Source organism: Xiphophorus maculatus, chromosome 13 (genome assembly GCF_002775205.1).
Source record: "Xiphophorus maculatus strain JP 163 A chromosome 13, X_maculatus-5.0-male, whole genome shotgun sequence".
NCBI lineage: Eukaryota > Metazoa > Chordata > Actinopteri > Cyprinodontiformes > Poeciliidae > Xiphophorus > Xiphophorus maculatus.
In genome coordinates, this window is record NC_036455.1 from 25,809,877 (window position 1) to 25,947,860 (window position 137,984).

Below are 137,984 nucleotides of genomic sequence, written 5' to 3' on the forward strand. Positions count from 1 at the left end.
TCACATCAGGACATGCTAGTACTTAGTCTTAAAATTGATGTTGAATCAGTGTTGCTAAAACTCATACTAAATATTAATTTGCCTAGGGTGTGTATATTACTGTAAACTGAATCTGGAGGAAGGAACGCCGTGGTTTTCATTGTTTTTATTGACTTTTGTTGCATTCGTGTCACTTTGCTGTTTTATTTCCCAGAAAATCAAAGCCCTCAACACTCACACACACACACACCTCCACAATCACGCAACACAGTTGGGCAAAACAACCAAGATTTTATTGCCATTGTGCATGAACTTTGACACTGCAGGTTACACAAGGAAGTATCATGTAGTGAGTTGAGGAACACTCTTGCCTGCCGGTGATGTGCTCTGGTCACTCGCAGTGCTGGTCTTGGAGGAGATGGCTTTAGCAACAAGCTGCTTGCTGATCCAGCCTCTGAACTCAACACCAAAGCAATGTAACATGTCAAAGAACGGGCAACATCCTGGATGACAACACCTCTGTTTTTCTATTTGTTTTTTCCTCAAATTATTGCACACACTTGTTTACCCATGTCAAGCATATGTGGGATACTGGGAAAGCTAAAGCTCTTGGTAAGGTGCTGAAATGTCCTTAGAAACCACGACATTGCATTGAGCCTCTTCGAAAGCCACATATATATACAAAATAGGAATGGAACGTCAATGCAGGGAGTCAACAAGCATACCAGATAGTAAAATAAATGCAGGTTATGATTCACTCTTGTGCAGAATAAATAAGATGCTGACAGGGTTTGGTTGCTTGGCGGCAGCGTCACTGCGGTAACAGACGGACGGTGAGAGGGAGGCAGGCCAGCGGGCTCCTTTAATCTGATGAAGGCGCTGCTGCATCTGCAGCCAATCATCTCTCACATCTCCATGTTACGCTCTCACAGCGATGGAACTTCAGGAATGAATCATCTGTGTTTGGGATGGTCAAATCTCAGGAATGTCACTCATGGATCAGGATTGTTCTGGAAATAGAATGAAGACTGGAGGTATGCTCAGTACAAACATTTATTTATTATGCCTACATTTTAACTTAGCGGTAAAAAAATGGTTTGGGATCAGTTTCTTTAGGCCAGTAGTCACTCAGATCTTAACTGAACTATTTGCTTAAAAAGGATTTTAACACAGATCCTGTCTGACTGACCGTTTAGTCTGACAGTCTGAAAACAAATAGAAATGAGCAGGCGGTCTGTGACTGCTGTGATATGATGTTGGAATTCCATAAAATGCTAAAAACAAACATCTTCATGGTTTGTGTTGTTGTCTGAAACAATGACGGATGGCTAAAAGAGAATAACAAATAAATAAAAACTATTTCTGCCAGGAAAATCAACCATTTTCCCACTGTGGGTAGCACAAACATGATCCGCTTTGCTTTTTTTACTTTATTAAATAAAGAAAATTTTGCATGGAATTGAAGTTCTGTGTACATTTTTATTTAATGCCTTTATTTATAGTAAAAGAAATGCACTAATCAGACTCTTCCTGGACAGTTTTTAATATTTTTTTATCTTAAGAGAAAAAAATGTGTTGCAGTTTTCTTATATATAAACCCAGAGGAAATACAAACTGCTCTCTGATATATACATCACAGCTCAGTTCCCTGAACTTTATCTAACTTTAAAATGATCATCAAAGGTCTGGGCTGTAATAGGTGGGAATGTAGATTGAAAATAGCAGGAGGTCTTATGTTTGATGCATTTAATGAAAAAAAAATTTTAATCAGATTTTTCTGTCTGACCTGCTGAGTAACTGAAACTTGTCTGATTCTGAGCTCCGTCACGGTGATGGCTGCTTGCCTGGTTAAGATACAGAGGCCATTTTGTGGAATCTTAATAAACTTCATCTTGGATTAGATGGAAAAAAAAGTCTTTCCATACATACAAGTGGGAATTCCTCATTTATCCAACTTTAACATATTCTCATCAACCTCAAAAGGTAATAAAGCTGATATTAAGCTATAAATCAGAATAAATGTTTGTATATTTATACATCCAGTCTGCATTCCTGCAGGACCAACTGTCTGGGTTTGATGTGACGGCCCACCGTCAGCAGGGGGTCCGCTCCGCTCTGAGACACAAAAACAACCCCTGCTGCATTTTCCAAATCCTGGTGGAAACGCTTTCATCCGCACACACACCCCTGCACACAGTGTGTGTGGTCCCTACAGTGCTCCAGCTGCGGGCTGGGAACCAGTCCGGCCCCGAAGCGGGCCCTGGGACGCTCGGAGCGATCCGTCTGGGAATGGAGAGAAACTAGGAATGACATGACAGGGAATCGTTCTGCTTTGTGGAGCTGCAGATACTTTGTATGGACACACATTCCAATTTACCTGAGTATAGAATCTGATTGTGAAACACCTGAAACCACGACCAGATGCACACACTGTGCAGTGGCTGTGGCCATGGTAACAGTTTTCTGTGGTCTAGGCTCTAATTGTGTTCTGTTGGAGTCAGGGCTTCCTGTCAGCTGATAGTGTAAACAGAATCCTGAAGTGCAGCGGATTGTTCCTGTTCGTTCCGTCACAGTAAACCAGTCCAGAGGTTTCACCGAGCTGTTCCTGTCTTTCATAGAGCTATGTGTGTCTGGATATATCTGTGGATACGTTTACAGCTTATTCATACTGTGAATGTTGAAACAGAACACAACACATAATTTAATCAGAAATCTACTACCAGTTTAAAATGCATGCCCCTCCCCCCCTCCATGGTGCTGGGGTGTTCCTGGGGACGCCTGGAAAGGGCCCCTCCCCCGGCGGCTCCCTGCACACGGCTCCGAGCGTCTGTCTGGGTGGAAATGAAGGGACATTGTACGTCATGCAGTGATAGGATGGGAGTGGAGGGGGCCAGCACAGAGAGACGAGGCCCTCCTGGTGGGACAGTCAGTGGTGGTGATGGCGGCCCCGCCCAGCTCTAGCTGTCTGTCTGGGTGTCTGCAGTCTCTGACGGGGACCCTGGCTCCTCCGGGGGGTCATCTGTGCTGGTGCTGGTGGAAACCTGAGTGGGGGTCCCGTAGAGCGAGGCAGCACCTTGGCCGGCCCCGGCATTGCTGTCGTCTTCCTCGGGGCCCGAGGCGGGGGCCAGCTGCAGGGAGCCGGGCAGCTTGACGGGGCAGAACGCCGAGCCCGTCGGGATGAAGTTGACCTTGTTTTTGTCGGGGCAGGAGAAGAGGGGGGCCGCTGCCGCCTGCCGGGAGCTGCAGGGGAACAAGCACAGTGACTGAGGGAGGAGCATTCATGAGGCGGATGAATACGGGCGTGAATCGGTCTGCACCTCATCTCCTCGAAGGCTTTGATCTTCTCACAGCCTTCCGGCGGCTCGCGCTTGAACATGTAGCTGTTGTTTGGTTTGGGTGAGGAGGCGAACTTTGGGAGCGGAGAGCTGCTGCCACTATCTGAACACACACACACACACACACACACGCACACACACACACACACACACACACACACACACACCCACAAGAAGAGGCCTTCATGATTCCACACCAACACACTGGCAGCTCTGCCTGCTACAACACTTAAGATGTCAAGGGTAGAACGGTTCAGAGAAGATTTAAAAGGTTCCACATCCAGATTCCAAGATTCACTATGAACTTAGACACATGTACAGTTAATACAATTTAAATTAAAATTCTATTCCATTTATATATGTTTATAAATATGTGTTTACTTTAGATATGTATTTAGAAAATATATACATGTATATTCATTCCATGTAAAATATTGAACAAAAACTGTAAGGAACAAAGAAAGAAAGTAATGGATGACTGGGTAAATTCTAGGATGGATGGGAATAAAACAGCTGTTTCTGTGTAAAAACATGTTAAAAGTTGTATGACTAGGTAATTATATTTTCTAGGAAGATATTGTTGACAATAATTAAGCACATACACAGAGTCTTAAAAAAGCAAATACAAAAATATCAAATTGAAAAAAAAAATTTTTTTCTTGCATTAGTAATCAGTCAACTGATTAAAACAAGATATTTATTGCTGGTCGACCCAAAACATAAGCAAACTAAGAAGCCGCAGAATTGCTGAAATTTTAACACTGATCATAGATCTAGAATTGTTATTGTTAACTTGCTATTAAGTTTGAGGTAATGGTTTAGTAGTGAGCGAGCGTGTGTGAGACGTCAACACCACACATTATTCATTGCCTACAAAGATTTGCGCACTCACATCAGCCTCACTGTGCGTTCGTTGTAAACCTCTAAAAGCGTGATAATATGATAAATAATATTTGGGTGGCTGTCGGTCAATCAAGCAGATTAGCTTTTATTTTTGACGCCTACCTCTGTGCAGTACTCTGAAAATGAGCCTCAGTGGGTTCATATAAATCAGGGGTCCCCAAAGTGGGTCCCTGCATGTTTTAGTTCTCTCCTTGGTTTAACGCACCTGGGTCAAATGATGGCTCGTTAGAAGGCCTGAGAAGAACATTGACTTGCTGAAAAGGTTGTTGGTACCACCAGGGAGAGAACTAAAACATGCAGGACGCCGGCCCTCGAGGACCGACTTTGGGGACCCCTGATATAAATACTGGTAGAGGTGAACCTGCTCTGCAAGAACGTCTTCCAAATGGTCCAGTTTGAGTTAAAGGCACTGCTGAAGTAAACTACAGAGACACCACAACCCACAAGGCTGCGTTCAGAGCCGTGGACTGTTGCTGTGCAGACCTGATTTTTACCAGCTTGCATTTTTGATCAATGAAGTCTGAATATTTTGTTACAGCTGGACGAAATCAGACTCAATAGTCTAACTGTAATTGTTCAACAGGTACTGGAAAATATAAAAATGCATAGAAGTGAGAATAAAATCTGACCCTGTTTGGTTCTAATTCAGTGATACCTCAATGCTTCAGGCCAGGCCTGGGTTTCCACTGAGACAGTAATGTTTTAATGCTGCTGTTCCTGACCTTTATCCCGGTCATACAGCAGATCCTCTGTAGAGTAAGGACTGCCATCATGTGACCCTGGAGGACAGGCTGGTGAGGGACAAGGAGACAGGCTGGAGCAGCTGCTGGACCGCCCAGGGGCTGAAGGAGTCTGAGTGTCCACGCTGCGAGAACTGCTGCTCCGCTGCTGGGGAGGGAAGGGTGCCCGACGCCCATCCGGAACCTCCAGAGACTGCACAGCAGCAGGGGATGGAAACAGAATGTGAATGAGGTCTGAGACACAACGATCTGGCAGACACACAGGACAGAAGCAACTCAACAGGGACAAACCTTGAGCTCGTCCTTCTCTCCGTTGTCTTTGATGAAGACTTTCTCCAGCTCATGGTTGATGCCCTCCATGCTGCTGGGCACCCTGGAGATGGAGGGCTTTGGCACCGTGATGTTGGACAGCGGCATCTGGGCCGACTTCGACATGGAAAACTGCTGCAGCAAACACACACACACATATGCATCGTTCCTTTAATACTTTAAGTAAGACTCCTGGTATTGTTGAGTAAATGCAGTTTATATATATATATATATATATATATATATATATATATATATATATACCATAATTGATAAATCATGATATCTGATTAATGATTTCAGCCCCATGCGGCACAATAAACAAAATGAATGAAGTGAAGCTCCAGGTGTTGGTGCAGGTACCTGAATGTAGCTGGCTGGTGTGCAGGTGTGGTTGTTACAGCTGGACAGGAAGGAAGCTGTTCTTCCACTGAGGGAGGAAGGCTACTCTTCTTCCTCTGGATCACCTTCCTGTCTCCTGTGTTCCAGCTGCTGATCCTGTGAGCAGAACAAATGAAAATCAGATGTTTGGACAAATTGATGGTCTAGCAGCACTCACTTGACAGGCCCACCTGTTTATTTACTACTACACTGAATGATTTGTAAGGAACAACATGATGCATTATAGAATGTTTGGTTTGGAACCTTTGGCATATGCAGTGGAAATTAACATACATTTAAAACATGTAGAACCTTTTTTCTCTGACATTGAATCAGACGAAACCTTTTCTACTTTATTGATCTGAAGGAGAAATAAATGTAGTTTTAACTCGGATCAATTCAAATTCTTCAAAGAGTAGGTAGTGATGGCTGTTGGTAGATCTACTGTCGCAGTTTGTATTACAGTGAATTTGAACCAACTTCTGACTGAAGACTCTGTTTTCCCCAAGACAGTCTCATGAAGAGGATGGTCAGGGTTGTAAATAATGTTCTTGATTTTATGAAGAATCATTTTCTGCACCATCATATCCAGAGTTTCCAAAGTCATCCTCATAACAGAACCAGCCTTCTTTATCAGGCTGTTGAGCCTTTTTAGGTCCCTGGTTCTGATGCCCCAACAGATGATGGCAGAAAAGATGAAACTCTCAACAGACTGATAGAAGATCTGCAGTATCTTGCTGCAAACCTTGAAGGATTTTAGCTTCCTTAAGAAGTCTAGTCTGCTCTGTTCCTTCTTATAGACGCTTCACTGTTACTCAAATACCCTGAGGGACAAAAACCAAACCTTTTGGACCAGTGTTCATTATACTAATACAAAAATATTTTGTAAAAGTTTTTTTAGTTATAGAAACATCACCAAATCTAAGTAAACATTAATTAAATGAAAAGGGGATGGTAAATATTTTTGAAAAAAACAAAAAACATGATGAAATTATTAGAGAATCCATCTATCTGTTGTGTATACCATATATCCATGGCTGATCAGCGGCGGCAGGGACCAGGAGAAACAACAACTTTTCACAGAGCCTATCCTCCCCACCCATTCTGCTGTCAGATGATGCCAAACCAGATCAACACCATAAACACAGGAGTCGACACACAGGAGCATTCCACAACATGCATGGAGCAGCTGTTACCGACGGAAACCGGTCAAAAATACACACCAGGCCAGCTGACTGTTCTGAGATCAGATTTGGAATGCACAGGAGACTGATCCCAAAATGGACCCAAGTTTAATTAATTCATTCATTTTTTTAAATTTAATTTTCCTTTGGAATCAATAAAGTATTTTTGAAATAAATTGTATTGAAATGATGGTCCAGTTGCCATGGCAACAGGGCCTGACCTTCTTGTATAACTAGTCCTGAAAATACTGCTCTGTTTCTTTAAATCTCCTGTAGGCTTCATGCTCTTCAGCTGTCAGCAGCGTTACTGGCAGCTATCAACTCCATTTAGCTTCACTTCTGTGTGACGTTACAGTAGTTATACCTGTTGCAATAAGCAATAAATCAATATATATGATATATAAAATATATTAAAACAAACTCAGATTTTTAAAAACCTTTCATTTCCATTTTCAGGATTTTTTTTTCTTCTTTCTTTCTACCAAAAACTGAACAAAAATCTTCAGTGTGGTGTTTTGGTTTCAACTAGCCACTTTTTTCAATGTACAATTGTGTTCACAGACTTCAGCATCCATTTTATTTGTTGTTTCTGTTATTCACAGAAACAACAGAAACAACATTTTAAATATTTTGCATATTTAAAATGTCTTCCGGTTTCAGTGTTAAATGTTCCTAAGAATTTAAAGATTATTGATCTATGAAAGAGTGTTCTTGCATAATAATGCCATTACCATTATGTTACTTGAAAATGGTCTCAAACAACAATGTTACTGTTTATCATGATAACTTCTGAGATAATTTATTATCCAGTTAAATTTGTTACAGTAACAAATTTAACTGGATAATAAATTATTTACTTCTCAGACTAAAACTCAGAAGTCTACTTCTGAGTTTTAGTTTTTGAAACTGTAGTCAAAGGAAAATCCAAATAATGTTTAAAAGTTTACCTGTGCGTACGTTACAAAATGTAACTCCATTCCAGCTCAGAATGAATATTCTTTGTTCCTTTCTCTGTGAGTAAAACTAGACTAAAATAAATGTTGGTTTTTATCTAGTTTACATTTGACAAAAATATGACTGAAATTAAAATCCCAAAAATTGTCGTCAAAAGCCCCCAGACTAAAACTCTGAAAACTGTGCTGTAAGTATGAACACTGTTTTGAAGACATGTTCTGTGGTCTGAGAACATGTCCGGGTGATGTTGAAGTTTGGACACAAATGGGAGTCCTGAGTGGAAAATGTCCCTCAGAACCACCCAGTGAGTCCAAAGTAACTTAAATATAACAAAGTCAACGTTTTCAACTAGAGGCGCACAGACTGCAGATTTGCAAAGATCTGGTTGATCTTTAAAAACTTAACCTGCCAATTCTGAATTTGCCAGATATAATTTTTTGTCTGAAAAGCTAAATATAGTGACAAAGCTGCCAAGTTTGTAACACTGTGGTTACTATTGTCTACCGCTCTCGTGCATATATGACTTGGTGAGTGAGTCAGTCAGTCATCCCTCAGTCACTGCAGACCAATAGGGGACAGAAACTGATTTTCAGATGTTTGTTGTTGTAGAGAAGATCGCTTTCACATGTTAGCATCGGCCAATCGCTAGTCTTCCAAAATTAAAGAAATTTTGATCTACTTGAAATTAGTAGATGGCCACTAATCTCAAGTGGCCATCACAAAACCATGATTCCAGGACTATGGACTAAAACAGTGCAGGGTTTCCCCCAGGAAATCTGCTAAGCTTGTTGATAGCTAACCCCAGTGGTAGGGGCACTAGGGCCTAACACTGGGCCCTAGATGTTTCCTTGACGTTTCAACCCAGCGGCCCACTTTATGGGGTTAAATAATGTTTAAAAACTACAAAAATTCAGAGGTACATGAGCAGGCATCATATGTTCAATGCATCAACTATAAACTTTGCTTCATCTATCTTTATTGTCACTGTACTGGAGTATAAAATACCCTATTTAAAATAAACAAGCAGCACTTAGCCTGGTGAGGTGGCATGTCAGACTTAGAATACACCAGAGGAAACTCTGCAGTGCATGTACATGTGGGGGTGTGTGTGTGCGTGTGAGTGTGAGCAAGGCAGTTTGTAAACCTGATCCAGTTGCACCGGTTCTGTCAGCAGGTATGGGTCAAAATTCCAGCAAACTGCCATGACGTTAAAACAATTCTCTAAAACAATTTCTGGCATTTAGACAAAGGAAAGCATTGGTGTGAACTTGAACTGAGTAAAAACAGGAAACATTTAGTAACATTTCATGTAAGACTGAGGAAATGAGTGTAAATATCTAGTTTAAGTGTACTGTTCCACTTTTCTCTTCTGCATATTCGGTTTACTTCATCCACGGTAAGAAGAGTCAAAGGCTGTGTCACCAAATGTCCACTAGGTGTCATTGTTTCCATTGCAGCTAAACAACAGAAATTGATTTAAAGCAGACTTCAATCTTTGCTTCTTTGACATCTTTGGAAGGCTCAGGGTTAGGAACCTGAGTGTGACCCAGCTGTCACTGTGTGTTTCTAGGACTACAGGAACTTCCAGAGAACCAGGCAACATGTTCAGACCTGCCCCCCTCCATCAATCCTGTCACTGACCCTCTACTCTCCAGAAACAGAACACATGCAGGATTTATCAATAAAGGCAGAGCGTGTAACGGTTGTAAGATGATCTGTGGATGTGGGCCACAGAACCAGTTCCACTGCATGCGCTGCACCCTCTGCTGCTGCTCACGTTTCAGATCACTGGCTCAGATTGAAGATCTCTCCCTTCACTTTCCGTCAGATCCTTGATGTTTCAACCCAGGAACACGTTTTGATGGACAGCAACAAATGGGGGAAATAACAGCTTAACAGAACGGGTACTGTCACTGTCTGGTGTAATGACTGCTGAGACTAAACCAACTGATTGAGCAGGAAGAAGAACCAGACATCTACCCGACACTTCAACCAGATCAGTTTCGCAGCTTTCCCAGAGGTTTGACAGAGATTCCAACTTTGGATGATTTGGGCCCCAAATATACCACAGAATGTTCACAAACAATGCACCGCTCTGCACAAGAAGTTTTTATTAAGCCCTTCATTCTAAAGAGGCCGCAACATTACCTATAATCAAGTCAAGTCAATATTTTTTTGTGAAAACAACAAGAGGTTTGGAATTTGTTTTGATATATTCCTAGAAACACAATCAATACAATATAGAAACAGCTGAAACCAGAAGTTTACATACAGGGAATAAAAAGGCATCTTTCTTTTTTTCTCACAGAGTTAAATCTAAGAAAATGTTTCCTGTTTTAGGTCAGTTAGAATTACCTAAATTATTTATATTCCACAATTCCACAATAATGAGAGAAAGAATCTGTTAAAGACTTTTTTATTAATGTCTTCTAAATCTTTGAATTCAAGTCCACTCACGGAAGGGATGAATGAAATAAAAAAACTGTTTTAAAAAATATTTTCTGTCATTTGTGATTTCTTTTTTAGAAAAGAAAACAAAGTAATATCAAAATTTAAAATTGGACTTGGTAGGAAAGAAATTGAAGATTTTTCTAGTTTTTATGTTTGAAATATCTGACAGTAATGTGTAGGTTTATTGTTTGCCACCTGTCTGACTAGCTGCCATGTTTTTCATCAGTTGAATTTCTGATTAAAAATAGCTTTTGGCAACAGAGAAATAGTTGTTTCCGATTAGTCTGGACGTGATTCCATCACAGCAGTGGTGTCCAAAGTGTGGCCGGGCCCATGCAATTTGTGTTCGGCCCTCCTATAGCAGTTTAAGTATTAAAATGTTGCCCTCCAGCAAATGGAGCTGATATAGATGGACACATTTTGTAATGTGTTAGGATTACATTTTGTATCTTCTTGAATGGAAAATGTTAGCAACACAGCTAAAGCTACATTCACACAGTAGGCAAATGTGACCCTAATCTAGTCTGAACGACCCGATTCCAATTTTTACCTTAAAATATACAATCTTTGTCATTTTCATGTCCTGAGCTGCATCAGACGCATATTCAATTGTTTTCAAATTTCAAAGTGTCTGCAGTCTAAACGGTCATGTCGCATTTTATCCGACTTTTATGTCGTCAAAGCCAGGCAGGGGGAAATCCAGAAGTAAATTATAAGTATGAAATGATGGAATTAGTCTGTGTGTGGGATAACAATCCCTTCACTCCTGGCTTTGACGACACATCTGAATAGGTTCCTCTACAGAAGTTGCAGTTAATTCTCCACTAAAGGCCACTGCTATTAGTTGTGCTTTCATTTTGTTAGTTTCCTTGGTGTTGTTATGATCTTGCGACTATACCGTTGACTCTCTTTACAGAATAACTTTAAAATCCATCTATATCCATCTGATGTCAAAGTTATTCTTTTGTGCATGCACTTTGCTTTTGGGATGAAAACCGTTCACACAAATGTCTCATTGTGGTCGGGTGGTTCAGGCATATGAATGATCATGGAAAAAAAATCTAATTTCAGTAAAAAAAAACTGAATTAAGCATCAAGACCTGCTGTGTGAATGTAGCCTACGTATTTCTCTTTTATTAGTCATGCTTACCAAGTAAACCACCTGCTATGGTAGCAAATGCTCAGCTAATAACACTGCTAACTTCCTGTTATCTGACCTTTTCTGCCCTGTATCTCCTGCTCCACATCAGTAAACCACAGTGGCAGCTCTGCTCCTCCCTGTAGCTCTGTAACGCCATAACATGCATGTCTACACATGGACCGAGTCGTCATCTGGCACAGCCGCATTGTTTTCTTTGCTGCAGGAGGCAAAGAAGAGCCAGCTCGGGCACAGCTTGCCATAAACTGCAGCTGCTCAGGCCACTGAAAGGAGGGGAAGTGGATGCTCAGGAGTGAGATAGTGTTATCTGCCACCTCCGTGTTGCTACTAGGCATCAGGGTTCTGTAGCCGAGCGAGACTTGTAGGATTGGGCCGAGTGCAGAGCCATATGCCAACACAAGTTCAATCTTTCTACAAAGAAGCAATTACAACAGTATTATTTCTGTAAGGAAGCTCTTTCATATCATGGTTTGTCAATGAGGAACAATATGCCCATTGCTGTATTTCAGATGCTATTTAAGTAGTTGGTCATATTTGTCTCTACCTGCTCCCTCTGCATCTTAAAAGCAACTAAAAACATCGACTTACAATCCACGATATGTCTTACCCTACAGCCTGTACTACTGGGCCTGCCGGGTGGGTTGTAGTTCTGGAATATCCCGGGATGTCCAGGGAGAACCCATACACACACATCGGGAGAACATGCTCACTTCATGCAGCACATCATTATGAGACTCCCATAATGATGGATTTTTTTCACTGAGGAAAAAATTACATTTTTGTCTTTGAAAGTTGCTCAAGTTTGAACTAGGGAAGAATTAAAGTACATTTTCTCTCTGAGCTTAGGCAATGTCTGTTTTATTGTTTTGATTTCGGCCCTTGTAAGCTGATTAAATATATATATATATATATATATATATATATATATATATATATATATATATATATATATATATATATATATATATATATATATATATATATATAGGTCAAGGTAGTGTTTGGTGGCTCCAATGTCACTGTACCCCACCCAGCACTGTCACAATAAAGACTCTTCTTTTATCCTATTTATTAACGCTACGTTAATAGATGTCATGTTTTTTAGTCTATTTATTCAGACTAAAATAAATAGACTATTTATTTATTGATTAAATAAATCAATAAATATTTATTTATTTCCATTATTTTTCCATTATATTTCCATTATTTCTATTAACCACCCAGCTCCCTGGGTGGTTAATAGAAAATTAATCAGCAATGGCATTTCTTCGGTTCAAAGTATTCCCCACACTCCTTTCGGAAACATCAACATGATAAGAAATATGTCATTTCTGTATTGTCACTGCAACACCCAGGAGAACAGAATGTGGGCTCTGCTCACCTGTGTAAGTGTCTCGTTCAAACAACAGGAGTGATGCACATTGGTGTGATGAAGCCAGCAGCCTGGGAGGAGAGCCCCATCAACACTGATCTGAGGAGAAGACCACCAGCTCCACACCAGCTGCTACGTTCTTCCTTTCACTGCAACAATAACAAAGCAGCAGAGCAGAATTAGTCTGACATTCTCCATCTGAAGTTTTATTCTCTGCTGTTTGGTAAAACTTTACCTAAGAGACCAGGGCCAATCAGTGAGCCTATTCATAGCCAAGTGCATGAACCCCTGTTTTTTTCTTAAAGAGAGAGGCACACACTCTATCTCTCTTCAATCAATGAAAAAACAATTACATTTTTCATTGATTGAAGCAATTATGCACAGGTTTACTTCAACACACATGTAAACAAGAAAATGTAGATACTAAACAGTAAGACAAGACTACCATAAAGAAAAACAATAAAATTAAACTTCTCCCAAAAAGAGCTTAGCAGTTCTTTCAAGAGACTCTTACTCATATTTGTCTTACTGGCTTCTAAATGTATGAAATGTTTCTATCCTAAAAATCAGGACTGTTGCAAGAAGAAGAAGAAGGTTCTGGGTTGGAATCCCAGCTTGGGATCTTTCTGCCTAGAGTCTCCATATTCTCCCAGAATGCATTGGTTCTCACCAGGTAATCCAGCTTCTTCCCAGAATAGAAAACAGGAATGTTAGGTTCATTTCTCTCTGAGTGTGTGTTGTCCTGTGTGTCTCTGTTTCTCCCTGTGGTGGAGTCTCAACATGTCCAGTTTGAAGCCCACCGCTGATCACTGCAGATAGGCACCAGCCATACAAGCTCAAGCAAAGTACACCTGGCTGCAGAAACCAGAAATCAACGGGGATGCGCTCAGCATCAGATCCGTACCACATTTGGAAATAGCACCATTGTAATCTGGAACTAAAGTGGTCGCTATATTCTCTTTGGCCCTAGTGTCACGTTTTTTTTTTTTCTTTTGAAAAAAGTGATGGGGTGAAGAGGTTTTTCAAAGGGTTTGTTTCTTTTAACACAATGCAGTGTGAAGCTGAAAATGTAGCAAACCAATCGACTACCAGGTGTGAAAACACACTAATACAAGATGTTGTTATGCCACCTAATGGCCACAGACCAGAACACTACTGGAACTCTGGTAAACAGGAAGTCCTTTGCATGAGTTTGATTCTTCTGGTTCTCAATAGCTGCCTGATGGGGCTGTAGAATGAAAACCGACTGAAGTGTTTCAAAGTTTTGTTATACTCTGCATGTCCATTGCAAGCTGGGGTACTGCGATATATAGTCAAAGTTAACATACTGATTATTCAGAAGTATATGTTTTTACAGTGAGTGTATGACAAGCCATATAGCCACAATTAGAACTTCAACCTAACTGGTGGAGGCTTCTTTCTGGGAATGTGTTTGCTGTTAGGTAACAAACATAATGAATCATGCTGAAAGTTCACTCCACAAAGGGTCAAAGGTCTTCTAGTGACCTGTCCACTTCAGTCTCTGCTCCTATTAACCACTGCACAGACAGTGCTACAGTTGCTACAAATCCATGGGATAACAGGTGAACTCTGGAGACTCAATTAGAGTTGGGTTGTGATCTATGATCAACAAGGTAGTAAGGACTTGTATCCCATGATGATCATGTCTTTTCCATTTCTGTTCATTTGCTCCTCCCTGGAAACACTGAGGAACAGCTGGAACAGAATACAGGACCTCAGCTTCAAGTTATGTGGTTTTGGTTGAAAAGGCATTTCTGCAGAACTAGGTTTGTCTGGATGACATTTCAAGTAACTCCTATGGGCAATCAAAGCCAAAACTCTTAACTGTTTGGTGCTTTTGACTTTTGTATAACAACTAGGTCAAAGCTCAGCTCAGGAATTCTGAAGGTGATTTAACATAGGGGCCTTATCCACCGAACAGGTTCCAGTCCATGTTGGTGAAGCAGTTCTTTGTGTTGGCACCAAGACAAACTCAGAACCAAGACCTCAAACCCAAAGTTGTCCCAGCCTCAGTTTTCTGTTGGACCAGAGAAAGAAACACCTTTGTCAGGAACTAGGGGTGGAGACTATGGACCATTATAGCTGACTCATTTCTTTAACTCTGTTTGGCTTAGAGTAGGGCAATAAAATAATTACAATAGTTTATGGAGAATCACAAAATGTCAATAACAATAAAAGGGGAATTTTAAAATTCAAGAAGACAGACGATAGATGTGGCCTAAGAGGCAGCGTGCAGGCCCGTTTTTCTGTAAAGAATCACAGTGAAATTAGGAAAGTTGAAATTAGGAAAAAAAAGTCAGATTTCCAACTTGGAAAATTGATGGTATTTTATAACCTCTGACCTCAACATCTAATAAAGTTGATGTGTGCGTACCATGTAGTGATAGTTGCTACTGTTTACTGCTACTGCTAACGGTTGCTATCTAAACAAAGGGGACATTTTAGAGAGTGTGTGCTGCCTCAGTGCATGACTGGATAAAATGCAAAGAAATATCACATACACACTTTTTGGCTGCTAACAGTAGTTAGTCTACTCATGTAGCAAAGGTTAGCAAATTCCATTGATTTTCCAAGTTGCAACAAGTATATGGTTAAGTCAGATGTGATGTCATTCTTAGATGCACTTCAAAGGTATAGGAGCAACTGAGGTTTGCTGCATGTTAGCATTAAAACAACCTGGTTCTGTCTAAGCAGCCAACAATAAAACTAAGAGTACAGATGCAAAGCCCGTTGCATATAGCAACATTCACCTCCTGATCAGGAGGAGGGCTCAATGATGTTTACAGCCCTGCTGAAAACGTGTCAGTCAGGACACATGCTGGATTGCTTTCAAAAACATCAACATTATGGGTCACTGTAACCTTTATTGTCATGTATATATACTGTAACTCAGATTTTTCTGTTCTAGATAGTATTATGGTGTGTGTACATACTTATTTTCATAGCCTGGCCTGATTGCGCAGAAGGCTCTGTTTATGTCTCAGGAACTGCTAGGCCAGAATGTGACCACAGGAGCCACAAACCTGTCAGCTGACTACCTGCTATCATGAATATTTGGGTCTTCTGATGTGTTTCTCAACAGGAAATAATCTTAATGCCACGCAGTAATGACAATGGATCACTTTTAATTGCTTGCTGTGAAAATCTGTCATATTAGCTATGTAAATCTGTAAGGCTTGTTTATGAACGACAGAAGCTGCATCATCACGCAAGACACAACCATAACCAACAATATCTACCTCATCAGTAGCAGCTTATTGTTATACTGTTGTAGTAACAGATAACATCACTTTAATTCGTTCAGATCCATTCCGTAAACCGAACAGATGGAAAACATCATCTCAAATAAGCTGCGCGAAAATAAACATAAAAATCCAAATGAATAAAGCAAGACTATGGCGGTTAGGAATAAATACGAGGCGGAGGCTCGGCCTCGGTGTTTTTAGCATCAAGCATCAGATCCTGATGTGTTCTGACCTAATTAGACAGCTAGCCAACTAGCCTAGCGCGCGTGAAGCCCTACAGCAGCTACAGGCAGAGGACTTTGGCCGGCCAAATCTAGCTTAAAAATGTACACAATTTTGAGTTATCAGTCTTATTAGGAACAGCTAATTGACATTTCAAATGATAATACTATCTGTATATAATTAGAGATAGCCAACCTTACAATTCGGCCTCAATGTTATCCGTATAACCACAAACACATGAATGAAAATGTAGAATTTTTAGCTGCTTCGCAGTTCAGCTCCATTAGCCCGACGCACCAAAACACAACGTGGCGTTTAGTAAAGAATGGTGAAAAAAGAATCAAAAGTTTTACTTTCTTGGTTATATAATATCTAACAGCAGGATATACACACGACGAATATTAGCTTATGGTTTACTTAATATTTAATTTGTTGTGTTTTGTTTCATAAACTCAATATTGACTTATTTGCAGGCGAAAGCCTTCAATTACTGTGTTTTTAAGCTAGACTGGCGTAGGAGTCGCTGTGGAAAACAGAACCGTACTTAGCATACCACCGAAGTACCTAAACGTTAAATGTATGGTTATAAAATAACATGTTTGAATTGCAATGAACCAAGCTACCTGTGCGGGGACGTGGACAAGTGTAAGGAATTCGTGTCATCCAGCGGAAAGCTCCAGCCTCCCGTCCGAACCGCTGGCACTTCGGTTGGCGGGACTCGAGCAACGGGATGTAGTCGGTCCAAGGCTTAAGGAAGGAGGAGGGAGCACGGCAGGTTGGGCTGTGATGATTTCCAAGCACAAGCTGATACGACACCGTAGCACTGTGGAGGTGTCGCTACTAAAGCAATAGTAGGAGGCTGGAAGGGTTCCACCGTGTTTACCACCTGCTGGGATGAGCTTGTGGATGCTGAGAGGTCCATCCACCTTCAGTTGTTGCAGATGAATTTGAGTGTAAAATAAAGATACAATTACAGGTTCCTGTTCAACAATGCACAAATGAACAGTTTAATCTTTAGGTTGTCATGCAGCTGCTATCAACAGTTTAAACCTAAATTAAATAGGATATTTCAGGTTAAGACTAGATATTTTAAAGGATGAATTTGAGCAATTATTTTTCATGCTGGTGTGAATATGAACACAACCTACACACAATTTAAATGATCACCTGGCCACAGGTTTGATACAAGTTGTTTCATTCAGTATTACACAGTGTCAAAATGTTACATCCCATATCAAATATACTACATATATCCTCACCATTTTTGTTTAATGTAAAAAAAAGAAGTTGCACCTCAATCACATTGTTTTTAAGTTAAATTAAAAATACTTTATTTTCACCCCAAAGGGAAATTAAATGTTCTTGTAACTGATATCGGTGGAAGGGTCGTCATGGATGGTGATGCTGTGGACAGAAAGGATCTCCACTTCCAGTCAGTTCTGCAACAAATCTGAAGAAACCTCTGATTGAAGACGCTGTCTCATGACAGTCAAAACATGCTAACAGCTCAATATCTAGGAACAGAGACAATATTCCACAGTAACATGTCCTGGATTAAACCAGCAATTGTTAGCAGCTCTCCTAATCCACCTTATTTGCTTTTGATACTTTTCTTTAAATCTCTGGTTGTACAGTCAGACAGTTGAGCACAGACACGCTGGAGTTGAGGTTCTTCTATTGCCAGGTTGCCATTATTATTAGTATTGTTATCATAAAATGGAAATCTCTCTGACTAAAAATATATTGAGGTAGTGGTGTTCTTAACCAAGTACAGGTTTTGGGTACTCTACCCACCTCTGGATCTGATATCTGATTAAGGTTCCGTCCTTGTTAAGTAATTTTATGCTGGTGGTATATTTATCAGCCATAGTTTCTGCAAAACTAACATTATTTTAATAACCTACAATGTTAATTTATACATGAAAAAGACTTTATTGGGTGGTCTGTATGATAAAGGCACAAGTGGTAGAGGAGCAATTAAAAAAAAGAAGCATGGTAATGATGGCTAAACGTAGAACATTAACTAGAAAACAGCACTAAACACAACAAAGGCAAAGAAAAAAAATACATTATCATTACATCTACAGTGTTACCAACTGAGGAACACAAGATTGGTATTTTAGCATGTACCTTGAAATTCATGATTGATTCAAACAAGTGTGAATACTCAGGTAGAAACCGACACAAACAAACACTTGGTGCCAACAATGCATTGGAAAAACCGCACATTTAAGCAGGTTATTAGCCATGTCATTTACTTCTTATGGTAAATTAGCCACAACTGCTATTAAAGCCGGTAAACAGATTCACCTCATTTTTATGTATTGCACATTTGCTTCCCCTATTGTTTTCCATTTGCGAATAACATTACAAAGAGGAAGACCAAAAGAGTTTTATAGTGCATTTTTGCTTTAAATGAAATTACCTAGCAATTAAAAGGATCTCAAAAAATAGTTTAAGCAGAAGAACCTTGAAGTTAAAAGTGCTGAGATGTGAGGCGGGATCAAATCATGATATTGTTCCACAGTTCCACTGTGGGCCTCCACTCCATCCTGCCATGAATCGCAGCTTTTGCAGGGATAAAACACATGCCTCCTAAATAAAATCTGAACTAATAGCATGTGCATTTGATTCGCCTCTATTAAAAATAGGCAGGCCATAAAAATACACTAGAAAAATACACAGACAAACTTGCAAGAGCCTCTAAATTATGGAAAATTATGGAATAGAAGGAAAAAATGTTGATTGAGAGCAATAAAAAGGGGTGAAGACAGTAATCAGTGGAAAACAAACCTTCATTTTGCTACGTTTGTCACTGTAAATGTAAGGTTTTTGTTACCAGTGATTTGTTTGACAGGATTTTTACTCATTTTTTCAATATATAACCATTTATACATTTGTTTGTTTTTTCAGTTTATACATTAGATACGTTTACCTGTTACCTAGGTAAATGTATCTACTTAAAAATAAATTTTGAAACATCAATAATAGCGATTATTTTGAAGCGAGTCTAACTGCAGCTAAGCTCTGATATAGTTTTGCTACCACAGTTCAAAGATGTGGACAAAAGGCTGATTCTGAGCCGTTTGTTTACAGCATTTCAAAGTGACAGATGTAGAAGGTATTATAAGATTAGTAAAGCTTTCACATCAATATTATTCATCTGATTCTTAAAAATTAACCTACATGCAAACACTACCTTGAACTCATTTCTTGTAACATTTCCTGTAACTTGTCCTGACAAGGATGTTGGTAACAACAGGACCAATAATCAGACTGTCATACTGCTAAACATGAGTCGGGGTCAAATCTTTTATCAGACAAAAACCTGGAGCCAAAGGAGGATTAAATGGGACTTTTCCTGGAACAAATGACCAACAGTAGCACTGATGTATGCTGTACAAAGTGGTGGTGATGTGTCTTAACAATAGGACCAAATGATAAATTATTCTTCACTGAGCTACCAGGTAACTTAACTTTTGAAAGAAACTGGGCTTCTCTCCAGTAACATTGTGTGAAATCTGAATCAATTATTTCCTATTTCAGATTAAAAAAGAAGAAAAAAAGGAGCCAACTAGAGAATGGTAAAGCTATACGGTTCTCTGCAGCTGTTTAATCAGTTTCCTTTTAGATTAGTTTAATTGTGAACTATCAAAATCAGCCAATGGGCCCACTTCTCTAGAGTGGGAGCTCCTAATGATGTCAAAACCCAAACAGACTAACTGTTGTGTAGCACAGAATTTTCTAAGGTGAAGTCATACTGGAAACTAGCCAGGTTGTAGTTTACGTCTCTGGACAGCAGGACATCTGGGACCATGCTGGACCCGGCCTGCATGGCCAGGACATGAGGGGCTAATGTGAAGGGGACGTCTCCGAGAAGATCCGGCAGCGCTGAAGTGACTTCCACAGACTGAAGGCCGCCTGCTGGTCCCACATCAAGTAAAGCTGGAGGTGGATTTGCATCAGCTGTTTGAGATGGAGCTGGATAGGGGAACTGTGAGGTAAAACGGGCATGTTCACTTTTCTATTCACATCCAATGTACAGAAAAGTCAGACAGATATTAAATGATCCAAAAACTGTAGTTGCACCCCAGTTTGGCAGTTTAACACAACAAAAATAATACTCTGCTTGTTAGATGAAGATAAATTCAACATTTGACAACACTCCTTTACAAAGGGTTGCCATAGATCTCAAAGCTATCTACAGCATGCTAACTATAGAGACCATCATGATGCAGCCTGCAGCCTCTCTCTGTGGGTCTGGTGATTTACTATTTTGCCAAACATACTCTGTGGATATTTGCCTTAAAGGTTTTAGCTTGGTAGATTTTATCAAGGCTTGGAGGCTTCGATATCGCTACGCAGTGTCAGACTAACGGCTAGCTGCTAATAACAATTGCATTGTCATCTTTTTTAAAATCAACCAAATCAACATATTTTACCAAAATAAATAGCTATTTCGCATTTTTGGTTGTATAAAGTTATAGAATATTCTAACATTCAATATGTTAATAAACCTGGAAGGGATCATTCTACACCAAACAGTTTGAGAAATGTAATTCTTATGCATAAAAACACAAACAATGAGATTCTTTTAAACTCTTTTGGCTTCCAGACCACCTTAGAATTTTCCAGGCATAAAAATGTGATTTTTACTGAAATTCCTTAATACACCGAGCACAAGCAGAACCTAAAAATGTGTACATCAAAACATAAATCGGTTTCCAAACTTAAAATATTACTTTATATGAGGAAGTACCTAAAATATGTGAATGGCATAAATTGCATGAGTTAGATTTACCAGAACATATGAGCTGTACACTGTTTTAAAGTGAGCAAAAATAAAACTATCCCATGGATATTTGTTGTATTATTTGGTGTATAATTTGAAAATGGTCATGATTTTTCACCCTGGACATGAAGTGGGGCAATAAGAGCTTCGCCCCATGGGATCGAACACATGGACTATCAGATTTATTTTGATTTGTAACATTTTTATAAAGGAATCATGATTAAAATGATTTCATTTGGAATGGAGCTACATTTCTACTGCATGATTGCTGGAACTGATGTCTGTCCCTGCCTCAGGTCATTCTCAGACTCAAAGCAGAGTGAAGGTAGAACCACAGTGGGTTTTCTTCACATCTGCTCAAAGACCCAGAGCATCAGCAGACTGGCTCAGAAAAGTAATTTTATGATTCAGTTAACCTAGAAAAACAAAGTTACTGCTCCCACCACACAACTGACTGCATCAATCTGACAGCATCAGACCGAGCCAGAGAGAAACAGGTGGCAGAACCACAGAATGTGATCAGCTGTGCAAGTGGAACAAAGGAATCATCACCATCGTAAATGAAGATGGCATGGTCACTCAAATAACTGATGTCAAAATCACAAAGTTACCATAACAGTGACAAACTGTTCAAAATGACTTTACTGTGACTGTAAAACTGAGGTGCAAACCTGGCCCCAAGTCTCAGAGGAACAACTGAACAGAAGCACAAACCTCCACAAGCTCACCTTTGATGGCTGGACTATGACATTTGTTGAGGGCTGTCCAGTGTTTACGGTCCTAACCCTCTGGCTTCGTTCGTCAGTCGTCTCTCCTTCAGACCAAAGAAAAGATGCAGAAAAAACTCTGGAATAAATGTATTTCTGTCATGTAAGGTCACATATGTTTTCCTGATTGATCTCCTCTTTTGGGGAGAATAACGCCAAAGAAAAAAAAAATCAAAGCAAAAAAAAAAACAACAACCTGGAACATTCTGACTGTTTGATAAAACACTGCTCTGACTTACAACCATTACATGTTCCCAGTGTTTCCCAGTGAAACTAACTGAAAATGTTTTAATTGATGAACTTCAGTTTTGGCCCAACCCAACTGACCTTTGGCCTTTCATTATGATACCAAGAATATTGTGAATTCACTTAACAACTCAGTTTTAAGCTGCTGCTACATTGTAGCACCAGATCAAAAAAGAATATTGCAGCTGATTCTCCTCAGTACTTACATTCAAATATCTGTCATGATCAAATTTATTAGAATGTGATGTTTCTTAGGTGGCGACTCTTTTCTTGGCCAGGCAGTGAATTCACGAGGTACAGATATCTTGAGACAGGAATAAAACTCGTCTCCAGTATGATGTATTTTTAGCTGTGCTCTGTCTATTCTTAGGTTGAGCAGAGTGCTGGACCTTTCCGTTCCAGGTACAGTGTGACACGGCACTGGGTGAACCAGAAGAGAGCCTTCCTCAGAGGTTTAACAAGAACAAAACGGTGTTACATCAACAACAGTCTAAGAGCTAAAATGGATCATTAACCGTTCAATAGTACTCATACATGACTAATACCCACAAAGGAAAATTTGTGGAGTTTTTATTTTTTACTGCCTACTTAGAAAACACCTGAGACCTGCTGGACATTCCAGTGACCTGGTTGGCTAACATTCTCATTTTCCTATTAACCCTGATCTTCATATATATCAGTACATTTCAAAGATATTTCATGTTGCTAAAAGGTACAATATTTCTTGACAGTCATCTGAGAAAGTGAAACAGTGATTTTATAAAGATTCATTTCACAGAGCAAAATATTTCCAAATTCAATATCTTAAAACAATAGAATATCACAGTAGGCCAATCAAAAACAGATGATTTAAACACAAATGTCAGGCTTTTGAAAAGTATATGTACTTCTCTATGGTTGGGTGCCTCTCCCATGTATTTTTGCTTTAAGTTACAATAAATTCTCTAGTTGCTTTTAATAATGAGAATATATTGTGCAGCAATAAACATGACCTTCAGATCAAGTAAAAGATATATTATATGGTCTAATGGAACTCAGAATATAATCACTGCAAAACAGGACATTCGTCAGGGGCTGTTGCTGGACGTTTTCAGTCAATGTTTTTTTTAAAATATTACATTTTTGGTAAGAGTCAACTTTTAACAGACTTTAATGTGAACTCGAGGGAGAAAACTCATCCTAAAATTTGAGATTACAAAATGCTCCCATCTTGGTCGCTTTCTAAAGTTACATTTTTATCTGTCTTATGAAATATGTTGTGACACACGGACTGTAAGGTCATCGGATCTGAACTTTTGTTGTAATTTTATGCTACATGAATAAGCCGAACAGAACTTCTATAATAAATACAACACCGACTGTGACTGACCCAAAACCCCTGTCTGGATTCTCTCCTAGTAGCTGCAGTCTGCCTTTACCACAAACTAAACATTCTTCTTACCAACAATGACGAAGCCTCCATCCGCTTCCTTGTCAGATGTTGACTTCTTGGCGTCCTTCCGTAGTCCCAAAAACTGAAGCATGGTTTCCTTTCATCGACAAAAAAATAAAAGAATTTAGTTTTAAACGCTACGTCAACTGAAGGCAGCTTTACACAGTTAATGGTACCAATATAAAGGCTTAACTTCTCCCGGTCGTTTTAATGTTTTCGTAATGTCGCCCTTACTGTTGAGCCTCCTGAAGTCGACAGAACGCTGACAGTCAATTCATCATGGCTCCTCTGAACGTTAACTTCTTTAAGAGCTCTAATATTATTCTTCCTTGGCGTGAAGCTACCGACTCTACAGATCAAACTACCTTCCGTCAGCACTTTCTACAATAACCTCCGTGATGTGTTATTTTGGTTCTATGGCTGACTTCTACCTGCTCCGTCTGTCGAAGGAAACTAATAATAACACCTGTAGTTCTGTTACAAATGAATCTGCTCGAGACATTCAGCGGAACTGTTTATTGTTTCTAGGGATTCAGATCCTGGAACACAACGGATGTGTCGTAAAAATGGTTGGAGGCGCTCGTTTTTGTCGACATGTAAACGTTTACTACAAGCCTCTTCAGGGCACTCAATGCTGACTGTAGACGCACCGCCCGCGCGGGCTAACGTAGCGAAAAAATACAAGCAACACGAAGCTTCCCGCGACTTCTTGTCTCATCTCCTCATTGAACAACGTCGCAGCAGCAGCCCGCGAAAATGGCAGGTATACTGGACGTCCCAAAACCGAGAATAAACTGCTCCATGCTTTCGCAGTTCATCAGCCGAGCCATCTGCTTCGTCGGGCGTGTTGAAAAGGTCAGAGTGGTGTGCAAGACAATGAGTGAAAGTGGAGTTTCACACAGTTAGAGGTGTGGATAACATTCATGCATTTTACTGTCTAACACTGAGGCTGCGTTCTGCTTTAGGTTCATCCCACTGGGAAAATGTTCACTGTGATGGATGGAGAGGGAAAGACTGCAACAGTGGAACTAAACGAACCTGTAAGTACATCTCAAACACTCGTGCTGTTTAAATGCTTAAATGCTGTTCAATTGATGATTTAAAGTGACACTCTATGTACGGAAATAATTTGACTATGACTCTAATAAAAAACTATCTAACATCTACCAGCAGGAGGCCCCCCAGGGTTATGCTGGGTGGATCAGGGGTTGCAATTTCTCTTTTTAAGAGTCAGTATTGATTCCAATCAAGAATCAGTACCAGAATAGATGGAAATATTTTATGAATTTTTAATCACTTATCACTGAAGCTCATTATAAAAACATAAATATTCAACCAATACCTAATGGTTAGGCATATGGATATCAAATGGTTTGTTTTACAACAAGGTGTAAAATGAGTTGCACTTCAGTCTTGATATTCATTTCTTTTTCAGCTTGAAGAGGAGCTGAGTGGAATTGTGGAGGTTATAGGAATGGTGTCGAACAAAGGAGAAATAATGGCCAGCACATACAACCTGCTGAGAGAGGACAAGGGGATTCCCTTTGGTACGGCCCATCTGACTGAAGAGCACAGCTGTGCTGCAGCGTGTCCGAGCAATGCTTACTAATGACCCGATGTTTCTGTCTGACAGATTTAGAGCTGTACAACGAAGCACTGAAGGTCATCCATGACTTCCCCCAGCACTACCCTTTCCAGGTGGCTGCAAGCGGATGAAGAAGAGTATGAGTATGAGAAAATAGTTTTTCTTTTTTGTCTTTGTGTTGGAAGATGATGATTGTACAAAACCTTCTGCAGTAAAATGTATATAAATGCAACAAATTGTGACAGTTTTTATTATTTGTGAAGTACCTCTAACCTATGTAGAGTGTGTACACCACTGGGGCATTTTCACATTTTGTCCTGTGTTGAACACAGTTTGTGTGTAGGGGACAGCGCGACCCATGTTTGGAGGCCTTGAGTCCTCGACGCAGCCGTCGCGGGTTCGACTCCCAGACCCGGCGACATTTGCCGCATGTCTTCCCCCCTTTCCTGTCAGCCTACTTTCAAAAAATAAGGGACACTAGAGGCCACCAAAAGACCCCCTGGTGGGGTACAAAAAATATATATAAAAAACCCCCCACTGGAACTGGAAGACATTTTAAACATCCAAAATAAATTAAACAAATAAAATAGGATGTGTTTGATGTGATGGTGCAGCACAATATTCTGCGTAAGTATGAAAATGAAGCATAACATATACATTTTATCCAAAGTAGTCTGAAAAGTGGTATGATTTAGTATTTAAGTCCTCCTGCTATGAGATTTATTAGAGAACAAACAGCATCATGGAAACCCAGAATTCAGGTCAGGTGGTCAAGTGGTGGAGAAGTTTAAAGATGTTCTAGAACATCTCGGAGCTCTGATCAGTTCATTATCTGTACATAAAGACAGACTGAGCCACCTGCAGACCTAGAACTTCTCTCACCAGCACAGATCTGCTGGTGAGAAAATGGGCCCATTGTGTGTAGGATGCCAGTGTATCAACCAATTGACGCTAATTTTATCATAAACTGTAAAGTCGGTTTTAAATACGTCTACATCATATATCAGTAAGGACAGACTTACTGTATAACAGCAAATATGTGAATTATGTTTTGGAATATTACTTTGTATTATTGCATTATCATTAGGCCTGTCACAATATAAAATTTTGCTGGATAAATGATAATTCTGTTTTCAGATCATTTTCAAGGAATATAGTGGTATAAAAATGCAAGTACATCCTCTCAAAGATCAATAAGTTTAATTTCTTTTTTAAGGTTTTGTTAGTTCTAGTGGCCGTTATTTGAAAGTAGTCTGACAGGAAAGAGGGTAATGAGAGAAGGGGAAGACGTGTGGCAAATGTCGCCAGGCCAGGAATCGAACCTGCAACTACCGCAACGTGGAGTAAGGCCTCCATACTTGGGTTGTGCTTTGACCCTGCGCCACCACAGCACCCCAATAAGTTTGATTTTTAATCAACATTAACACTGGAACTGGAAGACATATTAAACATCCAAAATAAATGAAGCAAATGAAATAGGCACTAAAGTCTCTGTAAACAAAATTGCCCTTCGATAAAACAGCAACCTTCAGAAGGTGAAGTGTCTTGCCCCAAGGCAAGGATGGAGTAGGGATCAAACTGGCAAGCCAAACTTCTACCATCGCCAAAAGAACAGAACACGTCATCAGAGCTTCCTGCCTTAATGGTGATTATATTAGAAAATGGGAACAACGAAATGGAGGGAATAACTTAACAGAAGAACCTCTCTGATATTTGGAACACAGAAATGTAAAGATCAGGCCTGAAGATTGAGCTTTAAGTTTAGCCAGCTGGGGTCACTGTTTGCTTTATCTGGTCCAGTGTACAGCAAGTATGGACGGGATCCTCTGTAAATCTGCATTATGCTGCATTCATCCCCACCTAAAATTAAAATGTGCTTTGTATGCTTTTAAATTGATGAACAACAACATACAAGTGTGTTCTGCAAATACGTCTCACATAATCACCCATAAAACAGTTTATGTCACAAATGTGTTTGATTTGTACAGGGTGTTTGCTTTAGATGTTTATATTACACACTGACTTCATGTATTTTACACAAGTCTGATTACTTAGAAATGATTATCTTTGGTCAGGGAAAGTGGAACCGTAGAAGTATATGACCATAAGTCCCTAATTTACTTACGAAATCATGAAGACACAAAGCATCCCTCTTCCCCTTGACAAGTCTCTGGGCAAATATTAGGGCTGGTGCCTATTCTCACTGACCAACATGTAGAAGGTGGTACATCTTGCACCTCTATCTCAGGGTAGAGGTGGATAAACAATCATCCATACAGTCGTTTACAGTTTTAAGCATTGGGAGACAGCAGGAGCATTGGAATAACATCCAGACTCATGCAGAGAGAAAGTTGCTGGTTTTTGAATCTGTTGCTACAAAGTTACAGCGTTAACAAGTAACCCGCTCCACAGCTTACACAGTCCTACTCTGTCACAGCTTAGACACCATCGCTTGCAAATTAAATTATTTCTCTTGAACATTTACACATTTTAACCACAAAATTCTTTGTATTTTATTGGGGGTTTTATGAATAATTTACCAACACAAAGCAGCATACAACTGAAGTGGAAGGAAACAGATAAATGGAGGAGCATAAATCACAGAAGCAGCCAGGAGGCCCTGGGGAAGAGGTTCCCCTTCCAGGAGGACGACAACCCCAAACATACAGTCAGAGCGGCAATGGAACGTTTAACTCAAAGTATATTCATTTGTCAGAATGGCCCAGTCAAAGTTCAGATTTAAATTCAATTGAAAAACCCTGGCAGTACTTGAAAACTGGCTGTAACAGGCAATACATGTCTAATAAACCTGCCATACTGATCTATAATTCAAAGAAGAAAGTATCATTTTTATTGATTGATTGATTCACTCATTCATTCATTTTGTGTTGGTCTATCACATCATTGTCCTAAAATACACTAAAATGTTTGTAACCAAAAGAATGAAAAAAGGCTGAAGGTATGAATACTTCTGCAAGGCACAGGAAATAAATGAATATTGCTGCAATTTTCTAAATGTTATTCATTTTTATCTTGACAGTTAAATTTACAATGCTGACACAAATCAAGCTGGGAATGACATAACGCTTTAGCGTTCCCTAACGTATGGCTGTGTGGATGTGTCTTTTGAAAAGTCAGGGTGAGAATGTCAACTGCTGTCAAAGCCTTGAGTGTGTCCCTGCTGAGTGGTGGGCTGGGTGAAAGAGCCGTAGCCTGGAGGAAGGCAGCTGCTGTGTCTCTGCACGTTGAGACATTGCTGTTTATGTTGCTGCATCTGCTCCATCTGCCTCCATTCACAGATGCTATCACCTCCATCTACCATGGTGTGTCATGGAAACATCTCGGCTTTCTGAGCAGTTCTCAGTTCTTCTGGATAAAGTAGCAGCAACATTTGGCCAGAATCAACATCAGAAGTGACTTACTGGGGCCAATGAGAAAAGAGACTGAGGTGTTACTCAGTGGTCCCAGAGAATGACGGGCGAGTGGAGAGGCATATTATCCAACATGGGCCAGTGAGATGCCTCTACAGTCTGTGATGCTTTCAAGATTCATGTTGCCTATGGATGTTTCTCCTCTGTACTTCATCAAATCCAAACTGAGAGCAGCCATCTGCTAGGACATTTTAAAGTCCTTCATGCTTGCCTCTGCTGCCAGTCTTCAAGGCCATGATGAGTTTCCATCAGAATTTGGTACCAGGTCACCCTGGCAAAAGGACCAGTTTTAAGAACCATGACGTTATTAGCATACTGGCCTCACATCGTCAGAGGAAGATGAAAGACACCAGACCCAACAACAGATGAGATGGAGATCACCATGACACGTCAGCAGAACCAAAGTCTGGAAGGACATGCTACCAAATAGTGGGTGCAGATATGGATACACTGTTCATTAGGTCCAAATTTCTGAACTAAAATCTTTTTATTTATTTTAAAAATGAATTTGGGGTTTTAGGACTGGAGAAATTTATGCTCAGAGTTTTTGTTGAGCTTATTTTTATTTTTTTTATTTTTTTTACCAAGGTTGTTTAAAATCTGTAAAGTGAAATTCTTTAGGGCAGAATGAGGCATGTTTTATAGCGGGTTTTAGGAACTGGCACTCCTGAAACTGTCAAAAAAGAATTATATTAATGCATTGATGACCTCTATCTAACTGGACAAAATGCTGTTTAGGATTTAAGAGCAATTATCTTTCCAATCCATCACTACATCTCTGAGTTTATCGGTTTCACTTGTCAGGGGTCGAGCTCATCATCAGTCATTATGAAGTTCCTTTACTATGATGCACTGGATGGTCTAGCTTCAGTTCACTTCTCCTCATAAACCTTCATTATGACTTCAATAACTGTACAGGATCCCCTGTACAGGATTTACAGCAATCCTGTAAATCTGTCTGCCTTTAGCTTTTTACTATTCCTTCACAGGTTATTAGTTCATAATCAGCATACCAATCTGCACACCGGTTATCCTAAAAGGACATGAACTCGCCAGTCCAAAAGTCAATTACATGTCTAACACATGGGAACCTATTAGTGAGGCTGTTGGGTGGACATGAAGCTGTGATCATGGAACCAGGTTGAAGGGCCTCAGGGAGTGGCAGCTCATAATTTCAGTGAGTTCATAAAGACTCTATATCTGTGCTAAGTTTTAGATTTTAGGTAAGAGGTGTGTCAATCTTTATGAAATGGACGTAATGTAATTTGCTCAAACTGAAGCATAAATAATACATCTTTATATATACATACAGGAAAACTCCCTGTCAAATATATGAAAAATGCACTATTTGTTGTAGCTCAAACAAATGTTATTTAGTCTGTCGTATGTCTTGGTGTTAGCAACTACATTAATTAAAAGTTGGCTAAATTACTATGCTAAGTACCAGAAAGGGATTTCACTCTGATTATATTTATTTTAATGTTAAAAATAAAGCATTGTTTGTATGTGATATAGTTAATTTGAGCCACAGTTAATGTCTGTTTTAAGTTTTTGTGTTGTTCATATTCACGCTTTGGTGCATTATTGTTATCACTCAGCCTTTGGCTCTCACTGCTTTGGTAATGTTTCATCTGCATGGAGATTTTCCCCTTTTTTTCTTTTGCTTAGCTTTTCAGTACCAGCCTTCCTCTTTTGACTTTTCATTCTGCATCCACCATCTTCAAGTATATTTATGACTTCAATAGACACTTAGCGTGGAAAAATACGGCTGTGACAGATATCCAGTATATCTGTCACTTTTGCCATGGCAGTGGTGTAAACAAATTAGGGGAGAGCTGAACTTCTAGGGGTCTGGAAGACTTGCTGCTCTCCACATAAACTCTGTTAACTAGCTAAGTGCTAGGTCATCATTCCATCCCAAATGAGGTTTTTTGTTGTTGTTGTTGCTTTTTTCTGAAACTCAGTTCCTGGATGCCATACCAGAACTTTGTCTCATCACTTTTTGAAATGAACCTGAAATACGTCTCTTGTAATGTTCTGATCCTAATTGTCATGTTTTCATTCACAGGAAGTGGGAAATCGCCATAATTAACAGTAATAAAGCCTTAAAAACACCAGTCTGTGTAATTAATCTATATAATGTGTTTTACTCAGTGATGGAGTTCCTGAAATAAATTAACATTCCAATAATATTTTGATTGATTCAAAGGGACTTTGACATGAAATAAAAACTAACAACAGTTTGAAAAAGATTGCAAGAGGACATGTGGGAACAATTTACTGATGTGTATATGATGTAATGTTGAAGGCCTTCTCAATTCAGCTTTACAGATGTGCAGAAAACTCACTTTTTGAACAATGTTTCTAAAATGGAAATGTGCAGAGTCATCCAGCTGTGCCCTGATGAATACAGTGCCTGATCTAAAACAGGAAGCTGTCTGTCTCTTCTACCAGAGCTCTCAGAATTTAAAATTCCCATAAGGTCAGCTTAAAATAATCAAAATGGATCCAAATGCAGCAGGTGGAGATGTAGTGTAGATTCTTCGAGTTTAGTGAAAAATGAACAGAAAAACTTACAAAAGCCACAGTGAAGGCAGGGAGCCAAACCAGAGCAAAACTCCAGGAGAAACACAAGAGGAACCAGCAAGGCGTGGCTGAACATGGGCAGTATATAAGCTGGAGAGTTTAATTACTGAACAAGGAACAGATAGCTGATTAGAAATGGGTAACAAGTGTAAGGAGAAGTAAGGTGTTATCTGATTGGCTCAAGTGAGGCCAGTTCCACTGGCAAATCTGCCTGATCTTAAATATTAAACAAACGTTTGCCTGCAAATAATTGAATGAAATCCTGAATTTTACCCTGACCAGTGTGTTTGAGATCAGTTTATTCCTCAATCAGAGCATATTGACAAGTTCTTTTAAAACAAAAGGTGAGCAGGAATCAACTGTTTTTTTTTTTTTTCTTTTACCCCCTTTAAAATTTTGATTAAATTTGATATTTTTTCCTCAGGAGCTTCTGAGGCAGTTCACAGACTGAGCATTGATTTATGTCAGAAGTTGGGCATGAATCCTAACTGAGCCTGTCTGTTTGAAATATGGGAGCAGCTAATAGAAACTGTGCATACTGTCATCCCCCAGGTACAGCTTCTTACAGCAGCTCAACATTCTCCAGTTGCCTCTCCGAACACGACTCCATAAAGATTAGACTCGAAACATCTAAAGTCGACCTGGAATCAAGCATGTTTCCCTATACCCAAGGATGCTGGTCAACATTCAGGCTCTACTGTTCAGTCAATCAATACATTTGTTCAAGTGTTCAAGAGAAGTGTCTCATTTTTAAAGTAAATAATTAAGGTTTATTTCTAAAGCACTTTTCACAGAAACAAAAGTCACAAAAATGTCTTAACTTGAAAACAAGATCAGAAAGTGAGCCTGCCCCCTTAGTTTTTAATTAAGTACACGAAACAATGAGAAGACTCTGGATTTGGGATGGAAGACCATGAACAGCAGAATGTTTGTTTAAAATCTGAAATTTTGCAGTCCTGTAGGTGAGAACAAAAACTATAATTCTAACATCCACTTAGAGCCAGTGTAAAGTGTACAGCATCAGCTGCCAGAGCCAGTCACTGATCTGAGATAAACATAGGACAAAGAACAGCCTGTCCACCTGATGCTGTTTTGAAGATAAATACAGTTGGATGTCATCAGCATATATGTGATAGGAAATATCAGAAAATACTTAATCATTCTAGCAAGATGAAGGATATTAGAAGATAATAATCATGGGTTAGAGGAACAGAGTCAGAGGAGAATCTGTCATGATACAGAATGTTCTCTCAGGCAGATGGGAGGAAAACTGGTCCAAGATTTCTTCTTTTTTCTGCCACACTTAAATTATTTCATATTATGAAACAAGTATTAAAATCAGACAAATATGAATATAAAAGTTATTTTTAAGATTCATTCTGCATATCAAAGGAAAAAAAGAGCATCTAAACCAGCCTGGCCCTATTTGAAACGTAATTTTCCCTAAACATAATAACTGGTTGTCCAAGATGGCCAACAGTCACACAGTTGAACCAGACTTTTGTTCTGGGTTCTCCTGGATAAGTCAGCGGTGAGCTCTTAGAGTACTTTTGGTGTGCCAGCCACTTCTGGAAATGTTCTTCACTTTTCCGTGTTTTATCCTATTGTTGATAATGGCTGTCACTTGTTTGCTGAATTCTTGAATGTTTTTAGTTGTGTGTTTTAGTGCAATCTAAAAAATAATCGATCCGTGTTCTTAATTGTCTGAAAACCTTGTGCAGTTTGACAGCTACTGTGACAGACATGATTCTTGTCTTGCCATGCATTCTTCCTGTACAGTCTCATCTCCTATCCTTCTTTCCCTGTTTTCAGTATCTGAATCTAAAAAGGAGCCATAACTTGCTATCCACTCATTATTGGATTGCTGTTTGCTGGACCTCTCCAAACCAGTCAGTGCAGTCTAGCATATTCAGTCATACAATGTGACAGTAGTTATCCTATTCCCCTCACACAGTGTGTGATGTGTTTGCACAGTGAGCCTAGCTGTACAGTGGTTAGCTCTTTATAAGATCAACATTGTAAGCTACGCATCTTTGTTTTTGTTTTGTTTTTTTAAGAAAGAAAAATGTTTGTGTAACTCTGGGCATACAATCACATATATATAATAAAAAGAAATGCCGTTTAATGTTGAAATTAAGAACTTGCTGTAAAATAAATTCAAAATTAACACAAATAAATGAAGCAACTAAAGCTTTATTGTGAAGGCAACAACAGGAAGTAGCTGTGAGTCTTGCCTCTATTTCGATTCTGAATCCAAGTCTTACCCAGTCACTGAAACTTGTCCCTCCCAGGCAGAACTGCTGCTTCTTCTCACTCATGGATTAACCTGGTGCTTCTTTTTATGAACAAACAGGTAAAAGTGCATTTATTTCCTATCACTTTTGTTAATACCATTTCATGCTCTATATTTTTATTTCACTGTTGTAAAACAAAACACTTTTATTATTTTATTTTATTTTTACTTTTATATGAACATATAAGCAAGGCTAACACAGAGAACAAGACAGAAATGACTAGAAAGCACAGTTGCCCATGGAGAGGAACTATTTTCCACAAAGCAGACACAATCATTTATATAATAATCAAATAATAACAATAGGAGAGATACAGAATTCCCAATGACAGTGTTATTCCAATAACAGTGTTATTGGGAATTCTGGTTGTGATGGAGGGCAAGAAGACTACATGGAGTTATGCATCATAAAATCACATCAGAGCAATTTAGCTGTTTCAGAAAAATGAAGACCAGAAGCAAATTCTGTAAATGTGAATGCACTGGACCATAGCTTTGAATTCACTGTTCTAGCACAGCACACACTATGGAAAACGTGAGCATAAAGTCTATAGTTTCATAGACAGATGCAGTGTAGGATAACTATCAGGGTGTGAAATTATATCCAGAGGTAAATCTGTATGCAGTTTGGATACTCACGTCTCCCTCATGTGTTCACACCAAATTACTGCAGCTTTGCTACCTGCCACAGCTTCTCACTAAATACATCTCTGCATTTTTCTCTCTCTGCAGCTCACTCTACAATGAATGTGCTGGAGCTTGTGAAGATTTTTGCGCTCATTCTGGTGCTGTCATGTCCAATCAAATGCCAAAACAAAAGGAGGAAAGCTCAGAGAGACAACCAAGTTGTCACATACAAGGCCAAACGTGAGTGTTGTGCAACTTTGTGAAGGCAGTGAAAATGTATTAAGGCTTAAGGCTAGGAGGTTGGGTAGTGTGGTGTTTTATGTATCTAGAAAATGTTTGTGACCATGTTCCTTGAGGTATTCTATGTGGACTGTTGAGGGAGTATGGAGTACTAGGTGGCTTTAAGAACTGAGTTCACATTCTAGTGGAGCTTGTTCTCAGTGAAAGCTGGATTCCCCTGAGGATTCCCTCAGGTTATTGAACATAACCCTCCTGGGTTATGTTCAGTGGTGGTGAAGAGGAAACAGACAATCATCAGGACAGTCAAAACCTCACAACCACACTGGTAATAGGAATTTCACGGTGTTTGTCCTTTAATAAAGACACTCTTCAGCAACATTAAAAAGCCTGGTTGAATGGCTGCTGTATTGTCAGACATGAAATAAGCAGAGTCCAAACAATCTGTAAAATGTAAAGGTCAGTCTCAGACCATGAGTCCATCTGCAGCACGTTTCTCCCACGCTCTTGACAGTGGAGTAGTGATGCATACAAATAACATCACCAGCTACAGCTTAGGTTGTCTGAAAGAGACATCACACAGTTACGGCTCTTACTGCTTGTGTTGTTCCTGGGATAGAAGAGCATCTGGTTTGGAAGCCTCTGTCTCATCTTTGTTTTTAAACATTATGTAGCTCTTTTGGTGAATTGAGATGAGGACATTCCATGTGCACTGGTTCAGTCCACATCCAAGTGTGAAGTAGCCAGGTGTCCTGAGTCTAACTCTGTATTCAAAAATGGAAGGAGTTGAATTGCTTTATCTAGATCAGGGTTAAGTCTTCACCTCAAACAGGAGAGTTCAGGTATCTTAGCATCTCGTTATAAGTGACCGTAACATATGGACCATGACTACAAGACTGAGATCCCACATGCCAGCATTGAGATGGCCTTCCTCTACAGAGTAGGTGGACTCAGCCTTATAAATAAGATGAGTCATCCAGAGGAGCCTGAAAATGTGTTGCTCATCTGCATTAAAAGAATTCCGTTAATGTGGTTTAGGCATCTGATCAGGCTACTTCCTGGACAGATTTATTGATCATTTCCTACTGGGCGAGTTCCCTGGGCAGAACCAGAAAACAGAGACAGACTGAACACTTTCTGAGCACGTTGTGATTGCTGGAACCCATTGATTGGAAGTGGGAGGTCTGGTTTTAACCATGCGAGCTACACCCTGATGGACAGATGGAAAAATGAAGTGAAAAGCAGTGTTTATTCTTAGTTTGGAAGCTCCAGTAAAAAGCTGTGATTTCAGTCCTAACTTAAAGGAGGTTTTTCCAAATTTTAGGTTTGCAGAGTTTGTTCCAACACTGAGAGGCATCACCTGGTTTAGTTCTAGTCTTGGTAACAGAGAAGGAAAAGATCTTTGATGACCTAACAGGTCTACATGTTTCATACCTGACAAGAAACTATAGAGAGTATTAGCCAAGTACTTTATGGACCATCAACAATATTTTAACATTTATCCTTGTACAGCCAGGAAGCTAAAATTAAGGTAAGATAAAATTGCTGAGGTACTGATTAATTTTTTACAGACTGTTAACATAATAATTATAAATATGCACCAGTTTTTGTGAGGAAAACCTTTCATATAGAAATGTATTTATGATGTTGGCAGCAGATTTAGCAACAGTCTTTATTGTTCAACAGATTCATTAAAAAAAAACTCATAAAAAAATGATGGTACCTGTAGCTTAGTATTTTGTTCTGCAACCCTTTGAGGTAACCACTGCAGTCAGATGATTTCTGTGACTGAGACTTCTGCACTGATGTACTATAGCTTGAAGTTCATCTTTGATGTTTTTGGAGATTGCTCTGAGCTGTTTCCCTTTAACCCTTCTCTTCACTTCAATTTTCCTCTTGTGGCCAACGTTAGGGAGGTTGGCTACAATCCTGTAGACCTTAAACTTCTGAATAATATGTACAACTGTAGTCAGATGAGCACCACGCTGCTTGGAAAGAGTCTTCTAGTCTTTACCGTTAACATGCTGCTCTATCATTTTCTTTCCAATCTCCTTCCCTTCATTTGGTTGATTTTCACTTTAGTACATTCACTGTCACCAAGCAACACAATGACTATGTGTCAGGCTTTTAATGTGTGCGTATACTGACTGTTACAGGTTTAATGACACCTGGAATACTAATAGTGGACACACCTTAGTTTAACATGTTCCTATGGTGAAATTGATTTCTATCTTTTCAGGAAGAGCCATCACTTTTGCCCTGTTTTACTAGTTTACAATGCAATGTCTGATTTCTATTGGTTAATTTTCAGTATGCTTTTATTTATTTATTTATTCAGTTTAAAGTTATTTCAGTGACTGTTATATCTTTGATGAAGCTTCTTAATCTCAGAGTATTTCACAGTGTGACCTTGAGTGAAACTTACTGGAATGTCCACTCCGTAGATGATCAGCAGCTATTTTAAATGTTTTCCATTTGTGAATAATTGTCATGAACTTGAAATTGTTTAGATATGGCCATTTCAGATTTATGGCCAGCAATAGTAGTGTCTGGTGGTAGATGAACAAAGTGTAGTTATTTTTGACCTTTTTTTAACTGATGAAACCATTTGCTCTAACAGGAGTGGTCATCTGCTTTAAGAGGCTGCCTACTGTTGAAGTGAATCTGTTGGCAATGTTTCACTAAACAATACATTCAGTAGTAGCAGAGAGTGACTCAAAGAAATTCAATCATATTTGACGGGTGGAGCCGCAGTTAAATGTTATTGTTTCAGTACTATTCAAATGTAATAAGACTGTTTTCTCTCTGGATAGCCTTGGTCTGCCCAGTGGACCTCATGTTCATGGTGGACAGTACAGAGAATGCCCAAACTGTGCTGTTTGAGCAGCAGAAAACATTCATCCTGCGCTTCAGCACCAAGCTCATGCAGCTTCACCCTCCAGGCTGGCGTCTGCGCCTGCGCCTCGCTGCCCTGCAGTACAGCAGCAAAGTATCAGTAGAGCATAACTTCAGAGACTGGCAGGACCTGGATGTCTTCCAGAGTCGGGTGGCCTCAATGACTTTCATTGGCCATGGCTCATACTCTGCCTATGCCATCACCAATGCCACCAAGGTATTCAGGCAGGAGACGTCCCCCAGTAGTCTCAGAGTGGCGCTGCTCATGACGGACGGAAGAGACCACCCACGCAGCCCCAGTGCCATCACAGCGGCTGCAGAGGCCAAACAGCACAACATCAGGGTGTTCACCGTCAGGCTGTCTGCTCTACCCAACCCAGATGCCATGGGAACACAGCTACGATCCATTGCCAGTGCCCCCCCACAGCAGCATGTGCTTAGTCTCTCTGACAGCCAGCTTGATGAAAAACTCTTCAGTGAAATAGTGAGTAAATTTATTTCCTTTATTTACCAAGGTAAACCCCATTGAGATCTAGATGTCATTTTCTAGAGGGACTAGAGCACTGTGCTGGAGCACAGCAAATTTGTTCCATCACAAGTACTATGATTTTATTCATATTTCCATTTTTTAAAGGACAGATATTTAGAGACTGTTTTTTTCCTTCTTCCAGAATACAGTTGTTACGACAGGGGTAAGTAACATTACCTCTCAGATTCTAAGTATTTTTCAATCAGAGACTCTTTGCATCTTTGATTATTATATATTTACTATATATTTACAGTGTGTTGGTTAAGATGTGTTTTCTGTATCTTTATTTCAGTGCCCACAGCCGAAGAACTGTAGGTGTGAGAAGGGGGAGAGGGGTCGCCCTGGCAGTCTAGTAAGTATGCTGTTGTTGACATGTATCACATCAAGTAGGTTAGGGGCATTTCTGCATGATCTTAAAGCCTTCATAAATTCATATATAGAGAACCACTGCCTAGTTATAGTTTAGTATTCCATACTAAACCACATTACCCTGAGATTGTCTGCTCTGCACTGGCTGCCTGTACGTTGGATTTTAAGATTTTTCATTTTGATCTTTAAACTTATAAACAATCAGGCATTTTTTTATTTAATAGAAGTTATAAACAAGCATGTTTCCAGAAGAAGACACACCAGTGACTTCTGGACAGGACTCATCTTGTGACCAGAGTGTGTTTTTGTGTTGTTTCTCCAGAACTCTGGAACTATTTCCTTCTTATTGTGAGAATGTCTAATACTTTGTGTGAGGATTATGGTTTTCCAGTATAGGTTGATCAATAAATTCAGTCCTCTTGTGTCATGTTTTTCCCTTTATTGGTTAACTAGTCCCTGTGTTATCATGTTGTACCTTTGATTGTACCCAGCTCTGTTGTGTTCTCTCATTGTTCCTGTGTGTTTTTAACCTTTAGTGTTGTGCTCTGTCTTTGCTGGGTCCTTAACAGTCATTATCTGAGTCTTGGACATTCAGTTTTCTGTACTACCTGTTCTCAACACATTGTGTCAGATCCTGCTCATAGTTTGACATTAAAGAAGGAAGTTTTTCTACCTCACCCTTGATCTGAGTAGTACTGCTCTTCTACAACACTACAAATCATGACACTTTGAATGTTTTAAAGAATTTTTAAATCCTGATTTTTTCAAGGTAGCGTTTTATTCCAGTTGAGCAAATATTATCGGGCTGTGCTTTTCATTTATGCTATATTTATTTTTTCTGTCTTTTGTCTGATTGATTGTAGTTAATATTTTCTGTTCAGCACTTCGGTCACTAGATGTGTAAGATGTTCTATAAATAACATCTTACACATTGACTGATTGATTGGTTGACTGGTTGGTAGGTTGATTGATTGATTGATTGATTGATTGATTGATTGATTGATTGATTGATTGATTGATTGATTGATTGATTGATTGATGTAACAGGACCCAAGAGAAACAGCATTTTCTCTTTTAATTGAAGGTTTTCTGTGGCTGAGTGGGTAAAGATGGTTCTGTCAGTCTAGCCCAGCTGTTTGAGAAAACGTATTGGTTCAGCTTTGTTCCATGGTGTCTAGGCTGTCATATATTAGTATGTATGACATATATATAAATACTACCATATATTAACATGTTCACTTTTCACACAATTTTTGCAAATCTAAATCTTAAATTTAAATCTAATTGTAAATTATAAATCTACATCTTAAATCCAAATCTAACTGTTAAATATTTTATTTATATCTATGATACCAACTACCTTCTACTTAAAATAATGAAAAATATACTGATGGATTTAAAACTTACTGATCACTTTATTAGGCAAACTTATTCAGTTACTTCTTAAGCAAAGCACATGTGGCTGTTGGCGCCAGACCAGCTGGTCTGAGGGTTTCAGAAACTGGTGAGCTGCAGGGATTTTTACACGCAGCTGTTTCTCAGTTTACAGAGAAAATTTCTACAAAAAAGGATCCGAGGCATGTGTGCCTTGTTGGTGCTAGATGAGAATAAGGACACTGCAGGACCATGGATAGGCAAATAGCTCAAAAACTGCCCGCTGCTTCCAAAATATGGCAAATACCATCCAACCTGTTCAGTCATGAAGCAGTTGGGTTACAGCAGCAGTGGACCACACTGGGTACCACTCCTGTCAACTGAGCACTGTTACAATTCCTACAAACTCACCAAAAACTGGACAATAACAGATTGAAAAATGTCATTTGGTTGATTGAGCCTCAAATTGTACTGCAACATGAATGAATGACGATCAATGTGCCATGAGCTCCAAAATCCTGTTAGGTTCTGTCAGGATTCCAGAGATTGAATCTGTTGGCCTGGCTGATGCTTTTAAATGCAATTAGTTCTGTAGCAGCCTTACGACCCAGTCTGCAGGTGTCCTCCATGTTCTTTAGAAAAGGACATAGTCAGATATTCTCTCATCCTCAACAACTGGTGGCTTAATTGCAGGTGCAGTTGTTTAATACACTTCAAGTGAATGATGTTAAAATGGGACATTATTTCCAGACCACAAGTGTAGCAGGTTGTTGGTGGGTTGAATTTATCAGAGGCAGTGCTGAGGAGAAATGTTTGGAAAGAAAGTTCAGTGATGGATGATAAACCATGAGCAAAGCTCCAGCTTGTGTTGAAGATAGATCACAGACAGGCCACTGATTAAATGTACTTTTTGCCATGTGAACATTAGACCTGCAGTTATTGAATGTTTCCGTTGTTGGCAAATTGGTCACAATTCTTCCTATCATGCTGTTATTATTTTTAATTCACTCTGCTTTGTTAGTTTCTGTTCTCAGTACTGGTACATGCTTTTCATACTGTACTTTGTAATGTGTGGAACCAAATATACAAATGTAGAACAATTCAGTCCAGGTTTGACCAGCCCACATGTTTCAGAATGTGAACTGAAGCTGAACAAAAGTTGAGATTACTTCTAAAAAGCAGTGAAATATCCCTTTACTCAAGTGTCGCATTGGAGGCATACTTAATGTCATCTTATTCACTTATTTATTTATGGCTTTGCTAACAGAACTGAGATGGTGTTTGCTTTGCAAAGCATGGTTTGTTAGGTCTGATTTAAGCTCTGTGGTTCAGAAGATAACAGGAATGTCGAGTATCTGTCCTCCTGGTGCAGAACTCAGCTTAAATACATTGGCAGTCTCTGATTTATTTAAAAAATTATGCACTTAATAATAGCAGCCCACAATAGAGGCAGCTGACTGCTGTCCACTGCTGTCCACTGCTCCACAGCATGGTTCCCAGAGATTTGGTTCCCAAGTGCAGGTGTACTCTGCTTATTGTGGTGCTATGTATTCAAGGCATGTTGCAGTCCTCTCCTCCAGGCTGGACTACTGCGATGCTCTCCTTGATGGCAGGAGCATTCAGAGAGTCCAGCATATCCAGAGCAGTACCAGCAGGATGCTGACCAGGGAACACAGATGACCAAGTCACTGCCGCCCTCCACTCCATCCACTGGCTCCTGTTACACATGAGGACTCAACACAAACTCTCTCCTCACATACCAATGCCTAAATGGCAAGGCACCATTCTACATTAGGGATCTCATCAAATTTCCAACAACCATGAGAAACCTTCTTTATTCCAAAGACACTCCCTGTTGGATGGTTCTAATATTACAGTCTACAGTGATCCCAGTGTGTTTGTTTTCTTTTGCCTGTTCATCATTGGTAGACATCTCCACCATGCTTCCATTTTCAATGCTCCTATGTTGCAATAATACCAGGACAATATGGATCAATATGTTTTGCAGTCTGGAGTTCTTGGCTGCATAACTGATTCTTATCCTTTCTCTTTGATTCAGGGGAAACCAGGTAAGACAGGGTTGGATGGTGCTCCTGGTCCAAAGGGATCTCAGGTAGGAGATCTGTCATAATTTTCTGTTCTGTTGTTTATTAGTAGGTTCAATCGATGAAGAGTTGTTTGACGGGTTGTTTTGTTTGATTTGTTGAATTCAGGGTGAACCTGGTACTAATGGACGTCCAGGAATGGCGGGCCTTGAGGTATTTCAAAATATTTCAATCTTCTCCTGCTACGTTCCTGTGATGTCATTACTAGCGAAGAGATGTAATGCTCATTGGTCATAATGTCAATGTTGCTGTTCTTGAATGACACCTGGTAAATTAATTGAATTTATTTAGTGGTTTTCTTTTCCTGCTCACCACTCATGCTTTTAACCAATCACACTAGCAAAAAACAAACACTCACACACTAATCCACAGATCAGCAGGCAAACTAATGTTAAGTCCATTGACTAGGAGCACACTGACTGTAGCTTAAAGCAAAGTCAACTTCAGACTGCCGCTCTTCCAACTAAGCCACAGTGGACCCATGATGTTGACATTTTCAGGTTGAATATAGAATGTGTAAAACTTGTTAAAATGTTCTGAGCCACTGTTAGCCTTCCACAAGTCTGACAACTCGCTTACTTTCAAGCAAACTCAGTGACATGTGTCCACTACAGTTCAAGGAACAGGTAATAACATTAAAGGACATTACTTCAGGAAATCTGAACTACTGCAATGTTTAATGATAATGTGGCTTGTATGATATGATGGAAAAAGAATGATGTAAGCTGGTTCTTTTGACAGGGGAGACCTGGCAGGAAAGGTGAACAGGTATGCATTTCTAAATAACATATTTATGGAAAATTTCTGCGTGATGCAGATTTCTTCATTACAAACACAAAAAGCACATTTTTGGTTCATTTGTTTGCAGCTATGTCATGTTTTAGTTAATGGCTTCCCATCATAAGTGCCACATGTAGACAGTCGTAACCAAAAAGCAGCAGCTTTGGTCTCAGTCGGTTTGACTTGACTCACTGTCTGGGTTTAGCAGATGTTTTCTCTCCTCCTCTGTCTGCGTTCATATTCCAGGGGGAACAAGGCGAATTTGGAGCTTTTGGTGCAAAAGGAAGAAAAGTAGGCATTATTGTTGTGTTACATCAATAAACTGTTATGATAAAGGGTCGCTGAAGTGCAAGGAAAAGCTGAGCTATTGTTTTATTTCTCCACAGGGTGTGGCTGGACCTGCTGGATTAGAAGGCCGTAAAGGAGAGGAGGTGATGTCTGAATAATATTATTACTTTGATTAACAATCTTCACACATGGTTGCAAATTATTAAAAAACAATCCAATACATTCCAGAGTTGTGACTCCTGGATGTTGAATTTAAGCAGGGTTTGTTGATATACTTAATTAACAATCTTTGGATTTAAATGGACTTAATAAAAATAAAACTTATACTTTCTTTAGAATTGAGTTGTATCATTGTTATCTAAACAAAGATCACTGTTCTATGATTTGCTCAGATGTTTTGCATAATCTTTTGTCAGCATGCAAGTTTCAGCTGAGCACAGTAAAAAAAACAGACATATGATCATATCTAGAGCAATAGTGACATGTTAAAAACAGTATTTTTTGTTTTTGTCACAGTTCTGTGACATGAACTCAGATTAAAGTCTCTGTTCTTGCAGCAGTTCTGAAATAAACTTCCTCAAATCCGCTCACCATCCTGTGCAGGGCCTTCCACACTGAGAGGCAGCACATCATCAGCTCTTCATCATGGCTGGACAATACAACCAAAATGTATTTATGTCAAATTTAAATCATTATGATTCATATAAATGATTACGATGAAGATAGCAGCACTGGGATCAGAATGAAGCAGCTAAATTATTCACCTTTGTCAGCTGTATTAAGTACAACACATTTCATCATTTGATCTTTTTATCTTGTAGTGTGTTTTTTTGTAAAACTAAAGACCAACTTGTTTATTAGCTTAAGTGCCGACACCTGCTTTGTGTGGAGTCTTAACGTCTCCATGAGCCCTCCACCTTCACCCTCCACCCACCATACCCAGTCTGTGGGGATTTGGATTTTGTGTTGCTTGTAAGTTATTTTTAGCCCTCTTATGTGTTGTGTTTTCCCGTTTATTAGTTAGCTAATTCCATCATAGTCTTCTTGATGGTACCGGCCTTGCCTCATTCTCTGATCATGTTCTGTAGGTATTTAGTCTTTTCATTCCCTTATCCTGAGTTATGACTTCCTTGTCAATGCTGACTGTCGTTTGAGTTACCAGAGCTACCTGTTGTTGAGCCTGTGTCTGTTCGAGATCCGACTTGATCCCAGTATTAAAAAAGCTGAGTTTCCTTTCCTCTACCGGTTGTCTGAGTGGTGGCATTCTTCTCAACTAGCGTTATCTCTAACCAGCATCATCTTCTCTGGTCTCTACATTCTTCAGTTCCAATGAACTCCCATCTCACCTTTGAATCTCATGTAAACCAACTCTGCTACATCTCCTTCCATAAGTTCATAATGTTGCCAAACTAGGGCTCCACTCTCATCCTACCAGATCAAACTTTAGCATGCCTTTGGGTCTATTAGACTGGACTGTTGTAATCCACAGCTCCTTACCATGTGTACCAAGAGTCTACAGAGGCTCCAATATGTCCAAAACTCTGCAGTTAGTGTGTGAAAATGTGAACACATTACTCCTGTCCTTCATTCATTTCACTGGCTTTGCATCTCCCTCCAAACTCATCATGTATGTATGGAAAAGCTCTGTCTCACCTCTAAGAACTTCTCCCCTACAAAACACACCACTGTGTGCATCCAAAACCTGACTGGGCCCCATGGGGACAGAGCTTTCCGTCCTGCTGGTTCTCGTCTGTGGAATGACCTTCTTAATACTTTGAAGGCACCAGAACCCACAGATCGTTTTAGAAAAAGGACTAAAGACATTTCTATAGTAAAACATGTCAATCTTTTAAAAGATTTTTAAGACCTGTCTGTAAACATTTTGATATTTTGATCATGTAGCATGCAGCACAAATAAAATGTATTATTATTATTAAAACTCAGCATGTTAAAAGTTAGAATATAAGACACGACTTCCTGGACTCCTGGCAGTCATTGAAGAAACCATGCATTGGTCTTTGTACTAAAAATATTCCAAGGTCAAATGAAACTAGGTCAGCAAAACTGTCCCCAACCAGACTGAGTAAGGATGTTGCTATGTCATTTTTCCTCCATAAAGAATGTTTGTCCCACAGCGAGCTTTCTCTGCCAGCAGGAAACAGACTCATTTGGTTGTGTGGAGTAATTGAAAGATTCCTGTCTGCCATGTGCACTGCAGACTCTTAGTTCATCTCCTGCTCTGCACTTGTGGAATGTGAGATGTGGATTAGGTCTTATCCTGTTCCCAATGTAGCTTTTCTAAAGCAGGGAATCCAAGCTTCCAATGTTTAGTTGGGGTCTTTGAGCAGACTTTGTTCCAGAGGATGAGGATTTGGGCATATTATCCATTCCCTGTCTTTTTAAATGGTTGTTGCCCCTTTCAAGGTCACTGAAACAACAGGATCCATCATCACAGTTCCACAATGTTCAGTGTTAATATAGCCTGCCGCTAGTTCCCAGGACAGTCACTTACATCTGCCGCCAAAGCTTTATTTGGGTTTTTTGGTTTGATGTTCATCTACTAGACTTTGTCAAGTCTAGTAGACATCTATGGTGGAGTTATGAGAGTTTGATTTGTCTCAGTGAAAACCAGACGGAAACTTTGTTTCTGCTGGTCTGCTCTAACAAAGGGAAGGAGGGAGAGCAGAGCAGACGACCAATAAACACAAGACCTCTGTTTTCACAAAAAGATGTGAAAAAGTGTGGATCCAAAATCCCCTCCTAAATGCATTAATACTTTCAAGGATTGAAATGATTTAAAAAATACATTAAATAAGAAATTAAAGAATATAAAGATCACCAATTGTTCAAATAAAACCTCTTCCCAGTTGTATGACTTTACTTTACTTAATACAGTCAGTGATGAACAGCTATCACAAACTTTGTTTCTGCTAATGGACTTATAAAGCTAGATATTGGTGATCATTGTTTATGGTGAAGGAAATGTTATCCCACTTATTAATGGGACTTTGCTTTGTGATTTTCTTTTTAATCCTGGCTTTGGTCTTTCTGTGGAGTTTTCATTTTGTATGTCTGATCCATTTGCTGCTTGACTAGAGATTTCAACATACCCTAATTTAAAAGTGAGTCAAACCCGGATAAACCCTTCTCTGCAAAATGTGGGTTTTGCGGACATGGGTTTGACTGACGGTTATGTCACTGACTCCAACAAATGTTTACATGCAGTACAATAAAAAATAGCACCATTCATAAAATTAGTTTAGCTATAATATAAAACACAAAATAAATAATTTATGAATTAATATTTTTGTGGCTGTCTGGTCCTGGAGGACAGAAATCGTTCATCTCTCGTGTGGAGTTATACCCTTCTAAATCCACCAGGTGGCAGTAATGGCTCACTTTATAGCCTCATCTGTTACACAGGAAAGCAGCCAAGGCCAATAAAATCAAGAACATGGTAGAGTGAGAACATTTTATTCCTCTAATGAAAGTTTATAGGGACAGCTTGTTCAAAAAGCACCCTCAAAGCATTCCTCAAATTCAAAAATACTTTATTAATCCCAAAAGGAATTAAATAATAATACAATGTAGAATGTCTCGTGGTGCTATAGAAATAAAGCTGACTCATGACGCAGTGTGAGGGTGTTGCAGGTTTACAATGAGAAGCTACTGAATGAGTGTCAGGATACGGATAGAAACCATTTTAAAGATGTGCAAAACAAATACTAGACACAAAAACACCCAAACCTGACTGAACCGGATCAAATGCACAAGAAGGAAAGCGACAGTCATAGTACGCTTCTGCACTTTATAGTCACATTATGGTCGATTGTTTGTTATCTGTAATTATGATGGTCATTTGTGTTTGTGACTGAAGTATTACACAAATAAATGAATTAAATTAAGAAAAAAAGGTGACTTCATTTGCTACAACTTGCAAAGAAAGCATTTCAGCACGCAGCACCTCTTGTTTTTAAATTTTTGCTTTGTTCTGTTTCCCAGGGAGACAGGGGGCCACCAGGAGACCCGGGGCCAGAGGGACCATCAGGGCCTAAAGTAGGAAAATTATTCAAAAAGTCTTGGATTCTCTGAGTTTATTTTGCTCACAAGCTAAGATAAGATTCAGATCTTCCTGTTTGGTGTTTAATAAGGGCGATCCAGGAACAAGGGGGGCACCTGGACCCCCAGGAGAAAACGGTGTTGGTTCCCTGGGTCCCAAGGTATTTTATGGATTCTTTCAATATTTGATTCAGAAAGCACATAGTTCTTAGTTCTTAGGGCTGGGAAGACGAGGCATGCATTGAAATATCTCGTACCTGTAATTAATGACTCTTTCAGGGTGACAAGGGAAGCCAAGGAAGACCAGGTCCACTTGGTCCGATGGGTTCTGGTGAGCAGGGAAGTCAGGTCAGTTGACAAAAATTAACCAAACACTAACAACAGCTAAAGAGAATATTACTTCTCTCCAATGTTTCCATTTGTTCTCCGCGTTATGCTATTAACACATGACTGTTCTGTGAAAAATTATTTGGTACAACCAGTTCCCTTTGTTGTCACACTTATTGTTTAATGCTTCAAATTTTGAAACCATCTTTAATATTAGGCAAATATAACTTGATGAAAAAACAAATTCTGTTTTCAAATTCTGATTCTGTTTGCTAAAAGAAAAAAGCATCTTGAGTGTTTGTGAAAATGCCGTTGTCCCTCAAACCATATAGCTGTGTGAGCCACATGGAGGCACCACTTCCCTCCAGTTAGTGGAAGCTGCCACTGAGTCTGCTGTAGAACTGCCTTAATTCAGACATGTCTGAGGGTTTCTTGGCCTTCGATGTGGATGTTGATAAGGCCTGTGTTGTATTTTTTGGGATATTCAGAGATATATTTTGCATCATTGTTCTGCTGCAGTCTGCTTGAGTCAGCTCTCCAGGAAAACAGCACCAGGTCGCCACAGCATCATCAGTCCACAGAATGGTTCCCCAAAGTCTTTGAGATCACCAACACATTTTTTGGTCAATGTGAGACATGCCTTCTTGTTCTCTGTCAGCAGTAGTTCTGGCTTTGGAACTCTCTCATAGTGACATTTTTACTTATTTCTTTCTTATAGCTGAATCATGACCTGTGACCTTAACTGAGGCAGTGAAGCCTGCAGAGGTTTAGATGTTAGATCACTTCTGATGAAGTGATGTTGGTAAGGCTCACTGCTGTGCCAAGTCTTCCTTGTTCTGTACTTTCTGAACCGTTTACAGTGTAAACAGTTCCTGTGTAAACTTTGCAAGGATCAGACTGCAGCTGATGGAACCATTCATTCAGTCGGCTGTTCTTAGTTCTTTCTTTTTATTTAAACAAGTGACACATCATTCAGTTTTTATGAAGCACCAATCAGGAATAAATGTCCAGAAAAGTATAAAACAGCTGAAAGCCCCTTTAAGTCAAACTCACTTGTTTGGAGATGTTATTAATAATAACTGGAACATTGATCAAGGTATTTGATGTGTATTTGATGATGATTATTCATGATGATGTTGATGATGACATTTGGAAAATTATGAAATTATATTTCTATCATGTGAAGAACTCTGCACTACCTTTTTGCTGGAAGGTGCTATAAATAAGATATGATTTGACTTGATTTAAAATCCTTATGGAATGTAAATGATTGAAAATCACATCATATAAAAAAACTATAATAATAAAAACTGAAATTGAGGGTTGAATATTGTCCCTTTAAATTAAATTTGTACACAATGTGGATTTGATTAACCCACAGAACTGAACTCAGTCAAACCTTCTCCACTCACCAAAAACCAAACTGAGAGCCGTTCCACTTCTATGGGACTCCATCGCTGACCACAGTCTACTGACTGTTTTACAAAAGGTCTTCAGAGATTTGTTTTAACTAAATCTTTGGTTCACTTTCTGAGATATTTATTATTTTTATCCATTGTAGCTACTTGCTTTTGTAGTCCTTTGATAACTAAAGATATAAAGGACATTATTAATAAAACTTATTATTATTATTATTATTATTATTATTATTATTATTATTATTATTATTATTATTATTATTATTATTATTATTAACATTTTCCCCTCTTTCTTGACTGAACACATATCGGTACACACTCTTCAGTTTTTTCTACTGAGGTTGCTATTTCTTGGAGATTTACTACTCTGATGAAACATTCATGTTAACGAGGCTTGGTGGCCAATTACAGACTGTGTGTAATAATAAACTTCCACAGGAAAATAATGTCTGGTTTGGTTTTGTACTGGTTCTAATGTTCAGGGTCCGACGGGGCCTATAGGAATACAAGGGCCTCGTGGTTTCCCTGGTGACGGTCCAGTAGGACCAAAGGCAAGTTCTCTGGAATTTGTTGCGTCAACCAGAACTTTAACAAACAACTCAAGTGTCTGATGCAACTCACAGTTTTTCTGTGTATTACAGGGTGACAGAGGGTTTGAAGGCCCCAAAGGCAGCCTGGGACCCCCTGGACATGGGCACAAAGGTGATAAGGTATAATTAGCTGTGGCTGAACTCGCAGCTCATGTTGTATAAAACTGAAAAGCGTCACAGTTTACCATCACATACCATTCTGACTGACAGGGAGACGCAGGCGCACCTGGGGTTCCGGGTTTGACCGGGGTGCTGGGTGCAGGGGTCCAAGGAGAAAAGGCAAGGCCAACGAAAACTGTACTGTACATTCTTCACCTCTGTACATTTGGAATTTAACATTTTAAATGTAAATATTTTTCCCTGGTATTTAGGGGGAACAAGGACCCATTGGCCCCTCTGGTCCTAGAGGACTTCCAGGGCTGGCAACAGCTGGGTCAAAGGTCAATGTCAGAATTTTATCTAAAGTTTTTACAGTAGTCTCCATAATGTCTGTCTTTACACCTTTCTGGCTGTCTCCATAACTTTGTATGAACTTTGTTCATACAGCACCTCACATGAATAAAATGACAAAGAGCTTCACAGAGTACAAAACAAACAAGTTAAAGCAATAGGCAAAGAGAGCTAACCCCCCTGACGACAAGTTAAATTAACCAAACAGACTGACACAGGGATGATTTACTGCTCTGGGCTAACAAAATGAGATTCTGGTTACCTCTGTAGTTTATCTGTGCACATTTACTAGACACCTTAATGCATGTAGAACACACCTTGCTGACAATAAGCTTCCAAAGAGCAGCCAGGCTGTTGCTTTGTGGACACCATAAATTACCTGAGGGCTTCAAGGTCACACAGCGATTCAGTTCAGCTTATTTCAATTGTCTCAAACAAACCTTAAGGAATTTTACCAGCCTTCATATTTCAGCATTTTGCCTCCTTGCAACCATAAACTTTAATGTATTCAGTCAGGATTTTATCTAACAGTTAGACCTTTGCATGTGTTTCTTAGCAGTGACAGCGAAGCTGGTCAGAGTTGATGTGAAAATGGATGGAGCTGAATAAAGGGACAATCCTGGCAGAAAACCTGTTAGGCTGAAAAAGACAACGACCCTGAACATGCAGAATAGTTTAGATTAACGCAAATTCATGCGCGAGAATGGTTCAGTCAAAGTCCTAGATCTAAATACCGGTAAATAAATGTTTCCAGGCGGTATCAATCTAATCTCAATGAGCTATTTTGAAACATTTTCCCTGAAAAGAAAACCAGGCAAACGTTTATTTAACGCACAAATAAAATCTCATCTTTGATGTGTATCTGTTAAAAGATTTTAACAGAACTTGATTTTATGCAGCTTAGCATTTTGAATATGATCTGTCAGTTCTATACTGCAACTGAAAGATGAAACTGCCAACAAGCAACAAAAATGCTGCATTCTTCTTTTTTACTTCCTTCATGTTTTAAAACCAGAATATAAATAATAAATATATGCTCATTATATCAGTCAATTGCTGGTATTCCAATTTCTTTTCTTTTCCAGGGTGACCAAGGTTTTCCCGGAGAGCCAGGTCATCAAGGAGAAAGAGGCACAGGTGAACCAGGGCCCAAGGTAAAAGAGCCAGAGGTTGTTTAAATACCAGCATGAAGTTGATGGGAACAGACTCTACAGATGGACTAATGATCTTCAGGGTCAGACGGGACCTGATGGGGCCCCTGGGATACCCGGCATTCCTGGTGAAGATGGAATCGAAGGGCCTAAGGTAATTCTGTGGTCCTTAAAGTTGACATTCACACTGGATGATGCTCATTTTCCAATATTTATTTGTACAGGCAAATTTCCCTTTTAATGATTATTATGAATGTGTCATAATGAAGAACATGGAAATGTATCTTCTCAAAACACCAAACTAGACAGACAGATCGGATTCTTATGCAGCAATAAACATTCAGATTAGTCCAATATAAAACAATCATATAAAGATTCAAAGATCATTTCATAAGTCCTAAATCTCGTTATTATAACACAGTGTAATCAAATTCAATTCATAATATCAGCTGGGTAAAGGTCATTTGGTGGCATCAAGTATTTTGAGACAAAAAGGAGCAAGAAGATGAAACGCTGGTTGTGTGTAATTCAATATATAATCATAGTGGTGCCAAATTAACACGAGACAAAATTAAATGAAACAAAATGAATATTTTGTTTCATTTATAGTGATTCAACACCCACTGCAATGTGCCCAGATGTTTGCGATAAAGAAATGACACACCACTACCTAAAATAGTTCAATAACAGTAATATTACAATGTGTATCTAGATTCTACATTCAATTTCAAATATTAGTCAAGCCCCTGATTAGAATTCTTCATAAGAGCACCCATGGGAAATATAGATTATTATTATTATTATTATTATTATAGACTAATACTGACTTATTCTGCGGTAGTACCATTTTTTCATTAATTTCTCCCTTTTTCCCCCCAGTTTACAGATTGTGTTCAGATTGTGAGTCAGTTAATATATGAGCTCTGTATTTTTAACCTCATGCTTCAATGTTGTTTGCTACTCTGAAGTTTTGAACCAAATCTTCATCATGTGACCAAATTTAGAACATTCAAGGAGTTTGAAGACTTTTGCGAGAAAGTGTATTTCTCTTGAAAAACACACAGCAGTATAGTTAAAACACAGCCCAAACCCCAAAATGAATCTTAATCTTGCTGAATGACATTCATCTGTTACTGTCAGAGCTGAAATAAAGTTTGACATGAAATTCATGTCACCATCAATAATTACTGTCAGGATCAAACAAATAACAGCAAAATAGAAATATAACTCAGCTGTTGTTCACCTGGTTTTAACAGAACAGTTTTAGTGGTTTAGAGGAAACCTTGTCATTTCCAGACTGGTCAGCTCTTAGCCTAACTTGATTTGTGTCACATCTGGATATCTAGAATATATTCTTTATTTATTAAAAAGAACAGCAAATAAAATGGCATAGAGCTGAATGCTTCACTTTTTTCATGATATCCTATAGCTTTATGTATTATTTGTTTCTTAATGACACCAGGGAGAGAAGGGTTTGCCAGGACCTCAAGGCCCAGAGGGAGCACCAGGAAGAGGCACATCTGGAGAAAAGGTAACATTCTGACCATCAGTTGTTGAGCTGCAGCTCAATCTTTAAGTAAGGCAGCAGTGAAGGCTCAGAAAGTAAAGTTTGTCAGATACCCTGGTGTATGGAAAGACAGTTTTCTTTCATATTCTCTTCTTGTCTTTGTTTCTTTCCAATAAGCTAATGTTTCTAGTTGATCAATGTTTCGTCCAAGACACACACACACACATACCCCCCCGCTCCCCCCCCACACACACACACCCAGCCCCACAAGTTTGCGTTGCTATTTTTGTCAGGACTTTCCATTGACTTCCATTCATTTCTACAGCCTAAACCTTATGCTTATCCTAACCCTAACCAGAACTCAATTCACGCCTTAGTCCTAAATCTGACTCCTGACCTAAAAACAGTGTTTCCTTTTGTAGGGACCAGGCTTTGGTCCCCACAAGAAGCAGTGGGTCCCCACAATGTAGTGTCAGGAAAATGGTCTCTACAAGGCATTACAAACAAACACACACACATCAATGTACAGTATGATCTGTGATAAGATGTCTAATGTCTCAGGGTGATAGAGGTGACCGAGGTTCCAGGGGACTGTCAGGCTCTCCTGGCCCCGTTGGACCTGCTGGAGCTAAGGTATGGAGAACAGGACCTATTATTATTATTATTATTATTATTATTATTATTATTATTATTATTACAGAACCAATCATATTCAGCTCTCCAGTATCAGTGATATTATTACCAAAAGCGTTCAGTAGATATCGGTCTGTTAAGGTGTATCAATGTTTGTAAATGTTTTGGTTTCAAAACTACAAAAAACTTTTACATTTATAATGTTTGTGAATTTATCTACTGAGATGTTACAAATTGTTATGACAGAATAAAAAATGCTTCCTGTTGCTGGTTGAAGCATGAAGCAGTGTTGCTGCCCCTCCCCCACATGTTGCATTGCCCTGTTGGTCTGCTGACTGAAAGAAAGTTACTGACAATAATTCTCCACTCCTAATTCTCTACAGTTGACACTGATTAATAAGTGTAGTAATGAACCTGCAATTTTTCCAACCGTAGGCTGCAGTTGGAAAAAAACCCAGATTAAATTAATCTGGGCTTGGTGCTCATCCTGTCATCATCCTTTGGACTCCAAAGTTCTTTTTTTTATCTTAAGCTTTAAATTTATCTGCTTGATCTTACAGTCTCCGTTATAATTTGTTCATTTACTTTTGTTTTTAGTTGTTTTTGTAACATTAGTTTCTCTTGTATGTACCTTCCAGGCGTGTTCTGTTCTGTTTATTTTGCATTAGTTTTCTTTCTTCATATGGTTTCCAGTTTGGTCGTCCAGTTCTATTTATTCACTTGCTTCTATTTATTTCTCGTTTCCCAGCTCCTCCTGTTTCTCAGAGATTTTCTCACCTTGTGGATTGTTATTTTCAGTCACTGGGAGTCTTTTGTTATCTTCTGTTTAAGGACTGTTTAGTTCTCTGGTTTCTGCTCTTCTGTGTGTTTCTGTTCTTCCTCACCTTGTCAAGATTTCCTTAGTTTAACTGAATCTTGTTACGTTTCCCCACAACTTCAGCCTTTTAACAACCAACCACCTGCTTGTTCATTAATCACTGTTTGGACTGGTGAGACCAAAGCGGATTGTTTTAGATGGTGTGACACCAGTTACATCTGCACAAAAGCTAAAAGAAATTAGGAAAATGGACGTAATGGTGGTAGTGGGAAGGTCTGAAACTGCTTCTTCTTGTCAAGACTTGGAAGATTTGCCAAAGTAGCTGGAACCATGGACTTTGCCACTCACCTGAAGTTTATGCACACTTGTGTTTATGTTTACGCAGTTGACATTTTATCCCAAACAGCTAACAAATGTAGATGTAACAATGCAGTTAATATCAAAGCTAAATATTAAACTGGTTGGAAGTGGAGTCAGTGGTAACAAGAAACAAAGTGATGAGGGAAGTGCAGAAAAAGCCAATGTAGCAGGAGAGCTAGGTGTTCTCTGAAGAACTAAGAGCTTCTTCACAAGAGGCCACTTGAACACAAGCTCTAACGTTTGATGGCTATGAATAGCGGTGGTGTTTAATTCATATTGATTCATTTATTTATACAGATGATCACATCTTTTCTTTTTTCCACATGGTTTAAATGATTGTGCTTGAATGCGTTTAACAAAAGCCTGTCTGTTTGATGTTTTCCTGGCTCAGGGAGAGCCTGGCAGCTCAGGAGTGACAGGCCTATCTGGACCTCCTGGACAGAGCTTCCCAGGAACAAAGGTAGAAGAAAACCAGACACATACAGACGTATGTAATGGAATTTAAGGAATTATGTAAGGAGTGAATATGAGCAAAAGTGGATGAAATCCGCTATTGGCTGTCTGCCTGTTTTTCTGTCCGCTGATAGCTCTAAATGTGATACTGCAAAGATTACTATTGAGAAATACAAACATTTCACAAACGTAACTGCAATGGTGTAGATAAGTTCTGGCCTTTAATGTTCCTTCGAGATCAAAACTCAGCACAAAAAGAGAGAAAAGCTATGTATTTAATTTATTTATATTTGTGGTTGTAACAATACATCTTTGGCAGTCAATTCTTTTATACATGAAAGCCTTTTTATTTCCCCTGAAGTGGTGCCACATTTGAAAGGAAAATGCATTTGTAGATTAAGGAGCAAAATTAATTGGATTTACTGTGATGGTAAACAAAAAATCCTCTCTAGCTCCAACATCCATCCACAGCATTTTGCACTCAGATGTGTTGATCACATGTCTGATCACAGATCAGAATACTCTAAAGCAGTGGTTCCCAACCCTGGTCCTTCAGGCTCACTGCCCTGCATGTTTTAGATGTTTCCCTGCTTTACTACGTGCCTGATTCAGCTAAATGCAGTTCAGCAAACACCTGCCAATTGAAATCACCTGGACTGAAGCAAGAAAACACCTAAAAGACGCAGGGTAGTGTGGCTTCAGGACCTGGGCTGGGAAACCCTGCTTTAAAGCAGGGATCCTCACATGCAGGCCTCCAGAGCTGGCACCCTGCAGCTTTTAGATATGTCCCTGGTTCAACACACCTCAAATGGCTGCATTACCTCCTCAGTGCAGTCAGGCCCTCCAGAGTTCTGCTAATCACCTGATTATTTGACTCAGGTGTGTTGAAGCAGAGGTCTACTGAAGGGTTCAAGGAAACTTTCTGAGCATCAGAAAAAGGTCATAATTAAACACCTTACTTGTTTTTCTACATGATTCCACCCAAATATGTAGCATATTTCCCATTTCACCAAACAATGACAGTAGTAAAAGCATAGGCATGTTTTTTTGAATTCAAAATAAGATTCATATTAGTTATTGTTTTACACATCTAATGATTGTCAAAAGAAACTATTAACTTTGTTCCCTCTGATGTAAGTTGAATGTTATGCAAAGGTCTCTGATGCATTGTGAACTTATCTCAGCCATCACTGACTTAACAATAGGACTCTTAGGATTTCTTTATTTTCAGTGTTGCCTTATTCAATTTGGCTTCAAATGACATGAGTATGTGTTTTTAGAGGTGAAAGGCCATAGAATCATAACACAGAATCAGTGACAGTATAATTTATTTCAACTGCTTAATACCCTGACCAAATTGTTGATTTTTTAAAAATATAAATAGATATATTTTAAAAATTCGCCAAGAACAACGACCTTCCCAGTTATAACACTGATATGGTGATTTCTGCATTTATATAGAATTACCAACCTTTATGCAGGTGGTTTTGGTACATGTGTTTTTCCTGTCATGAATCCTTTTGGTTTTGTTGTTCTTGACAGGGAGAGCCGGGCCCTGTGGGACCATCGGGACCTGTTGGAGAGCCTGGAGTGGGAATAATTGGACCCAAAGTAATATGTTCACAGATTCTAGAGATTATTTACCCATGAAAAACAAAAAAACTTAAGAGTGATGAAACTAAAGGCAAATGTAACTCAATTTATCCATCATGCATTTGTAGTTTATTCAGTATAAAGGAGGTCCAAAACTTTCAAAATGCAGTTTTGTGGAGGATTTATCCACAATTGGCAGGCAAACAACAAGGTGCCTGTTCACAGGGGGCCTTTAGCTTCTCCTGCTCTGGTTCTGCCTGGCAAACAGTTTGGTTTCCTCACCTGCTTATCCACTGACTGACTGGTTAACTGGTAAAAAAAACAGATGACCATCCCGTACGTACAGAGCTGCATATTTATACTTGAATTAGCCATGTCCCAAACAAGAATATTTTCTTGGAATTTCTTCAGCTTAACTCAGGTACCTCTACATGTTCCTCTCACAGCAAACATTTATTCTGTTAATCAGAGCCTAATTTGAAAGGAAAATGCATTTGTAGATTAAAGAGCAGAATTAATTGGATTTACTGTGATTTTAAGCAAATCCAACTAATGGTAAGCAAACTCCATTAATAACACTTATTTAGGTGTCTGAGTTTCATTCTACTAAACTCCACTGTCGCTCTCACTCTGGATCCTGCCTGCTTTCCTTTGTGTTTTGTCTAAGTTTGCTTTTAGTTTTTTTTTCATTAAAGGGGGAAATATTGTATATATTATTGTGTATATGTTAACACCAGGAAAAAATACTGCATATATCAAACTTAACTTAAAAGAAATTAAACTTCACAGTTTGACGCCTTGAATTGGCCTCTGTCTCTTTAAGAAGCTCCTGCTCTTTCCAGCACTCTCCCATCAGCACATTATCATAACAACACTTTCCCATTCCATCCGTCTCAGACGTTGTCTTTGGGTAAGACACTTCACCTGCCTTGCCTGCTGGTGATGGTCAGAGGACAAACCACCAGCAGGCAAAGCCCTGATGATCATCAGTGTGTGAAGCTCTTTGGAGTCCTCTGGACTTGAAGAAGTGCTATACAAGAACAGGCCATTTGCATTCTTATCTTTGATCTGCAGTAGATCTGTTGATTCATGTTGGTATTCTGACTACTTCCTACTCCATCGCCAGGGAAACAAAGGTAGTGTTGGACCTGTTGGGCCACCGGGGCCAAAGGAAGACTCTGTGCCTGGACCTCGGGTAATAGAAGAACAGTGGGGTGTATTAAAGTTATGTTTTGCTTAGTACCTACAATGTCAGAGGTTATGTCTAAACATCTTTGACTCCATCTCCAGGGTTTGCCAGGTTTGACTGGACTACGAGGAGAAATGGGGCCTGAAGGAAAAGGATTACCGGGAGCAACGGTGAGCTGTGTTTTATAAATTCATAAACTATAATAAAGTTTGGAAAGTATTTTTACAAACTACTATACTGGAGAATTGAGCTGCCTATGAGGTGGATGTGATCAAATTTTATTGTTTTGTTGACTTTTTTTGATAGGGTGACAGAGGCTTATCGGGTGCACCAGGACCACCAGGACCTCCTGGAACTGGACTTCCTGGGCCAAAGGTCAGAGTGAGAATAACAAAAATGTGTGTCCCTTTGAAGTGTTTCATTTGATTTTTAAAGTTCTAGAAATCCATTTAATGGTTTCCCTAATATCTTTGGTTTACAGGGTTCTACAGGACAGCCTGGCCCACCTGGCATGCATGGGCCTCCAGGAGAAGGACTACCTGGACTAAAGGTATGAAGGAAACAGTAATGGGATCTGAATGAGCCTCTGTGTCTGATGTTGTTATGAGAAAAGGTCAGAACTTTGGACCCAATCAGGGTGGTGAATTCTGACATTTTGAGTCAATCATTTTTCAGTTTGGCCCATTGACCTTCAGTCTTCCATGTGATCTGATGCGTTGGACAGTCTGACCAATTCATCCATCTTTATCTCCAGGGAGAGCCTGGTTTTCAAGGTCCAACGGGACCAAGAGGGCTTCCAGGAGCGGATCTCTCAGGACAGAAGGTACAGTAACTCTGAGGCTGCAGGTGGGAATAAGTTCATACCTGACCTCTACTGCGTTCACTTGCCAGTGCTCCAAAATGCTAACTAAGGCTTTTATGCTACAGGGTAGTCAAGGATCTCCTGGACATGTGGGGAAAAAGGGAGACACGGGGGACCTTGGACCACCTGGCTCTCCTGGAAAACCGGTAACATGACAGGTTCAGTTTGTTTAAAGGGCCAGTTTATTAATCACTATTCAATCTATGATATCAGGCTGTTTTCTACACTTATTCATTTTATACCAACCTAAAATTTCTGATTGGTATGTATTTGTGTTTTTCCACATAATTTATAACTTTGTTTTTTTTTTTTCTTATTGCCTATATTCCAGTCATGATATCGTACATAACCATATTCTGATCCTCTAGGGGAGACCTGGAGAAAAAGGAGAGCCAGGACTTGCGGTTAGTACCAGACTGGGACAGACAACTTAATGATGGACTTCTGGGTTTCTTACATTTTTTTGTTTCTCTTCCACAGAGAGATGAAGTCATCCAGATCATAAAGGAAATATTTGGTAAAACTTTGAAGGGGTGTATGTTTAAATAACTATTGTTGTGCTAGCAGAAAATATTCAAGTACATAAAACTGATCTATAATATAAACTGTATAGTGAAGTCAGAAAGATATAAATTATGACTTGATGTTTTCTGTATAAGTCAGAGCATAGCGATACAAACTGCTGATATCTAACCTTCTCTGTGTACGTAAAGGTTTTAAACCCTTAACCTTCCCCTTGTTCTAGGATGTGGCGTCATGTGCAGAGAGATTCCACTAGATCTGGTATTTGTGATTGACAGCTCTGAGAGCGTGGGGCCGGAAAACTTTGAGGTGGTTAAGGACTTTGTGAACTCGATTATTGACCAGTTCACTGTGAGCCAGGAGGCCAGCCGCGTTGGGGTGGTGCTCTACAGCCATCTGAGCACGGTGGTGGTCGGCCTGCAGCAGCAGCCCAGCAGGGAGGAGATCCAGGCTTCTGTCAGAGCCATGCCCTACCTGGGCGAGGGCACCTTCACCGGCAGCGCCATGCTCCAAGCCAGGAAGGTGTTCAGAGACTCTCGACGCCATGTGAGGAAAGTGGCTGTTGTTTTAACGGATGTTCAGTCAGATCAGAGTGATCTGGTGCAGTTTAAAGAGACGGCCTCAGAAGGCCATGCAGAGGGGATTGAGGTGTTGATCATAGGTGTGGTGAACAAGACTGATCCTCTTTATGAAGAGTTCCTGAGTCAGATGAAGACTGTCGCCTCTGATCCTAAAGAAGAACATGTCTACATTATTGATGACTTCCTATTGCTGCCTGGTGAGTTAATACACAACAGTTCCTTGTTATTGTTCTAAAGTGTGTTGACTATTAAAAAGACACAATTTCTGAAGTTCATATATGAGATTAGTTAGAAGGGTCATACAAACAATACAATCAAACGTAAATATCACATACATGCACCAGATTTATTTTGAAGGTTGTGAAAATCAATGAGCTCCTTGGAAAGTTGTTGCTGTGATGCATCAGGCAGAGGATGTCTGATAGGACAGACCCAACTTCAGTCTTTTTCATTGTCTTTGTAAGAGGTGGAATAACTCAGATTTCAAGCAAACGTCTGATTCAGTCAGCACAACACTGCATGTAAACAGTAAGAGCATGTAAAATGTAATCAGTTGTTTTGCAAGATGTTCACAAGAGAATATGGTCCAGTTGTTAAAAACTTCTCATGCAAATCAGTTCTTACTTTGGGTGTAGCTAAGAAAACTACAGACAGAAGACCAACAGGAGTCATCAGGAGTTTATTTTGGTTATTCCATATTTTGAGCATTTAATGTAGTTATTTTTAAGAATCTGATCTTTTACATTGAATAAGATGGAAGCAACTTTACCAGTAGCATGCATAGTGGTATATTTAAGCTACCAAAACTTTGAACATCTTTCTCATTCAAAGCCCTTCCTTTAACAAATTCCTCTTTTTGATCTAAAAACATTCAAGCATTCTTCTCTGGAGGTTTTTGTCAGGTTCATCTACCTAAGCATTCTCAAACTGAAAAAGAAGAGAGAGACAAGTGAGTTTTAGATTTACTTGCAAGGAGAATGGACAGGAGCGTGCTTTAGTTACAGCTCCTCCCAGACCCTTTCTTTTTATGTCCTTAGGGTGGTCCTAATCACATAGTCTATTTGGTTATCTTGAGTTAATCACATAGCGTAGCTGCTTCTTCTGTTCTCTTGAGTCACCGGTGTGTTGCACCTACAAGCCGCTGTAATGTAGAGTGCAAAGTTCAGAGTTCTTGTTTACTTCCTTTTTTAGAAGCAATGCAGGAACTGATGAGCCCACAGAACAATGTTGTGTCCTGTGTATCCGTGGTTTCATGTACAGTTCCTCTGTCTCTGGTTCATAAACGCCGACCCTTAATCATCCATTGTTTATTCTGCCACGTCAGTTATCACTCTTGCTGCAGACCATCTGGTATCAGCTCCCAATTTGACACACTTAGATGTCTTCCTGCAAGCATCTCTCACAAGGCACACATTCCAGAAGCAAACAGACGTAGAGTATTTATATTCGTAATTAATTTAAACGTATCAGTTTTATTATAGTAGCACTTTGTAAACCAAGGATTTGCTGGATGTAGCTGTCCTAAATGTCGTTATACTAATAATTTTGTCTTTGTAATTATATGGAATTCACAAGTCTTGTGAATTAAAGACCATAATTGGTTCAATGCGTTATTTCATTACGCATTGAAATAACTAACAATGCGTAATGCTTCAAATTTTTGTTTTAACAGTAAATGTCTTTAGTGAATTCAGTCAGAAGGAGACATTGATGTTCTGAATGAGGAGCTCTGGTTCCTGAACCATCTATTTTATGTTCATGTTGGGGGCTGCTGCCTTCTGGCCTTACATTATAAATTATTGCTTTGTTTTTAGAAGGAATTTTGGCATTATTTAAAACATCACGTTGTGGTCTATTATTTTTTACGGCAGTGTTGCACATCTTTTCACCCTAACTATTGTCATGAGAAACAAAATGTGTTTTCTTTTGATACAACTTTTTTTTTCTCATTTCTGACATAGTTCTGGAGAATAATATTCTGAAGCAGATTTGTGATCGAGATGCAACGGCACCATTTAGACCAAAATCATTGTTTTCATCTGTGGAAACCCATCCGAACGGACCAGAAGACGGCGAGTCTAAAAAGATCCCAGAAGCAAAAAACACAAGGGTAACATTGCTGTCATATTATGTATTATCACCATTTATGATCATGTGTTGTACGATTAAACTATAATTTAATAGAAATCATAATTTGCTATCTAGCTGACTCTTACTGAACAGAACACCAGTCACAACATGGATGTTCTTTAGGAAGAAATTGCTCAATGATTTAAAACAGGAAGAACAGAGCATGGTTAAAAACAAAAAACAAAAAAGAAGAAAAAACAGCTGCTTGTTCTACACTTTGCTTCATTCACTGGGTCTGGATCTTCAGCTGTTAGTGAGTTTTATTTTTATGCATTTTAATAATTAGACACCAAATATCTTCTGATTTGGATTAATACGCCCAGTGGAAACAATCTCTGCACCACCACAGAAGCTAACGTCAATAGTCCTCCCTACCCCCTGATTGGCTCTTAGGGGTACAGCCAATCAGCACCAAGCAAAATGACTGGGGCTTTTTGATTGGCTGCTCTGCAAGTAACATTGCGGTTGGGTATTTCAGCTTCCCAAGCTGCATTTCCTTTACAATATTTTTCATGCATACAAAAATCTGCAAATAAGCAAATTTTCTAAGCTTACTTTGGAGTTCAATTCCACTGAAAAATCCGCAAATAAGGGAATCTGCAAATACTGAACTGTGATTAGGTGACTACAACAAATGTATCCTGCAATGGCGCTTTTATTGGATGGTGGGTGCAGTCAACAGATCAAATTACACCAGGAAAACTGTCTAACAAACTGTAAACGGAACATCACTGTTGGCCTGTTTTCTCCATTATATGGAAATTTGATAAACCTGATGGATGATTTAATCCAACAAAATTAAGTTTTACCAAGAAACTTTTCTCTGCTCTTGTCCTACCTGTGTGGCACAGAAAGAGAGCAGATGGCGTGCAAAAGCAAAAATAATAGGGCGCAGTCAGTGAACAGGCAGGGCCTGTTTGTGACTCTGTTGCTATTTTATCCATGGATGAAGTGCTGTGATGATAGAATTCATGTGTGTGTGTCAAACCACACACACAGATTCTGATTGACATGATGAATCAGAATCTGACTGTTTTTTTCTTTTGCTCATCCGTTTCTCTCTAGCCACCTGCTCCACAGCCCACTGAGTCACTGTGGCCTCATGAGAACCAGTTTGACTCTGAGGTGACGGTGAAGCCGTCCAACAAGCAGCCAGATCTATCATCTATGCCTCATGGTGAGAAGAGAGAGCCGGGCCCAGGGCAGAACTCTGTGGTGCAGTGGCAGAGTCCGACTGACTGGTCAGGTGAGGTGGAGAGCTTTCATACAACCTTTGGCCCTCCACCACCAACTCTGACTGAGACACCTGTATCAGGTAAATAGCAGAATCACCACACACTAGCATGTCACACCCCTGGTTAAATTCATATGCCTGAAAAGAAACAGAAAATCTGAAGAGATTTTATGTAAGTTTGAACAGATTGAGCTTTGAAACATATATGGCCACAAAGCTTTATGTACTTTATACACGGAGGAGCAAACAACTCTGAAGCCCAGAGAACAGATGTTACATTGGGTTTCCATGAGTGATAATTCACTTCAATCCTAGGATCCAGTTTAATAAAAGTCAATAAAACATAACTGAAAACATGGAGTCTGGGACACGTCCTCTGCAGTCTCCAGAGGAGGGGCCGTGTTTGGTACCAGCAGCCAGCTTTGGATCTGAATGAACGCTGCGCTCTTCCCTCGTTGGCTGACTGGTACAGCTGGTCAAAGATCTGTTGTTACTGACAGTCCTGGAGAATAATATTCTGAAGCAGATTTGTGATCGAGATGAAACGGCACCATTTAGACCAAAATCATTTTTTTCTTCCAGACCTCTCAAGTCTACTCTGCATCCCCAGAACCAGAACCTGTGGTTCTGATGATGGCATTTGACAAAATGTAATCTTTATTGCTTTTTTCATAATTGATGACTGCACTTTAACTGTCATGTTGCTGAAATGTTCCATACAAATAAACTTGATTGGACTAGTGCTTGTGGTTCGCTCAAAGGAACTGCAGTAAATGGTTGAACTGCAGACGTCTGGAAATGTCTGGGTTAATGATTCATTTTTACAGGTTTTTTTTTTCAGGTTTAGAAATCATATTTTCATTATTTTGTTTTGTGATTTTTATTTTTTTGAAATCACTAATCATGAAAAAAAAAACAATTTTGTCACAATGTCATACTTTTGACAAGAATGTTGCAAGTATAATATTTTTGTCATACTCAAAATGTGTATAATGGATGTATTTTTACTTTAAAGTCTTTCCTCTGCCTACATCTCCCAAATGCTGTGTGGTTCTGGATCAGAGTTCAGTGAACGTTCTATACATTGAATCTTGACTATTCTATCAGATGCATTATGTATTGATATTGCTCATGTGTCTGTCATGATATACATATTTATTGATTTGTTGTCCAGCACTATTAGATATGCTGTAAGTTCACCAAGCATCTACTGCCAACTGAGCCGGTAATTTACTACAACCAGTTTTACGTGTGTGACTGTGGAGCAGAGGTGTAGTTAAAGTAAGCATACTACCACACTGGTTTGACAATCTGCAACTATTGAATTGTAAAGTGCTTGAAATGGGAAGTGAACAATAAGTTTTTTGAGCAGTGGTGTAGTTGACTATAGGTTTATCTAGACCAATGTATATATTACCAGTTAATTTGCAAACTAGCTTATGTGCGTATTAACCTGCCACATTGTGATGGTGATGATCCACCAAAACAGTTGTCATCTTCTTCATCCTCCAGGTGGGGGGTGCAGCCAGCCTCTTGAACCCGGTCCGTGTCGGCAGTACAGGATCAGGTGGTACTACGACCCGGAGGCCAACGCCTGTGCACAGTTCTGGTATGGCGGTTGTCAGGGCAACACAAACAACTTTGAGAATGAAGCTAACTGCCGGAATACCTGCGTCTACCTGTAACAGACTGTGTGGTGGAAGGTTGGGCGTGGTGCCCAGCAGATTCCATCAGTTTCGATATCAGCAACGTGAAAGAGCAGTGCCTGAAGCAATACCCTCTGACTGCTGAGGGTAACATGTTGCTGCTGTCTGAAATCTGATTTCATTGAACTTTCTTTGTTCCTTTCTGTCATGGCTGTTAACTGACTGTTGGTTTGAAAAATTGGTTCTTCTATAGGCTCGTAACATGGCCCATTTTCACAACTGTAATGGAAAAAAAAAAATTATTTCATAATTATATAATTATAAGATACAAGTAGCTATCTTATAGTTATGACTTAGCTATTAATTATGAGAATTAAGTGAACCTTAACTCTCATAACATTTGTGTTTAAGCACAAGTTTGTATTTTTTTTTTTCATCAGTCATGGAGCTGGCCTTCATACAACCTGTAGATTCAGCTTGTTTTGGTCTCAACTTCTACCTGCTATTCAGGCTAACATAAAGCTTTGTTCAGGTTCTAAAGCTTCACTAGTTTACCACTAATGGTGCTGAGTTAAGCCGGGTCAGTAAGTTACAAGACATTTCACTGAATTTCAATTATATTTATAAAGCACAAATTCAGGACTAGACATCTCAGGAATGTTACACGGAAAGAAAATCTGTTGAATTCTTGTCAAGTTAAACACAAAGTAATTCATTTTAACCTTCATCTTTATCTGTCTTTGGTCTAGTTCAAACAGAACTTTTTTATGTAATGCCAGCTTGCAAAAATGTGTAGAACAAAGAAGACCAACATATTAGATCAGGTATACAGGAATTTCATAAAATATAAATAAAATAAGTCAATGGCCATTTTTGTGTAACTGAATGACAAAAAGGTTTTAAATAAGGCCATGCTGACAATAGCAGCTTGGACACAGACATGTTTCCCTGAAAGCTGAAGTCTTTAACATTCTGTCAGTTACAGACACAAACCTTGTTGTGTTTGATCAGCATTTCATGAAATAGACCAACACAAAGTAGTGCATTATTTAGAAGTCTTGATTGCAGTTTTCCACAAGTCATAAAGGCGACACAGCAAAATGTGTTTTATGGAGCCAAAATGCTACATGTGGTGGGAAACTGTGTGATTATGGACTGCCTTAGCCCAAAAAATCATCATACTGGCAAAAAAAACCCTCCTGGGCTGCAGATTATATCTCTGGTCTTTGATTGTTAGTGTGACAGACTCGCTGATTCAGCAACAAAGACAACTGATTACCTGAATAATAAGCATATTAATCAAAGACTGATATGTCTATCCAATATGTTGTATATGCAACAAGTTGTGCCAAGAATAGCCAAGTCAAAGTCCAGACTTTAATCTGAGATTCTGGGAATCTCAGATTAATTTCCTCGAGAAATTTGACATTTATTGATGCTCTCAAGCCAATCTGATTGACAATGAGCTATTTTTTTTTTAAAAAAGAGGGTAACATTATCAGTCTGTAGAGGTTCAAAGCAATTAATCAAAGTTTATTTGTACCTCACATTTCAGCAGCAGGGCAGTTCAAAGTGCTTTACTTCATAAAAACATAACAAATCAACAATTGAAACATTACATTTCTCCAAGTTGGTTGTGGAAGTTTCCTCCACAATGCATATAATTATAATTATGCACTGCTATGTGTCAGTCATTTACCTGAAACCCCTGGAAAATAAATGTGGATGTAGTTTAATAAAATGTAAAAACTTTCAAGTGGTGTGAATATTTTTGCAAGTCACTATCTTTATCTGAATTCTGTATAGTTGCTAGGCAATAGACAGATGTCTCCATCTTCATAAAATAAAATGACTAAATACATGACAAATTTATGTCATTTATTAAACTAATTAAAAACTGCAAAACAGAATCGAGATCCTTTACTTGCTCTTTGAACATGAGTTTCAATGTATACAATTTTTTCATGCATATAAAATATTTTATATTTAGGGAATTACAGTGTGGGAAATGTTTTTGGTCTGTAGCTGGTTATTGTAAAAGTGATGATGTCTGAGTACTAGTGATGATGTCTGAGTACTAATATTTTTACAAAATGTTTACATCATGTTTTATCCATTCTTGCACTTGTACTTCAGTTTGTCTTCTGTTGACAGCAGCTTTATGGTGAATGATGTATGAAAAGCTCTTCATTGTAAAATATCTTTTATTGTTTATCCTTGTGTATGTGTCTGAAGGAATAGCTTGCACATTAATAAAATAAACCTTTTTTATGTAGTGATAATATTGTCTAGACTTTGCACTTTCTCAATCCAACAAGTGCAACTTTTGGCTTTAACAACCTTTACTCTCTTAAATCTTTCGTATCAGGAAATAGACCTTACATTCCAGACTTTAACAACATGTCCATGCAGGATTATGACGTGTCAATAAAAGCCACTTTCCAAACCTGAGACAGTTGGAACAATTTGCCTATGAGAAGTCAGTGACACAAATCATCTGATTGCCTTGAAAGGTCACACAACAAAATATTAAGGCAGGTAGCATCATTTTTGTCCAAGTTTGTTTCATTAGATTTTTTTAATGTTTCAGTTGAACCACAGTTCAAAAATATTGTCTGATTTTCATTGGTTAATTTTCAGTAAGTTTATATTTATTATTACTTTTTCCAATTATGTCAGTGACCATTATGGACATTCTGGTCACTACTGCTACCAACAATTTTGTCCACATGTGGTTTTCAACATGAATCTTGTGGTCTGATGAAGATAAAATTAAAGTGTTCGGTCATAAAGAGCAACTAAAATTATAAGGAATTTATAATTATAAGGAATTTATAATTCCTTATAATTTACAAAACCTGAGTTCAAAACCTGAATGAGGTTTTGTCCTCAGTCAGGACTGTCCTGAACGAGGACAGTCAGGACTGTGAAATATGGGAGCAGCAGTACAATGGCCGTCTCGCTGCAGGAGGAACTGGTACACTTTCCAAAACAGAAGGCATCGTGGGCAAACAACCTGATGCAGAAATATTGAAGCAACATCTAAAGACCTCAGGAATCTGGATAAAACCAAACCCAAAGTTTGAAAAGGGATAATAACCCTAAAAATAGCATCAAATTAAATACTCAAGGGATTAAGAAGATCAAAATCTTCTTGCAAAAGCTTCTACAAAGCATTCCAAAAATGGTCACAAAAGGATTATCTCAGTTCCAGAGAAAGAGTGGGTGGAGTTGAAAAGTCAGGCATGACCATAGGAGCCAACAAACCTGACCCGGTTCTAGCGGTTCTGCCAGTAGGAATGCGCCAAAATCCCAGCAAACTATTGTGAGAAGCTCATTGATGGAACATTTGACTTACATCATACAGTCTAAAATAAATTATAAGAATAACTTATGGAATTCATTATCAGAAACAAAAACCTAAAGATGTACAAAAAGTTGAAAATAAAATCTAAAAATAAAAACAATCTGTCTCTTGTGTTTTAGAAACTTTGGTCATTTTAACTGACCTAAAACATAAAAATGTTACTTTGTTGTCAGTAGGAAAATAAAATCTATTATTTCTTACGCACTATGTTCAGACAGTTCCTGTACAAACATGCACTGGATGTTTGTACAGGAACTTTCTGGTTTCCATGAGTCAACAGGAAAACCGGAATTATTTCATGGGAATTTGATACAACTGAAAGAATAACTGTATGATGACTGAAGCTCGTCTCCATAAATGATCTCAAGTTTTAGAATAACCTCATTGTTATTGAATTAATAATATAATCTCCTTGTTGTTTATCCTCCCAAGGTTTCAGAAGTCAAACTACATACCAAGCAGGAACACATGCATTAGGTTATTTATCTGTTTTCAAAGCTGTGCTCCTACATTTTTATGTTGTTTTACTTTATTGCAGATGAAAATAGAGGCAATTTACATACAAACTTTTTTCCTGATATTAATAACAGGCCTAGAATGGCAAAATTTCCATTTACCATCACACTGGTAAAAGCAAGACAGGGAACCGAACAGAATAAAAATAAAAACAATGCACTTCCGTTAAGAGAAGTCGCAATAGGTTTGCACCGTCCTTCATAGTTCTGATCTTTCTGTTGCAGTTGAGAAGTTTAATTTTCCATTATGTGTTAAATTTTTTGTGTCCTTTGATTGTATTTGGTAGGTCGGACTTCAGGTGACCGTGATCGTCTCCCTGGATATTAGAAGAATATATAGCAACGTTCTTTGGTCATAAGTGAAGCATAAAGATCCCAGGATCAAAAGGGATGTTTGCTATAGAATTACCTCCAGGACGTTTTGTTGCTACGGCTTTTAAACGAACAATGAGACGTGACAGCTCAGGACTGAGATGACTTGATCTGCTTCCCTACTTGTCCTGGAAGCTATGAAACATTGCTGTAGTTTACCAGAAGGGTGGGTTGGAAATCTAATTATTCCTCCATTAATCTTTCACTAAATGACATCAAGGTATTATCTCAGGCTCAGAAGAATGTCCAGATTGTAGCCACACCTGTCTACGGCAGAAACCTGTCTGCTCTCGTTCTCATCTTCTTTCTTCTTATCTATCCTTTACTGTTTTCTCTGTCCTCCCCAACTCTTCTTCTGTGTCATCCCAGTGCTTCAAGTCATCCCTCTTCACACTCATTAACGTGGCTTCTGGACCTTTTTCATAATAATCCACATCCCCCCTCCCCAAGCCCTTTCCTCCCCACTCATCCACTTCACCCCTCTTCTTGATCCTTTCCCATTCCACTCATCTTCTCATCCTCCTTTATTGGTTTTGTTGTTTGCTTCCACTATTTCATCAGGCCAGAATCTATATGAGTATCCATAGGGTCGCAGATGGTAGGTAAAATACTCCAGCACATACTGCTGAACAGCATAAATGTAGTGAAAAGATACAATAAAATCTGAGCAGCAGTTTGGACCCTGTAGAGATAGGGAAACAGAAAAAGAAAACATTTAGCAGCTTCCTGAAAAACAGGGGTTTCATAATGTTTCATGTCGTTTTGACTCAAAACATGCAGTGAGAGGTTTAAGATTTAGAAAGCAGTCAGAAAACATCATACAGAGAATGAATGACCTCTGGGAGCAGGGGCTTGTTTTGGATTATTATTTTCTATTTAGTTAAGGTTCAGTTTATGAAAAAGTTAATACAATATATTCATTACTTTAGAGAGTTCTAAATCCAGTGGGAAAAATTACTTAAAAATGTTCATTTTTTTCCATTCAGTCGTAGCATGAACACAAAGTTCACACGTCTTTAACAACCCAAGTAATCTGCACATACAGAGGAATCAGCATGAAGAATGAAGTTCGTACGTACTACATGGAAACAGCACAAGCAATAAGAACTGACATTTTGAAGAAAAGGCACTGCCAAAAAGCTTTAAATGGAAATATAACAACTGAAATCATTCGGTTTTTGGAAACAATCGTCCTTTTTTCAGTGCAACTTGTGAGCTGGTTTAGTCCTAACTAAAGGGTTTCTCAGTATGAAGAAGAATCTCATTATGAGACAATGTTGTTGCAGAAAGGGGCAAATCCTCCAACATACACTCTGTCATGGGCCAAACGGGATTAATGCTTATTCATAAAAGTAAAACATTCCTCCTTTAAGCAGACATCTGCATTTGAAAGGCCAAAGCAACGTGCTTTTTCAGTCCACAGTCTGTAAAACGGGCATTGAACACATTGATATTCTTTTTTCATATTTTCATTGATATGAATTTTCACACCAGATGATGGCAATAACCCAAGTCATGAAATTGCGCAAAGAGTTCAAATGTAAATTATGTTACATGTTAAGTACCGGTATGTTAAATTTTGTTAAGTATCCAAAACATAAAGAAATAGATGTGCAAAAATGACAGAGGAAACCAAGAAAACAGTTGAAATTTGTTAGGATTTAGAAACCTTTCCATCTGCTACTTGGAGATCAATATCTGTTACTTTAATATCAACTGATCAGGTACAAAGTGATAGGCGACAACCTTTGCACAGATTGGTTCTGTTGATAAAAGGAAAGAGTCTTACAGTTTTACAACACACCAACAGAAACAGTAACAGATGCATTTCTAAATTTCTGAATCTTCCAGTCAGTGCCACTAGATGGATAATATGGAAATATTTATAATTTCATCATAAACCAGAAACAGCCAGGCGTCCTCATAAGATTTCTGAGACAGGACTTCATCAAAACACCAAAAAAAAGAGACCTATTTAGTTTTCTTTGCCATTGTTTTCACATTGCATTGCAGGTTTAGTTTGATAATAAAATGTCTGGTCAGAGACTGAAACAGGTTTGGACCTGGGAGCACAGAAGTTGCTTCAGAAGCTGGTTTGTGTGAAGAATTTGCTAAAATCCCAGCTGAGCCATGAACGTCTCTCATTTCTCAGCAGACGGGACCAACTGGGACCTTCTGTAAAGTATTTCATAAATTTTTGTAATGCGATTGTGTTCAATACTTATCACTATACTATTGAACTTTATTGCACATAGATTCACATATGGACCAATTTTTTGTTGATTAGTTTGTATGTGTGGATTACCTGGGTTGTTATGTCAGATTTACCATTAGAAATATATTGAGTGTGTAACTTCCCCCTGTTGAAACCAGTTTATGATTTTCATGATACTGTCACAAAAAATCTAGACTTTCCTCTTAACCAGTGGTTTGTGTTCCTTACCTCATTTGGCTCATAGTAGTCGTAGATCATATGCCACGGCCGAGGTCTTGGTAGTTGTCGTATGACGTAATGGTCTAGAGGAAAAGCGTGGAATGTTTGCCTGCCCTTCACGTCCCTGGTGTCCACTGGCTCCACCTTCATCGTCTCCATACATTTCCCCAGAGCCATGTCTTCTATTGTGGAGAAGTGAGTACACTGTCCTGTTTGAAACCCTTCGACGAATCTCCTCAGTGCTTCTTTGCTCAGGACGTAACCTGCTCCTCCACTCATGTAGCCTTGGCTGATGAAAGGCTTAAACCTTCGACCAAGGTACAAAGGTTTTTCTGGGTCAAGCTTGGATAAGATGTACTGCAGGTTCTCTATGACCACAAACGTATCATCATCGGCTTTCAGGAACCAGTTGGCTTGGTCCTGATGGTGCTGGTGGATGTACTGGAGTGCTCTGATGGTCTTCCAGTACAGGTTTTCCCTCCCTTCACTCACGTTCAGCTCCACAGTTGGGAAGTCTGTCTTCACTGAACTCATGTACAGAATGTGGTGGCAATGCTTGCCCCATGTTTGCTTGACATGTTTGGTCCGTGATTCCAGGTTCCTGGGTCCCGTCATAATCCAACACAAGATCCGTGCCGAGTTAGGGGGATTCTCTGCAGAGCTGGATTTTTGACTTGCCTCTAAAAATTCAAAATAATAGAAATGTTTTGTGTTAGATGAAGTGGAAAAGTGCTGAGTCACATCCATAAAGCCATTGATCAACAAACATCACATTTTTTCAAAGATTTATTTAAGCAAAAAGAAAAATTAACTGAGCTTTCAATCAAAATACTACAAGTTCAAACTTTTGTATTATGTTTACAGCTTATTTTGCTCAACTTGAGGATTCACATCAAAGCCACTTGTCTTCATGAGGACCTTGAAGTGGAAGTTTTATTATAACAATCTTATTTACTGAAGTAGTGGCTGAAGTTGTTTAACCTGTTAGGAAGTGAACCTAACAGGCTAAACAAGCTAAACATAATTAAACTAGAGTAACTAAAGATGACTAGACACAAGAAATTAATATAATCTGCTATCACTACGAAGGGACTGAACTAAAGAAAAACAGGAACAAAACTGATCTATCAAAATAAGAAACTAACACAGAATAATAATGAAACTAGAATCAGATCAAACTACAAAACATCCTGAGATCCTGACACTATCACTGTTTTTCACCTGGAACGGCCGTCCTGCTGCTCTGCTACCGTAATGCACCATGTATGAAGCTATCTTTAAGAAAAGCTAATGTCTGCTGGCTTGAATGTGTAATTCAAAGTGTGACCGCAGTCCACATCTGACCAGCCTGAGGCTGCACTGCTGTGGCTGCACTGACTGCAACATGATGGTGACCAGGACCTGAGCAGTGGTGGGTCCTGCACCGACTAACTGCATCTAGTAGCTGCAGCAACCAAAATAAAATAACAAATTATGTTGGGCTTTCTTCAAGGTGAAAGAAAACATAATTTATTGTACTTATTTCTATTTTCCACTTATTCGGGTTTTTGTTGCAGTATAGGGATGAGACATTAATGGATGGGCTTGTGCTGAACAATGGACTAAAGTTTCAGTCAGTCATTCTTTACAACTTTACAACTTTGCTTGCTTGTAATGCTTTTCACACACGTCAATAGCTATTATTATTTTTTATTAGAGATAAAATTATATATTTTTTAATTAGCAAATAAATACAATATAAGAAGGTATTTATACTTTATGAAAGCGTAAAACCAGCTTTGGGGAAACCAAAGGCGTTTCCTGACCAGCCTCCCTCAGGGTGTTTCAGCTTTGCTTAGTTTCACTAAAGTTCCATGTTCACAGACGACTGACTCCATGACAAAGACTCACCAAACAAAAGTTCATGGCTTTATTGAGAGATGGAACAAAATCTGAAAACTTTTAAAAATATATAACAGACCAGGTAAACCGGTCATAAACTCTTTTGTCTGCACATTTTCCGTGTCATGTCTGTTGACAGTCAGGGCAGATGAGTGGGTTTAATGCAAAGCACAGTACATGACCAGCCTTTGTTATCACTCCTGGGCTGCTCATCAAGTTTGGGGATGAGTCTCAGTCTTGATCTCAGAAGAACCGGTTCATTCCAGCTCACCAGCCTGTCTCACCTCCAGAGAGAGGAATGCATCCAGCAGAGAGAGAGCACTGAATATTCCACATCCTGGAGTGGTGGAGTGTTTTCTCTCTGCATGTATGTTTCCTCCTCAGTTTCAGGCTCATCTATTCAATGAGTTTAAATAAATATCCAGCATGAGTCAAATTACTGTTGTTTCACATTTTCTCCAGTTATTAACATCTGTCTTCATTGTACAGTATATACATAATTCTGCTGAGTCTTTTGTACCTTTTTGTATGATGAGCTCAGTCTGATTGTTCTTAACCTGCCTTCAAACTACGACTCAACCAAAAAGTTGATAAAGTGGAAAACTCAGGAAGATCAGACTAGGACAGTTGAACTTTATTTTACATTCATCAGAGTCAATAGAAGAGAAGCTGGATATGAACTTAAGAGGGCTGAATACTGAAGATGAATCAGAAGGAGCTTCAGCAAAACCTCAGGTATCACTGTACTTGCTCAGCAGTTAGTTAAAAGTGAAACAACATATTTGTATATTGTTTTCAATATGTTAATATAAATTCATATTATTGTATGAATGCAAAAATGAGACGGTGTTAACCACAGTATGATTGGGTAAAATTTTATTTGTACTGAAAATCAGCTCACCACAGTGAGAGGGAACAAGCTGATTTGTTTTTCCTCATCAAACAGCCACAGGGATCAGGAACATGCAGATTTAGACTCTATTTTAATGTGTATAACTTAAGAGTAACCTGTTTTATAAATGTTCATCTAGTTCACATTTGCTAAAGGAAGTCCGTGAGAAATGCCTAAGGATTCACATGACAAAATGACTCATTTGTTCAGCACCAGGAAACACAATTAGAAAGTCAACAAAAACCGTCAGAGGTGCAATGTGAGATTAAAAGATTAAAATGAGGTATTTCATAATCAATCATTAACACATTAGTTGATTAAGTTTGATGTTTTTATCATTTTATTGGGATTATTTTTGAAGAAACATGATATATTTGTATATAGAAGTGCTCAGCTCATCTGCATTATGTTCTCCTCACTGAATAATCCATTTGTGACATGGATTGGAACATTTTTAAGGATTTTGCAAAGAAGAAAAAAAAAAAAAAAAAAGGAAATTAAAAACATTTGAACAGATTATATCCAAAACATTACAATTTTCTCCTGTCATTATTTCTGCATGAGAAGCTCACTGAGGGTGGATTCACTTAACATGGAGAATGTTACTAGCAAAGAACTGGAATCCTTACACATTCTGATATGGATTTAAAACCTCATTGTTGAAATGTGCAGTCATTCTTTACAACTCATTTACAACAAGTCATTCTTTAGATTCTCTAGAGAATCTAAATGTTCTCTAGAGAGAACATTTAGATTAGTTTGTTTGAATAAATATATACTATACCATCTAAATGCTCCCTAGTCAAAATCACAAGAATAAATTATGTGATTTTGAAGCTCATTCATGCCATAAATATAAATGTTGTCAGAAGCAACCTGCACAGCATGTTCTTTATCTTTTTTTAGCATCTAGTTTCCTGGTCAAAAATTATCCACTGGATTTGTTTGCCGGTAAATGTTATTATGGTTACTTAAAATAGCCATAATAAAAATGTAAAAAACATAAAATCCTTTAACTTGTATGTCAACTTATTTTTATACATGCTTATTTTTAAACGTGTTGTACCTTTGTAAAAGTCATGATGACAATAAGGTTTGGATTTTATTCGAGCCAATACAATTATAATATTTTATTGTCAGACTGCCCCATCTACACTTGTTTCCACTAAATATAAAAATAGCTATAATGACAACCATATGAAATCCTTAAAAGACGGTTCAGTTTTACTTTCACAGTAAAAACACAAACCATTAAAGCCAATACATACATTCTGATAATTACTCTGGTCACTTTAAGCTCACATTTTATAACCTAGAGTTACCTAATAAGAACATACCTCTTTGTATGTTGTAAGCATGAAGTTGATTTTTTTCATTCTTCACTGAGTCTGAGACCAGCTCTATTGGAAACATGGAGGTCAGCAGCAAGCGAAGAGACAAATATCCAAAAATCAATCCAATGGTGAAAGTCACACTTATAGGCCTCATTCTTCAAAAATACTTTAAAAAATGAAATAAATAAAGACCTGAGAAAAGGATATGTATTCATAAAGGAGTCACCTAAAATATTAAGTTTTCAATTATCTGATTATCAATCAAACTAAAAAACAATAATAATAACTACATCTGAAGACAAATAAATAAATGAATAAATAAAGGTTTTACATAAATGAACGGATGAAATCTAGTTCGACCAGTGACGAGCTGACAGTGTTCAGAGTGGCTGAAGAGCAGCAGGTGCTGAACTAACTTTTATTAAATAGGCGGAGCAAAAAGCAGCATTGACCTTGAGTAACTACACCTATGCAATCAGAGGGAATAAAAAAAAAGAGAGAGGAGGGAGTTTGGAAGCTTGTTAGCCCTCTGAGCAGGTTATGCTGCATCAGAGATCTGAACGAAACAGGTTGAGCTGCTGCTGTTGCATAAACACTCATTCATCAAATAAATATTAAATGTCAGACTTGGCTTCATATCAGGAAAGAGTGTTAGCAGGCTCACCAGAAATGATCACCTTCCTTTCTTACCTTTCTCTCTCTTTCAAGCTGACATCATCATGAAATAATTTAGAAAAAGCTCAGATATCAAGGGCACATCTAATAAATAATGAACATTCAGAATCATACAAATGTGTTTATTGCTATATATTCTGTGTATAACAATACTCAATGAGAAAACATTTATGTCAACCAAAAAAAATTTAATATGTGCCATGCAACATGTATGATTGCGTGTTTAACTTGTCTGAGTAATATTTTTCTTGAATCCTGCCTTTTATTATGCACTGATTAAGACGGCTGTACTAACATGTGAACAGCAGATGGCAGTGCAGCACCGACTGGAGTGGCTGAAAGGAGTTCAGCTGGAACGTTTCCGGCTCCCTCATTCACATTGTTTAGTCACACCCATCTTAGTTTAGGGTGATGAATTAAGATAAACTAATCAGGTCATTATTATTTAATCCATGCTTTAATAGCATATGGAATGTATTAATTTTTGCTTTAATTTTTCCTCTGTTTTTTATGGTATTGTTGGTTAGAGAAGCAGCAGCTTATCTACGAGTACATCTAAAAATAATTATAACATTGCATAAAGGTTCAATATTTCTTGCCAGTGATGTCAGAAAGTGAAACAGTTATTTAATAGATATTAATTACATGTAGAGTAAAATATTTCAAGCTTTTTTTGTTGCAGTTTTAATAATTACAGCTTCCAGGTAAAGAAAACCCAAATTCAGCAACTCAGCAAATTGCAAAATTATATTAGACAAATTAAAAACATGTTTTAAGCAAAAATGACAGGATTCTGAAAACTTAGTACATCTCTACAGACTCAATACTTGGCAGATCTCCTCTGGTATTACTGCATCGATGCAGCGTGGCATGGAGGACAGCAGCCTGTGGTTCTGATGAGGTTCTGGAAACTCAGATTCCTCTGACAGCTGCAATCAGGTCATCTGCCTTGGTGGGTCTGATGTCTCTCATCTACATCCTAGAGATTTTCTAAGGGGTTAAAGGTCAGGGGAGTCTGCTGGCCAATCAGGAACAGGAACTTCATGGTCACTGAAGCAGCTGTCGGTACCTTTGGCAGTGTGGAAAATCAGGTCAGCATGTCCATCCAGCTTGTTAACAGAGGGAAGCAGGAAGAGCTCTAGAGTTTCCTGCTAGATGCTGCATTGACTGTGATCTTCAGAAAACCCCAGTGGACCAGAACCAGCACTAACAGTGGAGACTTCAATGGACATGAATCAATGTGAAATCTATGCTTCTACACTCTACCTCCAAACACAGGAAGGTTGATTTCCAAATGAAATCCAGAATTTACTTTAATCAGACAACATAAATCTGGAAGACTGATTCTTTTCTCCTTATCCCAGGTGACTCTGGTTCAGGAATGACTTGAGACATTTGTATCCCATATCTAGTGTTTGTGTGTGTGGTGGCTCTTCTGGAGGAGATTTCACTGTAGAGACACACAGTCCAGCTGCAGCAAAACATTTCCCATTCAAATTTAAGAAACGTATAAGCAGATTGTACAAGTCCATAAATAATAATCCTGTTTTACTGGTTGGTACTGGTGGAGCTGCTGATTTGCATAGATTATTAATAACTTGTTTTCTCTTAGTTATTTTTCTCTCCACAGAAGCTACACCTGGTCTGGTTTGGTCTGGCCTGGCTTGGTCTGGTCTGGCGTTCCGTTTGGCTGTGATTCTGTCCTGGAGGAGGACAAAGGTTTGACAGGTCAGAGTTGCAGAATGAATAACGTTGACATACTGCGTCTTACAGTATTCATAACAGATATTGCAGTTTTCATACAGTGGTTTACGTAAGAAAATAAAGATTAATATATCTGCAAACTGCTTTTATTTATCATCTTAAAATACCAATAATAGGCATTGTTTAGTGATGAATCAATCACAGGGCCTCAGATGGCTTTAATGCAGCTCTTACATAAGGTGAGATGTTTAATGTCATCTTGGGAAAAGAGACAATAATGTGCAGTTTTTATGGTACCCAGCCACTCATTGGTTGGGACATGAGAATAATTAGTTGTAATAACGGAGGTGGAAGTAAAGAACTGTAAAGAATACGTATTAAATTTTTAGTTTACACATATATTTATGTTTGTTTTTAAACTTGTTTCCTCATAAATTAGATCAGATCCCGACTTGCTTCATCCTGTACAGTAGGTGGCAGTATGTTCTCATAGAGCATTTTAGTCACCTATTAAACAAAGAAGAAGAAGAACTTCCGGGATAAACAATAACTTGGGTAAATGTCATTGTAAAGGCAGCTGTGTGTGGTTGGTATGTCAGCTTCAAGCGCTTAGAAACACTGGGGTCGGTTCGGTTCGGTTCATTTCAGTTCAGTTCAATGGCGGCGTCTGCTCACGTCTCCACCATCCGCTCCCTGTACAAGAGGATCCTGGTCCTGCACCGCTTCCTGCCCATCCACCTGAGGGCCTTGGGAGACCAGTACGTGAAGGAAGAGTTCAGGAGACACAAGAGCGCAGCTGCAGAGGAGGTGAAGAGCTTCCTGTCGGAGTGGGAGGTAAGTGACAGCTCCACAGAGCAGAGAGGGAAATGATCTTGATACAGGCTACAGGATACATAAAGAGAAAAACAATAAAAACACATGCAGAGCAATAAAACAGTTGAGAACGAGCTCTTTATGGAAATGCTGCCTTCAGACAAATAGTTTCTGAACATCTCAGGTTTTCAGGAATTTTGTTCCAGAACTGTAAGACATAGAACCTGCATCCGGTGTCCAGATAACAGTATTAATATTCTCCTAGCTGTCCCTGCTCTGTTTCTTGCTATATTTCTGCTATAAATATAGCAAGGTATATGGTATGTTAACGGCTGAGCTGGTTTCCCCCTCAAACTGCTCCCCAGCTGCAATCTCTGGCACGTGTTGCAGTGTTTCTGTTTTAATGAAGAGGAGAAAATAATACTTGCATTACCGTCATAACCAGTGCAGAGACTACAGGACAGATGGGATTTGATCCATTTCCTGGTGCTGGTCAGGACTTTGGGAGCTAAATTGTAGATACCATAACCATAACTCAACCTAAGCAGTGAGACCCAGACTTCATTCTCCCCAGACCTTTAGACCACCTTCCTGAATCTGAGGATCGACTGATTCTCCTCTCCAGAACCCCTGAACAGACCTTACCAGGGAGGCTTAAGAGTGTGACCCGTCTGTAGACAGAGCACACTCTGCGGTCCCCCAGCCTGGTCTGCTGGTTCAGGCTGAACTGTCCCCAATGTCCACACAATATTCCAGTCATGTCAAGCAACACAATCTTACAAACATCCAGAGCCTTAAGGAACTCTGAATACAGATATTCACACCAAAACAACAGAGTTCAGCATTTTGTCATCCTAATGCATAATTTAGAGTTTATTGCAACTTTTCCACAAAAATGGTCACAAACACTGTTTAAGTAACTCACATCTGCAGGTGGCAGTACTGCTTACATCTACAGTTCTGCCTCAGCCTTACTTGAAGTTAAGTTATTGTTTGTGATTGATAACAGAATTTGATCAATTGAAGTTCTTTAAAAAATAAAATAAGTGAGTCAAATGTTTTTTTTCTCGTGTATATTTTTATTATTATTCTATATTTATATTTTGGAAGGGCTTTACTGACTAAAAAATATTGTAAAAATATCTTACAAGTATTTTTAAATACTTGTAAGCTTCACAAATCAATGATTTTCATTGTAATAAATCACAAAAGCAATCAAGAAATCCTGGAGGAACAGGTCATCAAAGAATCACGTATACACATCTTCCAACCATGTCTTATTTTACTTTTGCCTTTAAGTCCATTTCATATATTGTGATGTACAGTGTGAACAACTATTCAGTATTTCTACATTTCTGTTTTTTTCTGCCGAGATGGGATGCAGAGTCATGAGAAATAATATGAACTTTTTTAATTTTAGCAAATGGCTGTAATGAAACAAAGAGTGAAACATGTGAAGGGGTTTGAATACTTCCTGTATCCACTGTAAAACTAGAGCTTCAGAGCTAAGAAGCAGGAGATCACCTTCTGTTCTTGATCACTGGGGAAACGACTTGACGGTGCCTCCCAGTCACTGGTGGTACCACTGGTCACTGCTGCGGTACAGTCAGGGTGTGTTTGTTGGTGTAACTTCAACATTCGTTATGTTGGAGGGACCTGTCATCAGGTCATCAGGTCAGCCCTGTTGTCTTAAAGAGAGCTGATGCCATGCTTTATTAGTCTGTGACCACATGATGGCAGCACAGCCCCATGAAACCTTCTATGAACAATCAGACCTGAATGGAAAAGTTACTTAATAATAACAGCTCTGATAAATGTTGTAAGAAAACACAGTCAGGTGAAATGTGAGTGTTTTAAACATGTTAATGTGAATTTCAAATTCTGTGGCAGAGCCTCAGGCTGCTCTGTTTAAGCCCATGTCAGTGTCTCTTAATGTCTGGAAGCTTTTCTGGAAGAAACAGAGCCTTATTTGCATTTTTATTTGATTAATAAAGTTTTAAAGCTGAACTAGGAATTACTCACTTCTTACAATGAGCTAACTGCCTGCAATGAAGCAACTGAGAGAATGTCCATTTTGTTTTTGATGTGTTAGTTGTTTTTAGGAATTGGTTGCTTTAATTAACCTAATAAAAATCTGTTATATACCTTCCTTAGTTTTTAAGCTCTACCATCAAAGTCTTGCCCAAAACAAACACTAAACAGAGAATATTCTAGGTCTTCCTCTCACGTCCCTGTTGTTGGGGACAGCTATTGTTCTCCATGATAATCACGGACAACTGGGAAATACTAAATTACCCATCTGCAGGTAATTTATCTAATCAAGCAGATGATGATTGCAGCTGGAATCCTAAGAGGTCACAGTCATTGGGGAAGAGGCGTTCACTTTCATCATGCCCGCCACACTATTTGCATTGATTTCAACCCAGAGTCCATTTGATCTGGTTCCAGGCAGTGGATGACGAGCTTCTCCACATATCTGCTCACTGCTTTGGCTGCATTTCAAATTGAATTGAGTTTTATCAAAATCCAGCTTCTGCGTAGCTAAACGTACCTTCAGAACCGAGGATTGTGGGCTAGCGTCTCCGACAAGCAGAGGGGCTGATGATGAAGGCGAGGCGGGGAGCAGCCTCTCTCTGTTCTGTCAAGTATTTTGGCTGACTTTACATGTTACTGATTAATAACAGTAATGATGTAGAAAAAAAAGATTAGGAAAATCTATTTTATAAAGGGTATTTTCATATTTCAAACTTAAGACTGAAAGTGTGGTGTAATATAAAAGTCAGCGTTTATGACGGCAGCCAATTTAAATTAGCTTTTTTTTATTAAATTAATGTGAAATGGCTTTTTTTTCTTATCTGTTTTGGCACTTTGTTTTATGTAGTTCTTCAAACTTGAGATTAAGTGATTGATTTAGAAGCACTAAAATGTTTTATTATCTAAATCAGGAACTGAATTGTTTTTTATTAGTATTTTCTCTTTCATATGTTTTTTTTGTAACTTAAGTAGCTTTTTTTATCTGATTAATCTTTAGAATACTGAGTGACTCGATTTCTAAAATAATCATTTACAACAGCTGTTAGTTGAATAAAGAGCAAAATGACCAGAAGAAACTTGGGTCTGAAATAAGTATGTCCTCTACCACTGTGCATAATGGTTTAAAAAAAAAATCTTAAAACATGACATTCATTACAGCTCTCCACTACATGTAGAAGTACAATTTAAACCCTGATTTCTTTCTTTATTTTAATTGCATATATTATTTAGGTATTTAAATAATTTATTTTTATTTCATTTTTTAATGTTTTTTTTTTATATTTGCTGTTCTGTTTTCATAGATCTTTTTGTGGGTTTTGAAGATTTTATGTTCTTGTTCTATTCTTCTTTTGGGGCTTCTCTTGTAAGGAGACCAGTGCTGTTAAGCTTGTGTTTGTAAATAAGGTCAATTTGAACATATTATCCACATGATAAATTATGCCAATATTTAGCGCATTTTAAATATCAGCCACTGGCCTGCGTGCTAACCAAGCAGGTGTGTTTGTTGGCATGGCAGCACAATGCCAGAATATGGATGAGTCTGAGTGAAACTATCAGCAGCCAGCCTGAAGCTGAGAGCAGCTGCTGGTGTTATCATTGGCACCAGGGATATACTTCCCATTTTTAATAACAGATTGGTTTAGACCGCTGCATAGTATAAGTAAAACTAGAAAATTTTTGATGAAATTTAAACGGGGCCTGCCAAAGTGTGCCCGTCGGTTGGAACCCCGGCGTTCTGATGCTAAAAATTAGCATAACGCTAAAGTTAGCTACAATATACTCAATAGCATGTGGACAGTCACAGACATGTTGAGCAATATGGACTTACTACATTCAGTACGTTAAAATTAGTGTGTAAGCTGAAATTAGCCAAAATGCTAATGTTAGCCTAAATGCTGCCAGTAGCACTAGCATGTTGTCTAACAGTGACTTCCTCCATTCACTGTGCTAAACATGGCTAATAAATAAACAAAATAAAAATATGATTTTAGGGAAAAGAGTACTACTAATGTTTGTGCTAATGTGCACTACCTTCTGATTTTTACTTTTGCAAATGTAAAAATCAAATGTTTACTTAATGGCACTTGGTTACCAGAAAACGCCTTCATCTCTTAGCAACACATTAACAACAAATATTGTTGTTGAAAAAACATTAGATTTCCTCTGCTCTTTTGGAATACTGTTTATTTTATATTACTTACTACTTAACTAGAATTTTGCAGTTGGTGAATTTTTTAGAAAAGTGAAAATGTTTTTTTTGTCATTCTTGGTGAATATATTATTAAACAGACTTTCAACGCAAATGTAAAAATCTGATTTATACTTTGTGACAATTCGTTACCAGAAAAAAACACAAATCTCTTAACACCAAATTAATAAGAAGCAATATTACTGTTTATAAAACATGAGCTCTTTTGAAATACTGCTCATCTGCTTAGAACTGTAAAGAAATTTACAGTTGGTAAATTTTGCAACAACAAAAAAATCAGATGTTTACTTCGTGGCACTTCCTTCCCAGAACACGCATTCATATCTTAGCAACAGATTTACAACAAATATTATTGTTAAAAAAAAAACAAAATTTCTTCTGGTCTTTTGAAATACTATTTATCTTACACTACTTACTACTTAGCAAGAATTGTGCAGTCGGTGAATTCTGCAGAAAAGTGACAAAGCCATTTCAATGCTCTCCTATGCTCTGCTGTGGGAGGCCCCAATAATAATTACTATACTTCTGCTGAAAATCCAGATGATGATGTGAAATATGATCAACCCATCCCGACACTTTCCTTACCATTACATCACATCCCATCACTCTCCATGATGTCATTCCCTTTCCAGTTGGTCAGGTATATTATTGATGTCCAGCTTGAATGTCTGACATTTGCAGCATATTATCCAGCCAAACACCAAGAGTGCAACAATTTGACATATTGTGAAGCTGTAAATGAAAACATGGAAGTGTCTAACTGGAACTATTAGAGAAAGAAAAGTCAGTTCACCAAACTGATATGACTCTGTAATACAATATTAGTTATCTTTTTATCACAAAGTATAATGTTAAACAGAGGAGAACACTCGACTCAGCAGCAAAAGAGTTTGTTTGTTTTTTATCCACATTATAATACAAAGCAGTAGAGCATCCTCTGCCTCAACATGACTGTGTGGTATGGTAGCTGCACAGCACTGGAGAGGAAACAACTGACACGGGTGGTGAGAACAGCACAAGGCATTGTGGGATGCCCCCTCCCAGACCTGGACTCCATTTACACAGACCGGGTCAAGAAGAGAGCTGGATCCATAGCCATGGATCCCAGCCACCCAGGCCACAGACTGTTTGTGCCGCTGCCATCAGGCAAGCGGTACAGGAATATACGGACTACAACAAACAGACTGAGAAACAGTTTCTTCCCCACAGCCGTCAGAGCCATTACTCCCTGCCGCCCCCCCCTCCCACACATATCATAACCTCGCAGTCACACATACATATCCCCCACCCCCACACAGCCACACTGTTCTGCACTTTGCACTGTCACATTATCTGTACTTTGCCATAATTGGACCTGCTGCTTCTTCTTTGGTGTGGTTGAGTGCCTTTAGTTAATTTAGTTGTATATATTGTTATTATTATTATTGTGTGTTTGCTTATTTATACTGTATATATTTGACCTTTTGCACGGGAGCTGCAATGGAAATTTCGTTGAATTCTGTTCAATGACAATAAATGCTATCTATCTATCTATCTATCTATCTATCTATCTATCTATCTATCTATCTATCTATCTATCTATCTATCTATCTATCTATCTATCTATCTATCTATCTATCTATCTATCTATCTATCTATCTATCTATCTATCTATCTATCTATCTATCTATCTATCTATCTATCTATCTATCTAGTAGGTTCCAACATGGCAACCCACCTATCTGCCTCATCCAGTAGTCCATCTATCCAGGGGATAAGATGTTAGGGTCACATTCACCCACACATAGCTGAAATCTACCAATACTTGATACCCCATCTAAAAATATGTAACTGCCTAGTCTAATAGTTCAAACACCAAATATACCTCAATATGCATTAAGTGGAAACAATCTAAGCACAACTACAAAAGCTAACTTCTACTGTCTTTCTCCTCTTGGTGGTTCAGCCAATCAGTGTCAACACCGGTAACCAGAACAGGCTGCAACCTGCAAAACTCCACTTTCTTCTCCTATGAAAAATGAAACAAAAGAACTATGAGGAAACATTTCCACTTTATCTTCCGCTTCCTCAGTGAGGCACAGAGGAGTAGAAACAGATGAAGAGCGAGACCCAAAATAGGATTACATGGCTTGAGCGTTCAGTGGTTAATCCATTTATTTCAGAGGTACCCATGGGAGTGCGCCGGATAAATCACCTCCAGTGGGTCCAAACTGGCTCTCCTGAAAGAAACAAACATGAAAATATGAGAAAGAATGGAGAAAGGACAATGTTAGCCACTGATGGATTTGTGTTGGAATACACAGTGAATAGTTGGCCATTAGTACATGCAGGAAAACACTTTGCTCTATACAGGATAGAAATATTCTAAACTGGGAGGTGCAGAGTGTTTAATAATTATCTAGTCTTCAACAGGTCTTAAAGTAAGGTTAATTAAAATCAGATGAACACAAATTTTACCATTTTTCTTTTGAAAATAAGTTGTTCTTTATGAACTAAATAGTGACGCCTGATTACAGATGCAACATGCTGATTTAGTAGAATGTTCAGTCATTTGAAGTTCTCTTCTCTGTGATTGGCGTCGTTGGTTGATGGCTTCATGTCAGACATTGGATGGTTCAGAGCTTAACTCTTACTGCCGCTCTGTTTACCTGACTAGCCTAGCCTAGCCTGCTCCCCTCTCACTGTAGGGTCCAGATGTAGACACCTACATGGATATGTGGCTGGAGGGACTGATGTGTGTCTCAGGGAGACATACAATCAGTTTTTCTTTTTTAATCCCCAATGACTTGGTGCAGCAGTGCAACCTGAGATTTTCTCCATGTGCACTATTTACATATCTATTTATATATCTATTTATATATCTATTTATATATCTATTTATGTATCTGGTTGCACCTGTGGCCAAATTGTTTGCACTCTGGAGCCCTGAGAGCAGCAATGTGTACATTAACATTTCATGTAATTGCTCAGTTAAGACACATTAATGTTGGCATGCTATATATATTCTAATCCTAGTGCATTTGGGTTTTTTACAGTAGATGAATCTAACAAATATCCACCTTGTTTAGCAGCAGTGCCACTGACTGGATCTTTTTCAGCCGTCAGCGACTATAGACAAAAATCTTATCTTGGTGGTAAAACCTGATTGGTGTACCTGGCCTGTGCTATGTGGCTTATTTGATGATTAACACACCAAACAGAGCAAAACTGGCATGATAGAGAGTTTACATCTGCACTCAAGCAGTGTGACTTTAAAAAGTCTTGGTAAAATCTTGGAGTATTCCTTTAGGCTGTGACCCTCCCACTCTCCCCTTTGGCAAGTATTCAATATAATTACATTATGTGCAGGAAGAAGCCTTTCAGATAAATGGCTTGTTATTGCTCACAGTGAGAGCACTCCAAACCCAAGATGCTTTGTGAATGGGCAAACGGCAGACATTGACTTGGATGATGGATGGCTTTTCAAAACAGGAAAAGGAACACATGGGGGTGGGCCACGTTGCTCATTGGATGAGTCATATGCGGCACTTTTCAGCTTTGACTCATCATGTATGTAATCAAGTGACTAGAAATGTTGTTTATGCTACAAGAACAGTTTTGTATGACTATGGGTAATCTATAGGAACCTCACCTTAAGCTTTATTTACAGCATGTCCTTTCCTAAGTTATTTACTACCTGTGACTATTTGTTGAGTGTGTGTGTGTGTTTTGTTTGTTTTTTTTTAGAAATGATACCTGTGTGTTTCTAGTCATCCTGTAGACTTTAGAATGGACACAGAGCGAATATCCTTTGCTCTGTTTCCCTGTTAGATGAAGCTACTACTGCTGTTAACTTTTCAACATAGATTAGAACGTCCTCCTAGATCAGTTCTGTGTGAGTGTGTGTGTCTGTTTGTCTGTCTTCCCAAAACCCCAGCTGGTCAAAGTCGATGGCCGCTCACACAGAGCCTGGTTCTGGTTCTGCCAGAGATTTCTTCTTGTTGATGGGGAGGTTTCCTTTCTGCTAAATACATGCCCAGTATGAGGGACTGCTGCTTAGTCAGCAACACAATGACTCTCAATTGTTGCTACATTCTGGTCCAGGGGTGAACGTTGCAGGTCAGTGTCTTAATCCAACCTGCTGGTGTTTCCTTTGAAAGGATGCTTCTTAAACAATTAAAACTCTCATTAAAATGGGTTCTTATGAAAACAAGAAAACCTTATTGTTAATAAACAAGAAAAAATTCTTGATATAACCAGTTTCAAGACTCATAAAGAGTTTCTAACAAGTTGTAATAGCTTCAAAACCCAACAAAGTTTCTGAAAGAAACAATTCTAAGGAGAAGAGGTGGCCAAAATTATATTCTAATATAAGACACATATTGTCAGCCATAGCACATATTTGATGGCACAACCAGTTTTTAGGTTTGGAAACAAGTTACTTTTTTCACTAAAGTCCTGATTGGTAACAAAAGCTTTTTTTTCTCTAATGAAATCAAATCATTGTTGAAAACTACATTTTTGTATTTCCTCTGGTTATCTTTATCAGATAATTAAATTTGTTTATGGTCTGAAACATTTCAGTGTGACAAAAAAGCTAAAGAGAAAATCTTTAAGGAGGCAGTAGCTTTCTTTGAGTTCTTTAGACCTGGACTTGTTTCCCCCTGAGGTGGATTTCTACAGAAACAAACATTGCTTGGACACATTTTATGTCTGACAGGAGAACATTTTCAGGCTTTTTTCTTTAAGAGCGCCTGTACTCTTGATGGCTGACGTATGCAGTGTTTAATGACTTTCAGAACCGATGAGGCAGACGAGCAGGTGTTCAGCTAATCTTTGCTTTGTAAAAAGTAATCTTTGTGTGCTTCCTTGCAGAACTACAAGAACACCCTGCAGGCCCAGGTTCTGGAGTCAGCAGGGAGGCAGCGTGGCGCCGTGACGTTCGGGGCTGACCTGCCTGAAGAGACTCTCGGTCAGTTCCAGGACGAACAGATAGGACAGCTGTACGAACTCATGCTGGAGTCCACCAAACCCAACAAACAGTTCGACATCCATGAGGACAGCCGGTGAAGAAGAGGAGCACAGAGAATGGATGAACAGGACATGCTCATTCTGACTAACTCATGATGTTGGTGTAATAACTACTGACTGACATGCAGACTGGACTCTGGGCCCAAGGAGAGGCTCTTAATGGTGCTCAAGTGCTGTTTAATGGTTCTGTTTCTTTGCTGAGCCCATTTACTGTCGAAATAAAAAGGTTCCTCATGCTCCTCCACCGGTGCATTAAGATCTCATTCATTGGTTTCTTTTGTCAACTTTTCTCCTTCTGATATGCTGAGGTTGGTGGTAAAAAGACAACTAAATGTGCCACTTCAGCAGTTTCACCAAGAGGGCCTACTTCAATCCTTTCATGAAACCTGGCACTTTTAAAAGTTATAAACGTATTTACTGTATTACAAAAAGCTCCACAAAAGATCTAAAGTCATTAGCAGACTTAGGTTTCTGTTCAGTCTCCATCAGGATATTTTTTATTAACAGTTACATCTCAGCTTGCTGCAGTAAAGGTCATCTGAAGGAGAGTTTTAGTTCTACGGGTCCAACTGACATCAAGCATGATCCCAACATTTCCATTTAGTGCACTTTTTCCAAACAGTTCAATCCAACAGGACTACAGTTCGATTCAAATACAATTAGAAAGAGTTCCTGTCATAATTCATCACATGCCTACATAGTTTTCTACCCTAAGCCAGCAGATTCCATTAGATCTTCAATGCAGCATTCATCTTGTGCCAGCAGTGGAGAGAAACATCAGAGTGTTCGCTGCAGCCTTTCAAATCAGCTGACTACTCTTTAAAAAATGTTGTTTTTCTGATAGGTTATGATGGTTAAGAAGAATCTTAAGAGACGGTGGGAGTGGCCTGGTGCCTATAGTAATCAGAACTACTCTTAATTTCTGTGATTCTTCCAAAATTTTCAATAGCAAGAGAAAAATAGCATAGCAAAATAAACTAAAATTGTACATTTCAGACTTGTTTGCAAATCGGAATAGTGCAGTTCCCTGTACTTTTCATGTGCCATTTAGACAGATAAAACCATATGTGCATCATGTTACATTATCCGGATGGTTAGGGTGAAATGTGCATCAGATGTGTGAAGTTTCCCAGCATTCAGTCCTGCTCTGCAACAGATCTTCATGTTTCTGAAAACTGAGTGGGACGAATTCTAAACTTACTTCCAGTTTCATATGGAATTTAAAAGTTTGCTTTGTTTGCTTCGTCCTTTTATGAAGAAAGACTGAGCCAAATCGGACTTCTCCTTGGCATTATCTACATATTTATGGCCATTATATCTGTCAATTCCCCTTAGAGATCCCATACTAAACCCTCCATCCTCTACATGTTGTTTTTAAAAGAAAAACATTTTTTAAAAGTGAAATATTCTTTACAAAAAATGGTAACAGAATGTTAAGTCAGCAGTAACAGTGACCAGGTAATGTGCATACAAAAGTATTCAGAACTATTGAGTTAGTTTGCATTTTGTCACATTACACCCACAAACGTGATGTCATGTTTCACACAAATTTATTTGGATATTATGTGATAGACCAACAGAAAGTAACAATTGTGACATGGAAGGAAAAGTTTACATGGTTTTCCTTTTTTCTTTTATAAATAAAAATATGTAAAGTGAGACATCCATTAATATTTGATCCACTGAGTCAAAACCTTGTGAACTGCTTTTGGATAAACTGTGGTTGGATAAATGTCCTTGTGAAGCTGGAGAAGGTTGGCAAGATTTCTGTAACCATCAACAAGGTTGGAGCATAATTGTGGCTGAACATGTTCTTATCACAAGGGGGGGATCTAATTAAACTTGTTTTGCTTCCTATGCCTGGACTCTGCATTTTTAGCACAGAGCACAATGTTCCTTGCAGAACTACAAGAACACCCTGCAGGCCCAGGTTCTGGAGTCAGCAGGGAGGCAGCGTGGCGCCGTGACGGTCAGGGCTGACCTGCCTGAAGAGACTCTCGGTCAGTTCCAGGACGAACAGATTGGCCAGCTGTACGATCTGGATGAACCTGTTCATATTGGGGTTGGCCTGGTCAAAACCGGCTCCTCGTCCTGAGCTTTGCTTCATTCAGAGGGTCTGGACCTTCTGATAATGAGAAACCATTGGTTGCTGAGGTGTGGACTCTGTTAAAGCTTTAAATTTTACCCAGTTTTCTGCCTCTCCTGCTATTAATGTTTTACTTCAAAAATAATATTACATCACTTCATCTGCTTCTTCTTGAAAGAAGAAGAGCCTGGTTCTGCTTCTGCTGGAGGTTTTTTCCTGTTAAAGGGAAGCTTTTCCTCTCCATTGTCGCTTCATGCATTCTCAATATGATGGATTGCTGTAAAGTCAACGACACAACACAACTGAAGTACAAAACTTCCATAACTCTACATTAACTGTTTCATTTCATCATTATGAGTTCATAGCAGGTGGGGAAAGTCACAAAACTCATGCCCATTAGATGTTCTAAATATGAAAACAATTTACAGAAACATTTGTATTTTGGAATACACACATGTTGAGCTATGATTTCTTTTATTTATTATATAAAACCTCAATGTTTTAAATGTTTAGTCTTGCAGATGAGCCATTGAAAGGAAAAACAATCCAAAGCTCTTTCATGCACAGACTCTGTGTTTTGCAGGAATAAGGAGGGGTTATCTTGTGAAGACCAGATCCACTCCTGGAAACTCCAAATAAATTGGTTAGTATTGCCAAACACAGCATGGTATTAGTGTGAAATTAGGGTGTTGGAGAACAAACACTTCTGAGGAGCATCAATCATATGAAGGAATAAAGGGAAAGGAGGAAATTATGAGTAACAGCAATCACTGATGTCCCTCTGCTTCTTTAACAGTCAATTACTTTTTTTAAATTAAATTGAAATATTTTACGTTTGCTTTACGTTCTTCTGTTCAAATTGACAAGTTAATTGATGTCCATGTGTTGCTTGCAGCACTGCCTGCATGTCTGTGAGTCCAGGAAGCCTCAGCTGATTCCACTTTGCCTCTGATGAGCATAAAACCGAGGGGCTGGTTCAGAATGAGCCTGGTGAAGGCTTCAACTACCTACTGCTCTGAGTTATTAAGTAAAGTTAAGGCTGGACAACAATAGGTTTGAGTTGACTATGAATAACTATTAACTGGTGCAAAAGGTGATAATTTTCATCAAAATGACCAAGTTAGGACACCATCTCTCAGCTCTTAGTCCCTGTCAGTTATTATTTTATGAATGTCTGCCTGGTTAAGTGTTGTTAGAACACAACAATACTTGACTTGTGTAATTATTGGCAATTATGATTAATACTGTATTATTAATGAAATCAGAGTTAGTTTCTTGAGTTGCGATGGGAATTCAAATATGGCCATCAATCATCAAGGAATGAAATAGAGGCAGAAAACTCACACAAGGAATGATCACATACAAAAGTCTCCAATTAACTCTGAAAATTTATGAATAAAATAATCACATAAATAACCTCTTCCTGTACATACAAATTAACTACTGAAGAAAAAGACAGAAAATATTATATAGATTTCTGTTAGTGTCAGCCTGTTTTCCCAGTGTAGGGAAATATGATGTATCTACTGGTCATGTTAACGATGCCTTCCAGGATGGCAGCCATTATGTGAAATCCCAGACCGATGGAAAACTTCACATAATTATAACTTCACAGAAAACAAGTTGCTCTGATATGTACGGGCTAATCCAGCTAAACTATAATAATAGCTTCGTTTTTTTTTGTGAAATCTGTTATGATTTCTTTTTACTGCTGCTGTATTTGACACACTGTCCAACAGGTGGCACAAAGTTGATGTTTCACACCACAGGCTAGTAAAAGGCAACTACTTTAAATATCTTCAACTTAATGTTTAAAAAAATAAAAACATACGTAAAACCCGACATGACTGCTCAAACCTTTAAAAATGTTTAGCCAAAGAAAGGAATTGTAGTGAACAGCATAGCAGGCTAAGGTAGAGATCTAGGTAAACACTACAAATAGTGACAATAGTCACACAGTCGTTCTAAATCTAAGCAAGCCTATGATAACTCCTGAAAAGAACACTTTTAATGCCATGTTCCTGTTAAAATTTAAATAGGCAAATATTTATGACAGGAGAACATGTGAATCTGACACTCAAGGTATCTGTTAGTTGGTATGAAGCGATAGTTAAAGTGCATCTTTAAGGTTCTGTTAAATAGATTTATGTAATGCATCTCATCTTCTGGGTCACAGACTGGTCGATACCAGTCCTTGCTTTGCTTGATACCGTGCCACGCAGAAATAATAATAAACTTATGATTTGTGAATTTTTTTTTACGTCTGAATGAAGATTATTTTGAAAAATAGCTGGATTCTCTTCGTTACATACATCTATGATCACTCAATGCATGCCAAGACAATTCTCGATCACGTGATACTGCTACAAAAAACAAATGTCTGTGAGTTTCTTTGAGGGGAAAATCCTTTATGAAGAGACATAATCTGTGTTTACAATGTCTAAGAAAAAGAAAGCTACATTTTACATGCTGTCCTGCTTAAAATATGAATTTATCACAACAGGCGATTTTCATCCAAGTCTGATCTGGGTTCAAATTCTTTTCCAACTCTTAAGTACAAGTACACAAATTGTAGTCTGAGTCATGCTTGAAAAAAATCATATACTTACAGTTTTGGTTTGCTTGAGGGAACGCATATTCTGTCAAGTTTGTGTTTTATAGTTCGCAGACTTCAAATGGGGAAATATGGATGCCAGTTTCAGGCTCTGTTATGCGCCACGTTAGTAATTGAGACCTCGACAACATTTTTTTTTTAAATGCTCAGGGTTCTGTGTAGTTAAGAGCAAAGCATATGATTAATATAGCAATATTTTAATCTCCTTAAATAGGACAAAACCAATAAGTAAGGGAGAATTTAGGCCTTAGAGAAATATAAAAATGTCACCTCCTTGTTTGGCAAAACATTTGACTAGACAGCAGTATAAATATTAACTTCTAATAATGTTAATTGTACAGTATTGTTATCTTAGGTTGTAAATTTGCCCTTTTACTATACTGTCTCATTTTTCTTTTACCTTAGTTTGATGCATGCTTCTTGTAAACTTTAACTTGCTGCTGGTTAATCCAAAGTTCCACTCTGTAAGACATTAAAATATACTTCTATTCTATTCTAATATAATTTCTGGAAGTGTTTACCTTTGAGTCAGTTGCACATTTTATTTTAATTTTTTTTTTATAGCTGCATATTCTCCAGCACAATATTGTGGCCCGGGAAAGATTTTTCTTTTAATTACAAGAATAAAGTCAGAATGTTACAATAAAAAAAACCTCATATGAAAATAAAGTGACACTAAGAAAATAAAGGATTGATAGAATGAGAACTTCTATACAAAAAATTCTGCAAAATTAAAGTGAGGAGTGCTGAGCTTCTTGTGATATTTAATTGTTGGTTGATAAGGAAAAATTTAATTTGATGCTGATGTGTTAAAATAATGTCACTAGCAGGACTTTGAAAAGATTGTGCAAACTTGTTTAAAAATGTAAAAATACTTTATCCTTTTCTTTCTTGTGTGCTTTCCTTAGGCTGATAAGTTGCTATTGATAAAAATAAATTTTACTACTGAGGGACAAATAATAGATTGTTTTACAGTTTAATCCAGGGGTGCTCAAGTCCGGTCCTGGAGAGCTACCATCCTGCAACTTTCAGATGCATCCGTACTCCAATGCACCAGGATCAAACGGCTGAATTCCCTCACCAGCATTCAGCTCTGAACTGGCCTGGAAACAAGACATTCATTTGATTCAGGTTTGCTGTTGGAGCAGGGATGCATCTGCAAGTTGCAGGATGGTAGCTCTGGACTTGAGCATCCCTGGTTTAAACTATGACCTGGTCCATGCACATGTATTGAGCAGCATGTCCCCCCTCATAATTTGTCTTTCTTATAATTTTGAGCCATTATCTGATTAACCATTTCTCATGTTAACTTGTACTGCAGCAGAATGAAGAGTTATGGGATTTGGAACTTTGCAGCTGGGAACATCGTCTCAGTAGACAGACAGATCCCTGACCCCGGCCCTGGACTAATGGTATCTGTGAAACTGTTTCATAACCCCACAGCTTTAGCTTGTGATGACTGAGGCTCATTATTACACTGCTGCAGATACAGGAGCTCTGCTGACCTTTTTAAGTTGTCTGGTTTTAGTCTATTCTGTATCCCCAGAACCAAACAGGAAGAAACAGCATTCAGTTTTTATGATCATCTAATCTGGAACAAACTTCCAGAAAGCTGCAAAAATGCTGAAACTTTGAGTTTCTTTAAGTCAAATCTAAAACCCCTCCTGATTAGAACTGGAATGCTGATTAATTCTAGTCTGGAGTGCAACTTTTTATTACTTCTCCTATTTTGTTACTGTAATGTTTCCTTTATTTATTTGTTTATTGTGTTATGGTTTTAATGCATTTTGAACTTTCTTGTTTCCGAAATGTGCTGTGCAAATAAACTTGTTTTGACTTTTGTTAGAAATACTTGGCTATATTTGGTGAATTTTCCTGAGTTCAGTATTGTTGGTTCTCTCAGTACTAGTTCAATCTATTGTGTCTTAGTTATTTCTTGTGATTGTTTTTTCAATGCATTTAATGCTTTTTGAAGTTTTGATTTGTTTTGGTTCGTCTTCCCTCTGCTCACTGATCTGCACACTTCCTCGCCTGCTGAACCTTCCTCATACTGAATTCATAAAGCCCTGGTAGTTTCTGATATTGTATGGTTTAATAGTTCCAACCCTGCTAGATTATTTGCTGTACTCGTCCTTCAGCACCATGAGATCAACAAAACTGAAAAACTTGAAGACTTGACCAGAGGAAGCCCTTATTTGAATGTAATCAAGTTGGATATGTAACAAAATCACTTGTTTAACAGTTTCCATTTGAGAGAAGATTAAAATTAGAGCTCAACAACCTTTTTCTTTGGTACCGAGGTGTAAACATGAATACATTTCCTGCAAAGCTGTGTATTATATTAGGGTTTGTGTGGATGGACTTACTTTTGGATTTGGTCTCAAGTGGCCATTAAATCAACTGCAGCTTTTGGCACTTCTGCATTGGCTTCGCTTTCAGCCCTTCATGTAGGGCTTGATTAGCACCTGAGTGTGCTGCTGGCAGTGTGTGCTTTGTTTACACTGCCTAATGACGGGGCTGTTTGTGGTTTGTAATCAGTTCGCCTTCTCCCAGCAACCCCCTCTGTGCTGTCAGGAGCTCCTGTTTAAATATCATTTCTCTTTTGTTGGGGTTATAAAATATTTTACTTTGTCGGTGGTTTTATTTTACAAACATAAAAATCGAACTGAATTCTTTAGCATATTATTTGATCCAACTTTTCTGTGTGGTTTAAAGACTGGTGATTCACTCACTTTATAATATGTGTAAATAAATTAATTACTTTAATAGGTTGTATCCTTTTGGCATTTAACACCTTTATTTAATTTGAACTATATTTAACTTCCTGTTTGAAGTTTGAAGCTTTTATTCTAAAGGGACAACTTCAGGTTCAAAAACATCAAAAGCAGCTTAATGACAATAACAAGACAGAAAATAAGTTGGAACTGAGCTCATAAAATGTATCTTCAAAGCCCTTGATACAGGAACAAGTTCTCTGTATGATTTAAATGAGTCAATTTTAAATATTGTGTGGTTAAACTGTAGATTTATTTATCTATAATTTTTGGTTGTAAATATTATTTTTAAGGTGCAGTTGTTGACGGTTGCAGGAGTATGGTTTTTGGTAAGATAAGATCATTTTATTTATATAGCACATTTTCAGCAACAATGCAGTTAAAAGTGCTTATACTGTGTTTATTCTGTGTATACATATTCAGCTCTTATCATGACCCTAAGGCTTATTGTTACAGTAAGAGCTTGCCTCAAGGTAAAGAGAGAGAGAGCTGCCTGCGATCTCTAGTAATGGTAAGGCAACAGCATGTAGCATCAAGCTGCAGCAACGGTGCAGCAACACCATTTACTCTCAAAATAGAAAATATGGAAGAACAGATCAATGAAAGTGAAGAACGAAAGGAAATGGATGAGACAGTGAATGAAATGTTGCAGAAGCTAAAAACTAAACTTAAACTTATTTTTAACTGAAAAATTTTACCTAAACCCATCCTGAGTGGAATATGAATGAAGAAAAAAAAGAAAAGAAAAAAATTGCCACTTCCAGTGGCGCTGGATTTATTAAAAACTCAAATTAAACTTCGTTGGCAAGTAAAACTGAAAATCAATGCTCTAGGTAAGTAAATATGGCGCTGAAGCAGGCTATCCCACAGTTTGCTTTACAGAACCTGGATGACATTTTATCATGTATTATTTCTGTATTATTTCTTCACAGTGTATTTCTTCATTGTGTGTTTTTCCACATTGTGTTTAGGAAGGCTCCTGCAAGCAACTAGCAGGAAAATAGTTTTGTCACAAAAAGAATCCAACCCCTTTCATAAAGGAGCTTTCCAAGACTTTCAGCACATGAATCCGACACTCTTAGCCTCTGCCTTACTTTTAACATCTGGACTCTCCTTATCCTTTGTGCAGGCAACTCATGTTCTTCAGCTGTCTTTGATCAGAGGAAGTCTTTCTCTCTCTTTCTAATCCTTTGCCTTTCCAGCTTACTAAGTGAAAGTAATTTCCTTTCATCACATGCAGATCATTGACATTAGACTCTCTAATGGATGGAATCACTTACTATTTTCTGTCAATGTGGCTTAAGCTGGATATCTTTTCTCTTTTACCTTTGTTGAACTGCTGCCTGTACAAAGATAAATGATATTGTGTGAATGATTATGATCCATCAACATTCTCCCTCCTCAGTCAAAAATAACATGAAACAATCCTTTCCTTTGCTTCTCCTAAAAATTCCCCCCAGCCTTCATAAAAATGAATAAGAAACGATGAAGAGCATGAATATTTTAAAGTTAATTACTGTGCGGTTCAGTTTTTCTCTTTACAACACACTTGGTTTTATCTTTTCAGAGTTTCATGTCAGACTTTAATATCTGGATTGTCTATGACACAATCCTGCGCTGAGTATTAGTTTTGGACTTAATGTTAAGACTTGTAGTCTTTGTTAGTCTTACAAGTTGCCCTTGATTTCCCATTGCCCATAAATCAAAGTGACATACTTAAATACTAAATGGATCTATGCTACACTAAGCAGCACTTAGAGCCTTCTTATTTATCTAGATTAAATGTAATTCCTGCTGTTTACCAGCAAGCTTCTGAGAGCATCTGGCAAGACAAGTGGGCTACTAGAACTCTCCCAACGCCTATCTCTGCTTTTCTATCTGACGCCTCCAGGACTGGGACCATTTTTATCACAGATGGCATCTGTTCTTTGGCAAAAATTAGAATATTTTCAAAGTGGCATGTTTTATTATTCTGACATATCTGAAAATGTTTCCTCATGTCGCCACCAGCACATCTTTGTTCTTCGAAGGAACGATGGTCACTGAAGGAAGGCCGAATAAGATACTTTTTTACTTGTGTGCAACAGAGAATCCAGCTGTCCTTATTCAAACCCAAGGATTTCTTTAAGCCATGGTCAAAAAGTTGTAAAACCAAAACTTAAATCCTTGCAACTCAGACAAAATGTTACAACCACAGCCGGGACATTTGTCTTCATTCTTTGTCAGCTAAAACAAACTCAGATTTTAGCTGTTTCTTCTCCCAGGCAACAGCCATTATAATACCTTCATCATATTTTTACTGACCGATGACCAATTATGTTGCTATAAATTTAGAAAACATAATAGTGAAATGAGTGCAAGATGCAATGATCATTTGACAAACCTTTAAAAGATCAGGCCCTATGTGTCGAGGAGAAACGAACAGGAACCAAGCAACAGGAAACAAACAAACCAGGTGACAGTAGGACCCAGTGACAGTCTGAACAGTTGATTTGATCATTTAAACATTATTGACTGTCAGAGTGGTGATTTGAATGATTGAATGATTTTTAAATTTTTTTTGTTAACTAACATACTAAATTACACAGCACAAAGTCGAGCTCGTATAACTGACCTACTTTCCACTTTCCTGCCATTTTTTTTTTATTAAAACTTTTTACCGGCCTGGGCAATGTGATGCTCTTGGACGTTGTTATCTAGTTGTTTAACTGCTGACAATTAATAGCACAACTCTACATCTCTTTAGCAAATTCTCTGCCAGCTTTTGAAGTGTCATGGCATCACTCTCACTCACCATTATTCTGGTAAGATACAGTAGAGAACTTTTAATGGTGTCTGCCATGCCCCCACCCTGACTCCATATTAATATTTTACAACATTTGTAGAAAGCTGCAATAAAGATGGCTTGTAATTAAAGTTTGTGTGTGTGAAAAGGATAATTACCCATCGCTATTGGCAGCGTAGTGCATGTATTCAGTTCTGATAGAAGCGCTGCACAGAGTCCAAAGACAACTAACTCATTTCGACAATTACAGAACAGAACAAACAAAATATCATGGGAGGTGTGGATGAGTAAAATCGGTGAGTCAGCGCATGGATGAGTGTCAAAATAATGTTAGAAGGGTGTTTGGTCCAAAAACCAAAGACTTAGGCAGCAGAACAGGATGACAGCAGGAAGGAAGCGATGAGGATATTTAGGTTGAGGTTCCTGGGAGAACTGGCCAGATGTTCCAAGTCAGGCTGATTAATCCCACCTTTAAGAACCAGCAAAATATGAGCAAACAAAGAAAATTAGTTTCTGTAAGAACTGTGTTATTTCAGGTAAGGTAGACATGGAAAATGTTAAGTGGTTTTTAAAACTCAATAATAGAAATCTGAAAATATGTGATAAATTTGTATCTAGTCCCCTTTACATTGGTGCCCCTAAATGGAACCCAGTAACACAGATTCCCTTGAGACCCACCGGTTGGTAAACTAATCTCAGCTGTTCTGTTTCTGGCCTCAGAGGTTCGTTAGACAACATTAGAGAACAACCAGCATTATGAAGACAAGACCCCCAGCAGACAGGTAAGGAAGTCTAACGCAGGGTTAGGTTCTGAACCTGTTCTTCAATGAGGATGGAACCAACTTTAATAGGAAAAGCAGCCAGGAGATCCAGAGTAACTCTGGAGGAGCTGCAGAAATCCACAGCTCAGGTGAGAAATGATGGACTACTAGTTATACTTTAAACCTGGCATATATGCAGGAGTGGCAAGACTAAAGACACTGAAGAATGAAAGTTTTAGCAATTTTGTATTGCAGAGACACGATCCTCTGAACATGGATGGAGTAACCGCAGAATGGAAAACTTTCCATTTTGTTCCTCAAATTTAGGTCTAAGGAACAAACAGAGGTTTGAAGTATGATAATAATCTATAATTCAATTTAATTGTATTTGTTGTCATACGCAGCAATCAGAAAAATTTTCATATTCTTGATGATTCTAGTGCTCTGATATTCTTTATCCTAAATTCTCTGGAGGAATCTGCAGATAAATGGGAATAGAATTTCTAAAAATAAAAAAAACTCAACAGTAGTCTCAGAGACTGAAATTTTTTTTGACTCTTTCAAACAAGTGCACATTAAACTCACTGAGTCTGTGCATCAGAGTGTGTGTAAAATTATAATTTTTTTAATTCTGAAACCACTGAAAGTGTAGCCTTGTTCCTCTTAGTGTTGCTTGGATGTGTTGGTATTGGCTAGCGTATTTTGGAAGGTTTAGCCTGTGTAACAGTGATCAGGAGCCTAATATGAAGAGGCAGCGCAGAGAATAGAGTCCGTCCTCTGAGTGACACGTTCATGAGAAGGCATGACATTTCATCTGGGCATATTTCCGCCAGCTTACCACAGGGACGTGGTGCAGCAGAACGCCTGCCAGCGACATGCTCAGCACCGCTGAGCTGAGTCACACAGGACATCTCCACATTGTCCAGGTTTGGTGCCCCACCAGTGTGACATAACATGTTAGTTTAGCTGTTTTCTTCTGAGCAAAATGATGGCTCTGAGATTGTGCTGGCACACGTTTCTGTCTCACGTCACTGGAAAACAGTTAGCATGAGTTTCACATCAAATTCTCACCTTAAAGGACTCATTAGGTTTTATTTGGAGACTTTTGCACGGTAAAGATTTTTCCTGTTCCTTAGCTTACCAAGCTCAGATGATTTATTTGTTATGAACATGAGTTAAAATCAAAAAGACATTCAGAACAGGAGCAGGTGGAATAAAAAAAATCAACCATTTCTCAGCCCCTTTTGTTTATAACTTTCATCAATCCTTTATGTAAAACATAAACTCTGCCATCCCAAAATTGCAATTTGCTGCCTGGCCATCAACAGATGAGACTGATATTACTTCATATCCTGCTGACAAGAGATTTTTGTTTTTAGTGTATATTTCTGATATGCATAAAATTATTTTATATGTATTACTTTTTAAAGGAAGAAACTCAAAAAAGTATTTAACCGGAAAGGTTACAGAAAGGAAATATTTTTGCACCAATATTAATGGATTTTGATATTACTATAAACTACTTTAGCTGGGAGAAATGTTTGAGGGTTCAACTGCAGGCCAGACCTTTCTCTGAGAAATGAACACATTCTCCCAGTGTAGGTGTGGGATTGTACAAATAAAGCACAAATAAAATATCACATTATGGTAACTGTTTTTTTAGTTCATTGTTAGCTAAGTGTTTGGCAACTTGTCCAGGTTGCCCATCCACCAACCCCTTTAAATGATTTTCTTTCCAAGTAGAAACAATTTCTTCAAAATTTATTCAGTCAAGGGTTTTGATTAAAGATGGCTGACCAACTGACCCTGCAGCTAACGCCTGCTTGGTGATGATTGTTCTAGCCAAAACCCTCACGAGACTTTTTGGACTCTTCATTAAATTGTGAGTTTGAGGAGTTCAGACATGCAGGAAAGTTTAGAGCCACCTCATCTCCTTTGGGTTGAAGCAGGCAGGCTGACATGGATCAAAATGTCAGAAGCTAATTTAAGCTGTTGCTTTGAGGAGAGGTTGAGATGTTAGATTTCACTCAACTTAGTTTGGAAGGCTAACAAGTTCTCTCAACTTTTAAAAAGAAAACCTCTTACCTACATGTTTACTGTTTAAACAACATTGTCTAACACTTTGTAAATGCTGTGTTTCTACTAAATAAGAAATGAAATTAAAATCTCAACATGATTAAGATTGTTCATACAATGTCATTAATATTATGACTGCAACAAATATGAACAGTTATATAAGATATATTCATAATTCATCATTGTGCCAGCGCTCATCAACTATCAGCCAATCAGAGGAGACGTCGGCATCTTATTGGAGCAACAAGCCCCGCCTACTTTGGCTATATATGCGACCTTTGGGTAGATTGTAGTTGGTGATTTTACAGAAGAGTTAGTCATGGATTCAACATGTTGAAATGACTCCCAACAGTTTATGACTTGATTTCTTCAGGGAGATTCCGGTGGTTTGGAGTTTATGTTTACTAGTCACTGTGTAAAACCTAGTGGTCAAAGTAATCTATATTTTGACAGAATCAATAGAAAAGAATAAATCCTTTAAAGTTAGTCAATATTTTGTAATCAATATTAAGCCAATTAAGACATTTTCATCTCACAAGCCAGATAAAAAGCAGAGATGCTCAGCTCGCTCACTGTGCATCACATAAACAGTAATGGAAGATTACTTCTAATAATTTATTACACCAAATGGTACATTAATATTTTGAACATTTTGATTATTTGGAGGACTTTTGTGTATAAAGCTTTAATAAAAAATAAACCAGGTTTCTACAGTGGTTGACATGTTTTCTAAGTAAAAAATTAGATCAAGAATCTAAACAGCATAGTGACAGTATAATATTTATTTCAGTAACTGATGCCAGCAACACAGTTTTTACACCCTGGTCAACACTGCTGCACCACCCAGGTGTTTTGTGTACATTTTGTTTTGCATCTGCTCCTGTATAAAAACAAAAGGTTGTATTTAATTATTTAAGTGTATTTTCAGAAACCCAATGAAGATTTTAAATCCTTGTAAAGAATAGGTGAATGCGCTACCTCAGAGTTTTACTGTCACGAAAGGTGAACCTTCGCTGACGCACGCAGCTGAATCAAGATTCACCCTCACAGTCAGATTTGTAAATATTTTTGTCACTTTTCATTTATTTCTAAGAGTAAACATTGAAAACCAATTTCTGTCATGTCAGTTTCTGTGACAAAAACATTTAGGTGTGATATAAGAAATTCCTTCTCTGTGAGGCGACGCTTAATTACCTTGTGATGAGAAATACCAGGCTTATTCACAGCGTGTGTCCTTGAGAATTTGTGCCTCCACAGAAAACTCATTCAGAGGAACTCTGTGGAACATTTAATTCCCAATCTTCTGAACAGCTACAACAGAAACATCCTTTATAATGCAGATTTTGCTGTTATTTCAGATTGTTTTGGTAGGTTTTAGGTTGAGGTTGAGGTGTACTCTGAAGCCTTGCGGTATTTTAGAGGAGACGAAATCTTGTATTTTAAAAGTCAAATCATCCCAAAACAGAGCTTAGAAAAGGAGTCCAGGAGTCAGAGGACACTTTGAAAAGCTGTCATATTTTCATGGGAAATTGGAGCCATTCATGGGAAAATAATTCTCACCTTGCACCTGAACATCCTGAAACAGATTTTCAGCTCTGGTCCTTTACAAAACAGATCAAATGCCTGTCAGCGCACCTATTCATCGAAGCTGCATTTAAATGATTGAATTTCCAACTGGTCTCCTGTGATCGGATGTGTTTTCCAATGGAACCGGGTTTATGTAAAAGTGAGAAAAGATGACTGAAATTAAACTATTAGAAGTCAGTTTATGTTCCCTGGAACAAAAAATTCATCATCAAATTCCATTCAAATCCATACTGAGACAAATTTGTTAATGAGCAGTTTAATAGTCCTACAAAAGATTCGCTTGTAACATGCGTATCCTAACCAACACTAATTAATACTAGAAAGCTTGTCTCTTAAAATTACTTGTAAAAATGTGAGCTGTTCATGTTCCACCACCAATGGTGAAGAAACAGTATTTAATCTGTATTGAATGCATTATCCAAATCACTAAAGAAAAGGATGTGAAATTACCTTTTGGTACATTGTCAAATCAGAAGGATGCCTTTGTGCTGTGTTGGCTTCATAAATTTGAGGGGAAAAGACCAGATAATAAAACCCATCTAGGTGAAAATGACGCTCAGAGGTCTAAAGCCTCATAAAGAGCTGATAAATCTTTAAAATTGGCTTAAAAAAGTGTGGAACTTTAAAGTGGAGAATTTGTAGGAACTCTGAAAATAGATGATGGAAAGCAGCCTCTGATAACAGATCCTGGTGGAGTTGGATCCTGTACTGAATCCTGATGGGTCACAGAGGTTCTGACTGCAGCATCTCTTATCCATGTTCCAAAACCCCAAGGGGTCAAAGAGAGCCAGTCTCCACAAAGTCATGGAGTTCATCTTCTTTATGTTCCTGCCATCAGGCCAAGACTGATAAAAACGGAGCAGCTAACAGCAGAGGTTTTTTGCAGCACAAATATGTATCAGTTTTATCTCTTTCTTGAACAAGAAGAAAGAGTTTAGGTTTCCTAGATGAGGGATCAACAAGTTGATAAAACCAGCCAGGTCTTGACTGATATAGACCATTTTGTGTTTTCAGTGGAGTGCGATTCCCTGGAGATGCTTCACTCATGCTCCAGGTCACATTTATTCTACCTCTGTCTTTTCTCGTTTCTTCCATCACATCGCCTCTGCCACCGTTGTCTCATAACTTCATCAGGGAAAACTCTGTGCAACTTCTCCTCACTCTCAGGAAGCAATAACCTCATGCAAGACTCATTGAACTCTCAGCAGAGCAAAAGGCTAAAACTCTTTATCATCTGCAGCAGCTATCCAACATGTTCTAAATATGCCATTCTAACTCCCTCTGATGTGAATTGTTGGGGTTACTTAATGCCAAGTCCACAGAGATTCTTCTTTAAAATTTTTTGTTGTGACTGTTGTTTTTGTGAGTATATAATTAATATAAATGTTGAACCTACTGAACACATAGTGCACAAGTTAAGATCTTCTCTTGCTATCAGCCTCATCTTCAGGACTTTTGCTCCAAAACATTAATATTGCTTCCAGCCTGAGGAAAAATCTCTATGAGATTAAGAAATGAGCTAAAATCTAAATCTGTGCAGGTATGAATTAGTTTGAGTCTGGTAGTATTTTCTTTCATTGCATATTCTGATGTAAAATCAGAAAATGATTAAAATCTTTAGATTGCACTTTATATTTTTACATTTAATTTTTGATGTGATATTGATGTTCATCTTGGCTGATCCAACTTGAACATTAACCTTATTGTTTATTTAGTTAATTTAGTTTGGTTTTCTGTGTTTGTTTTTATTAGAAATGGAAATGTGTTTCCATAAGTTCATTCGTGTTTACAGTGCCTTGCAAAAGTATTCACACCCCTTCAACTTTTCCATAATTTTGAAACATAAATAAAACATAAATATTTAATTGGAATTTAATGTAAAAGCCCAACACAAGGAGTTATTTAAAAAAAGACTTGAGACTGGAGACTGCTTCCAGCAGGACAACCAGTCTAAACATAAAGCCAGGGCTACAATGGAATGGTTTAAACAAAACATAATCAAGTGTTAGGATGGTCCAGTCAAAGTCCAGACAAAAACCCAATCCGGAATCTGTGGCAAATCAGAAAACTGCTGTTCACAAACTTTCTGCATCTAGTCTGACTGAACTTGAGCTGTTTGGTAGAAAAGAATGAGCAAAAAATATAGTCACTAGATCAAAGCTGCTAGAGACAAACCCTAAAGACTAGCGGCTGCAACAGCAGCACAAGGTGATTCCACAAACTATTCACTCGTGGGGCAGGGCTGAATACTTTTGCACATCACACTTTCTGTTTTTTATTTATAAAAAAATGTTTTGAATCATGTATAATTTTCTTTTTACTTCACAATTGTATACCACTTTGTGTTTGTGTGTCTTTCACATCAGATTCCAATTAAAAATAATATGTTTGATTGTGATGTGACAAAAATTACAAAAGGTTCAAGGATTATGAATAGTTTCGCAAGACACTTTATGTAAATGACAACACTAAATAGCAACACTGTGTTTTGTGATGAAATAAGTGAAGAAAATGTGGCTCAGGTGATTCTAACCTTGTTGTTAACTGAGTAATAATTTGGTTCAAATGAGCCAATGTATTTGTAATGTTACAGAGCTGTTGATGTCCTGATTGCTGCTCAGCTAACAGAGCACTTTGGGTTTATTTGCATGTAAAGTGGACAAAGGAAGTCAGATCATTCAGGATTGACTGCAGTATGAGGTGTTTATGGACATGAACAAACATGAAGTATATATGAAGTCTTGTGAAGAATCGTGACAGTTATGTTATGTTATTAAACCACCCTCAAAAGGTCAAAGGTTGCCTGTCAAAAGTTTTGTTGGAACGGTGTACTTAATGTTCTTTAATGTTCTTAGCTCTGTCTGCTGTTATCCATGTTAGTCACCACATGTTACTACAAGCTCTGTACAGGCCAATCGTTCCATTTCATAAGGTTTAGCTGTTCTGCTTGAACTAAAATAGCAGAATGACAATTTTCTGCTACAGCATCTGACAATTGGACTTGCATAAAATATTACAGTCTAAAAAACTAATACATCTTCAAAGAACAATGACTGAAAACTTACAGACCTTTGAAGTCTAATCTCACCACCTGTGTAAACTGAAGCTAAGTCAAAGGTCAGGACTCAGGGGAAGCAGGACACATGAAAGGAGCAGCTAGTGGAACCCTAGTGGACTAATTAACCCACAGACACCAGCAGCTCTCTGAGCTCTCTGTGATCTGACAGGAGAGGAGCCCACTCAAGAGCACATGCCACCTGATGCCCTGTTTAAAAAGTGAAAAGTGCTTCGTCAATGGATGCTCAGCAAAGCACACTCATTCATGTTTCCAGGATATTTTCAACACTGTACCATCATTGTTCACCAACTCAGAATACACTCCCTGTGGATGCCATCTTCCATTTGACTGATGAAGTGAGGGCCTTTCCTTTCCTTCTCATTCATTTTTTTTCTTTTTTTCTTTTTTCCAAGCTCCAAGCCCATTGGAGCTTGGAGAATGTGGATGGTGTGGGCACGGCCTCCAGTCATCCACCCATCATCACCAGTAATTGACTGGCAAAAAGCAGTCTAGATGGCTCTCAGTCAAGCTGACAGACAGCGTGTCACCCAGCAGCTTCTGACTGTTAGAAGACAAAACAGAGTTATGTAAAGGCAAGAGCTGATTGACTAATTTAACTTGACAGAATAAAAATGTGATAAGACAATAAATGTAGGACCTTCTTGCTGCAAGGCAACAGTTGTCTGTGCAGCCCTTCAAACTGATTGAATATGATTGAAAATAATTACAAAGGTAATTATTTAATTTAAGGTAAAAACATGGCAGAGTAATTCTAAATATTTTTTTTTACAAATGTATAGAAACACTACAGGAGTTATTTTACTTAACAACTTAATAAGTTGAACATATCAATAACAGTAGTTGTTCCAGTTTCAGCAGTTTCATTATCACCAAAAATTGAATACTCACATATTAATAAAAAATATTTCAATTAATGAATACATTTCTCTTTTATATGGTTTCCCCTCCTATGTTGATGTACTATTGTTTTTTGTTTGTGTTTTTATTTTAGTTATCTTCTGCAAAAGATGCATCCATCCATCTTCTTACACCCTAATCTGATCAGATTTAAGAGGAGTGCTGCTGCCCATCTCTAGATGTCAACTGGACAACTAGCCAGTCCATCACAGTGCAACACAGAGACAGACCATGCACACACACACCCCTACACCCCCCCTTCCCACACACACACACCTAAGGAGAATTGCTTCAGGACTTCCTCAAACCTTTTTCACTGCCACTCATTCTTTCACCTTGAAGTTTTTGAAGATCCAGAAAGCTGTTCTCTTTGCCTGCAATTTCCTAACAGCAGAGGCAATTTTGATGCAAAATGACGACGGCTGGAACCTTTTTGTTCAAGGAAACCTATGCAACAAGGAGGGTGACTGTTGTTAGCAGTGATTTGGTGGCTTATGTAAAACGGATTCTCTGCTATTTCTGAATATAATACAGTAATATTGAGTTAATCTGTTTGCTTCAGTAAGTTAGCTGTAGCAGGGACAGTACATCTTACTGGCTCTGCCTTTTCTACCATAAATAAAAGACTAACCCAGATAAATTCTAATTTACTAATGAAATCAATCTAATAAATCAAAATAATGATGCATTGTTATTTGATGTTGTGTAAAGGCTGGAGATGGTTCCGCTATGCACAAAAACATACATAAGAAAACGTAGCTCAGATGCACACACAGACACACACTGGCTTCTCCCACTCTCCTTTCACACAACAGCAATCTGAGTTGAAAATGTCTCAGAGAAACATTAAAATGCACGTGCAAATTGCAGAGATACTTGTCTGTTGGGAGAGTTACGGTTCTGTGGATTCAGTCATAATCTGAGAGGACTTAATCATTGAATTTATGGGAAGACAAATCAATGCAGGGTTCAAAAGTATTGAGATTCTATGCTGCAGCAGAGTGGTTTCATTTCATTAGCAAGAACACATTAACATGACGTACATGGCAAAAACGGAGGCATCTCTCCCACTGCTGTAACTCCCAGCAGCACCATGGCTCCACTCAGATTATCACAGGATGCATGCAAAGGTCAGATCTGATCCTTTAACCCACAAAGGTTTTCTGTCTGCTGAGCCTATTAAATGGTTTGACTCCCTGATGACAATCAGTTTGTTTGAGTCTTTGAAGTGAGTGGTAACCAAGAATCAATTAAAGCGACAGAAATGAATGGTATTAATACTTGAAATCATTTCTTCTATCTCTATCACACACAGTGAGCCAACCGACACAAACACGACCGTGAGCTGAGCTGCAGGTTTCTCTTTCACTGCTAACATCTTGCTGAACAAGCAGGTAAACCTGGAAATGTTTATCCATCTTGTTGTTTGCATGCTGACTGACTGAAGCTTCACTAACATTTCAAAACTATCAATTATAGAATAGAATGGAATAGAAATACCCTTTATTGTTGAGGCATGCACGCTCAAAGAAAGATAAAAAGCACTTTTAAGTGCTATATATATCTTTGTGCTTTGTTTATGAATATATATGTGTATATATATATATATATATATATATATATATATATATATATATATATATATATATATATATATATATATATATATATATATATATATATATAGGGGTGTGCGTGTGTGGGCGGGCGTGGGTGTGTGGGTGTTTGTATCTATAGTGATTGGTGTGGAAGGAGTTTCCCTCCACAGAACCAGAGTGAAACCTGCAGGCATGAGACAGAGCTGTGAGTAAAATGAAAACAATCATTACTGTTTTCCACCTTCTTTAATTTGAAATTAAACACCTTCTTTGTGTCTCTTCACTTCTCACAGCTTTTATCACTCGTTTTTCACATCGTCCAGACAGTTCAGGCTTATAGGCTGCTCTCAATCAACACCACACAGAGATATAATCAAACATCCATCTTAAATTATATTTTATTCAGGGTTGCACTATAACAAGAAAATATTACATTGCAATACTAATACTAAACTCAACCCAAACACCTTTTCCTGACACTTTTCTTTATTTTTAAGAGGTATTGATCATATCCACAACATAAGACACACATGATACACCATAACATTCTTATTTTGCATTGTTTTCATTTTGATCTGGCATATGATCAATGTAAATGCAACCCAAATCAAATTTTTGTCGCTTTTTATCAGATTTTTAAGTCACTGATGTGATTTGATGTGATTCTGCTCCAGAAGAAGTAAGACACATTCATTTCCAAAGTATACAAAAATGATTACATGAAAGTCAGTGAAGCAGATGACGTCATAACGCCATCACTCCTGGTCTGACCACACATCCAACCTAACTTCTCTATAGGCATTTCAGTCAGTTATCCACTAAAAGTCTCAGCTATTAGTTGTGCTTTTTTATCAGCTTCCTTTGTCTTCTTATGATTTTGTGATGATTCTGTCAGTTCTGAATAACTTCAACATAGATCTACAGATGGCGGCGTCCATTAGTACCGTAAACAAAGCGCCGCTGTGTGACATCATTGTTCTTCTTTTGAGCGTGAGGGTCGCTTTGGAGACATAAACCACTCACACTAAAGTCTCACTGTGGTTGCATTTAATTAGTGGAATTAACTAAAAATCAGATATCAGAAATCATCATGGTGGATAAATACCAATCAGAAATCAGACACATGGGGTGTGATGTGGTGGTGCAGGGGTTTAGCACAACCCATGTATGGAGGCCTCAGCCATCGCAGGTCCGATTCCCGGCCTGGTGACCTTTGCCGCATGTCTTTCCCCCTCTCTCATTACCAACTTTCCTGTCAGTTAACTATCCAATAAAGGCCACTAGAGCCAATAAAACCTTTAAAAAAAACATTAAAAGAAATCAGACACATGGCTGTAACCTCCACTGAGTATATATCACCAAATCATAATGTATGATGGTGACCTGGCTCTTACTGAAGACTGAATGCTCAGATTGAACCAAACAATGAATCCAAGAAGTATTAGTTTCAGGGTGGGCTCACTTGACTGTATGATTTATCATGGTCCCTCAGAGATTATGGTTATAATTATTTCTTTGTATAACTTAAAAAGCCTCAAAGTGGAGATTTTAGACAAAATTCTTAATACACAGAATTCATGAGTCATCTGAGGTTTGAAGAATGGACATTTATTCTAGAACGTTATAATGAAACTAAATCTGCAGATCCAACATTTCTCCAGGTGAAGGATTATCTCCTCTACTTCCTCATTTCTCAAATATAAAACCTGAAGTGGATGATACACCATCACACAGCGAAGATACACTTTGCTTCACAAACTACAATGTCTTGCTGAATTATTTCCACTTTTTCACTTTACAATAACAAATGTTGGTGTGTTTTATTGGGATTATATGTGAGAATGAGTTTCCAGCTCCGGAGACGTTCAGCTGCAGGTTGTGGGCAGCACTGGCTCTCCCTCCTATTTTACTTGGAGTTTAAGTGATTAAGTGGCATTAGCTGGCGCTGGGCTCTTTCCTAAAGCATGTTGGTGCCATAACCTGATTTGCATAAATTATATTAGTATATTCGGCTACAGAAATGCTGCATACGACAGAGGGAAGATTGATTAGAAAAAGTGTGCCATTTCACCACGTCTGCACTGACACCATTCCACTGTTTTCTCATTCAAATGTCTGTTTCTGCTTAATGAAAGCCATCTGCCATAAGGAATGATCTGGGAATAGCTTTTATCTGTCCTTTGGCTCAATTCACCTTTTTAACAGACGGAAATGAAGAAGAAGGTCTATTTCCAGCATGAAAGCAGAGGCTCAGCTTGCATCAGTTTGGAGCCACACTTTGCTTCTGTTCTGTGTGCAGTCAGAGAGCCGGAGACTCTAAATGCACCCTTTGACACAGAGGATGCAGGAAAGACAAACTTTCAAAGCATCCACCCACTGTGTGTCATGTAGCTGTAATTACGCTGTCACCTCCTCTGTGTGACACAATGTGACTAAACAACAGAGTGAGTCAAGAACTCTGAGCTAAAGATTTTCTCAGACCTTTGTGTCTCAAAGTAAAGCAGAAAAACAACGAGAGTGTCTCAGAAGTGTGGAACTGTGTCAAATGAACTCAACCAAGAAGAAGCTCAGAGTTTCTGAAAATCCAAAAGATTTTCAAACTTTTGGACCACGTGAAATCATCAAGTTTCTTATTTACAAAAAGGGTACAGAAACAAAGACTTAAATTAACAGTTCTGTCATCTCAGAGCAAGAAAGTGTGTTTGGGTGAAGGTGTGTCTGTGGGGAGGCTTTCCTAATGATAAAAACTTCCAACTTCTGCTCATAATCTACCGTACTTTGCCTCAAAGTCCATTTTATTTTAAGGTGGTTGTATGTAACTAGTGGTAGTAAAGTGGTAGTATGTAACTTTTATTATATATATACAGTATATATATATATATATATATATATATATATATATATATATATATATATATATATATATATATATATATATATTTTTTTTTTTTTTTTTTTTTTTTTTTTTACTTGTTAAAACTGTCACCATACCATGGCAGTATTTTAGTAAGATCATCTGTGAAAGGTTTAATCTCCTCCACCTCTTCCCTGAACTGCTATTGCTGTCTGAAGAAATGCACCATTCCTGACCAAAAACAACCAATCAGAACCAGGAGGAGGGGCTTAGTGCTGTCAGTCAACCTCGTGAACACACTGCTAAATGTCCTACTTACTGTCAGAGGAAAACCATTTATCTGCTGTCATCAGTGAGCATTAACATTTATGTCAACCTAAAAAGGTTAGGTTGATGGATGGATGGATTTATTCTAATCATAGAGGCAGATTTAAAATCATTTACACACTTTTCATTTCACTCCAAAAACAATGCAGTCAAGTTAATGTGAAACATTTTCTTTCTCAGCAGACTGTATTGAGTCTGACTACAATTATCTAAACAGATAGTTTAGATAATTGTAGTGTGATGGAATAAGCCCTGAGGCTTAACAAGTTTCTCTATAGAATGTCACCAGCTCAGAGTTTTGAGAAATTGATGCATCTGCTGGGTATTCTGGCCTGACAATGTTCTTGTTATGCAAAATTGTTCCATTAGTAAACCTGATTCTTGAAAACTCACATATTTGAACAAGAAGATGTTTATCATCCAAGGAGTTAACTGACCCTCCAGTGAGGATGAGGTTTCACTCACCCTGTGGTTACCTGACCTGTATGGAAATTGTTCATCTGAAACTGGAGTGGCCACATTGTGTGTTATGAGTTTTATATGTTGTAAGGGCTTGCAGCTCCAAGTCAGAACTCAGAGCAGCTCACTGCTGTGTTGTTCTCCATCTGCATCTCTATCTGACTTTGAAGTCAGTAGTCTGCTGCATTCAGTCAATAAATTAGCAACAATCCCTCAAACTGAGCATGTACGTAGTTAGAGTGGAAACGAAAACTCCCCTTTAACAGGAAGGAACCTCCAGCACAACCTGTGGTGGGTGGAGGAAAGAGAGAATACACACAGGAGTTCAATCTGTGTTAAAGAAAATGTAAAGAGTTAATGGCAGCAGCAGATCCTTTCAACAAGGAAAGAAGCAGAACTAACAGAAACTCTGAGCCAATGTTTTTCAGCCACCAGTCTGTTATTCTTATTTCAATATTTACCTGAGTCTTAATATTCAGGTTCCCACTTACCATAACTTTCTATTCTATTCTATTCTATTCTATTCTATTCTATTCTATTCTATTCTATTCTATTCTATTCTATTCTATTCTAATAAAACCTTTCAGATGAAACACACATATAATTAGTTGAAGGGTTAAACTCTGGTCTCCAATATGTCTTCCATAGAAAGAGAACATGAAGTTGCAGCTCAGCTGATTGTCTCCAGGAAAGAGGAGACAAAGACACAGACTCAGCTAAACAGAACAACAGATCAGGTGTGGCTTCTACAAAGAGGGAAAAAATGAAACTGAATTTATTATATTAATTCAAAAAACCATCCAACAGATGTTAGAAGAACATGTTTATGAACATGCTGTGTATTGTACTTTATCTTAGGTGAAAAATTAATGGTTGTGTTGCTGGGGAAACAACTTTTATGATACAAAAACATGTTTTTGCATTTCATACATTTAGAGCTGCTAAAAACAATTATTTGAAATGTTGTCAGATAATTCAAGCTTGTCATCTTGTTCTTCTGTAAATGTTCCTAATGGTTTATTGTCAACTCTATGCAAGATATAATGACACTGTGGTGCTGTCAAATGTGTCAATTTTCTCTGGAGAAATTCAGTTTGAAATTTGTTTTGTTGTTAATTGATTTGAATCTGCAATTCTAAAAAGTTCTCAGTGTCGCTAGTTCCAATTTTATCTACAAAGAAAATTCAAAGACGAGCCTTGAATTTTTAATCTGTTCCTCGATTCTTCAGGGAATAAAGGAAGTGTCTGTAAAAATGATTCAAGCTTGACATGAGCTTGTCTTCTAAGATTTTAATAGAAGCACCATGAATTAAAAGTGAGCATGTAGTAGTCATATTCAACCCAGAAAAGTAACTTAACCCCCTCACTTGAATTTTTAACGTGGAGCTGTTTTGTGTCCTAGAGCAGAGCAGATCTGGAGACAGTGAGGGAACAGTTCCCCTCAGAATCCCTTTAGAACCTGCAGCAAGGAGGACAGCATAGACTTAGTAAGATTTTATATAGTCACCCTTTTAATGTATTTAGTATGTATATAGTTTTAACAAAAACTTTTAAAAAGATAAAAAATTGCCTTCAGAAAAGTAAATATGTATTTTACTTTTAATCCCTGCAGGATAAAATATATTCAGAAATGAGAAGATTTTTAGGACTAACGCCCCTGGCAAACCTTTTGTTCCCTTCTGCATGTAAAACTATCATGTGATTGGTCAGAATTATATGGGCGTGTTGCTTTTGAAGAAAACAGCCCCAACTAGTCAACTCCCAGCAGCTGTTTTTTCAGCCAGACATCAGGATGGAAAGTTTTGAAGACACATTTCATTTTTTTTTTTCTGATAACATAAAAAATAAAATTAGATGCTGCAGCGCAATTGTTATTTCCTCCTCCTTCAAAAGTGAATTCATAACTTTTGATTGGCTTCCCTGCCATGATCTCTGTGTTGATCATGGCTCACATCTGACAAACACCATGCCGTTACTGCAGTGGAAGTGGCTTCAAGAGGTCGACTCAGAAAAACACTCCAAGAGCCAAAACCAGGTGACCATCAGTTTGACTTGGGTCGGCCAAGCTGGGCTCTTTGTTCAGTGCAGTAGGAAGATATGAATTCTTACAGTCACCAGAACAAAGTGGGTACAATAGGAGTCATTTAGTGAGGCCAGTTAACCACACAAACAGCTGGGGATACAGGGAATGTTCAGTTTTAACATGCCTTTAATCATTGTCCAGTGTCCTTCATCTTTACTTATGATTATATGAAAATTATTTCTTAACATCCATTGGTGACTCAAAGTGCCATAAGATTCACAGCTTTTAGTTAGTCCTGACTGTCTCCCATTAAAGCTGCAGCGTGTAACTTTTATAAAAAATATTTTTTGGTGACAGTTTTAATAAATATGGAAAACACAATTTTTTTGTATAAAAGTTACATGCCATCAATTGAATTACCTCCTTCTATCACTGTACATGTCGCTTCATCTGGACATAAGCTAACACAGGTGTTCCAGTGTCACCACCAAACTACTTGAGTTGATGTTGTAAGGGAATGCTAATTCTAAACCAACAAACTCTGAAATGACTTGACCAGTGCAGAGAGAGGTTTGGGTTCAGTAGAGCTGGTGAAACAGCCAGAGCACAGGAGATTTATGGAGAGGCTGACATGCTGGGATTCGCAGATGAGCCATAAATTATTCATACTCCTGGCAGATTTAGACCTAAAATATTTTCATTAAACCAAGAAGTCTGTTTCCAGGAGAAAATAAGGCATCTCTCAAAAGATTTTAAAATGTACCTAAATGGTACAAGTTTATATATATATATGTATGTATATATATATATATATATATATATATATATATATATATATATATATATATATATATATATATATATATATATATATATATATATATATATACTTTTTTTTTTCATCTCCATTGGGATTTCTATGGCTGCCATCTTGGACAATAATCAGAGTTAGCTTCCATTTGACCATTGAGAGTTGCATACACCTGATTGGCTTCCACTTAGCGAGTGGTGATGTCATCCTCACCCACAGGTGTGCACTCACTGATATGTTAGGAACAGGTTATCAAACAGAATGTCTTTAACTTAATGAACAATGTCTCCTTTCTGTGTTTGTGCTGCTACATTTACTTGATGCTGCTACATTCAACAGCTTGATGTTGTTGATGCGTCCTGGGCTTCTTCTGTCAACATGACCTTCACACTTTCTGAACACACTCACAGTACAAAAGCCCATCATGCTGGTGTTGCGAGGCTGATTCCTGCACCTGCTACGGACAATAAAAACGACATGGATCAGAACGGGTTCTTATCAAAAGAATGTGGACAAAATCTGTGTGATAACAGATCAGGCTGAGACTCTGGCAAAGAGCAAAGCTTTATTTCTTCTGCAGATGGAGAACAACACAGCAGTGAGCTGCTCTGAGTTCTGACTTGGAGCTGCACGCCCTTACAACATATAAAACTCATAACACACAATGTGGCCACTCCAGTTTCAGATGAACAATTTCCATACAGGTCAGGTAACCACAGGGTGAGTGAAACCTCATCCTCACTGGAGGGTCAGTTAACTCCTTGGATGATAAACATCTTCTTGTTCAAATATGTGAGTTTTCAAGAATCAGGTTTGCTAATGGAACAATTTTGCATAACAAGAACATTGTCAGGCCAGAATACCCAGCAGATGCATCAATTTCTCAAAACTCTGAGCTGGTGACATTCTATAGAGAAACTTGTTAAGCCTCAGGGCTTATTCCATCACACTACAATTATCTAAACTATCTGTTCTTATCTGTTAACAAGTACTGGCGCCTTGCTGTGGTATGTATGGTGAGGCATTGTCGCTATCAGCCTGCTGCAGTCGCTGCAGGGAACCCTCTGACTGGTTCTGCAGAAACTCTCTAGCCTACATACTCTAACAGATTGAACAATACCAATGTGGTTAAATGAGTAAAAGAATTAAATAAATTTGTTAAAAGTAATAATAAAACTATTTTTACTTCACAAGAAAAACCCATTCACCAGAGAGGATTTTCTCAGGATTGGCTGCCTGTTTTTAGACCGAAATTAATTAAATTCTGTTCTGCATACAGCACTAGATGAAATTGAACATATTTCACCAAAATGCTTCACAAGAACAAAGGGTGACACCAAATTATCCAACTCTCAGCCAGACTCACACACAGCATACTGTAAACTTTTTATCAGAATAAATACTCAATTTTATAATATAATATAATTTAGATTTTATTTCCCTTCCAAGAGAAATCTATTATTAATTTTTATAATTAGTAATAGATTAATAACATATAAAATAATTATAACAACTTTTAGGTTTGAATCTAAGAATGCAAGGGACACAAAGTAAGAAGGTACGATCATAATACTTATGAATAAATATACACAATATGAACATTAAATATGACGAACATAACATAAGGAGGGTTTAATATTCAGACAGAGAGAAATGAACATCAATTCTAATAAAGACCAAATAGACTGGAACAATATTAAACTTAACTCTTGAAGTGATGATTTAACATTTTCTGTTTATGCTTTTGGATTTTGTTTTCTTTTATTAGTGCTCATTCATGTTAACTCTACAAAATTATTTCACAAATTCATACAAATATGATGTTATTAGAGACAGTGTCAGTCTGACCCAGGTGAAGACAGAAGTCAGATGTCTGGGAACAAGTTGAAAATATAAAGTGACTTTTTCATGACAATATTGGAAAAGTCACTTTATATTTAAAACAATATTGGGTCACAAACAAAATATCTGGTGTGTACATGTAGTACAGGGCACAGCTTTATATTAAAGACTGGATAAATCGGAATGTCTGACTTGATGTGCATAAATCTTTAGGAAATAAACTTTTTGATCAACTGCTCAGTTTGAATAAATATCTACTTTAGGTCCAATTACAAAAACAATGAGCAGAGAATGAGTCACTACAGGTGGAAACAAGTCACTTCATTAACACAATATTTCATGACCAATCAGAAGGGGATTTTTTTCAAATGAAAATGATCTAAAAGTTTCTAACCAGCCAGTTAATTACTCAGCTTTCTTACACATATTTGAAATCCCCGATGCACTAGTCTCAGTGAAATCCTTTTAAATGTTTTGTTGACTAAGAGGCCAAAAATGGCTCTCAAATGTTTTCTTGTCACTGTAATTATGCTGCTGTTGAGCGAGGGAGCACCAGCAGCTCTTTTACTGTCAGATCACAATGCACCACTCTGCACAGGCTGTAATTATAATGAAGTTAGTGAAGCTCAGTGGCACAAATTACTGTATCATCTGAATCAAGCCAGTAAAACAAGAACACAAAACGCCATTTTCTTACAGCAAACAGTTTCAGATGAAAATGGATCTCTTGACATGCCTCATTGCTGTTCAGATGTTTGACCTGAAGAAGATCCACAAATCAACACACTCTCAGTAAAGCTGTGAAGACCAGAGTGTGTGTGAGGTTTTCTCCTTCCATATTGAGAGAGTTACTTTAAAAACTGAGCTGTTCTGTGAAACTGGCCATTAGAAACCAGAACAAAAAGCCTCGACTAACATCACTATGGGTTTAAAATAACCTGGTTCAGTGGTAAAGTTCTGGATGTTGGTTCAGTACAGGACATCCACACTGTGTCTGGTTTGTGATTTTTTTGTTGCTCTGATTTATCATGGTTGGACAATACTGCTGTAATCTGATGGCTGTTTTAATGATCCACCGACCGATAAATAGATAATTGACAGGGACAGTCATTTCCGCTGTGAAGTGATAAACTTTTATGGGTAGCAGAAGTTCTCATTATAACCAGAAGGCAATCTCTCCCTTCATCCCACAGAGAATTTGCTGTAAACTCAGCCTGTATTTGACTTGTAGGTCAGATCGCTGCCAGCTGCTTCAATCAACATCCAACCAGGATATGAAGATTTTAGGTAAACATGCAGCAGGAATACCCCAGGAACCAGTATCAGCCCCCCGCAGAGGCACTGTTTGCTTCTCTCATTGCAGTCAATTTACCAACTCAATCCCATTTCCTTTTGTTCTGGATATTAAAAAAATATGACAGCCATTTGATTGAACAGCTGGCAAATGACGAACATGCGCTCAAATCACCAGGTAAAATAATAACAATAATAATACAAAAAAAACAAGCTAAAGAAAAACACATACAGAAAAAGAATTGATAGTTATCACACTAAAACGGTTCATCTCTGAATAGGACCAGTTTGGTGGAAAGCAGTGGTTACAAACTGCATTTCTCAAGGGCCAGAGTCCTGCAGCTTCTTGTCTTACACTTGAATTAAATGTCTTTAGTGTCTCACTAGCATGGAGAAAGATCTAGAGCTCAGCTAATGAGCTAATACTGGAGCCAGGTGTGCTGAAGCAGAGAGACGTCTGAAGGTCTCTGACTGTTAGGGTCTGGAGTCTGAGACCACTGATGTAAAAAGTTTGAGAAGATCTGTTTTTACTGTTTACTCTGTGATAGAATATAATCATTTTTGTTTTGATAACATATGGTAAGATATTGATTATAACGTAGAAAATAGTGAGTGAAGAATATTTCATGACAGTTATAATCATTGAATAGAGTTCTGTGGAACAAAGTCATGCACTGGACTATGAGAATTGTCTATGATAATTTATTGTGCCACTGAAACAAAAAGATGAACTCCTTCTTTACAGCTCGCTTTTTCATTTCATCATACAACTTGATCCAGCTGGATTATGGTATGATATGATATGCGTCCAGAATATTAACTCTAGATGGTGTTTCAGTTTGCCTAACAAAAAGCAGGGAAGGAACTAGTTTCATTTCATTCTTGTTATGCTATAAAGTAGATGCATTAAAATAAGTGTAAAAAAATTTAATGGTAGCAACAAACAGTGAAATTTAAAGCGTTTTATTTCACATACATTTGTGATTACGCTGAAGTGTTGAAAAGAGGCAAAATGCTGGATATATGCAAATTAAACAATGTGTGTTTAAAACTGCTGAGAAATATACTGTATGATTGACCCCAGAACGTGATTCCATGTGGACGTTCCACAGCTGGTTGTTGTTACTGATAACTGACAGAACGCTAAGACCTCTGTCCAGCAACAACAGAAAATTGTAAATGATTTTATATCAATATACCAAATATAAGTCTCCACATGACCCAGGTGATGTCACTGAGACATGTACTGTAGATCAGAGAAAAGTTAAGAGGAGAGCTGGAATCTCTGGAGCACAAAGTTTAGTTTTTTTCTTTATAAATGGAATTTATTTTCATTTAATTTGAGCATGAAGCCTTGGTGGAAGAATTCAGGAAATTTGAAAAAGAATATTCTGATTCAACGACAAAATATCTTCGCAAAATATCAGTAAGACAGCATGCTGAAGGTTTTACTTTTGCAAGGCAGTGATCTTTTTTACCGTTGTATTTGTTAAAGCTGCTATTGGTTGTCCTAACCCTGCTTGCTGGTCAGTTATCTACTGGTCATCATTTGTTAAGTGGTGCGGGAAATACCTGAAATGTTTGAGACTTTTTAATATTGTTTCCAAACTCATATTTCAGTCAATAAACGTTTGTCCAGACTTTGTTTACTCTGCTGTCTCACACCTGGGTTGGTCTGCTCGATTTAAGCTCCCTCCAGCCACAGACGCTTGGCCACATTACTGATACCAGCTCTGACTGGAGATATCAATGTGCTTCCTTGTCAGTTTTCAGTCATCTGGTTATGACCTTGTTCCTGCCTTGTGGATTTGATTGTTCTGCTACACTCCTGTTGGACTCTACAATGACCTCTTCTGTCTGGGACAAATCGCAGACACAAATGGTCAGAACACACCATGAGAAAAACAGGGGCTACTAGGTCCACAATTCAATAGTCAAAGGTTGGGGAATAAGTCCAGGTCAGCAACAGAACAGGCAAAACAATTCAAGAATTTGTGAGGCAGTAATCAGAGTCAGAGTATGTGAAACAAGGTTTGGAGCCAAAATCAGCCAAAAAAGATCAGGCAGAATGGTCAGCAGACAGGAAACAGGTTATGTAGATTGTCAGGGACATGAAACCAGTTAAAGGTTGATTTCACACTGAATGCAGAGCAGGAGTGTATTAAGGCAGAAGTTTATGAAAACATTATGATGGTTTAAGTACATGTTGAACCCAGGACAAGAACCACAACCCAAAAAAGGTCAAGCAGTTTTTATTGACTTTTTTTTTTTTTTTGAGGCGCTAGTGGCTCGTATTTTTTTGACAGTAGGCAGACAGGAAGGAGGGTGAGGAGAGGGGGGAAGACATGCGGCAAAGGTCGTCGGGACCGGGAGTCGAACCCGCGACGTCCGCATCGAGGACTAAGGCCTCCAAACGTGGGGCGTGGTAACCCCCTGTGCCACCACAGCATGCCCCAGTTTTTATTGACTATATTGGGCCTGCAGGAACTGAACTGCCTTCACATTCAGGCAGCTTTCAGGTCAGACTCTGGATGATCAGCAGCAGCACAACCAGGAAGAACTGTACAGACAGGAAGTAATGGTGCCCAACCTCCCATAACTTCCTCTTCAGAAACTCTGACCTTGATTGACTCAAACCTTTGTAGTTTAGACAGTGAGAGAGGAGAGTGTCCATTTACTGGGGATTGTTTCACCCACAGGACTGTAGAGAGAAAGGATCTCTATATGCTGGAAGCTAAAAGTAGTGAAGCCCATGACTGACACTTCCAAAAGTAACAATTCAGTTAGTCACACATATCAGTCACTGAAAAGTCATCTATGCAAGAAAACCAACAAACGGCATCAGGTATTTTATTCATATCTGCACAGAAAGCATGAAGCCATCCTCAATGTTTTAAATCATTTGAAAGCTTTCAGCAGTCAATCAGCTTTTTTCTAAAACGCCTTGCTCTGCCCAGACGGAACCGGACATGCTGTTGGTCTTATTTTCTAAAATAAAATGAAATTATGAGTCAGATTGTTACAGAATTTTATTCTGTCCAAAATTAAGACAGTTAAGTGGTCTTTTTCTAAGTCCTCCGCCAAAAATCTGGTAAATTAGAAACTTAAGAAGGCTGTAAAGGATCAGAGCATCTCTGGCCAAATGTCTGACAGGAGGACAGATCAGGCTAATGGGCCAATTTATTTATGGAGCTGATCCCCACTCTGAAACTAAGAGGTCTCATGTATTTCCCTCCTCCACCCACCTCACTATTCTCACACCACTTAAGCACACTGAACTTCCTGCATGAGTGATGTAACCTAATGGCCTGCTTTGGACAGAAGTCAGACAATGTTTCTATACATTTTTACAAACTGCATCAATGAATTCAAAGAAGTCATTTGAAGAAAATATAATGTTCACGATAGAGTGTTCTTCCTGTACAGGTGCCACAGCATAGAGACAAACAAACAAACAAACCAAACAGCCAGAAATGATGCAACATGCTTGGTGATGTTGCTGATGTTCTCTTCTGTCACAGCAGGCTGGTGTCAAGGTCACAGTGCAGCAGAACATGTGTTATTCATTTAATGAGATGCTGTCAAATACTCTCCCCATAAGCAATCCAACTTTCTGCTCATGTTGTCACTGTTTCCCCTGATGATGATATTTTTATTACATTTCTAATGCCTGGTCTTTGAATATTGTTAATTTAACAGATCTAATATCAGTCCCTTTTTATTTTTACTGTTTTCTCCATAATTTGCTTCTGTTTAGATTCTTGAAGTTTGTACATGTTGAAGCCTGAGGGGAGAGGTGATGAGTCACTGATGTAATTCCTCTGTCATCATGTTGTATTCATTCAATTCAGGGCTTATTAATCCTGGTCTATGATGAACAGAATTAGTTTTTCCTCATCATTTCACATCATGCAGAAGCTCAGAATTTCCTGGTACCTTGCCAAGGTGAGCATGGAGATGAGCATGTTTTATTTGTTGACCACAGTGAACAGTGAATCATACAGTAAATCTGAATATTTCTTTTTATTAAAACTTTTTCTGACCTTGTTATCTAGTTGTAGAATTGACAATAAGCATCAAAACGCTGCATCCCTTTTTCTTATACATATCAGACGTACATTTCAGATTTAGTACGTTATGTTGTCAACTTTGTGGCTAAAACTAATGTCAGTCATCTTTGGTGAACAGCAGGTAGCTGGGGGTGTGTGATGTCATGCTGCAACGGGTCCATACAGGAATACAGATTTACAGTAAATTTAATGAAGTCATACACACAGATTAAAATCCAAGTTGAGCTGAAACATCTTGACCCCACCAGCAGGGAGGCTCCCTGAAAGGAACCACAGACTGTTTCATCAGCTTGTGTCCAGACTCTCCAAAGTATTGAGAAGTGATCTTTGAAGTGCTCAGATCCCTCTCACTTGCTCTGCACTTCTCTCCATAGAACTTTGTTTCAGTTTGCAATATGGCGGCTTGTCATATTGCAAACAAGCAACATGACAAGCTTGCTTGCAATATGACAACTGCATTGGAGAAGACTGTAATATGCAATTGTTGAGAAGACTGCAAAGAGTTTTCTCAAAAACAGGGCAAATACTAACATGGAGGAGAACGCTCATCACTTCATCCAGGCTGAGGCGTTTGATTGGATTTAAATGCTAGCCCAAGGTAGCATTTAGCATCGCAAGAATTACTTGAAGAATTACTTCAAAGCATTGTAATTAACTTGTTTGGTTCAATTTCTGTTATCGTTCTGTTCAGTACATTTTGCAGTGCTTGTTTGATTTTGTGTTAGATATAAATTAAAAGTTTTATTAAAATATTACACAAAAGTAAGAATTACTGCCTGTTTTTTATACATAAAATTAGGCAAGTAAGGCATCTAATAAAAACACTGAATGCAAAGGGATTTATTAACATGCAAAGCATTAATACTTGAATGTTGATATATTAAGCTAAGCTAACGTGTGAGGCTACAGATAATGATAAATGAAAGCTCTTCTGGTGCCAAAACAGCCAAACTTTCCATCACTGTTAGAACAGTGTTGTTCTAATAAACATCACTGTTTATTAGAAGAAAAATAGAGTGCTGGAATGTTGAGCTCTTTTAAGCAAAGTTTAGTAGATAAAATACTGGAAGAGCTAAAGGGAAATGGTTGACATAAGTTGAATTTATTATATTTGAAACAATATATGGAATATTGCCAACATTTATAACCCAAAAGTGTTCATTAACACATTCTAATCCAGTCTCTGTCCAGGCATAAGACAAGATGCACAAGAGGAAAGTTTCCAAACAAGAATGAATGTTAGAACAAATGAAATCTGCTAAAGCTCAACCAAATACGTAAGCATAGTGAAGTCGTGCTCTGGAGGCTAATTGGCAACATAAAGGGAATCTATTTATCTCCGTATACCTCCTGCCAAAAGCGGAAGCTCTGTTGAATTCATTACCCAGATTGCACACAACCCTCAGCCGTATTTCATTCTGACTTGACAGAATTAAAACCAGAGAGTGCACCAGGAGGTTCTGTTAAAAAGGAGCTTACACACAAAATGTGTTTATCAAATACAGTTACAGGAACAGACACGCCCACTCGGCTCCCCAGCGCTGCGCTCTCAGTGTTTCCCCGTCACGCTGTGATCGACTGTGTCTGGGATTTGTCCTTTATGTCATTGCTTCAAAAATGGAAGGATTTCACCCTGTTGTGCAGTCATTCAGGCTGCCTTTGAATGGGTTTATGTAGCTTTAAAATGCTACATAAACGGAACTTGTGTCAGACTGGGAACAGCAGCCACAGTTTGTCTTACACAGACCATGTTGGGTCACCATCTGGAACACATACACCAATAAGACAGATACAGATGAATGCAGATTGTACAAACCACAGTAGCTGTGAGACAACAGTGCTAACCTCCAGAGGCCTGTGCTTCTTCATGTTTATTAAAACCTGTCAATAACAGGTTTCCTTGAAGGTGGCTCTCAGTGGGGATGGGCTATTCAGGGTGATGGTATCTTTCTGTTGAACTCTTCTTTTCCATGTAGGCTAAAACATTCAGGTTCAGTCTCATTTCCCCATGTTTGCTGGGATCCCTACATGCCATGTGACAATATTTGCACAGCTTCTTATAGCTTTCTTTCAATAATGGTTGTTATTTCGCCACTTTTCTAGAAGTAGAAGGATTTTTGACTTTTGGAAAACTCAAATTCACTGTCTGTTCAATATTTCTACTGTTATTTGTGCCAAAGTTGACAGCAAAATGTTTTCCTGCTAACACATATTAGAAAATATTGAAAAGCCAAATCCTGTCATAGAATATTGTGAAAGAATTATTATAAGAAATGGAGTCATAGACATACTAGCTTTGCTCAGATATTGGAACACTGTTTGTCACAAAGCCAGAGGTGGTTGTGACGTGTTGGCTGGACGAGGCGCCCACACTGAGAAAGTTTCACCCTCCCACACTTGTTGCCCTCCTGGTGAACAGGTGAACAAAGCAGACGCTGTGAGTGTCTGCAGGGCTACCTGCTCACTGGCAATGTGCTGCTACAAACCGTTTTGCAAAGGCCCTCCAATTTTAGCTATGAAGATCAACACATCTGCTTTACTCATTTATTGAGATGCTTTGTTTAATCATTTTACTGTTTCACAGTTCAGTCCTTATATTTTATGTCAAAATGTCATCAGAGGGATAAGATCTGCATTGTGTCGTTTCTCACACTGCAGGTTTTCTACTTTGTGGCTTATTTAAATGAATAAAGACCAATACCAAACAGATGCAGGCTCTTCAAACTGAACATGTGTGTGACATGTCGATCTGCAGACCCAATCTGCAGCGACGCCGGTCAGTGGAACAATCCCTGGAGTGTCTGCTGGCCGCGTGCTTAAAGAGATGCTCAGTGTGAGGTGAGAACTGCGACTGAATGCCAATGAGTGAGTGTCCCGTGGATTTGCCATTTACAGCTGACGTGGCCCATCTGGACTATCCTGATTGAAATTCCTCTAATTTGAGCTCCGTTGTGCCTGAACACAGTCACTCCTAAGAAAACTTGACAAAGGCGATTCAGTCTTTTGTTCTTGTCAGAGTACTAAATGTGCATGTGGGCGTGTGTGGGTGTGTGTGTGTGTGTGTGTGTGTGTGTGTGTGTGTGTGTGTGTGTGTGTGTGTGTGTGTGTGTGTGTGTGTGTGTGTGTGTGTGTGTGTGGGTGTGTGTGTGTGTGTGTGTGTGTGGTATGTCGAAGGGCAGATGAGACGTGCAGCTTTTGTAAAAATTAAAAAGTGAATTCTTGCAGATGTCACTTTTTGTGATTCATTCTTAGAGCATTCAAAGAGAATATTCTGTCCTAATGACCATCCTCTCTGAAGAGATATTCTATCGTCTTTGTTTATGTTCACATAAATAAAGTTATTGTTTCCCTCTCCACTGCTCTTCTCCTGAGCACTTTCCCCGGCGCTGCATTCAGCCAGCCTCTCTATAGGTGCACTTGACTTTTAACAGGCAACAATAGCTAACTGGAGTTGATGGTGTGAAGTACAGATGATAACTGTGTACTGGTTTATTTAAACACCTCTCACTTTTGGAAATAAAACCCCACACCTGGTTGTTTTTGGTCAAGCACATCCACTTCACTGAACACCGCCTCGTTCTGCTGGAATGTGGCTTGTAGGTGTTGGAGCGGCGCAGGAAGAAACCGGGCAGTTTACCTGTTACAAGCTTCCTGTACGGTTTACTCTAAGTTCTTTGCCTTCTCTTCTGTCCAGCCTCTCCAGGTCATATAGTTATAAAATGAAGTGATTTCTTTCAGTAAGAAAACAGAGGTTCTTCCGCTGTTTACTTATTGTAATTATTTCATCCATTCAACTGTTTTCATCCTGTCATTCAAGATCAGGTTACCAAGGTAACAAAACAGAGTGAAACCTCAGGGAACAACAAAACTCACAAACAGATGAACATTAACTGTGACTGTGGATCAGTGGCTAGAGTAGTCAGGTTGTAGGTTTGATGCCAGCTCCTGTCGATGTGCTCCTGAGCAAAGTACTTAACCCAGAATCCATTTTGTGTGTAAATCAGTTTATGCTTCAGCAGGTTCATCTCCAACTCAGACTGTGCTGCAGACAAACTGAACTTTCAGTTACAGAAAACAAATACAGAAAACATCTTTTTCACAGAAATTTTGTTTCTGTGAAACCGACTGTTTAGCCTCTACATACTGGGACATTTTCTGGCACCAGACCTGGAGGTATCCACCTCCGCAATACTCCACTCCATCCAGCACTGTGATAACACCATCACAGTGGACAGACACATCTGGCTGTTTCCCAACCAGAAGCCCTGGATGAACGAGGAGGTCAGGGAACTGCTGAGGGACAGAAACAACGCTTTCAGATCCGGAGACAGGGCCCCGTTCTGATGAGAGGCATTAGAGGAGTACGTACACAGAGATGAGATGGTGTACAGAGTGGAGATGGAACGACTGTCTGCCTGGTTCACCACCAACAACCTGAACAGCTCAGAGTCAAAGGTCAAACTGATTGGCAACTTTAGAAGGTGTAAATCAGACATTCAGTACTATAAATAGGGAGAGGGTGAAGATGGTGCCTAACTCCACTTCAGTCCTGAAGAAGGCACAGCAGAGACTGAACTTCCTGAGGATTCTCAGGGAGAACAACCCAACAACTGGGCTCTTGCTGTCTTTCTATTGCTGCTCTGTTCAGTCAGTGTTGAACCATGGCGTCTCACTGTGGTTCTCCAGCTGCACTGCGGCAGAGAAGAAACAGCTCCAGACGGTCATAAACGCCGTCCACAGGTTGATTGGCTGCCCTCTTCCATCCCTAGAGGAGATCTACTGGACTCACTGCCTCCAGCGCATGACACAGATGTGACAGACGTTTCTACAACATGTCTGTCACGCACATAAAGTGTGTCTGCTTTTAGTGTCTTGGGTCAGTAAGGACTTACTGTAAGCTACAGGTACAGGTCAGCTGTCAGAGCCTTGTGGAAATATATTCTAACTGCGCAGCAAAAATTATCCCAGCATGTCCCTTCTGGCAGTTATGAATGAAGAATGAAGAGATTAAACAGTGCAGCAAGAGATGCTAAGGTCACATTCACTCTGCAACTGACGAGTTACAAAGACAAAAACAGGAGAATCCCAGTTCACAGTAGGCATCATAAATACCAGCCTTATAATGAGATCCTGACTCTTACAACTGATTAAGAGTTCAATAATTGGTGGTAACCAGGAAATTAGACCTGCAAATCTTAGTCACCAGAGTCACTTTTATTCATCTGCCTAGACACAAAGAAGAAGCTCAGAACAAATGATCTGTGGGTCAGCCCAAGAATACACTGAAGAAGTTCTGTTTTATCTGTGGAGAGAAAGTTTTCTCCCAGAAAAGTTAGGAAAGTTAGAAATGTTGAAAAGCTCACCTAGCCCTCTGAGCTGCTGCTGCTCCGGTGAGAAATTAAAAGAGAGGCTAACAATTAAATCAAGACAAACTTTCAACTCAACTTAAAAAGCTTTTAAGCTGTGTTCTCTTGTTTATTAGCATGCCTTATTTTCCTGAAAACTTTGCCTCTAAAGATTAAAGGGAAGTTTCATGCTTTGTCATGGACTCAACAGGCCACTTCCTGTCTCTCATGAATCCAGCTCTGGATAGTTCTCTTGTTCTCAGAAATGCGATTATTCTTTAAGAGATATGACTATCTTTGTCTACTTTATGAATAATGCTTGATTCTTAAATGTATTGGTTTTTACATCAGAGGCACCAGGAGGGTCTTAGTGCTGTCAATCAACCTGTGTACTCGCTGCTCAATGTGCTAATAGTGGAGAAACAACTTATTGTTACAGGAAAACCATTTATCCTCCTTTATCGGTGCCACTAGCCTAGCATTCACGACAGGCTCTGCTGTGATGTGAGGGTGATTGCCAGCACTAAGACCCGCCTCCTTGCTCTTATTGGTTGTTTGTGTTTAGAACTGGGAGCACTGGGAGAAGACAGAGGAGCTAGATGTTTTTCACAAATGATCTGTCTCATAGAGACACATTCATCCTGTCTAGAATGAATGTGTTCAGATTCACTCCAGATTCACACTGGGCTAGGATGAATATGTAAAGAAATATATTTTTTACAAAAGTTACATACTGCAGCTTTAAGCACTAATAGTCTGGTAATGTGCACCTGTTCCTTTTGATTGGAATTTTCCTTTTTTCTCTCTAAACTGCGTGGGATTGGTCTGGATAGTTGTCCAAATGTGCTAAATTGTGGTTGTTATGTCAGCTGCTAATGGTAAATACTGTGCTGATCCTCAAACTAAGGCAGCCATTACTCATTCTGAGTTGTGTACAATATGATTTTCTCCCTTCATGTCACAATCAGTTGCAGCAGATATTAAATATTTCTACTGATGGTGCTTTAAAGTACTTGTGGGTCTTTAAGAAACTGCTAAAAAAAAAAGAAAAAAAATTTGTTTAAAAAAAAAACTCTTCCTTCCAGGTGTTAAAGCTACATTTCAAAACGACAGCATAAAACTGTCACTGAAATCTACAAATTTATATCATTTTTAAACAAAGGTCAAGGGTCACACCCCTGTTTTAAATCTTAAATGTGGAATTTTCCTCACATTTGCTCCGTACTCTGCATGGCGTTTGGATCCTGACTTCTTTTGGTAGTGGCTTTCTTCTTGTTGTCCACTAATTGTCCGGCTCTCAGATGGAATATCAAAATATTGGCCCATACATCCCATAGAGGTCACTCAGCCCCCACACAGAGTGGCCAGGCTCGGATTAGAATAAGCACATTTCTAGCTGTGAGGCGGCATAATTAAATTGTCTTCTTCAAAGCTGTTTTAGCACAGGCATCAGCACAATGTGTGTTTATATTGAGAATTTTCTATTTTGTGTCTCTCGCGCATTGAATCTGGACACAGACCAATTAATACGCTCTAATGAAATGATGCATCGTATTAAAAGAGCCCCACTTGTTGCTGAATCACAGTTAGAGGAGTTTTTGAGCAGAGCAGACTGGTGTCCACATCTCCTCACATGTAAGATATGTCAAGCTGCATTGCCTCCTCTTGGCCCCGGCTCTCTTGACCTCCTACGCCTTTGATTCCGATGGTAGCAACAGCACCATATCACCTCTAGCTCCTCACCTCCCCCTTCCGTCTGTTAATTGGATGAGCTGTCATGGTGGTGAGGATGATTAAATTCTAGAGCAGAGTGCCTCTGTGGTGAACCAATCTACGGTTACGTTAAACTAATGAAAGGTCAGCAGGAATTGAACAGTTCTTCGTTGAACGTGGTTCCCATAACCAGGTTCCAAGGCTTTAAGGTTCATTCTTCACTGTGAAAATAAGCAGAACATAAAGCTCACTGGATATGAGAGCTTCATTCTTCCCAGCCATGGTCCCTTTGAAGAGAACTTCCATTTAAAGGTTAAAGTTATTCATCTGGATTAACCAAGCCTGAATTTGAGCTCTCTTTTAAGACATATCACATCTTTCAAGGTTAAACAGGAACAACAACTGTTTAAATAGCAAAAAAAATTTTTTTTGAAAAAAGTGATGGTAGGATCAGGTTTTTGGGTAGTTTTTCTGTCAGTGGTACTGGAGCATGAGGCAGCTAGAATAATGAAGGAGGAAGACAAACTGATGAGGAGTCAGACATGTGGACACCTTTGGGTCTGTCTTTAAGCTAAATTTTAGTTTTAAAGATGAGCTAGTCTTGTATTTTTATTTAGTATTAGTTTCATTTGATCTGTTTATGACTGCAGGGTGTAACAGGTATCAGAACTGTGTCTGTTCTCTCTGGGTATTCTGGCTTCCTCCATCTTCACCAGTTTGTCACATTGCTCTGTGATGGACTGGTGACGTCTTCAGGCTGTTCACCCACACTGTGATATGTAGGGGAATTCACCTGGACACAGCGGAAGTAAAAAGAATCCTCCTAAAAATAACTTAAAAAGACATCCATTAGAATGAAAACCTCCCATGAGTCTTATCATACTGACATAGTCCATCTGAAAATGTTTAGAGTAACTTTTGAGTTATATTAGAGGCTATAAAAGAGTCAACCTGAGTGATTTTACTGAAGTTTTCAGAAAGCTTTGTCTGGACAGAGCTGAAGAAGTGCCATTTGGACACATTGGTGGCATATGTGCCAATTCTGAGACATTCTCACACAGGAAATGTAAAATTAATTATGGATTATTGATGTTTTTATTATAGTCAGCCATCCTTTAAATGAAGTACTTTTCGGCCTGGTTTTGGTAATAACACAGACCTCTAAACAATTTCACATTCAAATCACATCATAAGTGTGTTCCCAAACACTCTTATTACAGCCTCTCATTGGTCGATTTGGATGATAGACCATCAGTCATTCTGAATCAAAGGCAAGGAAAATATGCACTTTTATGAGTTTGAATTAAATACAGATTTTATTTTCCTCTGTTATTTTTTGCTAAAGTTTTCTTAACAGTGAGCTGCAGATTTGTTTTACCTCCCTCACCGTCCTGCTCACTGTGTCCAGTAGCTAAGTCAGATTAACCTTTCATCCATCCATCTATCTCTCCCACCCACTCACTAAGCATTTATAGAAAAGCATACAATAAAATTGCATGTGAGTGTGTGTGTGAATGTGTGAATGACTGTAGTGTGAAGTGCTGTAGGGTCCTCTATAGTGTCTTATAGTGACCTGATAAGACACTATAGAAATACAAACCATTTACCATTTAGGCAAATATTGCCTAAATGGTAAATGGTTTGTATTTGTACAGGTATCAGAACTGTGTCTGTTCTCTCTGGGTATTCTGGCTTCCTCCAAACTTTTCCAAAGTTTGATCTTGGAAAAGCAAGATCAAACTTTGATCTTGCTTTTCCAAATATTTCCAGTTTTTTGTTGTATAATTTGAAGTTATGCAAAAAAGGATAAGAATCAATCAATAAAGCACAAAAATAATTTTACAATCATGCTAATGTGTATTTAAACTTCTCACTGAAACCTTCAGCGTTAAAGTATTTAACCAACACAACAGATCAAACCAGGATTCCTGAGAAAGCTCCAGATTCACACTGGGCTGAAAAGGTTTCTTTCAGTGACGTCCAGAATGTTTTCTACTAAACACAGCGTTTCAGTAGAATTACATCAAGCCCTCTGCGTCAGTCAGTGCTTACATGACTGTTACATTACAGAGAGGGCACCTTTTCTGCCTTTTAATATCTAGAATTGATTTTGTTGTTAAGTTTGAGAAATATGAGTCTGCAAATCCTAATTTTATTGAAATTGGTAAAAGATTAGACAAATTAGATCAGACATATATTTTATTAACCCCTTGAGGGAACTTGGTTTATTACAGTAAAATATCACAAAAACGTAATTTACAAAGTTTAAAAGAGTACACTGTAGAAACATATTTAACCAAATATGAACTTAAAAAATTAACTCACATCTACTTGTGTAAAGACTGCTTTACACAGGCAAGAAAAGGTGCAGACCAGGAAATGAAATCAGGCTTCTCTTTCTGAATGTATCTAAACTTCAACAGTAGAAATAGTCTAGTAGACACCAATAACTATGTAGAACTGAAGAGAGCAAAAATCCAGTTGTTTCATAATCACGTGTTGTGATATAAAAGCTCGTGACACCTGGAACTGTATAAATTTGATGCGCAACATAAACTCTTCAACGAGTAATCACACTACTAAAACAGCGTTACTAAGCAACGCAGCTCGAGCTGCTATAAAGGGACGCCCGCGAGGCTGTCTTGACAGGAGGGCGCACGAGACAAGAAGTTGGTGCAGGAGCCGAGCGCGCGGAGAGCTTTGGGGAAACAGAATCAGGAGTTCAGCGTTCTGACGCACACACGCACGCGCTATGGACTAAACAGTGTTGAGCTGAGAAGAGCAGCGCGCGCAGCAAGTCTCTGTTATAGTTAATTTCCACTTAGTTCTGTTATAGTTTCTTCTTTTATCTGATCTTACAGTGACTGGAAACTAGAAAATAAAAAAAAAATTTAAAAAAACATCGTCGGCACCATGAAGCTTTTGTTTTTGCCACTTTTAATGGCGCTTATTGCCGTTGCTCAAGTTTTTTGCGAAGATGGTGAGCCAAAAGAAGGAGCTGACTACTGGACGAGCAGTAACCAGATTCAGGTAGCACTGCAGACGCTTTAGGTTCTGTTATTTAGCCCCGATGTGTAACTCACTTTGTTACTGAATTGTACAATTTTTAATTGGTTCTGTGTCAGGTTTTGAATTTGTCTCACGAAACATTAATGTCAAGTGGAGTAAAAATCAACTAGTTATGTTTATGTTCCTGCCATATTTCGCAAAAGAAGCACTTTGAATGACATCTGTGCATTCCTTTTACATTACCCGCAATATATTAAAGAAGGAAGCAGTTAATCAGATCTCTGTTTTCCTTCTGAAAACAGAATTATTCATCATATTATATCCTGATTAGTCAGTTTTAGTGCACGATTAAATTGGTCTTAGATTAGCATAATAATTCTAGCAGCTATAGTCACAACCAAATTTTTATTTCCTCCTGGGAAAAAAACTGTCCATTTTGCAGTGATAAAGTGACACAATAAGAACCTATCTTTTCTTTTCTAATCAGATCTCTGTTTTGGGGGACACGGAAGATATAAAAAATATTAACAAGTCAATGATCTTTAAATTGAAACATAATAAGTCTGTTTAGTTTAATTCAGATGGATCTTAAACCTTCCAAATGTGGGAATGACATAAATTCCAGGTGCTCATATTAAACAATGAAACCTAAAGCAGCTTCACTGTCACGAATCGCATGTCCTGAGTTTGACATTGTGGATTGGAATCGTGCCAAGCCACTACTCCCCCAGCCTTAACTGGAGGCTGGGGCCATTTTGCAGATGAATGAGCCCACAGTAAATCATTACAACTTAGTGTACGGGCCATTAGTGGCCCCTAGGTCCAGATCTCAGCCAGACTAATGTATATTAGAGAAATAGATCTTAAGACAAAAATAGAAACAACTGCTGACACTTGCAATTTCTAATCTGTAAAGAGTGGATGAAAGAATCCTTAGTCTCACGGATCTTTTAGGTTAATTGCAGTTACACACATAGTCAAGGCAGTTTCACTCTTGGAAAACAATATTAATGGATTGTTTACACAGATTTTCTTTTCCCCATCCACTCAGGATGACTGGCTCACCAATGACCCATTCAGAGAAATCCTCCTGAGGATGACGAGAAAGCCGCGGCCGCACCAGTTCATCGGTCTGATGGGGAAGCGTTCCATGGGTGAGAACTTGTTCGTTTTATTCACCACAAGCCCCATATCCTAATCATGCTTTTTATAAAATCCTTTCCTTTTACTTTGTCTCTCCACAGCAAACCCACAGATCACCAGAAAAAGTAAGTCACCTCTGTTGGGACTTTCTGTATTCCTGTTAAGGGAATAATGATCATGTAATACTTTAATAGGCTGTCTTTCTTTTAATCCTGTTTGTGAAAGTAGTGGGGAAGTAAATTCCAACAGGTTAAGACATGCATGTCTGATAGAGAGATGTTCTGAGATATCAGTGATCTGCAGCGTTCAGTGCTGTGGTTGAAAAGCATTAAGACAGTTTTTTTATGTTTAGTTCTCCGTCTAGCTTGTATTAATGGTATTATGGAGTGAGCTGATTTCCATGGTATTAAATCAACCATGTAAGACAACAGAGCTGCTGTAAAACTGCAGTGGATCACCTATGCAGATTTGCACAGTGGGAGAAAAATAAATTTCTCTCATATTTCACCCACAGCATTACTGATTGAACTGGGTTTTTATTGCTGTGGCTCAGACGGAGTGGGTGAAAACAATTTCAGGGTTTAATTAACTGACAACTACCACAGATTGCTCTACAGAAGGACTGTTTTCTGAATACATCTCTTTTATTTAACACATTAATTGGTCAGTTAGGAGGGTGGTCCAAAGCTGTGGGGAAAAACAGAAGAGATTAAAGGGACTAAAGCAAGCAGGGGGTCCGTGAGGGTGGGGGTTCCCTTTTTCTGAATGACTCACCCCCTCACTGATGCAACAGAGCGAGCAGAATTGAGTATACATATAATTTATTCCACTTACGCAAACGTGACTATGTCAGTCATCATTAGAGTGAAGGACACAGCAGAGATCAATATCCTCAAGGACATGTTGGACTTGCTTGTCCTCCAGATCAGGCAACATAGATTTTCACTCGATTCTACACTTCTGAGCAACGCATCGGTTCTTAAGTCAGTTCATCAGCGAAACGCAAATATTGATGTCTTGTTTGGAGGGATACAGAATCCCCATAAGGCTCTTGTTGGTGTTCCAGCGTTCCTCATTATGTTTCAGCACCATGGAACTGATGGTATCCCAGCCCTCCACTCAGACTGACAGGATATTTCCATCCATGTATCGCAGACATGTTTATGGACAGCTTTCAGTTTGGGTTCTGGTTCACATGAACTTCACTCTGACACTACAAACATTATGTCTAATCAAATTCTGATGCAGAAAAGAGCTCCTTCTAAAGGGGAAGTAGTTTGAATCCTGCAGTTACAAATGAAAATTAAATTAATAACCCAGCACAAAGTTATGTAACATTTGATTTACTTTCTCGAGAAAAAGATCTGCCTTCATTAGAGGACATAAGGCAGATCCACCTCTGAAATTCAAGACATGAGAAAAACCGACCATTCAAGACCTGCTGGGTTCCAGCCTCTATAGTCTCAGCTTAGTAAAACTAGTGGACTCCGATAATCTATATTTTAAATCCTTTTCCTCCACAGGACATAAAATCAACTCGTTTGTCGGCCTGATGGGAAAACGGAGCCAAGAAGAACCAGGTGATCTAAATTCCTGCATGCTCTGATCGTCTTCAGACTGTTAGCCTAACACACCCGTTCTAAATCAGGTGCTTCTCTTCCTCCTGCAGAGTCCTACGAATGGAGCACAATACAGCGGCGCTAAGCGGCAACTCCTGCTTCATCATTCCTCACCCACCTGACGAGTACCCAACGCTGGCTTTGTTTTTCTCAAAATGTGTATTGTTGTTAGCCAAATAAAAATGATTGTTTCCACATTGTAGTGATGTAGCAGTGCTCTGCCTGTGCCAGTTTCATCTGTCCCAGCAGAAGGTACACTGGGGGTGTGAGGAAGGGAGGGGCAGCTGTCATCGTCGATGTTCTAAGTGGTCTCTGAGAGTTTTCCTCCATCTGCCAGGACACAAACGTTGTATGTTGTAGTGGACCACCCAAGCAAAGCTTTCCCCTCCAGGGGTAAAGCTGAAAATTGCACTGCCAACTCCTCTGCATTGTGCCTCGTAGCTGTTTATTTGCAATTGTTTACTGTAGAAATACATCATACAGATGTTCGTACGTTTGCTTTCATGTTCTAGGGACTGTCACGTTTTCCACCTGCATACACGGTGCAAAAGGACTGGATAAATGTGTGCTGCAATGAATTAACAGATATTAAAATTATTTTCTGTAATTGTTGAGCTTCAACTTTCAAGTTGTGTGATTTTTATATTTTAGTGGGGGGAGAATGTGAGCGTGGGGTGGGTGAACTCTGGTGGCAATCCGTGGTACTGCACAAGCTACAAATGAAAATCCAACAAGGCATTACAAACATAAACGCAATATAGTAGGCATAAAACCACCCATCGGCTAAGTTTCACAGTTCTATTTATAATTATTACAGTCACATAGTGAAAAAAAGAAACATATTATAGCCCCTCTCAGTAAATAAAGAAGGGCTGTAATAAAATACACCAAACATTTCAAATATTAAACAAAAAGGTAAAACATCTCTTTTGTTACCAAGTGTCAGCAACTTGTGAATTGAAGTAGTTTAGTTAGGGTTTAATTGAAATAACTGACATTTCTAAATTAATTATATTCTCAAACTGAATAAAAAATGTTCATGAAGTCAAATGTTCTGTTAACGCAGTCAAGTCCTGACATGAATTTCTTGTCTAATATAATAGAAATACATACATTAATATAGAATCTAGTCAACACGTTCCTATCGTCATGTTCACTGGAGAAAAGCTGAAATGTTTTCAGTAGCATCTATTTTATGGGATTGTAGTAGGAGATACAGTCTGGCCGAATTCTGCGAATACGCGCCACCTAGTGGTATCTTTATTCTATTACTCTGTCGCCCAGGCGAGTTTTACACGTCAGCTGGTTTAAATTGGTTTGGTAAATCGTGTCGTGTGCGACAGCTCAGTAGGTCCAGCAAGTCTTTTCTAAGTCTTTGAAGACTGAAAGTGACGCAGTGCGACCCCGGTGTTAATGTGGTGAAATGTACTGCTGGGCACAAAACTCTGAAACAACCAGCTGCTGATTTCCTGCTGTCATTCTGCTATACATCTTCAATATATCTTATTTATAGCTGTGATTTTGCCTCATTTATCCACACAAACTGCCTTTAGGTCTAAAGAATTAATTTTCTTATGGATTCTAGTGGGGTAATTGTCCATGCAGTCATATTCTCAGAGCAGCATACCAGTTAGTAGACTCTGACTTATCGCTTTCTTACAGTCCAGACTGGTTTTGAGCAGCATAAAAAACACTCAAGGTCTTTTATTGAATAACTCAGCAGGAAGACGGAGTTGGAAACGATGTGCAGCTGGTTTTAGTGGTTCGTGACAGAAAGAGCACCCTGGGGAATGAATGACGAAAACGAGGAGAGCTGGAGGAACAAGGAAAAAGGAAGTTTGCAGAATTAACAAGGTGAAAGTGAGGGCAGCTATGAAGGATGGAGAGGCAGTAGGTCCAGATGCCAGAACTCTGGAGGCATGGAGATGAGTGGAGAGGGCAGAGTCACACAGACACAATTCTTGAAAGAGGAGAGAGAGCTTTCACTGTATCTTTGTTAATCTAAAGAAAACATATAACTGAGATTCATAAGATACCCTGAACATATTAGGAGGTTGTGACAGGGTGAGGGAATTAAAGCAGGGCAACTGGAAGAGTCCTGCAAGGAGAAAGACCAGCTTTCTCCTCCCTACTATACACTATTAAATATGTCACTCCAGACAGGAGGCGTCACATGTAGCAGGATTTACCAGCAGAGCATGGACTTTGCATCACTCCTTCAACAACTCATGCTGAAGATAATTTTCCTGAGTTAATGGTCTGTAGATCAGGTAGACTGTTTTGTTTCTCCACGATTCCTTTCAAATGCTCACACAATTTCACTGAATCACCTGCAAAAAACTTTGACTTCTTACATTTCCTGGAATTTTCCTATCAGAACAAGCAGAAATTTGTTGGTCAATCTGAACTGCATTAGCTCTAATAAAATGGACAGCACTGGGTGTTGAAATGAACCAGTTTCCCATCTTTAGAGGGTCCTGATTACTGCAGATTAAAACAATCTGTAAAGACTTGCTTTTGTAAAGAAATATGAGAATTTGACTCTTTGTGTGATTTCAGAGACAGTGTGCAGTGCACTGTGTGCTGCAACTTGGATCAGGAACTTTCAGATGTGTTCCAGGTCCAACACACCTGAATGAAAGGCTGAATTACCATGTTCATGTTCATATCATGTTCTCCAGAGTCCTGCTAATTACCTTGTTATCTGACTCAGGTGTGTTGGAGCAGACACATCTAAACTTTGCAGGACAGCGGCCCCTGGGTCCTCGAGTTGAAGGCCCTTGGCCCCTATGGCCTGCTGCGTTACACAGCAGCATTCCAGTGTGGTGTGGCCGAATTCTCTGCTCAGCTCATAAAAAGGACACCCATGCCCCCTGGTGTCCATTGTTGGAACACCAGCTGCTTTCAAAACAATCCCATTTCAATTAAAACCTTTCTTCCTGGCCCGGCCCGTAAAATGGGGCCTGTTTGGATCCATGGCTGCAGAAAGATGTGCTAAATTCCATCTTCACACACTTGAGAACAGTTTTATGAACAGCAGAGAGCTGACTCATGAGCTTTGAAAGACCTACTCAAGGTAGAGAACAGCAAGGCCCCCTGTGTTTCATCCAGTGTTGCTGGGTTTTTACTAGTTGTCCTAAGTTTGATTCCCAACATGCAGATCTATTGCTTAGTAAAAAAAAATATCTGTAAAATTCAAGTCATAAAAGAAAAATAAGCCAAATATGAGAAAGAAATTCAGTAACTGAGTCACGTATCTGAAAAGAGATGGAGAGAAGTCCAAGTGTTTCTATATTTTCTCAAAATCACTGGTCAACGGGCAAAACATTGTCTGGGGTTTTTCATCTGTTTTAGGGTCATGTTGATGAGCTGAATCCAAAAATAACATTGCTTTTACTCAATCAACTCAACTTTCTGAACTATGGAGCAACATAAGCATCAAAATGCAGGACTTGTTCTCACATCTGGATCGGTTTCCTGAGAATCTGATCAATGAGTGACGAGGAGGAGACATTCCATCAGGACAGGAAAGAGACGGAGAATTTTACACAAGGAAGATGTGATGTTCAATTCACATGTACTTACCCTTATCAGTGTTTATTATTCAATTTATAGAAATCCAAGTTTGTAACATTCAATTAATAAAAATTCAGAAAACTTTTTTTTCCTCCTAAAACCTTTCTTGGATGAGAAATATCAACGGAAATGAACTGACAATGTCACAAAAATGTAATCAGTTTAGTCAGAAGATCAGATTTCTCTAAAATCAAATTAGAATAAAAACTTGACCTGATTGAGAAAAATGGATGTCATTTTTAGATTCAGTGGTGCCAAATAGTCCTAATTCAGTTGAGAAACATGGACAA

The 137,984-nt window shown here is 38.6% G+C and overlaps 7 protein-coding genes across 8 annotated transcripts; 4 read left to right on the plus strand and 3 right to left on the minus strand.

The window, feature by feature from the left end:
• Nucleotides 1-250: 250 nt before the first annotated feature.
• Nucleotides 251-17,185, minus strand: LOC102236116 (glucocorticoid-induced transcript 1 protein-like). Of its 2 annotated transcripts, none has more exons than XM_023344971.1 (7): nucleotides 16,879-17,185; nucleotides 12,777-12,916; nucleotides 5,630-5,764; nucleotides 5,249-5,398; nucleotides 4,940-5,150; nucleotides 3,297-3,417; nucleotides 251-3,219 (listed from the first exon to the last, which is right to left on the minus strand). In XM_023344971.1, the coding sequence occupies exons 4-7, from the start codon at nucleotides 5,390-5,392 to the stop codon at nucleotides 2,937-2,939; spliced, it is 759 nt and encodes a 252-aa protein (XP_023200739.1). In that variant the 5' UTR covers nucleotides 5,393-5,398; nucleotides 5,630-5,764; nucleotides 12,777-12,916; nucleotides 16,879-17,185; the 3' UTR covers nucleotides 251-2,936. The 2 variants fall into 2 exon arrangements, with proteins under 2 accessions (XP_023200739.1, XP_023200738.1); XM_023344970.1 differs by having other exon boundaries at nucleotides 5,249-5,401; nucleotides 16,879-17,144.
• A 982-nt stretch (nucleotides 17,186-18,167) lies between these two features.
• umad1 (UBAP1-MVB12-associated (UMA) domain containing 1) lies at nucleotides 18,168-24,006 on the minus strand. The gene is made up of 4 exons (XM_014470787.2): nucleotides 23,727-24,006; nucleotides 23,502-23,589; nucleotides 21,776-21,861; nucleotides 18,168-20,249 (listed from the first exon to the last, which is right to left on the minus strand). The coding sequence occupies exons 2-4, from the start codon at nucleotides 23,581-23,583 to the stop codon at nucleotides 19,974-19,976; spliced, it is 444 nt and encodes a 147-aa protein (XP_014326273.1). The 5' UTR covers nucleotides 23,584-23,589; nucleotides 23,727-24,006; the 3' UTR covers nucleotides 18,168-19,973.
• A 183-nt stretch (nucleotides 24,007-24,189) lies between these two features.
• Nucleotides 24,190-25,313, plus strand: rpa3 (replication protein A3). Its single transcript, XM_005804479.3, has 4 exons — nucleotides 24,190-24,347; nucleotides 24,458-24,532; nucleotides 24,928-25,039; nucleotides 25,126-25,313. The coding sequence occupies exons 1-4, from the start codon at nucleotides 24,249-24,251 to the stop codon at nucleotides 25,206-25,208; spliced, it is 369 nt and encodes a 122-aa protein (XP_005804536.1). The 5' UTR covers nucleotides 24,190-24,248; the 3' UTR covers nucleotides 25,209-25,313.
• An 8,640-nt stretch (nucleotides 25,314-33,953) lies between these two features.
• On the plus strand, nucleotides 33,954-64,432 carry col28a1 (collagen type XXVIII alpha 1 chain). The gene is made up of 35 exons (XM_023345361.1): nucleotides 33,954-33,960; nucleotides 34,120-34,254; nucleotides 37,065-37,630; nucleotides 37,818-37,838; nucleotides 37,968-38,027; nucleotides 41,478-41,531; nucleotides 41,632-41,676; nucleotides 42,265-42,291; nucleotides 42,550-42,594; nucleotides 42,690-42,734; nucleotides 46,594-46,647; nucleotides 46,743-46,811; nucleotides 46,930-46,998; nucleotides 48,878-48,946; nucleotides 49,037-49,105; nucleotides 49,196-49,264; nucleotides 49,357-49,425; nucleotides 50,521-50,589; nucleotides 50,669-50,740; nucleotides 52,049-52,117; nucleotides 52,655-52,726; nucleotides 54,295-54,363; nucleotides 55,899-55,967; nucleotides 57,076-57,144; nucleotides 57,240-57,308; nucleotides 57,445-57,513; nucleotides 57,620-57,688; nucleotides 57,893-57,961; nucleotides 58,066-58,146; nucleotides 58,369-58,404; nucleotides 58,481-58,517; nucleotides 58,746-59,300; nucleotides 61,065-61,213; nucleotides 62,299-62,548; nucleotides 63,980-64,432. The coding sequence occupies exons 1-35, from the start codon at nucleotides 33,954-33,956 to the stop codon at nucleotides 64,150-64,152; spliced, it is 3,519 nt and encodes a 1,172-aa protein (XP_023201129.1). The 3' UTR covers nucleotides 64,153-64,432.
• Nucleotides 64,433-67,991: 3,559 nt separating this feature from the next.
• c1galt1 (core 1 synthase, glycoprotein-N-acetylgalactosamine 3-beta-galactosyltransferase 1) lies at nucleotides 67,992-75,284 on the minus strand. Its single transcript, XM_005804503.3, has 3 exons — nucleotides 74,912-75,284; nucleotides 70,811-71,481; nucleotides 67,992-69,049 (listed from the first exon to the last, which is right to left on the minus strand). The coding sequence occupies exons 1-3, from the start codon at nucleotides 75,060-75,062 to the stop codon at nucleotides 68,882-68,884; spliced, it is 990 nt and encodes a 329-aa protein (XP_005804560.2). The 5' UTR covers nucleotides 75,063-75,284; the 3' UTR covers nucleotides 67,992-68,881.
• Nucleotides 75,285-77,809: 2,525 nt separating this feature from the next.
• Nucleotides 77,810-87,597, plus strand: sdhaf3 (succinate dehydrogenase complex assembly factor 3). The gene is made up of 2 exons (XM_005804480.2): nucleotides 77,810-78,121; nucleotides 87,198-87,597. Exons 1-2 carry the CDS (start codon nucleotides 77,945-77,947, stop codon nucleotides 87,390-87,392), a joined length of 372 nt encoding a protein of 123 aa, XP_005804537.1. The 5' UTR covers nucleotides 77,810-77,944; the 3' UTR covers nucleotides 87,393-87,597.
• A 43,377-nt stretch (nucleotides 87,598-130,974) lies between these two features.
• On the plus strand, nucleotides 130,975-134,732 carry tac1 (tachykinin precursor 1). Its single transcript, XM_005804481.3, has 5 exons — nucleotides 130,975-131,377; nucleotides 132,408-132,510; nucleotides 132,601-132,624; nucleotides 134,023-134,079; nucleotides 134,169-134,732. Exons 1-5 carry the CDS (start codon nucleotides 131,261-131,263, stop codon nucleotides 134,201-134,203), a joined length of 336 nt encoding a protein of 111 aa, XP_005804538.1. The 5' UTR covers nucleotides 130,975-131,260; the 3' UTR covers nucleotides 134,204-134,732.
• Nucleotides 134,733-137,984: the final 3,252 nt, after the last annotated feature.

Excerpts from the sequence above, each read along its gene's own strand:
- tac1 (XM_005804481.3), top strand. The coding sequence starts at position 131,261 with ATGAAGCTTTTGTTTTTGCCACTTTTAATGGCGCTTATTGCCGTTGCT. Across the intron at positions 132,625-134,022 it reads CCCACAGATCACCAGAAAAA|GACATAAAATCAACTCGTTT; the intron begins GTAAGTCACCTC and ends TTTCCTCCACAG. Across the intron at positions 134,080-134,168 it reads ACGGAGCCAAGAAGAACCAG|AGTCCTACGAATGGAGCACA; the intron begins GTGATCTAAATT and ends TTCCTCCTGCAG.
- rpa3 (XM_005804479.3), top strand. The coding sequence starts at position 24,249 with ATGGCAGGTATACTGGACGTCCCAAAACCGAGAATAAACTGCTCCATG. Across the intron at positions 24,348-24,457 it reads TCGTCGGGCGTGTTGAAAAG|GTTCATCCCACTGGGAAAAT; the intron begins GTCAGAGTGGTG and ends GTTCTGCTTTAG. Across the intron at positions 25,040-25,125 it reads GGACAAGGGGATTCCCTTTG|ATTTAGAGCTGTACAACGAA; the intron begins GTACGGCCCATC and ends TCTGTCTGACAG.
- sdhaf3 (XM_005804480.2), top strand. The coding sequence starts at position 77,945 with ATGGCGGCGTCTGCTCACGTCTCCACCATCCGCTCCCTGTACAAGAGG. Across the intron at positions 78,122-87,197 it reads GCTTCCTGTCGGAGTGGGAG|AACTACAAGAACACCCTGCA; the intron begins GTAAGTGACAGC and ends GCTTCCTTGCAG.
- c1galt1 (XM_005804503.3), bottom strand. The coding sequence starts at position 75,062 with ATGAGGCCTATAAGTGTGACTTTCACCATTGGATTGATTTTTGGATAT. Across the intron at positions 71,482-74,911 it reads TGCTTACAACATACAAAGAG|AGGCAAGTCAAAAATCCAGC; the intron begins GTATGTTCTTAT and ends TTGAATTTTTAG. Across the intron at positions 69,050-70,810 it reads ACTACTATGAGCCAAATGAG|GGTCCAAACTGCTGCTCAGA; the intron begins GTAAGGAACACA and ends CTATCTCTACAG.
- LOC102236116 (XM_023344971.1), bottom strand. The coding sequence starts at position 5,392 with ATGTCGAAGTCGGCCCAGATGCCGCTGTCCAACATCACGGTGCCAAAG. Across the intron at positions 3,418-4,939 it reads GCTGTATGACCGGGATAAAG|ATAGTGGCAGCAGCTCTCCG; the intron begins GTCAGGAACAGC and ends GTGTGTGTTCAG. Across the intron at positions 3,220-3,296 it reads AAAGCCTTCGAGGAGATGAG|CTCCCGGCAGGCGGCAGCGG; the intron begins GTGCAGACCGAT and ends GTTCCCCTGCAG.
- col28a1 (XM_023345361.1), top strand. Across the intron at positions 34,255-37,064 it reads TGTCACATACAAGGCCAAAC|CCTTGGTCTGCCCAGTGGAC; the intron begins GTGAGTGTTGTG and ends CTCTCTGGATAG. Across the intron at positions 57,309-57,444 it reads AAGGATTACCGGGAGCAACG|GGTGACAGAGGCTTATCGGG; the intron begins GTGAGCTGTGTT and ends TTTTTTTGATAG.
- umad1 (XM_014470787.2), bottom strand. The coding sequence starts at position 23,583 with ATGCTTCAGTTTTTGGGACTACGGAAGGACGCCAAGAAGTCAACATCT. Across the intron at positions 21,862-23,501 it reads TGGAGGCTTCGTCATTGTTG|GAGAGACGACTGACGAACGA; the intron begins GTAAGAAGAATG and ends TTTGGTCTGAAG. Across the intron at positions 20,250-21,775 it reads TCATAGTCCAGCCATCAAAG|TTCCCCTATCCAGCTCCATC; the intron begins GTGAGCTTGTGG and ends TTTACCTCACAG.